Raw genomic sequence first — 144,179 nt, forward strand, 5'->3', positions numbered from 1 at the left:
TTCAGCAATTATGGCTTGTGATCCTAGTTGCTCCACAGCATGTGGAATCTTCCCAGACCAGGCATCATATACATGTCCTTGGCATTGGCAGATGGATTCTTATCCATTGGACCACCAAAAAAGTGCTGGCTTGGCTTCCTGCTATGTCATCTCATGGTGAAGAGAGGAAGAGAGAGAGGGAGAGAGAGTGAAGTTTAAGACTTTCTTTTCCTTTTTTAAAGAAAACTAGAGGCTCACCCTCATGACTGGATCTAAACCAAGTTACTTTCTAAAGGTTCGATTCTGCAATGTGCTGTCAGCAAGTCTCTGTCTTTTCTTGGAGAGGATAGATTTTTGGCATATTCAAGAAACAGCAACAAAGGAAATGTGTTAGTCAAGGTTCCCCAGAGAAACGGAACCAATGTTTTGACTTTGGAGGCTGAGAAACCCCACGATCTGCTGTCTGTAAGCTGGAAACCCAGAAAAGCCTATGGTGTAATTCAGTCTGAATCTGGAGGCCTGATACTCAGTACTCAAGAGAGCCAATGGGGAGTAAATTCCAGTCCAAGAGCAGGACACCCATGTCCCTGCTCAGTCAAGGAGAGGAGGGCAAATTCGCCCTTCCTCCACTTTTTCTGTTCCTTTTAGTCTCTGAATCAATTGGATGAGGCCCACCCATATTGGGAATGACAATCTGTTTTACACATCCTGCTGATTTAAATGCTAATCTGGAAACACCTTCACAGGCACACCCGGAAATGACTTTCAGCCAAAAAATCTGGATATCCTGTGAAACACTCAAGTTGACCTGTAAAATTAACCATCACAGCCACTGTGGAGCAGAGGAGTGAGCAAGAGGAAGATGCACAAGAGATGCTGTCAGAGTGATGGGGAAGGACTCAGCCACAAAGGGTTTATAGAATACCACGAGCAGGTTGGGTTTTAGTCTGAGTTAAGCAGAAGCCTGTGGAGGACTTTGAGTGGGGAAATGACATGATCTGATTGACCTTTTCAAAATACCCCTCTGTGGAGTGTTTGCTGGCCAGGTGGTGAGGGAGGGGAGTGACATAGAAGTCGGGAGTCAGGTTGCTAAGTGTATTGGTCAGGATGGGCTGAGTAAGACCAGAGTAACGATGCTTCATGTCTTGCAGCTCTACTCCACATCACCTCCACTCTAGAATACGTGCCTCTGTATACAACACTCCTTGGTTTCATGGTAGAGACAGAAATGATGATGGTGAATCACATGCAAATTCTGCACTCTTTTGCCTCAAAGTGATACACATCACATCCTTCACATTTCCTTGACTGAATAAAGTCACGTGACTAACCCTGGCATCACTGGAGGTGGGGAAGTATAATCCTTCACCAAGAGGAACAGTGAATACTCAGAAATTATGGTGCGATCTACCACAGGAGACTTGCAATAATCAAGGCAAAACAAAGATATCCAGAGTGGTAGTGGTTGAGGTAGTTGAAAGAGGTCAGATTTGGAGGTAGAGCTGGGAGGACTTACTGATTGAGTAAATGTAGGCAGGTGAGTAGGAATGAATGAAGAGTTAAGAAAGACTCCAAGGTTTTGGACTGAACATCTTGGGGAATGGTGGTATCATTTGCTGAATTGGAGAAGACTGAAAGAAGACTAGGTTTGAGGAAAAAAATTAGGAATGTCATTTTGGGTGTGCTGGGTCTGAGATTCCTAATAAGAGAAATGATGGGTTTGAAGGTAAAATTCAGGAATCAACAGCATACAGGTTGCCTCTGAAGCCTTGGGGTTGGATGAGATCACATACTTGTGGATGTGTGCTCAATCTTGTCTGACTCTTTGTGACCCCATGGACTGTATATAGCCCATCAGACTCTGTCCATTGGATTTTCCAGGGAAGAATATTGGAATGAATTGCCATTTCCTCACATAGAGGAGACAAAAAAAGACTGGGATTGAGTTGTGGGGTATCCCAACATACAAAGGTCAGGTAAAAAAAACAATCTAGCAAAGGAGAAAGGGACAAGACAGACTGGGAGGAGGGAAACAAAACTGATGGTCCAGAAGCCAAGGGAAATAGTGTTTCATGAAGAGAAGACAGTGTCACTTGCTGCTGAGATACTGAGTAAGACGAGAACTAAAGTCCATCAGTGGATTTGGCCAGATGCAGGTGCTGGTGACCTTGCCAAGCCATTGGTGAACTGGGTATGCAAGTCTTATTGGAATGGGTAGAGAAGAGCACCCAAAAATCACACTTGTGATTTAAAGGCCAATGCTGCCTTTGCTTTGCTACACAGCATAGAAAGTTCTCGTGTACAAAGTGGAGTGGTTGAAAACCTTATAAAATCAAAGAACTGATACCTTATTCTTTGACTCATTCAGCCTGGGAAAACAACCCCCTAAAACTGTGAATAAAACTACCTGAATAAAACCACTCGTTCACTGCCTTGTCCTCTGTGAATATGTAGAATAAAATGTGTACAGAAATTTCTGTTTCTCTCCATCCAAGCTTCAGGCCAAGTCTCCATAAATGACAGGGCATGTTATAAATGTGTTAGCCTTCTTAACCACAGAGACACCAGGGGAGGCAGGGAAGGAGGATGGGGAAAAAGAGAAGCATCTTGTTTACCGTCCAGATTCAAGGACAGGAAATAAAGCTTGCTTCTAGGAGCAATGCATTGAATTAAATGAGGTAATTTTACTCCTGAAAATCCTCCAAGGGGCATTCCAAAGTAATAACCCCGACAGCAAAAACAATAAAATATAAAAACAGTGAAATAAAGTGAGAAAGAGGTGAGACAAGGAAAGGAAAAGGAAATGTGCGACTTAGTGGGTGCAGTTTTGTTTGGCCTGCGGGGCATGCCTGCTGACAACTGTTTCTGGTTGTGCATGAGATTTGCATGGAGGTGTGGGTAGACCAGATGGCACTTCTGTGCCTCAGCTTCAGGAACTGATACCTCCAAAGGGATCCAGGTTGGAAAGGCTGGGAAAGCAAGGCTGGGAGTGTTTTCTATAAACTTGAAACACTTCCAAATATTTTCCAAAGGTGGTTGTGATTTTTGCCTCTTATAATCGTGTGCTCGCAGTCCAGGGTAGTATTTCAAATATTTAATAACTAATGAAGGAGAGGCCCTGGTTATTCTTTTCCTATTTTTGCTTTTGTTATTATTTTTTAATGGGACAAGAGGAGAAATTGTTTGAAAGTAGCAATGGGGAGCCAAGAGAATACCGTTTCCACCTTTCCATTGTGAGGCTTAAGAATTATGAAAAAAAAAAAAAAAGAGAGAGATTGTTTGGGAGGACTTCGGCAATTCATGCGGTTGCAAACAATCGGACACGACTGAGCGACTGAACTGAACTGAGTGGAAGACTAAGTGGAAGACTTAGTGTCCCCAGGGACTGGCTACATTTTAGGTAGTAGAACAAGGTGGCAGGAATGTTCAGAGAAGAGGTTGAGGATGAAAAGGAGTTTGGTGGGGAAAGCCTGAGTTCCAGACGGGACTGTGGAAAGGTTTCAAGGGGAGAGAAAGGGTGAGAGATGGTTTTGATTAGGAGATGTACAGGCAGTATGGAAAGAAGTGTTAAGATGGGGACTTCCCTGGTGGTCCGGTGGATGCAGGGGATGTGGGGTTCGATCCCTGGTTGGTGAACAAAGATCCCATATGCTGTGGGGCAACTAAGCCCACATGATACAACTAGAGAGAAGTCTGAGCCCACAATGAAAGACCCCTCGTGCTGCAACTAAGACCTGACACAGCCAAATAAATAAATATTAAAAAAAAAAGAGAAGTATCAGGTGATGCTGGGACTTCTATGGTGCCTGAGATGACTCAGATGGGGTTTTATTTTGCCATATTAAATTCTTTTTGCTCTGTTTTTAAAAAAATATTTTTGTACAATTTTTAAAGGTTACAATCCATTTACAGTTATTGCAAAATATTGGCTATATTCCCCATGTTGTACAACACATCCTTGTAGCCTATCTCATATCCAATAGTTTGCACCTCACACTCCCCCATTCTTACACTGCTCCTCCCTCCCCACTGGGAACCACGAGTTTGTTCTTTATATCTGAGCGTCTGCTGCTGCTGCTTTTTTTCTTTTGTCATTTGTCACTAGTTTTTATTTTCTACATTCCACATGTAAGTGATATAAGACAGTATTTGTCTTTCTCTATCTGACTTATTTCACTCAAAGTCCATCCATGTTGCTGGAGGGGGTAAAATGTCATTCTTTTGTGTGGCTGAGTAGTATCTATCTATCTATGGCTCAGCGGTAAAGAACCCGGCTGCAAAAGCAGGAGACATGAATTCATCCCCTGGGTCGGGAAGATCCCCTGGAGGAAGGCATGGCAACCTACTCCAGTATTCTTGCCTGGAGAATCCCACGAACAGAGCAACCTGGTGAGCTACAGTCCACAGGGTTGCAAAGAGTTGGACAGGACTGAACTGACTTAGCATACATGCATATAAAAGAGAGAGAGATATATATATAGAAAAGATACATATAATATAAAAATATATATCTAATAATATATAAATATATATCTAATAATATATAAATATATATCTAATATTAATATATTATATATATAATGAATATCTAAAGAAGGTGTGGTATATGTATCACATTTGTTGGTAGGCACTTATGTGGCCATTGTAAAAATAATGCTGCTCTGAACATTGGGGTGCTTGTATCTTTTAATTACCGTAGTATTGTTTTTTTCAGATACATACCCAGGAGTGGAATTGCTGGGTCATATGGTAGTTCTAGTTTTAGCTTTTTGAGAAGCCTCCATACTACTTTCCACAGTGGCTGTACCAAGTTTCATTCTCACCAACAGTGTAAGAGGACTTCTCTTTTCTTCACGTCCTTTCCAATCCTTGTTATTTGTGTTCTCTTTAATGATAGCCATTCTGACAGGTGTGAGATGATACTGAGATGATGGAACAATCCTGAACGTCTACTAGAACAGGGTGGGTAATCAGCTAAGAATATGGTCCAATGTTTATCTGAGGCCATGGGGCAGGTGCTTGATCCTTGGTTCAGGGAGTCAGGATGAGAAGCAGGCAGGGAGACATGACTAGGTGGTTTTTGAATTGTGGGCAGGACTTGGGCATGACTCATCTTTCGCTTAGCTAGAGGTGTCTGGCACCTGGGAGCTGCATCAGAGTGAATACTGAGTAGCAGTAAATTTTTACTCCGATGGGAAGGGGGTTGGAAGTCAGGGAGGGGGTGGTTCTCTCTGTTGGTTGGGGTGTGGCGTGGAAGAGTTCAGAAAGGAAGCAATGGTTTGCCTAAGGCCATGTAGTGAGTAAATGTCAGACCTGGAGTTCAGATTAAGCTTTTCTCAATTAGTTCATTTCACTTTTCATTACACTCCTCCGCGGAGGTGGGGGGTGGTGAGATGGCCCCAGTGTCAGGAAGAACGGCGGCTGGGGAAGGACAGAGAGAATCAAGCAGTTGGAACGTTGGCTAGAAACTCCAGATGAATCTCAGGCATCTCTTATTAGAAATAACTCTATTGTCCAGGACATGCGCTGCGGGACCACAAACCTTACAGAAAAGTCCAGCTTCATACCTCGTGGTTGGTGGGAAACAGCTGAGGCGGGGCTTCTCACTAGATAAGAGGATTTCTCTATGCCTGTGAGTATGGGGGAGGGGAGTGGGGGGTGTTTCACTAATTTCCAGACAGTCCTTGGAAAGTATACTGGGTTGAAAGGTGGGCCCCAAAGGTATGTACAAGTCTTAACCGCTCCATTTGTGAATGGGAAAAAATTTAGAAATAGAGTCTTTGCAGATAAAAGCAAGTTATGCTATGCTATGCTAATTCACTTCAGTCGTGTCCGACTCTGTGCGATCCCATAGACGGCAGCCCACGAGGCTCCCCCTTCCCTGGGATTCTCCAGGCAAGAACACTGGAGTGGGTTGCCATTTCCTTCTCCAATGCATGCAAGTGAAAAGTGAAAGTGAAGTCGCTCAGTCCTGTCCGACTCTTAGTGACCCCATGGGCTGCAGCCTACCAGGCTCCTCCATCCATGGGATTTTCCAGGCAAGAGTACTGGAGTGGGGTGCCATTGCCTTCTCCGAAAAGCAAGTTAAGGATCTAGCAATTAGATCACAGTGGACCAAGGGCGAGCCCTGTGTGCAATGATTAGCATACTCAGGAGAGGGAGGAGGGGGAGATTGAGACACAGGGCAGAGTGAAGAAGGCCCTGTGAAGATGGCGGCAGACTGGAGTGTGTCAGTCCAGGTCCAGTGAGGCGAGGGCCGCCTGAAGGTGGAAGAGGAAGGGAAGGAGTCTTGCCTTCGAGCCTACAGCTTCGCGAGGAGTGAGGTACTGCCGACACCTTGATCTTGGATTTCTGGCCTCCAAAACTGAGAGGATAAATTTCTGTCGTTTTAGGCCACCCAGTTTGTGGGAGTTGGCTACGGCGGCCCTAGGAAGTGAATACAGTGGGGGCGATGAGGAACCGGAAATAAATAACGGCTGGTTCAGCAGGGGCTTGGGTTCGGGACCTATTAACCCAACACTTTTCAGCTTGAGGCAAAGGGCCATAACCAGACTTCAGAAAGTGGTGGTGGCTTATTGCCTCAAAGGTTGGAGGGGGATTCTCTGCACCTGAAGAGCTATCCAGGCTGGGCTCTCTGGCTCCAGCCCAGCCCAGCTCCCTCCCAGGGAAGACTGCCCGGCTCCTCTGGTCACTAGTCACGGAGACAAAGCTGGGCGCCACAGCAGGCAGGGGAGACAGCCTGGCAGGCTGAACATTTCGCTCTCAGTGACTCAGCTTCAAAGATGCTGTTTGCAACTGGAAGAGACCGAGAGCCCTTCAGATGGTGAGTTCTTGCTCTCTCGAGGAAGAAGCTGGTGAATAAGTTTAGATCAGGTGTACAAAATAAAACGTTGGCCATCTGGGGGGGCGGGGGCGGCCACAGTTTAAATTTGTTGTTGTTCAGTTGCTCAGTCGTGTTCAATTCGCGACTCCACGGACTGCAGCTCGCCAGGCTTCCCTGTCCTACACTGTCTCTGGGAGTTTGCTCAAACTCCATTTAAATTACGTATATCATATATGTACACAGTATTTATTAATAATTCATATAAAATATATTTTTTGATCCCCTGGAGGAGGTCATGGCAACCCACTCTTGCTTGGAGAATCCCATGGACAGAGGACCCAGGCAGGCTTCAGTCCATAGGGTCGCAGAGTCGGACATGACTAAGCGACTTAGCATGCATGCACATAGTTAATTATTTATTTATCACATATGATTGCTATTTATTATTCAGTTATCATTTATTTAATTACTATTAATGAAAGTGTTAGTTGCTCAGTTGTGTCCTACTGATTGTGACCCCATGATTGTAGCTCGCCAGGTTCCTCTGTCCATGGAATTCTCCAGGCAGGAATATTTAAGTGGGTTGCCATTCCCTTCTCCAGGAGATCTTCCCGACCCAGGGATCGAATCTGGGTCTTCTGCATTGCAGGCAGATTTTTTTACTGTCTGAGCCACCAGGGAAGCCCAGTTATTATTAAGATTTAATCAATAATGCTCTTATTATCACTTAATTATTAATGATCATATAACATCATGTTATTAAATTATATAAATCAATAATTATATAAAATATATTGTATATAAATATTAATTTATATAATATAAATTTTATATACATGATATAATAACGTGCATATGTAGTGACATAATAGTATGTATAGTGTCTACAGTTATATCTATACTGCTGCTGCTGCTGCTACGTCGCTTCAATCATGTCTGACTGTGTGACCCCATAGACGGCAGCCCACCAGGCTCTGCCATCCCTGGGATTCTCCAGGCAAGAACACTGGAGTGGGTTGCCATTTCCTTCTCCAATGCATGAAAGTGAAAAGTGAAACTAAAGTCGCTCAGTCCTGTCCGACTCTTAGCAACCCCATGGACTGCAGCCTACCAGGCTCCTCCATCCAAGGGATTTTCCAGGCAAGAGTACTGGAGTGGGGTGCCATCGCCTTCTCCGACAGTTATATCTATAGTTATTAATATATATCTGACAGTCTCACCCCCATTAACACTGTAATGAGAAGCAAAAGGAATTTCGTCTTGGAGCCACGTTTGCAGTCAGTCTCCCAGCTTGTGAAGAAGGCACCCTCAGTTGCGGAAATGTTATGTGTGGGTTTAGTTGCTAGGCTGTGGAATTACTTTCCTAGGCTTCTTAGGGAAAGGGACGAAAGGGGAAACGAGAACTACCAGCGGGTGTGGCATTTCTGGGACTTAGGCAAATTATATAATTGTCCTTTGCATCCAAGTCTGGTCCACTTCCACCTGATATTTTGCTGAGGGGACTAGTGAGATCCCAAAGTTCAGTCCGACAGACTGTGCAAAATGCAGATCAGCGTTGTAGCCAGCCTCGCGGAGGGGGCGTGGCTCCCTGGAGAAGAGGGGAGGGGCGAGGAGCACAGGACTGGGAGCAGGGAGGAGTCCGGATGACTCAGCAACCCTGGGCAAACGCACGTTCCTTCCAGCTCTCTTCCTCTGTGACGTCTTTTGGGTGGGCGAGGGGAGGACTCCAAACAACTGTGTTTTTTTTTTTACCAAGAAGGTGATGTGAAAGAGGGTCATTAGCAACATGATGGAGGGTTTGGCTATTAGATGGCGCTTGAATGGCATGTGGGAAATGCTGGTTTGGGGACATATTTCCATATTTCTGCACATGTGCCATTCCAAGTCCCAGTGAAATTTGGGGAAAAACCCTGAAGATTGGCTACCCTCCTTCCCCTCCCTCAGTGGCTTTGAGTCTGGTGTCTACCAGGTACTCAGCAAATATTTGTTAAATGAATAAACAAATGAATAGAGTCCAAGGGCTTGGTTTACAGGCGAGAGAATCAAGGCTCAGAGGAATCAAGAGACTGGTCAAGGTCATGCGTCAAGTGTGTGGGACATTCAGGCCCCTGAGTTCCAGTACACTGATCACTCAGTGGGGATTTTCCTTTGGTTCCATCTTGCTACTAGGACAACTGTAGCCACCAAAAGGATGCTTCAGTACTCTTGAAAGTTCAGCTGGATGTTGCTATGATATAGACTTGCAAAGAGCTGATTGCTCAGTGGCAAGGGCAAGTGCTGGTTTATGTTCGGTCAGTGAGAAGGAAGGCCGCCTGGCAGATACTGTTAACTGCCTCTTTAATATTTGTGAGGAGGCTGAGTCGATAACATTTTGTGTGCTGGTAAAGTTTACCTTTTAGGGGCTCTGATACTCTATTGCTATTTAATTTAAAAATCCTTACCTTCATATTTACCTACATGAAGAAAAAAAAGCCAACAAGGGAGCAGGGATGAATACGTATATTAATTATATAATATAATATTAATATTATATATTAACATATATATTCATCCCTGGCCCCTTGCTGGCTTTTTAAATTTATATATGTGTGTGTGTGTGTGTGTGCGCACTTAGTCATTCAGTTGTGTCCGACTCTTTGTGACACCATGGACTGTAGCCCACCAGGCTCCTCTGTCCATGGGGATTCCCCAGGCAAGAATACTGGTGTGGGTTGCCATGCCTTCCTCCAGGGAATCTTAACAACCCAGGGATTGAACCCAGGTCTTCCTCACTGCAGGCAGATTCTTTACCATCTGAGCCACCAGGGAAGCCCATGAATAATGGAGTGGGTAGCCTATGCCTTCTCCAGGGGATCTTCCCGACCCAGGAATTGAACCAGGGTCTCCTGCATTGCAGGTGGGTTCTTTACCAGCTGAGCTACCAAAGAAGCCTATATATATTCCAGGACCAATCAATAGATACCAAAATATGACAATGCTCAAGTCCCTTAGTTGGCCTTCCCCTATCTATGGGTTCCACATCTGTGAATTCAACCAACCACGGATCATGTAGTACTGTATGTATTAAATGGAAAAAAAAAATCTGTGTGTAAGTGGACTGGTTCTGTTTAACCCATGTTGTTCAACTCTATAGAGGTTGGAGATGACCATTTGTTGAATCTTTGCTTTCCTCAAGGCCCCATACTAAAACTGTAGACATGTGAAATCTTATTTAATCCCCATGATAACCCAGAAGTGTACTATCACCACCTGTTAGCAGATGATGTCTCTGCCCCACTCATACACTGTCTCCCACTCAGGTGACCAGCAGAAGCTTTAGCGGACAGCTTCCATTGTCCATCCATGGCCAGGGTACCTTAACCCCAGCATCTTTGTTTCTCTGACTAAGGGTGTTCCCTGGCCAAAGAAGGGTGCTGGGACCACTTGTTGGGGGTGGGGAAGCAAGTAAGAAATGTCAGAGACTTAATTCCCGGAGGGCAATCATCAAAAAAAGAGGGAAGGGAATTGGTGGATAAGCATCCTTTTTTTTTTTTTTCTTTTTAAAATCTGTGTTTCAGGCTCTTCTGAGGTATAGTCGATGGAGGCTTTCAGAGGACACCCAGAAAGATCTGGGTCCAGCTGCGCACACCTGTCACTCTCTCATTAATGCACCCTTCCTTGGCCTTCTTCCCTTTCCTGTCTGTCTCTTCCACCTCTTCACCACGTGTCTTAGGTTGTGTTCTCTGGAAACAGAATCTCAAATGGAGATTTATATGTAGGAGGCTTATTGGAGAATACATGTTATTTTGACACACACAAGGAAGGGGGAAAGCAGGCCTGGGCAGAGAGAAAAGTTCAATGTGGATAGAGTTGCAAAGGAGCCCTCAATCGATCTGTAGTGAGCTTTGGAGCTCAGAAGGCTTTTCTGAGGCAAGGGAACCAGGCTTTGGTACCCAGGCATGAATAGTCCTCCCTGTGGGCTGCCCCTTTGGAGAGGGTATAACCTGGGCTAGGCAACTCCCTTAGACTGAAGGCAGGTCCCAGAGAGGGATGTTGTTAGAAGCCATCAGCAGTCACCTCTCTGGAAACTGGGGATTGAGTACCTTGGTCCTGAAGATGATTTCTGAACATTGCACCCTAGGATCCACTAAAGTATACCCTTGTTCCTCTGTGACCCACTTGCTTCTAAGTTCATAGCAAATGTATTGGTGAGAACGACTGTCAGTGGGACTATTCCCATTTCCAGCCTTTGGTTTCTGAACCCATGTATTTTATTTGCTGGGTAAAGAGCACCATAAAATGCTCATTGGTATAGGGTACATACCACATCCTGAAGAATAGCACTGCAGGATATTATCTCGAAACCACACCTTTCCATTGCTCTACGAGGCTGGCATTTCTGGACTACGTGATGTGAGTTATACCTGGTGGATCCAACAGCCATCTGCCCATTTCTGGACTGCTGTTGCTTTATTTATTTATAATTTTTATTAATGGTCGTCCTGGGTCTTCATTGCTGTACTCAGGCTCTCTCTAGTTGTGGAGGGAGGGAGCTACTTTCCTTTCGGGCTTGTTCTTGCAGTGGCTTTTCCAATTGTGGAGCAGGGACTCCAGGCATGTGGGCAGGCTTCAGCAGTTTCAAAGCAAGGGATCAGTTGTTGTGGCTCTCAGACTCTAGGGCAAGGGCTCTGTAGTTGTGGCACAAGGACCTACTAGCCCTGTGGCATGTGGGATCTTCCTGGGGTAGGGACTGAATTTGTGTCTCCTGCATTGGCCAGCAGGTTCTTAACCACTGGACTATCAGCAAAGCCCCCTCTGTTGCTTTAAAGTCAAGTTCGTTGGACTGAAACGATGTACCGTAGAGTCCATTTATGTGAATCTAAGACTGAAAGCCCATGGATGGTGGTGTTGGCCATGACCTGAGAGCTGTGATGGCAAACCTGCGCCTGGACTGTGTGTTGATTTCATTCATTGTGAATTCCTGCCCCTTCCTGACCTCCTTTCCCCCAGTCTTCTCATCTTTTCCTTCCCAGGCCCCTGGTCAATTAGGCAAGTCTTTTGCCACTGCCCATATGACTGCCTGGGCTCTTTACACACATAGTGGATGACCATCATTCGCAGCTCTGACCACAGAAGGGCTTCTCTTCACTGTCTTTCAGGGCCACATTGACATGGGGCTGTAAGTCAGCTGGGCTCCATATTGGCTTGGCTACATGCTGAACCAACCCATCTGAGGTCAAGCTTGATCTCTTTTCTACTCCATCCTGTGTTACAGGGAAGAGCAAAATCTAAGTATCGGAGCTGTTTCTTTTACTTTAACCTTTGCTTCCTGTTGCTTTTGTTCACTTAAAGGATACTGTTTATACCATAATGGCCTTCCTTTGGGAACCCTGTCCCTCTGCCTGAATGGTAAACCAAGTGCCTTTGTTCATTGAAATATCCTGACCCTGTTCACCTGTGGGTGGCTACAGGAAGGAAGAAATTAACACATCTTCTTAGGAGAAATTTGCAAGATTAACAGTCTTTTTGCTTTATTTCCTCATCTCCCCGGATCTGTGTCCTATAAAAGATTCTGGCATCCAGACCCTTATAAGATGGTTACTTTGAAACATTAATCTATAGTCCTCTCTGTTGACTTGTTGTGTGGCAAGCAGAGTGAGCTTGGATTTGGTAACTATTGGGCCTATAAATTCTTCCTTATTTGACTTTATTATTATTTTTAACTTAATATTCGTTTTTTTCTTTGGACAGAATATCCAGTATCTAGTCCTATACATCAGAGAAGGCAATGGCAACCCACTCCAGTACTCTTGCCTGGAAAATCCCATGGACGGAGGTGCCTGGTAGGCTGCAATCCATGGGGTCACCAAGAGTCGAACATGACTGAGAGACTTCACGTTCACTTTTCACTTTCATGCATCGGAGAAGGAAATGGCAGCCCACTCCAGTGTTCTTGCCTGGAGAATCCCAGGGATGGCAGAGCCTGGTGGGCTGCCGTCTATGGGGTCACACAGAGTTGGACACAACTGAAACGACTTAGCAGCAGCAGCAGCAGCAGTCCTATACATTCCTTCCTGGTTCCTGTTGGTGTGGTTTGGGTAGATCTGGTATCTCCTTTGGCACTTAGGCCTCTTGTAGCAGTCCCAGCACTTCCCTGGGCTGATGATATTGTAACTTGATGCTAGTTGTTGTTTTGGTGGCCAAGAGAGGAGGTGGAGTGAGATCCCAGGGTGGGCTTATGTTGTCTTGCAAGATGATGGTCTGTGTGATAGGCCCACATGGGGTCTCATTGATAAGATGGCTTGTTATGTTGACCTTGCAAATGAAGAATAAAATCAGAGTGATCTGTGAGACTGACCAAATTGCTCAAATGGCATCCTGTTATCTCACTGGTGCTTATCTTCTTAAAGCTGCAAGATCACCAGATTCCAGACCTCCGGCTACATGACCATCCCTTCAGAGAATTTTTCATTGGTGGGGTATAAGAAGGACTCCTTCAGAAAGGGAGAACGCTGGTTCTCCTTATGAACCAGTCACCCTCTCTTTTCCCTCTAATAAATTTCCTTTTCTTGCCTGACTGCCCAGCTGGTTCTCTTTTTCTGTGCACTCGCCTTACACTGTGCATTCGAGCTGTCTTCAGCAAGGGCTGGGAGCATTAACCTGTAACTAGGAGAAATGGGCTGCTTCTTCAGGCTTGGATGGTTTTGGAGGATTTCGCGGCTCAAGGTTTCTTAGTGCATTGACCCTGTTGTTACTACCCACTTTGTAAGCAAGGTCCCATTTCTTCCCAATCAGAGCTCTACTCCAGACACAGAAGCCTTGCAGCTGTTGGGATTCTAACCTTCTCTGGGACTTTGCTACCTTGTAATTAAGTCCTGGGCTTGATGCTCAAATTCTGCCTCTGGCTGCAGGAGGTGAGTCTACTTACTGCCAAGGAGGCCCTCTGACTTTTGCTCCTTACCCCGTAACACTGATAAATCACCTTAGCCTTTCATTGTCTTTCTCTAATGCATTTGTAGCTTCCAGCAGCAGCCACTGAGTCCATTTTACTCATAATTACTACGTCTTTTTTTGTGCCTCTCAAACATTTTGTATATTCACCACCCAATGCATTTCCTTTTAGAGGTATCTCGTCCAGTTCAGAAGATGTGTTGTAGTGAAAAGGTAAAAAAAAAGAGGAATTCCCCGCCCGCCCTTTCCTGAGAACAAAGAAGATAAAGAGAACAGTGAGCAGGCCTGAACATTCTTAGTTTTTTTCCGTTTAACTACTCATAACTCTGAATGTCTGTAAGTAAGTTTGCTTTTGTGACTCCTAACTCTGCAGGAGGTACAATGCACATTTTTTTCCTTTGACTCTATGCTAAATACATCCTGTATCTGGTGTTTACCCTCAAAACACCCTTCCCTTGTAGTTACATATCAGAAAGAAGGCTGCCCAGCCACTGAACTGCCAGACTCAATTACTGGGTTATAGGTTACTGACGCCAGCCAATGACTGTCTTTGAAACAAGGCCGGAGGAAGAAACCGAAATCCTAACACCTTTGTTTCTCATCACTGATCCCTGATTGCTGACTGTGAGCCCTCACAGCATATAAGCCCCTGGACTTCTCGCGGTGGGGTGGTACACAGTTCTTGAGGCATAAGCTTGCTCTGTTTCCCTTTCTGCCGGCTGAGAATTAAAGCCACCTTTCTATTTCCTCCAAACTCTGTCTCCGTATTTTTTTTAAATTTGGTTTGGTGGGCAGAGAAAGCCAAGATTTTGGTCAGCACAACACCATGGACAGAGAAGCCTGGCAGGCTACAAGTCCATAGGGTCACAAAGAGTTGGACAGAACTGAAGCCACTTAGCACACACATATGGGTAGAAATATTCCTCTTAAGCTATGAGTTTCCATTTATTAAAGTATTTGTTCATTCATTTATTCTTTCCCTCTCCTGTTCATGACCTCATTTGGTAAGTAGTTACGCTCAGTGGTAAACACTCCTATGTCATAGACATAATATTTTAGAATTGAAAGAGACTTCAGTTATCATTTTCAGGTGATTCTACCAATGATGGAAATGAGAAATCCAGAGAGGATGAGTCATTTTCTTGAAGATCGTAGAGCTGATTCAGGACAGAGTTAGGCTTAGAACCAGGTTTCAGAGGGGGACAAATATGCCGAGGGAAGACAGCCATACAGTCTTTACTGCAAGAACAGAAATGTGTGACTCATGTCAATTAGTGCTTTATTAATATGCATATCAGGCTTCCCTGGTGGCTCAGCTGGTAAAGAACCTACCTGCAATGAGGGAGACCTGGGTCGGATTCCTGGGTTGGGAAGATCCCCTGGAGAAGGGAATGGCTACCCATTTCAGTATTCTGGCCTGGAGACTTCCATGGACTGCATAGTCTTTGGGGCTGCAAAGAGTCAGAAGCAGCTGAGCGACTTTCACTTCAATATGCATCTCATGTTCACTGTCTCAGCCCATAGCTCAAAGTTACAGAGGTGTAGCCTTTTCCTCTGTCTATAGTTCTCCGGACTGGGAGCTTTTGAACTAGTAGGTCTCATAGTCCTGGCTTTGATTTAATTTGAACCAAGGGAGCTGTTTAGATCCAAGAAGTTCCTCTTCCAGCTGAAATTCAAAGCACAAGAATGCAAATGTTCCCTTATCTTTGGGACATGAAAGCTCTAGCTTGCCATTGAAGCAAATAATCGGTGAAATGACCTGCTTTTCTCAAACGTTTAACCAAGCCAACTTTAACTTTTGCCAACCTTAATTGTAAGCAGAGCAACAATTGTCAAGAGTCTGTGAATTGAGATTCTCTTCAGGCTTGAAACCTTGCTTAGAAACCATGTTACTTTCCCACTCGGCCCCAGTTCCTGTGCAAACTGAATTTTCTCAGTCTTCTGGGATTGAGTTAGGCACTTTGGATGTCAGCACAGTACTGGGGAGAAATCTGATTTTGTTTTTCCTGACACATAGACCAAGTTTACTCTGCTTAATTCAGATTTGAGTGCTGCCAATTCCCAATTTTATAATCCTGTTAAGAGTATAATACTATTATTACCACTAAGGTACCCTTCCCTGGCATTTGGCTGCTGGCCTCATGCCAGAGATCACATGAACGGCAAGGAAATGGTACTCAGTGCCCAGTACAGGGAGTTAGAAGAGTGTTATTACCATAGGAACTGCACCTGTCAGGTAAACCATTGACTTCAGATTTACTACCAGGGGAGTTAAGCCTAAGCTAATTCTATAGTGAATTACATAGGTCTTTTTTAAAAAAAGTATTTATTTTTGGCTGTGCTGGGTCTTTGTTTCTGCTCAGGCTTTTCTCTGGTTGTGATGATCGGGGACTACTCTCTAGTTGCGGGACTAGTGCTCAGGCTTCTCCTTGCAGTGGCTTCTCTTGTTGCAGAGCACGGGCTCTGAGGCATGCAGACTCAGTAGTTGGGACACGTGGGCTCAGTAGCTGCGGCTCCCGGGCTCTAGAACGCAGGCTCAATAGTAGCGGTGCACGACCTAGCTGCTCCTTGGCATGTGGGATCTTCCTGGATCAGGGGTGGAACCTGTGTCTCATGCACTAGCAGGCGGATTCTTTACCACTGGGCCACTGGGAAGCCCCAGGGTCCTGTACAGTTGATAAATATTTGTTGAATGAAAGCAAGAATGAAGACACTGCCTTAGAATGTGGCGAGTGTGCAGTGGATCGTGTGTTACAGTGGTCTCCCTCTGGGACCCTGGCGCTCTTTCCTTCCTCCTCTAAGCGTTGTTGGCTGCTGCTGGCTCTCAGCTGAGCCGCTCTCTAGGAATTGCCTTTTGTGGGAGAAAGCAGCCTCATTCGAGATCATGTTCCCTTCTCAAGGGCCACTCTTGACTGGGCAATGGAAGGTATGAAGGCCTGGCCTCTGGATCTCAAAGTGGGGCAAGTCTGAATGGCCACTTCAGCTCCAGAGCTCCTGTGAGTGAGTGATAGTCTCTCAGTCATGGCTGACTCTTTGCAAACCTATGGACTATAGTCTGCCAGATGCTTCTGTCTGTGGATGTCTCCAGGCAAGAATACTATAGTGGGTTGCCATTTCTTTCGCCAGAGCTCCTGTAGGGCTGGCCTGAAGCTTTTATGTGACTTTATCACAGTCCTGCTTCTTCCTCGGGCCAGTCCTGCTTCCTTTAGGTGCTGATCCTGAGAGCATCCCACGATAATCTTCCTGTATGTGAATTTCTGTTTCAATGTTTCTAGGAATCTGGCTAAAATATAAGTGCAAACTGTTACGAGATTTTGGAAAAGACCCTGGTGCTGGGAAAGACTGAGGGCAGGAGGAGAAGGGGACGACAGAGGATGAGATGGTTGGATGGCATCATCGACTCGATGGACACAGGTTTGAGTGGACTCCGGGAGTTGGTGATGGACAGGGAGGCCTGTGTGCTGCGGTTCATGGGGTTGCAAGGAGTAGGACATGACTGAGTGACTGAACTGAACTGTTATGGGATTATAGGGGAGGGACTATCAGGTGAACCTTGGGCATTTGGTGAAGCAGCGACAGTACTGGGAACAGAGGAGAGGATGGAATTTTGGGCAAAGGGTGGCAGGGGCTTGCTAGAGAATGTAGGGAAGGATGTGGTTTGGGAAGAGCTGGAGCAAAGTCGGGGTGCACAGCTCCTGAGACAGGGAAATCATGCCCCTTGCTCTGATGAGATAGATGCTTCCCACTTGCTGTTGCTCTCGATTTATACTACCCCATCCGCGGAAGCAGCCCAGCTAGAGAGACGTACAGACAGATGATTTGATCCTGGGCTGGAGAGCTGGTGGGATTTACCCATAGCGATGAGGAAGAGTTAAGTGTAGAGTCAGGGATCCCAGGGCACGAGAGGGTAGTGTGGCATGTGAGTGGGGATTCCTGGGTGGAGAAGAATTCCAGAATGTCGTGACTGACTCTTTGGATAGCTGACTCTGACTGACTTGGGTAGGGCTTACTGTAGCTCCTGGGGTCCCTTGACATAATGCCTGGGCATGCACAGCCTGCAGGGAGTGGGGAGGGACCAGGGTGTCTGCAGTGGCCAAACAGGGTTAGCCAGGATAACATCTGCTCCTTTTCCACAGGTGCCAAGGTTGGGGAATGAAGCCAGTGAGGAGCAGGCTGCCCAGAGGGCAAATGAGACTGGAAGAGCAGAGGCTAAAAGGGAGGGCCCAAGGAGAGGACCAGGCAGAAGCAGACACCTCTGACATTATTTTCTTGGTTAGTGATATAAAAAGATAGTTCTCCTCTCCTGCTCCCAGAGCTGCAAAAATGAAAAGCAAGGAGCTAGCTTTCTAGATGGCTAAAGTTTTTGATTATGCTCATTGCTTCTACACAATATAAGTTTTGTGAAATTAGAATTGAATCCAAATAATGCTGTATAACTAATATATGCCAGAAACTGTGCTAAGCAGCCTGGCTTCATTTGCTAGTAATTATAATTTGCTAGTAATTATAATCAAAGAAGCAGTTCCTAAAATAATTAAATTTAATGAGAGAAGGATAAACAGAAGTGCCGTTTGGTTACTGTTCAGTCAATTGTTCTTACCTTGCTGTGGACATTAGCTCAGTTGGTTCTTCTTTAGCAGTGAATGCCTAATATTTCATGAATTTATGAAACAAAATGTTATTTGATGTCTTTGTGGTGACAGACGCTGTGTCAGGCGCTGGAAATGTACATGACCAGTATAGTGGACTGCAATGAGATGAGCCTTTTAACATCCGAGGACAAAATAACTTGTTTCTGGATATTAACTCTTTCAGATTTGAATTTATTTTACTTTCAGGAGGACTTCATTTTTCCTAAATTGAAGTACAGTTGATATACACTATTATGTTAGTTTCAGGTGTACAACACAAGGATTCAACATTTAAGAATATTATGGAATGACCACCACAGTAAGTCTAGCAAACATTTGTCACTCTACAAAGTTATTTACGTTATTATTGACAGTATTCATTATTCTGTGTATTACATCCTTGTGACATTTATTTTACAGCTGGAAGTTCATACCTCCTAATCTGCTTTACCTGTTTCATTCAACCCCACCCCATTTCCCTGTGGTAACCACCAGCTTGTTTATGCATCTGTTTTTGTTTTATTTTGCTTTGTTCATTTGTTGTTGTTGTTGTTGTTTTAGATTCCACATAGACTGTGGAATCATATGGCATTTGTCTTTCTGTGTCTCACTTATTCCATTTATCAAATTACCCTCCAGGTCGATCTACGTTGGAAATGGCGAGATTTCACTCTTTTTAAATGACTGAGTAATATTCCATTGTGGATAGAATATTCATTATCTACTCCTCTGTGGATGGGCACTTAGGTTGATTCCATATCTTGCTTTTTATAAACAACGCTGCAGTGAATATTGGGATGTGTGTATCTTTTCGAATCGATGTTTTCATTTACTTCACGTAAATACCCAGAAATGAAATTGCTAGACTGCATGGTAGTTCTACTTTATTTTGGGGGAACTTCCATACTGTTTTCCACAGTGGATGCACCAGTTTACATTCCCACCAACAATACATTAGGGTTCCCTTTTCTCCACATTCTCACTAACACTTAATTATCTTTTTGATGATAGCCATTCTGACTGATGAGTGTGAGGTCATATCCCTTTGTGCTTTTGATTTGCAGTTCCCTGATGATCAGCGATGTTGAGCATCTTTGCATATGTTTGTTGGATGTCTGTATATCTTTTCTGGAAAATGTCCAGAATGTTCTTTGCCCATTTTTTAATGCGGTCATTCATATTTTTGGTGATGAGCTGAATGAGTTCTTTATATATTGTGGATATTGACCCTTTATCAGATACCTCACTAGCAAATTTCTTTTACCATTCAGTAGGTTGCCTTTTTGTCTTGTTGATGATTTCCTTTATTGTGCAGAAGCTTTTTAGTTTGATATTGTCCCATTTGCTTATTTTTGTTTTTAGTGCCCCTGCCTGTGAAGATAGATCCAAAAAATATTACTAATACTAATGTCAGAGTTTACTGTCTGTGTTTATCTTCTAGGAGTTTTATGGTTTCAGGTATTGCATTTAAGTCTTTAATCCATTTTGAGGTTATTTTGTACATGTATATTTTTATGAGATGTATATTATTATGTATGTGTATATGAAGAAAGCACTCTAGTTTTATTCTTTTGCATGTAGTTGTCTAATTTTGCCAACACCATTCATTGAAGAGGCTATCTTTTCTCCATTGTATATTCTTGTGTTCTTTGTTTTAGATTAACTGACTGTATAAGTGTGGGTTTATTTCTGGAGTCTCTATTCTACTCCACTGATCTGTGTGTGTGTGTGTTTGTGCCAGTACTATACTGTTATGATTATTGTAGCTTTGTAGTATAGTTTGAAATCAAGGAGCATGATACCTTCATCTTGGTTTTTTCTTAAGATTACTTTGACTATTTGAGGTCTTTTGTGGTTCCATACAAATTTTAGAATTATTTGTTCTAGTTCCGTGAAAAATGCTATTGGTATTTTGATAGGGATTGCATTGAATCTGTGCATGGCTTTGGGTAGTATGGACATCTTAAAGATATTAATTCTTCTAAACCATGAGCATAATACGTCTTTCCATTTATTTGTGTTGTCTTCAGTTTCTTTTGTCAAATCTTGTAGTTTCCAAGTAGAAGTTTTTCACCTTCTTGGTTAAATTTATTCTTAAGTATTTTGTGCCTTTGCTGCTGCTGCTGCTGCTAAGTCACTTCAGTCGTGTCCAACTCTGTGTGACCCCATAGATGGCAGCCCACCAGGCTCCCCCGTCCCTGAGATTCTCCAGGCAAGAACACTGGAGTGGGTTGCCATTTCCCTCTCCAATGCATGAAACTGAAAAGTGAAAGTGAAGTTGCTCAGTCATGTCCGACTCTCCGAGACCCCGTGGACTGCAGCCCACCAGGCTCCTCCGCCCATGGGATTTTCCAGGCAAGAGTACTGGAGTGGGGTGCCATTGCCTTTGATGCAACTATAAATGGGATTGTTTGCTTAAGTTCTCTTTCTGATAGACTGTTGTTAGTATATACAAATACAACATATTTTTGTATATTAATTTTGTGTCCAACAACTGTACTGAATTCAACAGTTACAATTGTTTTTTGGTAGAGTCTTTAGTATCATGTCATCTGGAAACAGTTACAGTTTTACTTCTTCCTTTCCAGTTTGGATGCCTTTCATTTCTTGTCTAGGAGGATTTAATATTTGACTCAGTATTTTATTCTAAGAAATTTGATATTGGGGCATCTCTAGGTTATAGTCATTCTGTTATGTGGTGTCTGTATGCAGTTCAGTATTAGAATATTGTAACACTGTCATTTAATCTCACTGTTGAATCTTGGATATGCTGTGTTGGACAGAGTGACTGCACATGTTATGATTTGGTAAGTGGGACGGGGAGTGAATTTTTAGCCTTGGGTGTGGAGTCATCTTGGCATTGATGGAATTTTGTTTCTGTTCTAATGCATTTCAGAGCCTTCTGAAAGCAGTGTCTCAGCCATCCATTATTAGTGGCCCTAATACTGGAGGCTCAGCAAGGTTTTCTGGTGATCTCCTATGAGGGCCATGACCACACTGTGGTTGACCTTGACCACGGACTTAGCAATGAAGCTTATTGAGTTGAGAGCAAGAAGCTAAAGAATGATACAGAAGAACATTTCTCCCTCATTTCTGATGTTTTCTTCTGTAGTAAAGAAACTCAACTTGACTTTTACCTTCTTTCTACTCCAGGGGAGGGAGGGTGACTTATCTGATTGGGTGCTGTGGGAAGAGCAAACTGGGTGTGTCTGGATCATATTCATCTTCCTCCATCATGGGAATGAGCATGAATCATCTTGGTTCTTCTAGGGGAAGGCTTGCTGTATTTCAACCCAGCACCTGTATCAGAATAGGTAAGTCCACCCATGTTTGTTCTAGCCCATTTCAGAGACTGCCAAAAGCATAATCCATACTGTGCACTGCAGACTCTTGACTATCTGAGCTACCAGGGAAGTCCCTCTCCAGGGGATCCCTGCCCCAGGAATCAAACCAAGATCTCCTGCATTGCAGGCAGATTCTTTACTAGCTGAGCTACCAGGGAAGCCCACCAGTGTTCTCAGGAGATCCCAGAGGAGAAGAACTAGTCAGCAGGTCCATCTGGCTTTTGCCAAAATCCTCATCTTCCTATCTTTTTATAATAGTAAGAGAGGGAATATTTTGAAATCTCAGCTAGAACTCTTATTTTCTAGTTTGAATTCAAATGTGGGAAAAATAGAGCTATTTATTGCTCTCTCAAAATCTAGGACCCCAGGCATGCTCAGTTATTGTCTGGGAGCCCCTGTGGGTTTCATGGTATTTGTGGAGGTGGCAGCTGGGGGCTGTAGCTATGCTCTCTGCATAGAGCCTCTCAAAGGAGGTCTGAAAGGCAGTTTCCATGGACACCATGGGCTCTTTCAGGGTAGGAACTGGACTTATTCTGTGTCCTCCAGGCTTAGACAGTGAGTGGGTCTGGAAGACAAGACACTTTATAAATATATGTTGAAACATTTTCAGGAATATATTGTGGAAGGATTTGAGGTTGGATGAGTAACTTGAATTAATTTGAGTGACTTTGAATTAAAGTTATTAAAGGTTTCAAACAGAAGTTCAGAGCTGTACTTAGAGAAGAATGTAAAATGGATTAAAGTATGACTGTCCGACTTTTGTAACAGTGTAGGAATGTGACTGGTGGTAGGCGTAGGAAGGGAGACAGGGAAGGCAAAAGATTTTGGACGTGATGTTTTTAGGACTTGGAAGCTTATTTGGACTTGAGGTGGGGCACGCACGACATAAAAGATGACACTGAGGTTTCCAACCTCAGAGACTGATGTGTGGGAACAGAGGATGAAGAGGATTGAGTATTTCAGGGGAAAATGACGACCCTGTTTACCCAGCCATGGCGGGTGGGGGAAGTGTAGCAGGAATGAGGCACCATCTCTTTCTCTCATAGGATTCATAGTTCATGGGGAGGGGTGTGGAACAAGGTTAATTGCGTGCAATAACCAGCAGACACTATACATCATAGCTAATCCTGTCAGATTTGTACAGGAGGTTACTTTATAATGCCACAGTTCAGAGGGAGATCCTTGGAATCAGACTGCCTGGGATCCTATCTTGACTCCCCCTGCTTGCTAGCTCAGTGACCTTGGGCTAGTTCTCTCATTCAACAAATATGTGCTGAGTACCTAATATGTGGGCTCTCCAGGTGGCACAGTGGTAAAGAATCTGCCAGCCTATGCAGGAGATGAGAGAGATGCAGATTCCACCCCTAGGTGGGGAAGATCCCCTGGAAGGGGAAATGGCAACCCACTCCAGTATTCTCTCCTGGGAAATCTCATGGACAGAGGAATCTGGCGGGCTACAGTCCATGATGTCACAAAGTCGGACATGACTGAGCGACTGAGCACACATATGCCCACATACAGCCAGTATATGCCAAGCACTAGACCAGGCACTAAGAATACTGCAAAATAGAACCCCCCAAAAAATCCCTTCCCTGTGCCATTACACCGAGACCTTCTGTACATGTCTGACAGTTATGAACCCTTTGAGAGTGAGAAGATGCCTGATTCTTGCAGTACTTCCCTCACTTGCCATTGCTGGGTAAACAGTAGCTAGAGATTCCATGTTGATTGGTTGCTTGGTTGCAGAGATGGCCTCATATCCCAGGCAGGGGTTGGGAAAGGCAGCTGCAAGCCCAGGCAATTCCGTCTTCCATCCGCCTCCTTCTGGAGACAGAGCTGGTGTACTTTCTCTGCTCCGCTAGGGGGACCCAAATGCAAAGGAAAAAGCCTCTCCTGCCTCCAAAGGTAACGGGATCCACAGCCCTCCAGAGGGGTGGGCAATGCTCAGCCAACCTCAGTCCTTGAGCGTGTGCTCCCCACCCTCTCCCTTCCCCTCCCCGCCAGCTCTGGTCCTGCTTTCTCCTCGCCTGATAGCAGCTTTTACAATCAGGGCTATTGGAGCAGTTTCCACCCTTGTGGGGACTGCTCAGTTCCTGGGAACCCTGCCGCTCCTGCCGGAGCTGACATATGGATTTGCCTTAGGAGCAAAGAAGATGGATTGGGAAGGGTTACTAGCCTGGTGATGAGGTTGCTCTGGTTTCATTCACACGGGAAACCCCCGAAAACCGTATCTAGTCCATCAAAGATGCTTCGTCTTCTCCAGCTCCCTTCTCTACCTCTGTAAAATCAGGGGCCCTTACCCACATTGATATTTCAATGCGAGATCTTTCAGAGTTAAATGCTTCCTGGTTTACAACAAGGCCTTAAGAACCAAGATATGGTTCTCACTAGGGCCACCTAACTTGCTGAGACTGATAGAATGATCTGTTTTGACAACTAATCTTACAGAGATTGTATTTATTTGTGAAAGGTTGGGCAGTTTTGTTTTATTATTATTATTATTTTTAACACTATGCTGTGGGGCACTTTTCCTCTTTTTGAACAGCTTGCAAGCATTTTGGCAGCATTTGGGAAAAATTCTCAATTATATACTTTCTGCAATAAAGTCTGATAGCAAGTTGTTTTTTTTCTTTGATCTGTAATTAAACCGTTGGATTCAGTTTTTGTTGTAGAGATGTTATCTCTTTCAAGATCTGAACTTTTCCTTGGGGGAGAATAATATAGATGTTTTCAATGAAACATATTTAATATTTCAGGGTTTAAAGAACTTTTAGAAATAACTGCTGTAGATAAATTGGTCCAAACAGAGAAGAGGTTCATGATCTCTCCATATTAAAGTTGGGGTACACTCCTTTTTTTAAGCCTAATGGGCATTAAAGGCAAATCATTTCTTAGACTGTCAGCTTTAGAAGAGTCCTTAGAGATTTTCTCATTTAAAACTCACATTTGAAAAAAATAGAAAAATACAGTCAGTTTCAAAATCAAGAAAAAAAGAATTCAAACTTTCAAGGAATAGTCACCGATTTGATTATTGTATCATTCTAGTGTTGTCTTACTATGTTTACTGAATAAAGTAGCAAAGATTTTGAACTCTTCTTCTTATCAAAATAGTAAAAATACTTCTAAAATAAGAAAAAAAAACCACTTATATTTGGCAGATGAGAAAACCATGGTCCAGAGGGGCAAATGACCTGGCTTATCATGGCTCTTCTGATCCAGAAGGGCTCTGGACATCACTGTTTGAATTATCCCAAAGAATTTTGATGTGAGCTGAGGGTGAAAGTATTTTTGTTCCCCCATGATTTTTAATTTTCCTTGAGTCTGCCAAGGAAGGTCTGGAATAAAGGAAGTAAAGCAGAGAGAGAGAGAAGAGAGAGAGAGGGCTTTGACCATTGTGTGATAAAGATGTTCTGGTGACTCAGTGCCCTGTGACCTGTAAGATGATGTGAAGGGGAAGGGGTGAGTAACTCTGTCCAGGAGAACAAGAAAGGTCACAAGAATCTCTGGAAGGTCATGTCCCAGCACAGAAGGCACACTCATCAGGCTTGTTCAGTGACCGTTTAGTGAGACCACTAGGTAGTAGATAGTGTGACATGTACTAGAAAATGCCATCTGACGTTGTATACATCCTTCACATTCTCCAGGCACTTTTACATGCATGCATCATTTCCTCATTTGACACCTCCTGTATCAGCCAAAGTTCCTGATGACTCTGGCTCACTTGAACATGGTGAGGACTATTTTGGAAAGAAGCAAGTGGGTCATGCTGTGATAGTTCCCAGAGGTGCTCTGGGGATGAGGGAGCCGAAACACAAGGGCAGTTTCTTCAGGGCTCTGTCTTTGCCTTGCCTTGTCTCTGAGTAATTTCAGTTTATGTTAGTCTCCTTAGGATACCCATTCCAGGGTGAGAGTGTCTGGTTAGCACAGCCTGGAACACATGGGCCCTCCTTGACCAAGGATATAACTGAGGCATCTTGATGTGTAAGTCCTTCTATGCTATGCTATGCTATGCTATGCTAAGTCACGTCAGTCGCGTCCGACTCTGTGCAGCCCCATAGACGGCAGCCCACCAGGATCCCCCAGCCCTCGGATTCTCCAGGCAAGAACACTGGAGTGGGTTGCCGTTTCCTTCTCCAGTGCATGAAAGTGAAAAGTGAAAGTGAAGTTGCTCAGTTGTGTCTGACTCTTCGCGACCCCAGGCTCCTCCATCCATGGGATTTTCCAGGCAAGAGTACTGGAGTGGGGTGCCATCGCCTTCTCTGTAAGTCCTTCTAGGCTGTATCCAAAGCTGGAATCTAGAAAAATGGTACTGATGGACTTATTTTCAGGGCAGAAACAGAGACACAGATGTGGAGAGTGGACTTGTGGACCCAGCAGGGTAAGGAGATGGGGGATAGATCGAGAGAAGACTGACACATATACACTGCCATATGTAAAGGAGAAAGCTAGTGGGAAGCTGCTGTTATAGCACAGGGAAGTCAGCTCGGTGCTCTGTGGTGACCTAGACGAGTGGGATGGGAGAGGGAAGGAGGGAGGTTCAAGAGGGAGGGGATATATGTATACTTACAGCTGATTCATGTTGTACAGCTGAAACCAACACAGCATTGTAAAGCAGTTTCCCTCCAATTAAAAAAAAAATTAAAAATAAAACCAAACCTCTACCAGATAGCTGAACATAACAATCCTAGAGTCAACCAAAAATGTCAAGGATTAGTGACCCAGCAAAACTCTCTGAGATGGTTCACAGGCTTGGATGCTTGTGGCTTCTCTCAGGTGCTCTCTGTATTTGTCCGTTTCACTGTTGAGTGAGGCCAAGTGATAAAAAAGAATGGATGCTGAATCGGACTCTAAACTGTGACTCTCTGAGTTAATTACTTAACCTGTCTCATTTTTCTATGTGTGAAAATAAAGACAACACTGACAGCAACAACAACAAAATAGGAAATTCTGAGGTTCTGGACAAATGTCTCCTATAAATCCTGTGAGGAGGGATGCTTGATGAAATGATTATTCCTCCTTAGTATAAATGGAGACTCAGAGAGGTGAAGTGACTTGCCCAAGGTCACACAGCTGTATATAGCAAAGTTACATCTCTAGATCCTGTTCTTCCCACCAAAAGGAGGAGGTGCAGTGTGTCTGCGCTCCCTTCTCCTTTCTTACTGCTTGCACCACTCTGCTTTTTCCCTTCCCAGGAGCCTCCTCACCACACCACCTGCCATCTCTTGCTCCCCTCCACTCTTGGATCCCCAGGTTTCCAAGGAGCACTGTAGTCAACTGAGGAACAGTTCATTAGCTGTGTGCTAATGGAAAGAATCTCTCCCAGGTCGGTCTTCTGGACACTATGAAAGTCCTCTCTCACTTCTTACTCCACTGATTCACTCATTGTTGGGGATCTGGACCTCATAGGAAGGAGGCTCAGGGAACTTGGAAAGGCATCTCTTCATGTTTCCTTGAAGTGAGGTCTTCCTGCGAGTGGAGCCTGGCCTTGGTTTCTCGGCCCCATCATAGTATCACTGTTTAGAAGTGAATGAACATTTAGGGACAGTGGTTCAAAAATACATGATTCTCCTATATCTTGTAGAAAAAAAGCCCATACTCCCTTGATTAACAATGGTGTGCCACTTCTGATATCTGGGGTACTGCCTACGGAAGGGTTCTGACTATCTGAGAACAGTGGAAAGAATTAGACTAGTGATGTCTGCTAGGAGCGCAGAATGGACAGGGGTTGGGTTGATGTTCCTGATGGAAGCTTTCCACTCTCTTGCTCCATCTTTCCTTCCTCCTAAATGCTTTCACTAGTGGCTCAGATGGTAAAGAATCTGCCTGCAATGCTGGAGACCCAGGTTAAATCCCTGGGTCGGGAAGATCCCTTTTAGAGGGGAATGGCAACCCACTCCAGTATTCTTGCCTGGAGAATTCCATGGACAGAGGAGACTGGCTGACTACAGTCCATGGGGTCGCAAAGAATCAGACACGACTGAGCGACAAACAGTTTCACCCATTTGGTGCTATGGTTTGACAAAGTGAGATCAACTAAAACTGTGTCTTTAGGGACTTCCCTGGTGGTCCAGTGGTTAAAACTCCACACTTCAGTGCAGGGGGAGCAGGTCTGATCCCTGGTCAGGGAGCTAAGATTCCACATGCTGGGGGGTGTGGCCAAAAAACCAAAACAAAACTATTTCTTCACATGAAATTGCATATGGAAGCCCAGTATGTAAAACAAATAAAAATGGAGTTACTCTAGAGATGTAGAGGGAGGGGCCTTAGAGTCTACTGTGACCCCGAACGTCTGCCTGGGGATTCTTGAAACACTCCTTTAACTACTCTTCCTTGGACACACTCCCCTTTCCCCTCCTCTTTTCCTCTCTCTGTTCCCTTAATCTGGAATGATGTCCTGCCAACCCTTCAAATTCTGAGGTCACCTCTTCCCTCAGAACTTCCCTAATGCCCTCAAGTTGAACATGTTCTTTGTGAAAACCAGAGTATTTTTCTTGAACTCTCTAATGGCCTCTATCGTTGCTCATTTGACTCAGTGTGCCCTGAAAGGCTGTCGATGTCCCTGGGTAAGTCCCTGATGATGGGTCTGAGGTCTCTGCAGTCATTTCTGGTAAAAATGCTCATATTTTCATGTATGAAAGTGAAAGTTGCTCAGTTGTGTCTGACTCTTTGTGATCCTATGGACTGTAGCCTGCCAGGCTCTTCTGTCCATGTAAATCTGCAGGCAGAAACACTGGAGTGGTTAGCCTTTCCCTTCTCCAGGGGATCTTCCTAACCCAGGGATCAAACCAGATCTCCTGCATTGCGGGCAGGTTCTTTACCATCTGAGCCACCAGAGAAGCCCAAGAACACTGGAATGGGTAGCCTATCTCTTCTCCAGCAGATCTTCCTGACCCAGCAATCCAACCGGGGTCTCCTGCATTGCAGGCAGATTCTTTACCAGCTGAGCAACCAGGGAAGCAACATTTTCATGCAAAGATATAGTTTATTTTGTCTTACAGCTTATCCAAGCTCTTTGCAGGTTCCCACCTTCTACGTCCACCTATACTTAACCTTTCTGGATATCTTTTTGTTTTAGTAAAATTGGAGTAGTGGTGGTGTTGGCTCCAAAGAGTTTCTGAGATGGGTTAATTTATGCTTATAACAGGGCCTGGCACAGAGTATGTGCTCAGTGAGTTTCATCACTATTGTAACTATTCTTACCTCAACACCATTAGTATCACAACCCTCCACCTTGACTTCAATCCCAAGCTCCTGGCTCGGGGAGGGGGAAGCCTGCATTTACTTTTCCCTGGGACTCAGGAAAAAGTGAAACTTTTGACTCTTGGCTTGGCTTCTGGGTGTACAAAGTGAGAATTAGTCACGGCCTCGTTCACGATCTGAGAACATTCACACTGTCGCACCCGCCTTGAGAAGCTTGGATTCAACCAGCAAATTTCTCAGCCCCAACCTGTGCCCTGGGGGAAGGGCTTGACTTCCAGAGTCTTGCAAAGGTCTCCTTGCAATGGACTGCATTTGGAACCGCCCCCCTGGGGAGAGAGGGGAAGAAGGTCTGTGAGAGGCCAGGGAAAGCTGTGTCAGCTGCTGTCCTGTTTTCTCAGGCAGCATTCTCCCAGGACACCCATCCTCTCCTGTTCCCAGCCTGTGCCTTTACATCCAAGCAGTATGAGAGTCCTTTTCCTCAAGAGACTGAGAACCTCTCAGAACACTGCAACACCCTCCACCCCCCACCCCTGCCCCTCGGCCGGGAGCTTGTTGGGATGCCTGGCCCTTGGCTGGAGTCATTCAGTGGATTTACAGCCTCATCTGCTGTGATTGCAGCGTCCATCCTGCAAGGAACGGCTTTAGCTGGGTCCTTGATGTTCATTTTGGGGGAATCTACTTGCTCGCCTTTACAATTGCTGGGCAACTTGCGTATACCATGTACTTTCTCTCTTCTGGGCTTCCACTTAGACAAATTTCCCCCGCCTTTCTCCCATTCATCTCTAGGCTTCAGATTTATACACTCTTTCCCCAGAACTCCCTTTTAAGTCTGGTGACTTTTGGACACTCTTTTTCTTCAGCACCATGTCTATCTCTCTGCTTGAAAGTGACCTTCATCTTCCCCGGGGACTGTGTGGTTTGTTCATGGTTGTCAGTCTGGGACCAGGCCAAAAAAAAAACACAAATGAAAGAATGAAAAAGCTGAATAAATAAATGAATAAAGGAATCAAGAAAAAAAATGATTATTTCTGTTATTCTAATTTCTAATGATCTGACCCAAGCCTGAGAAGGTGATTAGTGATACAGAAAAACACATTTTCACATATTCTTTTGCAGTAGCACCCTTCTGGTAATGAAATTGTGTGCTGCATCTCGATTTCTGGAACAGATGAAAGGAGGGCTTTTCTGCTTACAGGAAAAGTGAAGCGCTATGGACTCACTTTCCCCTTCCTCCTTTGGGGGGATCTTGGCTCCTTGGGCAGAGTTTGAAAGCCATTGCCTCTAAAAGGACAGTACTGTTATGAAAAGAACTGAACAGAAGGACCACAGTCCAGCTGCGTCCCAATTTCCTTATTGTTGTTCAGTTGCTCAGTCATGTCTGACTCTTTGCCACCTCGTGAATTGTGGCAGGCCAGGCTTCCGTGTCCTTCATCATCTCCTGGAGTTTGCTCAAACTCATGTCCATTGAATGAGTGATGCTATCCAACCATCCTCCGTTGTCTCCTTCTCCTCCTGCCTTCAGTCTATTCCAGCATCAGGGTCTTTTCAAATGAGTCAGCTCTTCACATCAGGTGGCCAAAGTATTGGATCTTCAGCTTCAGCATCAGTCCTTCCAATGAATATTCAGGGTTGATTTCCTTTAGGGTTGGCTGGTTTGATCTCTTTGCTGTCCAAGGAAGCAGTGTACTCTGAAGAGTATTCTCCAGCGCCACAATTAAAGCATGTAGGCTGGGCCAGTTACTCTGCTAAGGGCTTTGTTTATAGCAATCTTTCATCCTCACAATAATCTTATGTGGTATTTGCTTATTTCTCATTTGGAAAGGAGGAAACTGAAGAGTTTTCTGGAGAGATGGTTAAGTAACATGCCTGGGGTCCCATGACCATGGAGTAGCTGAGTCAGGAGTTTATCTGCCTCTGGGGGCTCAGCCCTGAGCACGCAGCCACCTTCTGCAAAGGAGTAGAACTGCCCAAAGGAACATCTGCCCTCTGCTGAGTGTGGTGGTGGCCAGCACTGTGCAGAGCTCTTCACAAGCATTAGCTCATTCAACCCTCACTAGTGTAGCCAATTAATGGTGTTGTAATAGTTTTAGGTGGATAACAGAGGGACTCAGCCATACATATACATGTATCTATTCTTCCCCAAACTCTCCTCCTATCCAGGCTGCTACAAACATTGAGCAGAGTTCCCTGTGCTATATAGTAGGTCCTTGTTTATCCATCTTAAATATGGCATTGTATACATATCAATCCCAAACTCCCTAACTATCCCTTCCCTGGATTCTTCCACTCTGCACCTGTAAGTTTGGTTGTCTAAGTCCGTGAGTCTGCTTCTGTTTGTAAATAAGTTCATTTGTATCCTTTTTTTGGTTAAATTCTGCATATAAGGAATGCCATATGATATTTCTCCTTCTCTGTCTTACTTTACTCAGCATAATAATCAAAGTAGAGACTTTGTTGCCATGTTATTACTTGGGGACCAGACCAGCTCTATCTACCCTCTCCATGGGTAATCAGGACACATATTGCCAATACAGGGGTCAAGGAAAAAAAATGATCCATCCAACATTTGCATGGCTTTTGTAACAAACCTACTTTTTTCTTTTTTTTTCTTAAAGAGAAGCATTGCTTACTTGAGACCAAGGATGCTAATTAGGTTTGGCGGCCTCAGCAGGAGAAAATAAATGGACCAATCTACTTTTTGGAAGCAGTTGGTGGGAAGGAGGCTACTTCTGAACTGACTGCACTGAGAGACAGATCCTTGTTTCATATAAATTTTCTGTGAAAATTCCTGTAGAGCAACAGGGAAGGGAAATCTGGTCCATAGCCAGGGTAAAGATGTTTGAAAATCCTTTCAGATATTGTTAACTTAGATGCCTCTTCCATCTGCCCCATTTCTGTCTATTTCTGTAAAGAAATAGGAGCCTGTGCTTCTTAGAATTCTCAATGCAGAGGGAGACTCCAGGATGATATACAGAGTGGGGAGTGTCACTGCTTCTCTCAGTGGGCAGTTCAAAAGCTCATGCAGCCTTTTCTGAACAGACTTTCCAGCACCAGGGACCCTGTGATAAGAGGTCCAAAGGGAGGTGCTTGTGTGTGTGTGTGTGTGTGTGTGTATACACATATGGCAGGAGGAGAAGGGGACAACAGAGGATGAAATGGTTGGATGGCATCACCGACTCGATGCACATGAGTTTGAGGTGATGGACAGGGAAGCCTGGTGTGCTGCAATCCATGGGGTTGCAAAGAGTTGGACATGACTGAGCGACTGAACTGACTGATACATATATATATATATATTTTTTTTTTTTCCCCATGTTTTGACTCAGACAGTAAAGAATTGACTTGCAATGCAGGGACTCGGGTTCCATCCCTGGGTCAGGAAGATCCTCTGGAGAAGGAAATGCAACCCGCTCCAGTATTCTTTCTTGCCTGGTATCCTATGGAGAGAGGAGCCTGGTGGGCTACAGTCCATGGGGTTGCAAAGAGTCAAACACAATGGAGCAACTAACACTTTCACTTTCATATATATATATATTCCATGTTTGTCTATAGATTATCTTTTCATTTTTTTAAAAAATTGAAGTATAATTGATTTACAATATTGTGTGTCAGGTATCCAGTAAAGTGATTCAGTAATCCACATATATATATGCATATATCTTGATTCTTTTCCATTATAGTTTATTACAAGGTATTGACTATAGTTCCCTGTATGCTACATTAAGTCCTTGTTGTTTATTTATTCTGTATATAGTAGTGTACATCTGTTAACCCCTTACTCCCAGTGTATCCCACCTCCTCCCGCTCCCCTCTGATAACCATAAGTTTGTTTTCTGTCTGTGAGTCTGTTTCTGTTTTTGTGAATAAGTCCATTTGTACTGTTTTTTAGGTTCCACATGCATTGAAATCATATGATATTTGTCTTTCTCTGTCTGACTTACTTCATTTAGTGTAATAATCTCTAGGTCCATCTGTGTTGCTGCAAATGGCGTTAGTTCGTGCTCTGTTTAGTTTATTCTTTTTTATGGCATATTCCGTCATGCGTATGTGCCACATCTCCTTCATCCCCCCCTCTGATAGGTTGCTCCCAAGTCTTGTCTATTGTCGATAGTGCTACGGTGAACATTTGGTTGCATGTATCTTTTTGAATTAGTGCTTTTGTCTTTTCTGGATGTATACCCAGATCATATGTCAGTTCTATTTTTAATTTTTAAAGGGAACTCCATATTGCTTTCCATAGTGGTTGCACCAATTTACATTCATACCGACAGTTGTCGGAGGGTTCCCTTTTCTCCAAACCCTCTCCAGAACTTATCTGTAGACTTTTGATGACAGGTGCTTATATTATTGGCAGTCCCTGTCCAGTTTCCTGCCAGGGACATCTTTGGATACCATGAAAGCAGGAAGCCTCATCTGGTATAGTCAGGAAGAAAAGGACTAAAGACAATGGAATTCTTTTGAAAATCAAGAGGATGAGATTATGAAGCTGTGGTATGCATTAAAATTAGTCATAACTTCCCAACCCAGGGACCGAACCCAGGTCTTTCACATTGCAGGTGGATTCTTTACCATCTGAGCCACCAGGGAAGCCTTTAAATACTGGAGTGGGTAGCCTATCCCTTCTCCAGGGGATCTTCCTGAAACAAGAATCGAACTGGGGTCTCCTGCATTGCAGATGGATTCTTTACCAGCTGAGCTGCCAGGGAAGCAGTCATAATTATATTGGTTCTGTTCTGGCCCATGATAGGCTTGTGCTTCCCCACCCCATTACAAGTAGACACGATCCTGTGACTTGCAATAGGCACTGAAATGTGAATGAAAGTGATCTGTACCAGTTCAGGGAGAAAATGTTAAAAACCAGTGTGAGTCATCATGTTTGCCTTCCCTTTACCACAGTGACAAGTGATGATTGAGACAGTTGAGATGATCACTGATTCTTTAGCCTGACATTTACGGTTAATCTTGTGTGTCAGCTTGGCTAGGCTACGGGCCCATTGAACAAAAACAGTTTAGATGTTTTTGAGAAGGTGCTTTTTTCTTGCCGGGGAAATGCTATGGACAGAAGAGCCTGGTAGGCTATAGTCCATGAGGTTGCAAAAGAGTCTAACTTGACTTAGTGAGTAAAGAACAAACAATTTTTTAGATGTGATTAATATTTGAATCAGTAGACTTTTTAAAGTGACATTTAAATCAGTAGAGAAAAGCAGATTATCCTCCTTAATATGTGTGGGCCTCATCCAGTCAGTTGAAGGCCTTATTAAGAGCACATTTAGGTTTCCCATAGAAGAAGGAATTCTCTAGACTGCAACATAGAGACCCAGCCTGAGCCTGCTACTCTGTGGAATTCAGACCTAAGACTCTTAACAGCAATACTTATTTGAGTTTCCAGTCTGTGGGCCTGCCTTACAGATTTGGTATTTGTGGCCCCAGTATCATGTGAGCCAATTTCTTAAAATAACTCTCTTTTCCTCTATGTATATATCCTGTTAGTTCTGCCTTTTTAGTCCTTTCTGACTAATACACTGGATAAGAATGAACTAAGGCTGAAACCATAACCAACTCGTAACACAAATGTAGGATGAACAAGAAATCAATTTTTGTTGTTAAAAGCCACTGAAATTGTGGGGTTGTTTGTCACTGCAGCATAACCTAGACTGTCCTTTCTGATAGGAAACTTACACATAATCTGTTCCATTTGTCTGTTTTCTTTTTTTCTTATACTCTTTGAGGAGCACAACTAAATCTCAGTTGGAGTTCAAGATCCAGCTTGGCTTAAACAAACTTAAAGTGAAGTTGCTCAGTTGTGTCCAACTCTTTGCGACCCCATGGACTATAGCCCATCAGGCTCCTCCATCCATGAAATTTTCCAGGCAAGAGTACTGGAGTGGGTTGCCTGACCCAGGGATTGAACCCAGGTCTCTTACATGGCGGGCAGACGCTTTTACCGTTTGAGCCACCAGGGAATCCCAAATTTAAAGTCATTCTAATAATTACCCCGTCTCTAAATACTGATGTGAAATATCAAAGCCAAATCTACAGAGTATTAGCTGACAGAAGGAAAGTTTGGAAACAAATTAACATTAATTGATGGCTTACTTCTGAACTGAAACAGGTACTGAGCCAGTGGCTTGGCATACAGTATCTCATTTATTTCTACAACTAATTTATAAGGTATGTATTATATTATTTTTATAGGTGAGAAAACAAAAACCAAAGACAGAGTAAGTGAGTCCCAGATGTGGGATTTCGTGTGAGAATTTTGTGTTCTAAAGCTTACGGTAATTATATCAATTAGGATTTTTAGCAGCAGAAAAGGAGTTTACTGTAGCGGTGTCAGGTAGCTCACAGAATGGATGGGAAGGACTGGAGAACAGGTTCATCAAAACAGGTATGATGAGGGCACCAGGGGTCTCGGAGGCAGGCATGCTTCAGTGGGCTCACTGGGAGATGATGCTGGAATGAAGGGGTGATTTCTGGTGTTCCATGTTTTGTGCCATTTCTGGTCAAGTTCAAAGTCCTCAGTTCAGCTGGTTTAGCTTGCATCCTGGGCTCACTTCCGGGTGCTTGCGCTGACAATCCCAGTAGGGCTAACTACTGTTGAAGGATAGATGATTCCTCAGAAGGACATCCCGGACTGTTGTTACCAAAATCTGTGTATGTGTGTGTGTGTGTGTGTGCATGTGCACTTGTGCACACGTGTGTGCATGGGCATGTGTGTGCGTGTGCATGCGCGTGTGCGCGTGTGTGTGGGGAACAGAAGGAGGTTGATGTTAGGCAGCCAAACAGAAGGACGACAGTGTTACTTGGTTTTCCTGGGAAACTCCCAGTTTTCTCTTGTCCTGATGTAATATTAACAGAGGGCACTTTTATTCTTCAAAGTGTCCTAGTTTGGAGGATAAATTATGGGGTCACCAAATAGCACACCATATACCCAGTGATCACTCATGTGAAGCCTTGAAATGGGGCATTTCATGAGACATGGCTATTACAGAGTTGTTTTTCTCTGGATTTAATTTGGCTCAGCTCACAGCAGAGTATTTATAAACTCCTGGGTCCTTTTTATCTGACTGGCTATTGTCTAGCTCTACCAGCTAGAAATCGTATGTGCCCTTCACTGGTGAAGAATTGTGCTGTTTCTGGATGATACTCTGTCTCCTTTCTGATGAGACGGGGTAGTGGTGATGGATAATAAAACAATTTCCAAGCTTTATGTAGGCTTTTGATTCTTCAAGAGATTGTAACAAGGGCATGTGTCAAGTTGGATATAACTGTAAGAAGGTCCTTTAGATCCCATTCCTAGTTAGCTTTTGAATCCATCCATTCTACCTTCATTGCCAACACTTCGATTCAAGCTGCCACAGTCTGTCAGTGGGATTAGCACCTGATTGGCACCCAGCCTTCAGTGTTGCCTCAGGTCAATCTGTCACCATGTGGCAGTCGGTGTGGTCTTTCTAAGGTGACATCTGATTACACTGGTCTCCTTGCTCAGATGGCTCCTTATTGCTCTTAATTGAAGACCAGATGCCTTTACTTGGCCTCCCAGGCCTGCCTGATCCACCCAGCTTACCTCCTCAGCCTCCTGTCTCAGCTCATCCCCTCTGGTGCCCGCTCCTTCTGATGCTCTGAGACTCAGCCTTGAAGATGTTATTTCTTCTGTCTGGGTATCTTTCTGCTTTCCCTTTCCCCGTTTGGCACTAGTAATGGTTTCTTATTAATAGCTCATCTATACAGAGCACTTATTTAATGCTAGAGGCATGCCAAGTGCTTCACCGGGAATATCTCCTTTGATTCTTTAAGCAGTCCTAGCAGGTAGGTGCTGTGATTATCATTGTCATTCCTGTTTTATGGATCAGAAGGTTGGGGTTCAGAGAAGAGACCAGGATATAGAGCCAGTAAGAGGTGAAAGTGTTAGTTGCTCAGTCGTGTCTGACTCTTGGTGACCCCATGGACTGTAGCCAGCCAGGCTCCTCTGTCATTGGGATTCTCTAGGCAAGAATACTAGAGTCGGTAGCCATTCCCTTCACCAGGGAATCTTTCCGATCCAGGGACTGAACCTGCATCTCCCGTATTGGCAGGCAGTTGCTTTAGCACCAAGCCATCTGGGAAGCCAGTGAGTGGTGGAGCCAGGTCTTGAACCTGGGGAGGCTGTCACAGAGCCTGTGCCCTGAGCTCTGTGCTGTGTGGCTGGAGCATTTCCTCCAGGCAGCCTTTGCCTTCCTTGACCTTCTAAGTCCACACAGGAGCCCTTCTCAGTGCTTCAGTAGCATAGAACTTTCTCTAGTCCACAATGTTCTGTACTGAAATGGCCTGCTTGCTTGTTTTTCTTTCCTTCTGGAGGGTAAGACATAGTGTCTGTTTCATTCTTTTTTAGTTCAGGTAGGCATAGTTCTTGTCACGTGGCAGGTACTCAGTGAAAAGTTGGCTGAATGGATGATTAAAGATAAGATGCTGTTATTTCAGTCTTGATAAGCCATCAGATGCCTCTTCTACCCTGCCTCTCTGCCTTGTTCCTCAGGTTACACTCCATTGGTCCAAGAACTGTTGCACCTACCCATGTTAGCTTTTGAATCTCTTATTCTAGGCCTTTGCTTGTCAGATTTCTTCCATGTGGAAGTTCCTCCTTTCTCTTCTCTGCTAATTCATGTTCTTTTGACTTCAGGTGCCATTAGGGCATGAGCCTTCTTTGGCTTAACTCACCTGGCTTCTCTTGCCCATTTTCTTTAACAGGACTGGAGACTTAAGGACCACCCTTGTGTATGACCTGGACCCATATCTACCTTGCCTTCATCATTAGGGAGATGGCATCTTACCGATGATTAAATGGCCACCTCCTCTAGCCTCCTTTGCAGCTGGAAGGAGCCTTTGGTTGACCTAGGTTTTGACCAATGATGTAGCTGTTGTCAGTGAATTTAGGAAGCATCCTTATCAGGAAGAGACACACTGTTTTTCTCATTTGTCCTCCACCCTATGGTCAAAGGTATAAGCTGCAGCTCAAGCAAACAGCTTGCACCATGAGATCAAGAGCTGCACATCAGAGATAGTGGTGTGCTGAGCTGTGGGATGGCTGAGACCCAGACAACTTTGCACAACTTTCCTTCCATCCCAAGACTGTGTTCTGGTGACTTGTTCTACATCAGTGAGCAATATACTTTCTTATTTTTAGCTTCTCTGTTAAATGCCACCAGACCAAATCCTGTCTGATACACTGGTCGGTGGGAGTCTCCACATGTTGAGAAGTCTTGAGAAATTGAGTGGTGACTCTAGGTAACAGCTGTTGAGGGAAAGAGGTGGGTCCCTTACAAGTATTTGAAAGACAGGCTTCTACACATGAAACCTTAAATTCCGTTTGTTGCTCTTCCCTGAGTTGCCCATATACTCTGGGACAAGCCATAGCATCTTTCTAGACCTTATTTTCCCACTGGAGATAACAGGTTTGTGGATGAAGTTGGAACATGACTTTAAAAAGGTTTTTGGTGCCAAAAGTCATGTCTTCCAAGATAAGAATTGCTAAAGACAGAGACCTGGACCAATAAAAACTGATCTTGGCAGAAAGTCTTCTCCTCCCATTTTTTTTTCCTCCTGAGACCTCTTGTGTCCTCCCTTGATCTTGCCCAGATGTGTTTTCCAGGTCCTAGCTTCAGCCGGGGCTGGAGCAAATATTAGTGCTGTTTGTGAGTGATGGCTCTGATCCTGCAGTTCAGTCTTTAGTCTTTAGCCTCTTACATCTCAAAGTTTTGTTTGTTCTTTTGGACTATCTGGGATTTCATCTCTGTCAAGCCCAATAAAAATGTTTCCTTTCTAAAATTCTCTTCCTCTACAGTTCAGTTCAGTTGCTTAGTCATGTCTGACTCTTTGCGACCCCATGGACTGCAGCTTGCCAGGCTTCCCTGTCCCTCACCAGCTCCCAGAGCTTGCTCAAACTCTTGTCCATCGAGTCGGTGATGCCATCCAACCTTAAGAGTAAGCTATTAACAAAAGCAAAGCTGGTAGGGCCACCCTAATCCTGCATTTGTACACACTTCCATCTGCACAAAACTGGTGTGTGTTGTTTGCTCTTTAAAATTTTCCTGGCCTTCATTTGCTTGTTTAGATCTGACTTCATAGGAGTCAAGTGCATACGTATATGTGTGTGTATGCAAGTTCACGAGTGTTTGAGGGGTGTAGGGAGAGGGGAGAGGAGAGAGGACAGGGGGTGAGTATTTTGAGGTTGAAATCTAGTTGGCCCTGGTCCAGAACCTTCCTGGAGCTAGTTCTGAGTCTTGCGCTCTACTTCAGCTATCTCCGCATTAGAAACCATTCCATTCTTATGTACCTGGGTCATCACGTATGTACCTTACAATGCTTACTCCTTCCCAGCCCCTATTATCAGGGTCCTCATGGTAGACAGTGATGATCCTCTGCCCTCTTTTCCTCTGAACTGGATGGTTTCTCCCAAGTTGGCTTTGACATGTCCTCCCTGCAGCCTTTACTGGTGAATTTAAGTTGGCTCCATCTGCATTGACTGGCTGTGGTCTCTCCTGGTAGAACATGTTGCCGCCTAGAAGTCAGAGAAAATTTGGATCCAAAGTCCAGATTCTGCCATTTTCCTTGGGCACATGCATGGAGTTATCTATTTTTCTAATGTTCCTGATTTAAAAAATGGGGATGAGAATAACAATTAACTCCTAATGTAAACAACACAGCTTGGTACCTAGAAGCCCTGGATTTAAGCATTGCTTTTTCTCTTCTAGATGAACAAATCTTAGCACAATCATCTATCTCTCTGAATCTCCCTTTCCTAACTATTAAATTGTACCAATAAGAGCTTCCACTTCAGAGCAGGTTGTAAGTGTTAAATAGAAAACATAGATGAATGGTCTCTGATACTTATGCATTTATTACTATCATCACTAAGAATGGCAATAATGACTTTGTTCAAAGTCCCACCTTGAAACTGTCCATGTATGTCTCTGTCTAGTTTGTGGGGAAAGGGTGATGTGAGTTAGGTTTTATAGATGTATAAAGTTAGGTTTTTTTGATGTATAGTAGCATGGGGAGAGAAAGCTGTATAATTAGTGATAGTTTCCTGGGTTTTTTGAATGTGGTATTATTAGCAGTAAAGAAATCAGAGTAGTAGGGAGATGATACCTTGCCCCATGGGCCAATGGGCTTAGCATTGGTAGCCCCGTTCTGACTTGTACCTGCTAAGCTTTGAGTACAGGGCTTGTTAGACAGCAGAGAGCATGTGTAGATGCATGATAGACTATGATGTGATGGAGGGTCTCCTGCAGTGAGGCAGTGCACAACATGTGCAACTGGATGTGGTGGCTTTTGTACCAACCCTTCCATCTATAGACCTCTAGATTTTCTACCTCTGGAGTGGTAAGTAGGCAAAATATCCATCTCTTCTGTTGGGGTTTTTATAGTGCTAGAGGCGATATTGCAGAGCTTTCCTCACCTGAGTCATCAGTTTAGTTCAGTTCAGTTCAGTCGCTCAGTCGTGTCTGACTCTTTGTGACCCCATGAATCGCAGCACGCCAGGCCTCCCTGTCCATCACCATCTCCCAGAGTTCACTCAGACTCACGTCCATCGAGTCAGTGATGCCATTCAGCCATCTCATCCTCTGTCGTCCCCTTCTCCTCCTGCCCCAATCCCTCCCAGCATCAGAGTCTTTTCCAATGAGTCAACTCTTCACATGAGGTGGCCAAAGTACTGGAGTTTCAGCTTCAGCATCATTCCCTCCAAAGAAATCCCAGGGCTGATTTCCTTCAGAATGGACTGGTTGGATCTCCTTGCAGTCCAAGGGACTCTCGAGAGTCTTCTCCAACACCACAGTTCAAAGGCATCAATTCTTCGGCACTCAGCTTGGACCCCCAAATCAAGGCAGCGTGCAGAGATAACAGCCAGGATGGAGGCTGAAATCTAGGAGCCAACAGGTGAAGCCATGTGCTTTCCTAAGTGAAGGCGCCTAAAGCAATTGTCAAAGTTGACAGTGGAAATAAGAAGTTCCAGAACAAGGGAAAGGAAAGAGTTAAATAGAGTGCATAAAGAAGGTTGAGCCAGCTCCCCAGAGAAGGCAGGATTGTTCTGAGATTTGCTTTAATGTACAGGCCAAGGTATAATGGACCGTGGATCTGCCAAGTTCAAGGGCTAAGGATTTGGTTTGGCTTTTTATAATGAAAATCATTGTGATAAATTATTTTAATGGTTTTACTTTCTCATGTAAAAGAAGAACAGAGGTAGGTGTGGTAGGGCTGGTCCGGTGGCCTTACAGAATCGTCTGAGAGCCAGGCTTCTTCTGTCTTTCCATGGCTTCCATCTCAAAGTCACCTCTTGGCCCAAGATGGCTGCTGGAGCACAAGCTATTTTTAAGAGAGAGGATGGAAGGAAGGGCAAAAAAGACAAACTTCCTGGCTGAGTTGCTGCTGCTGCTAAGTCATGTCAGTTGTGTCCAACTCTGTGCAACCCTGTAGACGGCAGCCCACCAGGCTCCCCCATCCCTGGGATTCTCCAGGCAAGAACCCTGGAGTGGGTTGCTGTTTCCTTCTCCAATGCATGAAAGTGAAAGTGAAGTCTTTCAGTTGTGTCTGACTCTTAGCGACCCCATGGACTTCAGCCTACCAGGCTCCTCCGCCCATGGGATTTTCCAGGCAAGAGTACTGGAGTGGGATTCTCCAGGCAAGAGTACTGGAGTGGGTCACCAGTGCCTTCTCCTGGCTGAGTTAGCTCCTTTTTAATCAATCCTCCTGGAAGGCCCCTTCACTTCTGCTAACCACTTTTGGCCAAAGTTAGTCTCATGGTTATATCTAGCTGAAAGCGTGTTAAGTCAGTTCAGTCCTATCCAACTCTTTGTGACCCCATGGACTGTAACCCGCCCGGCTACTCTGTCCATGGGATTCTTCAGGCAAGAATACTGGGGGTGGGTTGCCATGCCCTCCTCCAGGGGATCGTCCAGACTCAGGGATCGAACTTGCCTGTCTTTCATTTCCTGCATTGGCAGAGGGGTTCTTTACCAATAACACCAAATATGAAATTTTAACTGGGTGCATTTCTGCCCCCAAATAAAGTTGGGGTGTTATTTCTAATGAGGAAGAGGAAAATTGTTATAGACAAGTGACAGCCTCTGCCACAGAGACCATTTTACCTGTCTCTTTATACAATTATTTTTGATGGAATTATCCCTTAAAAAGCAAATACCAGGCACAGGTGATTGTGCTAGGCATACAGTTACTGCTCAGTAGATTCCAACTGGGTTATTGAATTAGAACATTTATTCAGTCATTACACTGATGAAGGGCAGAGGAAAATATGAACTCCTCTGTTTGAAGACTTGGTGGTGATGGCCAGAACAAACATTCTCTTAATGTCAACCTGGCTTGCAGAAAGCCCAACTGTTCCCAAAACTCAGCATGGGTTAGAACTTGATCTTTCCTTTGTTGCTGTTTCAAATGACAGCTCTTCGTTAGCACATTGTGCAAGGTGGCTACTGGTGCCATAAGAAAGTGGTTGGTGACTCATGAAATTTACTTCTTAGCCAGAAACGTATTAAGCTAAAGTAATGAGGCAATGACATTAAAAAAAGAAATCTATATTCCAAAGCATTACTTGCCAGTGATTGCTCGAGGAAACTTGGCCTTGACATGGCATACCCACATATATTGAATATTGCAAGCATTTTAGGGTCACCCGATCAATGGAAAAGCTAGACCATATGTGTTAGATCATTAGAAGTTCAGTTTGGTTGATTTATGCTCTGAAGTGTCAATCATTACAAGTAAAAAAATTATTGAGCATATTACTGTGGTATGGTTTTTGGGAGGGGCAGCTACAAAGATAAATGATGCTTGTATTTTGCTTTCAGAGACTTTATCATTTAGTGTAGATAATGGGATGTGGATGGCAAAATTAACAAAATTAGTAAGGTAGAATGTGAGGAAGGCTCTCATAGAGACGCAGAGGGACTCAGATTGGGTGTGGGGAGACGGCTCGGGGAAAGTCGCATTAGGGAAGGTGGGAACTGCGTTTTGAAAGATGGGGCAGCTTTGGCTCATGGAGACTGGTTAGAGGACAGCAGAGCAATGGTGATGGTGGGAGCAGCTGAGAAAAGCCTGGGAGAGAAGATAGCCTGGGGCATCTTCGAGGCTGCTGATGTAAATATTTATACTTTGGGAAAAGGGGCCCCTAAGCACATCAGCTTAGGGAAAATTCTGCCATTTAAATTAAATATTAGCATATTCTTCAATATGCTCTGAGAAGGCCCTTTCTTTAAAGATGCAAATTTACATCTATGTCAAAGCTGTGGTCTTTCCCGTGCGGGCATGCGTGTTTAAGTCCCTTCAGTTGTGTCTGACTCTGTGAGACCCTATGGACTGCAGCCCACCAGGCTCGTCTGTCCATGACATTCTCCAGGCAAGAATCCTGGAGTGGATTGCCATGCCCTCCACCAGGGGATCTTCCCGACCCAGGGATCAAATGTACAGATGTGAGAGTTGGACCGTAAAAGGCTGAGCACCGAAGAATTGATGCTTTTGAATTGTGGTGCTGGAGAAGACTCTTGAGAATCCCCTGGACAACAAGGAGATGGAACCAGTCAGTCCTAAGGGAACTCAACCCTGAATGCTCCCTGGAAGGACTGATGCTGAAGCTGAAGTTCCAATACTTTGGCCACATGATGTGAACATCCAAATCTTTGGAAAAGACCCCAGTGCTGCGAAAGATTGAAAGCAAAAGGAGAAGAAGGAGGCAGAGGCTGAGATGGCTGGATAACATCACTGATTCAGTGGACATGAACTTGGGCAAAACTGGTGAGATAGGGATAGGGAGGCCTGGCATGCTGCAGTCCATGGGGTCGCGAAGAGTTAGATCCGACTTATCGACTGAACAACAATAACAACTTTGTTAAACAAATTTATGGGAGCAGGAAAGCGCTTTTTTACCCAGGTGCAGAGTGTTGGATATGTGGTTTGGCAGTGTTTCCAGGAAGCAGTGGGTTTGCTGGGTATCTAGCCAGTCTCTGCTCACATATATACCACTCAGACTGGCATGCTGGCCCAAGAGCAGAACAGGGCTCTGAAGCCAGAGTTCTTTCTTCTTTACCACCTGTTCTACTGCTCATCCAAAAAGAAAGTAAAAAGCAATGGCCTTCAAAGTTCTTTTGCTCCTTTATACCCTAAAAGAATTTTTGAAAGTTATGTACCCCCTTACATATTTGTTACCTTGCAAGTTTTTAACTCATAAATTTAAATAATTACAAAGGATGAAATTTCTATTACATTACAAATATTGATATTTTAAAGAAAATAATGCGTCACTCTTTTATAGTAATTCAGTGGCATACATACAATATAGTCATTAAAATATTTTAAAATTTTATATTGGCATACAGCTGATTAACAATATTGTGTTAGTTTCAAGTGTACAGCCAAGTGTTTCAGTTATACATATACATGTATCTAGTCTTTTAAAATTCTTTTCCCATTTAGGATACCGTAGTCATTTGAGCACTATCATCTGATTTAAAAAAACACATGGAAAGCCTTGACTTAATAGCAGGAAATTCTATATATTTTCACCTTAAAAATCACATTTCTTTCTTCTTCCATTATAGAATTTTCTCTTATTATAACATAGTTTCATGTTTTGAAATCTTTTATTGATCAACCTATATTGCTTTTCTACCACAAAGATATGTTTAAACATTGAAACAAATCGCTTTCTGTGACTCTAAGTCTCTAAGTTTCAAAACAAAATTCTTTCGGATTGAGTTATCATCATCATTATTATTAGTTCACAGTTGATCAAAATAACATGTATATATACACTATACATTTTAATCCATATGAGTCATAAGAGTAAAATATTATTGGTGATATTTCTCTTACTGATAAATACGGGGTGAGAGTTATGTTTCCCTATTCATGGAGGCTCTGCAGACATAAACATTTTCAGTTACTCCTTTGTTGGGCATCTTGAGTTTGTTGTATCCTTTGTGTAGCTGAATAGTGCATCTTTGTCTTTTTTTGAGAATGTGTAAAGAATGGGGAAGGAGGCTGGGAAAAGAGAATTGGCTTGCTGCTTCAAGATGCTTTCAATACAGATCGATTTTATAAAAGAATACACACTTGAAAATTGCAAATCTGGAACATGTTACCTCTAAAACTATTTTATCTGTGCCCATAGAAGCCTTGGGAGGTCCTCAGGCATTTAGAGCCCAGTTTGAAGATCACTGCTGTATGGAAAAGAAAAATGACTCTGATGTCTCATTTTGCTTTAAAACTGGCCATCTTCCCCTAAATAAGTCATGTATCCTCAGTGGGGCTTCCCAGGTGGCACTAGTGGTAAGGAACCCACCTGCCAATGCAGGAGACATAAGAGACGCAGGTTTGATCCCTGGATCAGGAAGATCCCCTGGAGGTAGGCATGGCAACCCACTCCGGTTTTCTTGCCTGGAGAATCCCATGGACAGAGGGGCCTGGGGGGCTACAGTCCATGGGATTGCAGAGTCGGAAAGGACGACTGAAGCAACTTAGCATGTGCACCCCCCCCCCACGCGTGCACACACACACACACACACACACACACACACACACACACACACACCCTCAAGGGGCTCAGCCTCCTCCTATTTCTAAAAACTTTGAGGCCCTCCCAGCACCCATTTATTGATTCCCAGGCATCCTTCTGGGGGCAGATGTGGTTGTATAACTGAGGCTGCATTTGTTACTGAATATATCCATCAGATCATCTTTTCCAAGCACTGCAGTTCTGCAGCAGTCTCAACATACCAAACAGATTTGTGAAATTAACCTTTGACCTTTACAACTAGAAAGGAACATAGATGAAGGGAGCAGAGCTTTTGAGAATTTCTTTTCTGTTCTGTTTTTGGCTTGATTAGATGTTTGATTTCCACAGCTTGCATGACTAATACTCTGCTCCAGTGACTCCCTCATAACCTTAGCATGTAAAGATGGAAAATTCTCCTGACATTTTCAGGAAACATTTATTACAGACTATTTTATATGTCTAGTCAGAGTGGGCTAGCTGATTTTTCACAAGAACAGAATTTGGCAGAAAGCCTGGCCTCTTTAAGTTCCGCTCTTGCCAAAAATCACTCTGGAGTCAACCCATAGGGTTGGTGAGGTCCCATATAAGGTCCGATTGAGAAATGGCTTAGGTGGGAGTAAGCCTTTCACCTACAATGAGAAGCTCCATGGAAAGACAGAGGGCCTCTCCCCACCTGTGTTTCTGGGGATTTCATGGTAAAGCTCAGAGGCTTCATCTTCCTGGAAAGGGAGTGATGACAACTTACATATGGAAGACTAGGAATGGTTCAGGGAAGTCAGGTCACAGTCCATCCTCTTAACTATCAGGAAAGACAATGTGGAAGATGGTCACCCAGTCTCTTTCAGATCTCCCCAGCTTCTATGGTTTATCTGGCTCAGCCACATACCCTGCCTTTGCATCACCTCTTTCCCCCACTGGTATGGCCATTTGATCTCTTTCTGAAGATTCAGCTCTATCCTGGCTCCTGGGGCAAACTTTAATGAGATGCAGGAGGTCCTTAAGCCACCAGATGGGTTCAAATAGGGTGTGCCAGGATCAGATTTCACTTTTAGATTTACTGCTTTGGCCGCAGCTGTGTGGAGGATGTTTGGCTTAGGCTGTGGGGATAAAATGGTCATTCTGCTGGAGAAACCCGGTGAGTTTCACATGGGTACTGCCTGTTCTATGCAGTGGACAGTGACTGTACCTCAGGCGGTTTGCAGAAGACCGTTGTTATCATCTTTTTTGGAGATGAGCAAATCAGACTGAGTTCCGGAAAATGGAATTTTAAAGAGGATCTCCTCTAAATCAGCTTGGTGGGCCTCGAGCTTTGGACTCAGCCCAGGATCTGATGGCTCACTCTGCTGCTTACTGTGTAACCTTGGACACGTTCTTAAATGTCTCTTAGCTTGCTCTTTATCTGTAAACTGGGGAGGATAATTGTGTCTACTATACAGGAGTATCATGATGATTTTGTTCCTGGACCATATAAATATTAAATTATCTATTTTCTTTGTTGAACCAGTGCTGAGGAAAGGCAGGGAGAACTGTGGTTAGAAGGGGAGAAGGGGAGGGTGCTTGGAGGGAGGTGTGGGGGCAGGAGGATCTGACGTCTCCGAGTTGGATGAGCCGAGATATGCAGTTTTGCCCAAGAGTAGCACTGGCTCTGTCTATCTCAATGCTTGCTAGCTCAGACATTTTAATAGATGGCTCATAGGCTGGTCATGGTATCAACCTGTTTTTGTTTGCATTAACTGGATTTGAGTAATGGCTGCCTTTTCAAGGTGTGGGTATTAGCATTCTCCAGAGAAACAGAGCCAACAATGTGGGGTGTGTCTGTGTGTATTTATTTTAGGGAATTGGCCCACATCATTGTAGTGGTTTGGCAAGTTTGAATCTGCAGGGGAGGGCAGCAGGCTGAAGATGTAGGGAAGAACTGGGATCTGAGTCCCAAAAGGGACTCTGTTGGCAAAATCCCTTTTTGCTAGGGAAAGGTCAGCCTTTGTTCAACTGATTGGAAAAAGTTCATCATGTTATGGAGAGCAATCTGCTGTACTCAGAGTCCACTGATTTAAATCTAAATCTCATCCAAAAACAAAAAAACACCTTCACAAAAACATCTAGAATAATGTTTAACCAAGTATCTGGGTGCCATAGTCCAGCTTTGGGGCTTCCCTCTTAGCTCAGTTGGTAAAGAATCCGCCTGCAATGTGGGAGACCTGGGTTTGATCCCTGGGTTGGGAAGATCCCCTGGCGAAGGGAAAGGCTACCCACTCTGGTATTCTGGTCTGGAGAATTCCATGGACTGTATAGTCCATGGAGTTGACACATAGAGTCAGTCATCACAGTGGCCACCATGGCCAGCTGGCTCTGGCCTGGAACTCCCACCATTCATTCACTTCCCTTCCTGACTCTGGGAGGTATTTGATTTTCTGATCCTTACTCTAGCATCCGTCTTCCTGATTATGTAAAAGATTATATCACCAGACCCTGGACAATAGTTTGATTTGCTGGACTTGAACAGGTTTCTAGGCAAAAATGCCCATCCTCCTTTATAATCATGAACTGGCCAGAGGACAAATGTGAGATGTGTTGAGGTCTTTGAGTTGGATAGATGTGCTGTAGCTCATAGAGCTCCAGTGTGAGGTATGGTGGGATTGCACTATCTCGGCCCTAATGATAGAGGGAAAGTCTGACATGGCAGGTAAGTGCTAGGGAAACGCATTTGGTAGGGGCCTGGGGTCATGTATGGGTATGAGAGTTGGACTATAAAGAAGGCTGAGCGCTGAAGAATTGATGCTTTGGAACTGTGGTGTTGGAGAAGACTCTTGAGAGCCCCTTGGACTGCAAGGAGATCCAAGCAGTCCATCCTAAAGGAAATCAGTCCTGAATATTCTTTGGAAGGACTGATGCTAAAGCTGAAACTCCAATACTTCGGTCACCTAATGCGAAGAGCTGACTCATTTGAAAAGACCCTGATGCTGGGAAAGATTGAAGGCAGGAGGAGAAGGGGACAACAGAGGATGATATGGTTGGATGGCATCACTGACTCAATGGACATGAGTTTGAGTAAACTCTGAGAGTTGGTGATGGACAGGGAGGCCTGGAGTGCTGCAATCCATGGGGTCACAAAGAGTCAGACAAGATTGAGCGACTGACCTGAACTGAACTGGGGACCCCACCCCCAGTGCCCAATGGATGCAGCAAGTGCTTGTGTGTTAGAGCAGCTTTGTGTTTGGACAGGGAGGTCCAGTCTGAAAGTGAGGTCTTGTCTTCACAATAGAAGTTTCCAGGGGATTGGCAACACTGCCCTGGGCAGCAGGCAGGGCAGGGTGGAGACAGCATGAGCTGCATGAGTGTGGGCTTTCATTCAGAGAGCTCATGCTCAGGGAAGGGTGTAATGGAGACAGGTCTCAGGGTGGCCACCATGGACTGAGGCTGGCTGCAGGTAAGGCTTCTGTGGTTCAGAGGCCACGTGGTAAAGCCAGGTTCATCCCAGCACAGCCAAATCCACCACAGTAGCAAGGTTCATCTCAGACGTTGTCTGTTGCTGCCCTCAGCTAGACTGACAAGGGGTTGGGGATGAGGCTGTGATGGACACGGATGTCACTGTTGACTCTGACATGCAGGCAGCAGGGCCAACCATCTGTGTGTGTATGTGTGAAAGTGAGTTGATGATGGTGGTGCCCCTGCTCTCACAGTGATCTCTCTTATGTCCTTAGATGAGACCAGAGGGTGGAAGAGTATACACTCAAGAGGCAGTGGTTAACTTCTCCAAGACATGGTGCTCATAACTTACCTTTCTGTGTGCCTGTGGGTTTTGTTTCTTTATTTTTGGTTTATTCATTTATTTTTTCTTGTTGTTATTTTGCTTTGGTTAAAAAAAACACATCCTGTAAATTATACTCTGTTTTAAAATTCATAGATGTGTGACTTGTCTTTCCTGATCTAAAAAGCAGGTTCATGTACTTTCATGATTTCTAGGGGACTATGTTTCTGATGGGCTTCTCTGGTGGCTCAGATGGTCAAGAATCTGCCTGCAGCACAGGAGACCTGGGTTGGGAAGATACTCTGGAAAAGGAAATGGCTACCTACTCCAGTATTCCTGCCTGGAGAATTCCATGGACAGAGGAGCCCCTGTGGGCTATAGTCCTTCGGGTTGCAAAAAGCATGACTGAGCAACTAACACGCATGTTTCTGATAGTTAATTTCTTTTTCCTTCTGGGATGTGGTGACAGAGGGGGGTGTGATACATGTTATAATCTCCCTGCCCTAATATCCCCAAATTCCACCCCCTTCCCATGGAGCTCACAGTCTGGCTAGAACTGAAGATCCATCTACTCCTTTGATTCAAAGTAGACTGAAGTATGCTGTGTTAGAGATAAAAACAAGATGGTATCACTGGATGAAGGAGGAAGAGATTAATTCTCTCTAGAAGCTTCTTGAGGGAAGATTGGAACATCAATGGAGCCTGAAGGAAGGATGATATTTACTGTGAAAAAGACTTTTTCTGAAAACTGTGAAGTCAGGGTATCACAAACAACCCAGGTGTCACTGTGACAATGTTGCCCAGGGCAGACCTTTATTGAAGAGCTGTTTGAGACAGAGACTTTGTTTATGAGTCTGAATTTAAATGGAAGAAAGTGAGAAGAAGGGACAGAAATTGAAAACAACCAAGAAGTGCCCCCAACCTTCTGGAGAGAGGAAGGATCAGGTTAAGTACTAAAGCAGGGCTTTGGCCATTAGGAGCAAACATTCTCTTTTAATATTTTTAAATTTTATTTTTAATTTTTAAAATTAATTTTTATTGGAGTACAGTTGCTTTACAATGTTATGTTAGTTTCTGCATGCCTGCGTGCTCAGGATCTGAGTTGTGTCCGACTCTTTGTGACTCTCTCGACTGTAGCCCACCAGGCTCCTCTGTCCTTGGGATTTCCCAGGCAACAGTAATGGAGTGGGTTGCCATTTCCTCCTCCAGGGGATCTTCCCGAGCCAGGGATTGAACCTGCATCTCCTGAATCTCCTGCACTGGCAGGCAGATTCTTTACCACTGAGCCACCTGGGAAGCCCTGTTTGCTGTACAGCAAAATGAGTCAGCCACACATACCCATTTCTCTCTCCCTTTTGGGCACCATTCAGGGCACCACAATACCTTAAGTAGAGTTGCCTTGCTGCACAGGGAAGGGTCTCTATTTTATATGTAGAATCAATAATATATATGTATCAATTCTCTTTTGAAGTTATTTTAGGCAAGAGTTAGCAAGAGGTGACATGAAAATGCACAGCTTGGGAACAAATAAATAATTAAGAGCATATTGGTTTCATACTTTATAATTTAGAAAGCAGAATCGCAATATAGGAATTTTTGATATTTCTGTTTAACAGATGAGGAAGCAGAGGCTTGGCAAAGTTCAAGTGAATTACTTACGATCATATAAAGTTGTAAATTGGCCACATCCTAATGAGAGAATGGGTTCTGGAACAATTCTTGATCTATTTTTAGCAACTTATAAAATGCTAATCTTTCTTCAGTAAACATTTATTGAACATCTACTAGGTACACATACTAGGAATCTGGTTTTTGAAACCTGTTTTTTCTTTTTCTATTGGGAAGCTCAGGCTTAGTGACTGATTCTCAGCTGGAGTGATTTTGCCCTCCCCCTACTGCATGGACACATGGCAATGTCTGGAGACACTATGGTTGTTGTGACTAGGGGAGGGGGTGCCGCTGACATCTGCTACTCGTCTTATAATGCATTGACCAGCCCTTCACAACAAAGAGCCTTCTGGCCTCAACTGTTGAGGTGGAGAGATGTTGGCCTAGTGCGTCATTCATTCATTCATTCATTCTATCACTTATTCTATTAACTTTTGAGTACCTACAGTGGACCAGATACTGTCCCAAGCATGTGACTGGGGAGCAAGACAGGAAAAGCCCCTGCACTCATGTCACTTACATTCTGAGTGTGTAGTAGAAGGAAAAGAGAAGGAAGAGCTGGACATGAGCAAGTTAATGAATTCATAACAAGAAAGATACCAAGTGGTGATGAGTGCTATGTGGAAAGTTCAGATGTTGGTATGATTATGTGTGACTTGGGGGTGGCTTTTCATTGGCTGGTCACAGCAACTTTTTTTTTTTAATGATTAATATGATTTATTCGTCTTCAATAGTTTACAGTTGGCAAAGTGCTTTTATATTCATTACCTTGTTTGGTCTTGCTCTTACAAGAAGGTTGGTATTTTCATAACTATTCTTGTTTTATTTATTCTTAAATTAATTTTTATTGGAATACAGTTGATTTACAATGTTGTGTTTAGTTTTAGGTATATAGCAAAGTGAACCAGTTATACATATACACATGTGTGTGCTGTGTGCTCATTCATGTCCGACTCTTTGTGACTCTGTGGACTGTAGCCCACCAAGTTCCTTTGTCCATGGGATTTTCCAGGCAAGAATACTGGAGAGCATTGCCATTTCCTACTCCAGAGGATCTTCCTGACCCAGGGATTGAACTTGTGTCTCTTGCACCTCCTGCCTTGGCAGGCAGATTCTTTACCACTAGCGCCACGTGGAAAGTCTATATACGCATAGCCACTCTTTTTTAGATTCTATTTCCATACAGGTCATTACCCAGTATTGAGTAGAGTTCCTTGTGCTATACAGTAGGTTCTTATTATCTATTTTTAAATACAGTAATGTGTATATGTCCATCCCAACTTTCCAATTTATCCCTGCCACCCCAAAAGTCTTTTAAAGAGGTTATATTAATAACTCAATCTGAATGGCAAGAAGTCATCTGAAGAAAGGGAATGTCAGGGTGTCAGGTCAAGGGAACAGCATGTGGAAAGGCCCTGAGATGGGAATGAGGTTGGAATGTTCTTTCAGGGAAAAGGAAGAAGGAAGGTCAGAGTGTTTGGAGTGTGGAGGGAGAGGGAGGGAGTGATGAAGATGCTGCTGGAGAGGTGATCGATGTTGTATCCTATTACGGCTTTGTTAGCCAAGATAAGGAATGTGGATTTTCTTCTAAAGCCTTACATGTGGCTGTTCTCATGGTGAAAAATGACAAATATTGTGAAGAAAAGGAAATACAGATCTTCCTCCTCTCATGATGGAATTACACCCTGATAAACCAGTTATAAATTGAAAATATCTTAAGTTGAAAGACATTTAATACACCCAACCTATGGACATTCAAGCTTAGCCTCGCCTACTTTAAGTGTACTCAGAATGCGTACATGAGCCTGCATTTGGGCCAAATCATCTCCCACAAAGCCCATGTTATAATAAAGTTTGACTATCTTGTGTAATTTGTTGGCACTGTACTGAAAGTGAAAAACGGAATGGTTATGTACATACAGAATGGCTGTCAGTGTTTTGTTTGGTCTTCGTCATGATCGCGTGGTTAACTGATGTGATTTGCTGCCGCTGCCCAGCATCATGAAACAGGATCAGACCATATGTTACTCGCCAGAATAAGTCAAAATTCAAAATTAAGTAAGCTTTCCCCCCCACTGAATGTGTATTGCTTTTATACCACTGTAAAGTCAAAAATTCGTTGAGTTGAACCATCGTAAGTCAGAGGCCATTTGAAGAGTCTTGGGGACAAAGTGACCTAGGGGTATAATATTGAATTCAGTGGCCATAGAAGGCTTCTGGGAGACCTAGATGTTGAGAAGGAGCTGTTTGGGGAAAGCCTGAGGCACCTTGGAGACCCCTGGGGCTATGGGTCAAAGTGTGCACCCCTGTACCCACCTCCACACCACCTGGTAAGTTCATGTGTTGAAGCCCTAGCCCCTGGTACTTCAGAACATGACTATATTTGGAAATAGAATCTCAGAGAGGTGATTAAGTTAAAATGAGGTCAGTGGAGTGAGTGCTCATCTATTCTGACTGGTGTCATTATAAGAAGAGGAAACTTAAACACACAGAGTAATATTGGGGATGAACTCACATAGAGAAAAGACCCACTGAGGACACAGGCAGAAGCCGGCCGGCCATCTGCAAGCCAAGGAGAGATGGGGCCTCAGAAGAAATCAGTCTTCCTGACACACCTAATCTTGGGCTTCCAACCTCCAGAACTATGGGAAAAGGAATTTCTGTGGTCAAAGCCCTCAGCCTGTAGTATTTTGTTGAGGCAGCCTGAGCAGACTATGCCATCCACCTAAGGTTTGGTTTTCTCATCTGTTGAATAAAGAGCTATAGTGGATCTTTAAGGTTCTTTCCACTTCTAAGAGTCTTCGAGTCTAAGAAAAAGACACGAGCTCCTCCTCAGGGCTGCCTGCACTCTGAAGCCTTTGCTTAGTTCCTTAATCAGAGAATGACAGAACAGTCCCCGAGGAGAGAGGGGAGCCCAGAGGAGGAATTGGGAGTTAGACACGGACTTCTCATCAATTTCAAAGAGCGCCTGGGCTGGGAGAGTGGTCCAGTTGCTCTTCTCACACAAGGAGATCTGAAACCCACATGGAGGTCCACAGGATCACAGTGGCACGTGTGTCTCTCTCGAGGACAGGCGGAATTCTGTGCCACAGTTTTGAGAGGGGAGATGGAACTTCAAGAATTCCCCCTTGGAAGGAGTTCACTGGAGCCGACAGGCTTCATGGAGGCATGTTAGCTCCCTTGGTGCTGGCCGCAGGCACTCTTCCAGGCATCACAGGATCCCTGCCTTCTGTGCGAAGGACCTCTCTGGCTCCTCTTGTTCTTTTTGGCTTTTGTCTTGTTTTGGAGGGGAAGTTTGGAGGATGTGATGACTCCAGGCATCAGGAACAAGATGGTTGAAGCTTCTGCAAAATTCACAGGGGCTCTGCTTGTCAAAAAAAAAAAAAAAAGGCAACAACACAAAACCTGAACTAGTAGGTAGCTCCATAGTCCTCTAAACAAGAGCCCTTGAAGGATGGTGGTTACCATTTGAGTAATACTTTTGTTTCTAACTTTTTCCTAACAAATTTAGATACATAAGAACATATTGAAGGGGACAGACTGTGCCTTGCTAGCCAGCCTTTCATAGTTAACCATCTGTCCAAATACTATGAATTCAACAAATATTTACTAAGCAATGGAAATTGCTTACAATTTTGGGGGGAAGATGGGGATGGGAAGAAGGCATTAAACTAGTATTTGATGTGTGTGTGTGTGTGTGTGTGTGTGTGTGTGAAGTGTTTGAATAGAGTGACTGGTATGAAATAGCTGCTCATTATTTGGCTGCTAATTGAATAATGAATGAATGATGAGGGAAGAAATGAATGCACTGGACATTTTATGCTTTAGATTCCATTTCTATCCTTGCCTTAAGTACTGGTGTGAAATCTTAATAGAATGTGGCTCCCTCTGCATCCACACCCAGAATGTAAGTTTTCTGATGGTAGAGATTAAAAAAAACCCCACAATTTTATTTATTTATTTATTTTTGTCTACACTGGGTCTTCAGTGCTGTGAGCAGTCTTTCTTTGGTTGTGGCGAGTGGGGCTACTCTGTAGTTGTAGTGTGAGGGCTTCTCATAGCCAAGGCTTCTCTTGTTGCAGAGCCTGGGATCTATAGTGCAGGCTCAGTAGTTGGAGCTCACAGGCTTTGTTGCTCCACAGCATGTGAAATCTTCCTGGAGCACGGATTGAACCTACGTTCCCTGCATTGTCAGGCCGATTCTTAACCACTGGACCACCAGTGAAGGCCAGCAGAGGTTTTTGTTTGTATTAATCAATGCTGCATCCCCAACATCCAGAACCATACCTACCACACAGTAGGCACCCAAGTAATATTTATGGAATGAATAAATGCACAACCTTAAGAGAATAGATGGATCTCTCTACGTCTCATGACTCTTCAGCACACATGTACTAGGTCTGTGTTGGGTTCTGAGGATGCAAAAGTAGGAAGTCAAGAAACACCTGGAGTAACAGGCAAATTTGGCCTTGGAATGCGGAATGAAGCAGGGCAAAGACTAATAAAGTTTTGCCAAGAAAATGCACTGGTCATAGCAAATACCCTCTTCCAACAACACAAGAGAAGACTCTACACATGGACATCACCAGATGGTCAACACTGAAATCAGATTGATTATATTCTTTGCAGCCAAAGATGGAGAAGCTCTATACAATCAACAAAAACGACCAGGAGCTGACTGTGGCTCAGATCATGAACTTCTTATTACCAAATTCAGACTGAAATTGAAGAAAGTAGGGAAAACCACTAGACCATTCAGGTATAACCTAAATCAACTCCCTTATGATTATACAGTGGAAGTGAGAAATAGATTTAAGGGCCTAGATCTGATAGATAGAGTGCCTGATGAACTATGGAATGAGGTTTGTGACATTGTACAGGAGACAAGGATCAAGACCATCCCCATGGAAAAGAAATGCAAAAAAGCAAAATGGCTGTCTGAGGAGGCCTTACAAATAGCTGTGAAAAGAAGAGAAGGGAAAAGCAAAGGAGAAAAGGAAAGATATAAGCATCTGAATGCAGAGTACCAAAGAATAGCAAGAAGAGATAAGAAAGCCTTCTTCAGCGATCAATGCAAAGAAATAGAGGAAAACAACAGAATGGGAAAGACTAGAGATCTCTTCAAGATAATTAGAGATACCAAGGGAACATTTCATGCAAAGATGGGCTCGATAAAGGACAGAAATGTTCTGGACTTAACAGAAGCAGAAGATATTAAGAAGAGGTGGCAAGAATACACGGAAGAACTGAACAAAAAAGATCTTCACGACCCAGATAATCATGATGATGTGATCACTAATCTAGAGCCAGACATCCTGGAATGTGAAGTCAAGTGGGCCTTAGAAAGCATCACTACGAACAAAGCTAGTGGAGGTGATGGAATTCCAGTTGAGCTGTTTCAAATCCTGAAAGATGATGCTGTTGAAAGTGCTGCACTCAATACGCCAGCAAATTTGGAAAACTCAGCAGTGGCCACAGGACTGGAAAAGGTCAGTTTTCATTCCAATTCCAAAGAAAGGCAATGCAAAAGAATGCTCAAACTACCGCACAATTGCACTCATCTCACATGCTAGTAAAGTCATGCTCAAATTTGTCCAAGCCAGGCTTCAGCAATACATGAACCATGAACTCCCTGATGTCCAAGCTGGTTTTAGAAAAGGCAGAGGAACCAAAGATCAAATTGCCAACATCCCCTGGATCATGGAAAAAGCAAGAGAGTTCCAGAAAAACATCTATTTCTGCTTTATTGATTATGCCAAAGCCTTTGACTGTGTGGGTCGCAATAAACTGTGGAAAATTCTGAAAGAGATGGGAATACCAGACCACCTAACCTGCCTCTTGAGAAATATGTATGCAGGTCAGGAAGCAACAGTTAGAACTGGACATGGAACAACAGACTGTTTCCAAATAGGAAAAGAAGTATGTCAAAGCTGTATATTGTCACCCTGCTTATTTAACTTCTATGCAGAGTACATCATGAGAAATGCTGGACTGGAAGAAACACAAGCTGGAATCAAGATTGCCGGGAGAAATATCAATAACCTCAGATATGCAGATGACACCACCCTTATGGCAGAAAGTGAAGAGAAATTCAAAAGCCTCTTGATGAAAGTGAAAGAGGAGAGTGATAAAGTTGGCTTAAAGCTCAACATTCAGAAAATGAAGATCATGGCATCTGGTCCCATCACTTCATGGGAAATAGATGGGGAAACAGTGGAAACAGTGTCAGAGTTTATTTTTCTGGCCTCCAAAATCACTGCAGATGGTGACTGCAGCCATGAAATTAAAAGACGCTTACTCCTTGGAAGAAAAATTATGACCAACCTAGATAGTATATTCAAAAGCAGAGACATTGCTTTGCCGACTAAGGTTTGTCTAGTCAAGGCTATGGTTTTTCCAGTAGTCATGTTTGGATGTGAGAGTTGGACTATAAAGAAAGCTGAGCACCGAAGAATTGATGCATTTGAACTGTGGTGTTGGAGAAGACTCTTGAGAGTCCCTTGGACTTCAAGGAGATCCAACCAGTCCATTCTGAAGGAGATCAACCCTGGGATTTCTTTGGAAGAAATGATGCTAAAGCTGAAACTCCAGTACTTTGGCCACCTCATGCGATGAGTTGACTCATTGGAAAAGACTCTGATGCTGGGAGGGATTGGGGGCAGGAGGAGAAGGGGACGACCGAGAATGAGATGGCTGGATGGCATCACGGACTCGTTGGACGTGAGTCTGAGTGAACTCTGGTAGATGGTGATGGACAGGGAGGCCTGGCGTGCTGTGATTCGTGGGGTCACAAAGAGTCGGACACGACTGAGCGACTGAACTGAACTGAGGATGCAAAGAGGATCAAGCTCAAGTCCCTGGCCTCCAGGAGTGGTAGATTGAGGGAAGCAGAAGAGAGAGTATGATTTGGTACATTCTGATGATTTCTGTGTTGGAAGAGAGCAAAGGGAACATTGAATCCCAGAGCAGCCAGAACCGCAGCTTAGGTTGCAGTGAGCCAGGCAGGAAAGAGGTGAGGAAGGAGCCTGAGGAAATAGCATGGAGCACAGAGGTGTGAGATGCTTGGGCTGCAGTGTGTGGGGCAAGGCCGGATTCTGGGCACTTTATGGGGGGAGTGATAAGAGATAGGGTTCAAGTGGTAAAGTAGGTGCAAGATCATGAAAGGCACTCAACACCATGCTCAGAGGTGAGGTCTGAACTTGAATGTAGTGAGGAGCCATGGAGCTGGGGGTTATCAAGATGAGACTTATTTTAGAAAAATCCCTCCGTTTGCAGAGTGGAAAATGGCTTGAAGGAGTTTGAGTCAGGAAGCAAGGAGACCATGGAGGAGGTTACAAGCAATCCAGGTAACAGATGATCAACCCCGGGGAAACAGAGGACACAGGGAGATATTTAAGAGACAGAAAAGAGAGCACATGGTAACTTATCAATGATAGGGTCAAGAGAAGAAAGTCTAGGGAGGAAATCTCTGAGAATCTGCATCTGAATGGTGAGGGTGCCAGTGACAAAGACAGGGAGTGGTGGGAAAGATCGCTGTGCATGCACGCCCAGTTGTGCCTGACTCTGTGACGCTATGGACTGCAACCTGCCAGGCTCCTCTCTCCGTGGGACTCTCCAGATGAGAATACTGGAGTGGGTTGCGATGCCCTCCTTCAGGGGATCTTCCCAAGCCAGGGATAGAACCCAGGTCTCCTGCATTGCAGGTGAATTCTTTACTGACCAAGCCACCAGGGAAGCCCGGAAAGATTGCTGGCCAGTTACAAATAGAGCTTAAGAGGGGAATTGGTGTCATTGACATAGATTTGGAATTGATACCACCAGCCAAAGCCTGAGGACAATGAGCAGAGCCCTGAAGATGGAACCCTGGGGAAATAGCAACATCTAAATGGGGAGGAACCTAGGAAGAACAGCAAGAGGTAATCAGAGAGGTGAGAGGGAAATGAGGAGAAAGAGATACTTCCTAAAATTCCTTCTTTGCAATTTAGATCCATGCTGTCTTCTATGTGAAATCTTTGGTTCCACCGGGAAAGGTTAGTTAATCCCATGACACTTCAGTTTTTCTCTTATTATGACCTTTATCACATTGCATTGTCCCTATTTACAAATGTGTCTCTCTATTCTGCCCAATAGGAGAGTAATATTTCAAATGCATTCCAGTAAGATGTTAGAGAAGAGCAAATATTTATTTTATGTGTTTCCCTTGGCTTGTGAGTGGGCTTCCCTAGTGGCTCAGATGGTAAAGAGTCTGCCTTCAACAAAGGAGACCTGGGTTCGATACCTGGGTCAGGAAGATCCCCTGGAGAAAGGAATGGCAACCCACTCCAGTATGGTTGCCTGGAGAATTCCATGGACAGAGGAGCCTGCTGGGCTACATTCAGTCCATGGGGTCACAGAGTTGGACAGGACTGAGTGAATAACACTTTCACTTTGGCTTGTGAGTAACTATGTAATAGATTAGACCACTTGGGGTCATGTGATATAGAAGCATCAGTCCTCCAGGCTTGAATGAAAAAAGAGGCAAATATTGAGAATATGAGACTATCTATTAATTTGACCAAGGCATTCCAGCAGGTCAACAGGCTCTGAGATTTGACAGCAACTCTGTATTCAGAGACTTAAAGAATTTGCCAACTTCCTGAGAACCATTTTTTCAAAAACTGCGAGAGGTCATCTTATCTGATACATTTGGCCACATACGGTCTGAGGAAGCTTACATTCAGTTCAGTTCAGTTGCTCAGTCATGTCTGACTCTTTGCGACCCCATGAATCACAGCACACCAGGCCTCCCTATCTATCACCAACTCCTGGAGTTCACTCAAACTCATATCCATCGAGTCAGTGATGCCATCCAGCCATCTCATCCTCTGCCATCCCCTTCTCCTCCTGCCCCCAATCCCTCCCAGCATCAGAGTCTTTTCCAATGAGTCAACTCTTTGCATGAGGTGGCCAAAGTACTGGAGTTTCAGCTTTAGCATCAGTCCTTCCAAAGAATACCCAGGACTGATCTCCTTTAGAATGGACTGGTTGGATCTCCTTGCAGTCCAAGGGACTCTCAAGAGTCTTCTCCAACACCACAGTTCAAAAGCATCCATTCTTTGGCACTCAGCCTCCTTCACAGTCCAACTCTCACATCCATACATGACCACAGGAAAAACCATAGCCTTGACTAAACGGACCTTTGTTAGCAAAGTAATGTCTCTGCTTTTGAATATGCTGTCTAGGTTTGTCATAACTTTCCTTCCAAGGAGTAAGCGTCTTTTAACTTTATGGCTGCAATCACCATCTGCAGTGATTTTGGAGCCCCCCAAAATAAAAGTCTGAGACTGTTTCCACTGTTTCCCTGTCTATTGCATGCCATATAGATCTGACTTTTGCCATCTGACTACACAGTATAAACTCATATTTATTGATCCCTACTAGTTCCAGAGGGCCTTCCCAGGCAGTGCAGTGGTAAAAAATCTGCCTGTCAGTGCAGGAGCCATGGGAGCTGCAGGTTTAGTCCCTGGGTCGGGAAGATCCCCTGTAGAAGGGAATGGCAACCCACTCCAGTATCGTTGTCTGGAGAATTCCACGGACAGAGGAGCCTGCGGTCTACAGTCCTTGGGGTCACAGAAGAGTCTGACACAACTGAGCGACTGAGCATGCATGTGTGTGCACACACACACACACATACCATGTTCCAGATGATGTGCTAGGTATTTCAAATAAAAATCTCGATAATGGTACCAGGTGCCCATTTTACAGATAAGAAAACTGAGACTAAGAGAGGTCAGATAATAACTTCAAGGTCCCAAAATGCATATGATACAGTTGGAATTTGACCTCAGAGTCTCTGACTCCAAGTCCAGTTTTTGTTTGTTTCTTGGTCTGTAAAGTAGAAATAATGACATTTGCTTCGATCACCTTCCAGGGTTGCAGTTCAAATTATAAGAGATTGTGTGAATAAAAGTTCTTATCTAGGTAGTATTAAAATCAGTGATACTTAACTGGAGTTTGTTTTTAATGCCTACCACCTGGTGTATTGAGGAATACGGCCTTTCTGGCATCCTAGGATGCTGATGGGGAAATATATTTTGTGGGGAATGTGGGGCCACCCAGTCGCTCTCACATTCATCACAGAGGAAGCTGTCTAAACTGCCAAGGTTCAGGTAATGCACTGACAGTATCCTCACTGTTAAAAATCTACTGGAAATAATGGCTACAATTTGGTTAAGGTACATGGCCATGCTGATCCTCCCATATTATTTTGAATCTTGCAGTCAGATAGATTTTTTTTTAACCAAAGAAGACAGCAAGGTTCAGAGAGGTGAAGTAATTTGCACAGTGTAACACAGGTGACAGCATGGAGTCTGCTTTTGAGCCCAGGTATGGTGATTCTAAAGAACAAGCTTATCCTACCTGGTCACCATTCTCTACTCTAACAGGTTTGTATGTGGTCCTGAGTAATTCCTTTCCCCTGACATATGATTATGGCTTAGGATGTTAAAAAAAATCAGTGTCCTTCTTTAGGTGAAAATTCTGTGGTTTGCCATTTTATATATATTTAAAAACATAGTTTTGGCTGGTATAGATTAAAAAACTGAATTTAATTCTATGTGTATTGGCTATTTGTCCTTATTATTTGAGCATGGGTTGAACAAAAGCATTTAATGATTTGGAAATTAAATGGGTGATAAATCATTGCATCTTATGCTTCTCTGCTTTGATCAAATAAGGCTCACTAATTTATGTGAATGTGGAAAAGACAGATAGACCTTTGGTGGAGTAGCTGAGGACAAAAGCCAGGGGGTGGTTTCCATGGCCTGTAGGCCAAGTATGGCCTGCTGCTTGTTCCTGTGTGGCCCTCAGGAGCTAAAATGGTTTTTATATTTTCAAGTGATTGAAAAAAATTATGGAAATTTGTTTTCCTTTTATTATGTACATGCCCCTAAAATATCTTGATTTTTCTTATGGTTGTTCAGTCACTAAGTTGTGTCCTCTTCTTTGAGACCCTATGAACAGCAGCACGCCTGGTTTCACTATCCTTCACTATCTCCCAGAATTTGCTCAAACTCATGTCCACCGAGTCAGTGATGCCATTCAACCATCTCATCCCCTGTCTCCCCCTTCTCCTCTTGCCCTCAATTCTTCTCAGCATCAGGATCTTTTCCAATGAGTCGGCTCTTCACATCAGGTGGCCAAAGTATTGGAACTTCAGCTTCAGCATCAGTTCTTCCAATGAATACTCAGGGTTGATTTCCTTTAGGATTGATAGGTTTGATTTCCTTGCAGTCCAAGGGACTCTCAAGAGTCTTCTCCAACACCACAGTTCGAAAGCACCAATTATGATTTTGCTTCAGTTCGGTTCAGTTGCTCAGTCGTGTCCAACTCTTTGTGACCCCATGAATCGCAGCACTCCAGGCCTCCCTGTGCATCACCAACTCCCAGAGTTCACTCAAATTCATGTCCACCGAGTCGGTGATGCTATCCAGCCATCTCATCCTCTGTCGTCCCCTTCTCCTCCTGCCCCCAATCCCTCCCAGCATCAGTCTTTTCCAATGAGTCAATTCTTCACATTAGGTGGCCAAAGTATTGGAGTTTCAGCCTCAGCATCAGTCCTTCCAATGAACACCCAGGACTGGTCTCCTTTAGGGTGGACTGGTTGGATCTCCTTGCGGTCCAAGGGACTCTCAAGAGTCTTCTCCAACACCACAGTTCAAACGCATCAATTCTTTGGCGCTCAGCTTTCTTCACAGTCCAACTCTCACAGCCATACATGACCACTGGAAAAACCATAGCTTTGACTAGACAGACCTTTGTTAGCAAAGTAATGTCTCTGCTTTTTAATATGCTGTCTAGGTTGTTCATAACTTATGGGCCCATAAGACTTAAACTATTCACTACCCATCCTCTTATAGTAAAAGTCGGCTGACTTCTGACATAGCCTTTACCAGTCTGAAGTGAAGAAGGCAGCGTGTGCATCTCTTTCATTTCTGGAGCTTTTCTATTCTTTTTCTTTCAGTTCATGTAACAGTCCTGAGTGGGCTCTGTGTAGACCCTGGACACTAGGGACATGGAAATAGATAAGACTGGTCTCTTGTGGGTCGTTGGACCCCATGACATTCCCTTTTTTAGAGAAAGAGGGTTTTGTTCTTGAAGGAAAAGAAAATGTTTCAGGAAAACCATCCTGTGGTGAGCAGAGTGGACTCATTTGTGAGTATCTGGCTTCTAATCACGGGCCCACCGTGAGCCGTGTCTGAGCTGGGCTCTGTGATTGCACAGATGCCTGAAGAATGTTTTGTGACTTTTTTGTTGTTGTTGTTGGGAAAAGAAAGACTTCCTCTTTCCTCCGGGGCAGAGAAATTAATAGGGGAAAGTCTGAGAGAAGCTCTTCTTTCTACATCAAGAATGAAAGGAAGATTTTGTTTGAACAGGCTTCAAGCAAGATTCGGTGTTAACTCGTCACTTGGCTGGATAGCTGGGCTTTGTGGCTTCCAAGCTCTATTAAAACTTCCCAGCTCGCTCCTCCTGGCAGTCTGTCTTCTTCTGAAAGCCCTGCTGTTTGACACTGGACAGTGGGAACAGAGCTCAAAGAGAAGATACCCAGAGCACGGGTTCCTCAGATCTGTGCCTCCAGCCAGAGCCTAATCACCATCCTGCAGGGTGATACCTGCTTCCTCTAGCTGTCAGGTGGGCAGGGAACTTTGTGCTACTGGTACCTATGTGCCCACAGGCTTTCTGCTTCCTTGTCATTGTTAGGGATGTAAGGTTGAATTTCTTCAGTGTGGTTTGGAAAACCAAATGCCTCTAGGCCACTGCCTTTCACTTCTTCGCTGGTGAAAAGATTCCAAATTCTCTTTCTGTGGGACCCCCAGCCCTGTGCCTGGGTTTCCTCCCTGATCCTGCCATGTCTTTATGCCCCAGTGGTCCTCAGTGTCCCTCCTCTGCCACTGTAATGGGCCCTGGCCACTTAGCCTCACTCGTTATGCATTCCAGGGAACATGGGAGCATGGGGAGGGGGTGGGTTCTTTTGTTTCTGTTTACTTTCTAGGTATGAATTGCACTTGACAACACATTTTCTCCCAGCAATGCACGTTTAACACATCTGAGAGTAAATAGCTACAAACTGGACATCCCTGGCTGCTCCAAACGAAGGGTACAAAAACCAAGTCACAGCAGCAGTGGGGAGAGTACTGCTCTCTGGCTCTGTTTCCCTTGGTTAAGTGGAGGCTCCAGGTCCCTTGAGAATTGCCTCTACTCTCTGGGGAGCTGGTGGTGGCTCCTGTGTGGTCAGAGGTTCGGACCCTTTGCCACGATGGCCATGTCACCAGCCCTCTTCCTGGTCTCCTGCTCTGGTCTGGGCTTTGGATTCCTGCAATGGTGTCCCTAGCTTCGGTTTCTCAGAGAATAAGTTGCTTCACCACCGAGGCACTGCTGGACCAGCGTAAGCCTCTCAGCCTGCAGAGGCTCTAAGGGCTTAGATGAAGTGCAGAAGCCTTGGCACAGTCCCAGAGGCGTGGGGAGACTTCCTCTTAATCCTTGCATCCCTCCCGATCTCTTCCGTCTCATGGAGGAGCAGCTTCGTGTTATGACTTGGTGAGATTAATTGTGGAAATAGCCTTCTGTGTCAGTTCCTGGGGGTCCAGTGGGAGCCCAACCCAGAGAAGGCTCCTGGGTAGCCTCAGAGTCTCCCCTGGCCCTGGGTGGGGCATTGATATCGGGCCATGTTGCCCACCTGGTTTTCTTGCTGCAGATGGTGAACCCCTTTCCAGGAGGTCTCTGTGGTCCTTCACAAAATAGACTCATGGCTGCTCTACACCCCACCCTCCACCCCCAGCCTCTATCCTGCAGGCATATCCAGACCTCATGAGAAGAGAACCTTGGCTCAACCTAAGGCTCCTGTCTCCTACCCAGCTCTTTTTTACTTCCTATGTGAAATGACCTCCAAGCTCCCCCACTCCCTTGCCCATTCCTGGAATGATAATGATCGATAATCCGGATGCTCATTTCACTCTCTTGCTGTGATGCCATACAACACGCCTGACAACCAGTGTGTCTCCAAAACCAGTGTATTAGATAAGGATTTGAAGACCCAGATAAATTAAACAATTTGCCTCCTATTATGTAGCCCATATGTAGCAGAGCTGGGATTTGGATGCTTCTTTTATTTAATCTGAAAGCCCAAGTCCTTGGGCCACACATACAGTTACTGAGTTAGGGAAAGCACATACAATTTAGGATTTGATGTGCGTGCATGCTCAGTCACTCATTCCTATCCAACTCTTTGTGACTCCATGGACTGTAGCCCTCCAGGCTCCTCTGTCCATGGAATTTTCCAGGCAAGAATACTGGAGTGAGTTGCCATTTCATCCTCCAAGGGATCTTCCCAACCCAGGGATCAAACCTGCCTCTCTTGTGTCACCTGCATTGAAGGTGGATGCTATACCACTGAGCCACTGGGGAAGGTCCTAGGCTTTGATAGATTTCATTAAGTTGCACTGTTACAATACACAAAATTTTAATTTTTCTTTTATTTGTCTTCTATGGATTATAGATAGGTACTGGGCCTTATGAATTTTTAAATCCTCAGAGAGAGGCAGAAGGCCTGGTATACAGTAGGTGCTCAGAAAACAAGTGCTGAATCAGTGTTACTAAGGGTCTTTTGTGAGCCAGATGCACTCTGAATTTAATTACGAGTGGGAAATCAGTCTGGGAGGGAAGCTTGGGAGTCCAGGTGGAAGCTGTCAGACTAAAGGCAGTACAGGGGATGAGGTGAGGAACGGGGTTGTGGGGCTTGGGGCTGCCCCGTGGGAAGCTTTGATATTCAATAATCCAGGCTTTGATTTCCATGTGTGAGGCTCAATTGCTGCCTTTGTGTACAGATTCACTAGAAGGAGGGGAAGCTTTTTCAAATGGGTTTTCTAGTGAAATCGGCACGGTGGGGATAGAAGTTAAGCCTATGGTTCCGGCTCCCTTTCCTGGACGAATTTCAGAGGAGATTCATGCAGGAGTTGGGGTTGCCGGAGCGGAAACCTGCCTGCGATTACTAGTGCCAGTCTGGAAAGGGGAAGCATTTGAGCTGGCAAGCACTGGGAGCCCCAGGGTGGGGGACAGGGAGGGCTCTTTGCTTTGATTTCCTGCCAGATCTTACCAGGGTCTTCTGTGGACATGAGCCTAGTAACAGCAGGACTGTGGGGTGGGGTGGGGAGGAAAATGTACCCACTTCCCTGCTTAGAAAAGCATCTGTGGCTGTTGGTAACCTGGCTGAACTTTCAAAAGGAAATTGGGAATGTTAAGCCATTGCTTCTACTGTTTGGTGACAAAGTAAAATTGTAAATTATCTTCAACACAGAAAATGAAAAGAAAGACAAACTATGAGTGTCACGGTATGGAGACAGATGCCACATATTTAAGCAACCCTGTTTCTTATACCCCTTATTTTGCCCGTTCTCTACCCGTTTGCTCTGGGCCTGCCCGCGGCATCTTAGCCATGCTATACCAGTAACTACAGGGCTTTGCAGGTGGTGCAGTGGTAAAGAATCTGTCTGCCAATGCAGGAGACATGGGTTCAATCCCAGGAAGATCCCCTGGTGAAGGAAATGGCAACCCACTCCTATATTCTTGCCTAAAGGATCCCATGCACAGAGGAGCCTGGTGGGCTACAGTCCATTGGGTTGCGAAGAGTCGGACACGATTTAGTGACTGAACTGCAACAGCCAATAACTGCAAGGATTTAAAGAGGGAGGTTGTTGCCTTATTATTTGCTGAACAAGTTGGTCTTCTGCACACTTATGACTCTTCAAGTACATTCTGTGAATCCATAAAACTGAGGCTCATCAGAGCTCTGGCCCTTCATATTTGGCTGCCATGAGGTTAATTTATCATTGCACATAACCAAAGTGAATCTCACTGGGGAGCTTAATTCATTCAGTATCACTTACCACACTGAACAACTACAGAGGATAATGGCAGGAACACTTGAAGGAGATTCAAGTCATACATGTGTTACTAATTAGCTGTGAGACTTTGAACAATAACTATATCACGCTGGATATTTCTCCATATTAAAAATCAGAGTGTTGAGGAAGCACACAGAGAGGAAAGGTGAAAGGGTGATGAACATCTGACTTTTTCTAAGTTATGCTCATCTCTTGAATCTTAGTTATATCCAGAAGTGGAGAATATGAGCCTACCCTTGAATTGGCTCTGATAAAGTTAAAGATGATCCAGAGAGGTGTTTATTGTCTCCAGAAATGAAGAGAAGCCTCAGCTCTGAAGATTTTAAGTTATGGGCACATCCTTTCATAAGGCAAGTGTCTGAGGAAGGTGTCTGCCTTGTGGATTGGATTATGATGAAATGCACAGTTATCTGAGTGGCTAAGATGTGGGCATTCAGCTTAAGGTCATTTCAAGGTTGAGATAGGATGTCATCATAGGATGTCATGAAATAGGATGTCATGTGAGTAGAAATTGGTACCCTCATACACCCTCATTGGCTGGTGGAAATTGGTACAATTCTTGTGGAGAGCAGTCTAGTTTCACATCTAGAGGTTATCAAAGTGCTCATAGCCACTGACTCACACTCACTTCTGGGAGTTTATCTCAAGATAATAATCAAAAAAGAAAAATTATTCATGAAGGTATCATGAGAGGATTGTTTTCAAATGGTGAAAAACTAGAACTGTATAAACCAGAAGTTGGTGAACTTAAAGGGTTGGATGGTAATTTTTTTAATTTTTATGAGCCATGTAGTATCTGCCTCTCATGCTCAACTTTTCCTTGAACAAAGTTATGAATATATGGGTGTGACTGGGTTCCAATAAATATTTGTGGAAACTTGAATTCAAATTTCATGTAATTTCTGCAAGTCATGAAATATTGTTCTTTTGATTCCCTTTTCAACATTTAAATACATAAAAAACATTTTAGCTTGTTGCTCTTGTTCAGTCACTAAGCTGTGTCTGACTCTGCGACCCCATGGACTGCAGCATGCCAGGCTCCTCAGTCCTCCACTGTCTCCTGAACTTTGCTGATTCATGTCCATTGAGTCAGTGATGCTATCTAACCATCTCATCCTTTGCCACCTCCATCTCCTTTTGCCTTCAGTGTTTCCCAGTGTCCGGGTCTTTTCCAATGAGTTGGCTCTTCGCATCAGGTGCCCAAAGTATTGGGCCCTCAGCTTCAGTAACATTCCTTCCAATGAATATTGAGGGTTGACTTCCTTTAAGATTGACTGGTTTGATCTCCTTGCAGTCCAAGGGACTCTCAAGAGTCTTTTCCAGCACCACATTCAAAAACATCAGTTCTTCAGTGCTCAGCCTTCTTTGTGATCCAACTTTCACATCCGTAGATAACTACTGGAAAAACCATAGCTTTGTACGAACATTTGTGGGCAAAGTGATATCTCTGCTTTTTCATATACCATCTAAGTTTGTCACAGCTTTCCTTCTAAGGAGCAAGTGTCTTTTAATTTCATGGCTGCAGTCACCATCTGCAGTGATTTTGGAACCCCCAAAATAAAATCTGTCACTGCTTCTACTTTTTCCTTTTCTGTTTGCCATGAAGTGATGGGACTGGATGCCATGAGCTTAGTCTTTTTAATGTTGAGTTTCAAGCCAACTTTTTCACTTTCCTTTTTCACCCCTATCAAGAGGCTCTCTAGTTCCTCTTCACTTTCTGCCATTAGAATGGTATCATCTGCATATCTGAAGTTATTGGTATTTCTCCTGGAAATCTTGATTCTTGCCTGTGGTTAACCCAGCTCCCATTTTGCATGATGTACTCTGCATAGAAGTTACATAAGCAAGGTGACAATATTCAGCCTCATTGTACTCCCTTTTCAATTTTGAACCAGTCAGTTGTTCCATGTCTAGTTCTAACTTTTGCTTCTTGACCTGCATACAGGTTTCTCAGGAGACAGGTAAGGTGGTCTGGTATTCTTGTCTCTTTAATAATTTTCCACAGTTTGTTGTGATCCACAGTCAAAGGCTCTAGCATAGTCACTAAAACAGAAGTAGATGTTTTTCTGGAATTCCCTTGCTTTCTCCATGAGCCAATGAATGTTGGCAGTTTGATCTCTTAGCTGGTGGGCCTTATAAAAAGAGAGATGGTTGCAATTTGACTCATGTGTTGCAGTTTACTGAGCTTTGGACTAGACAAGAGGAGACTAGTTTACTAAACTGCTGTATAGCCAAGTAGCTGATAAAATGACAATTGAGGGAACCATACAATTATGTTATATTTATAATATGTAAAAAATGCAGGGTGTGAAGTGATAAATGCACCCTAGGCTAGAAGAAATGAAAGCAGTGATAGTTAGGAAGAAAAGAACCTAAATCCATTTTTCTCTCTATCAAATTTTCTTTAAGATTTTTGTGTTGTCTTTATTTTCTACTTTAGGAATTCTGATTAGGTATTTGTTGGATGTTGTTCTTCTGTTCTCCATGTACACCTTTCCCAACTCTGTAGTTCATCTTCCCCAGTTCTGCTTCTTCTTGTTTTGCATTCTAAGTAATTTCCTTATGTATGTATTTTCACTTTATTCACCTTTCATTGCCATTTTTTAAATTGAGTGGCAATTCACATAGCATAAACATAATCATTTTAACATGAAAAATTCAGTAGTATTTAATACATTCTTAACACTGTGCATCCATCACCTCGGTCTAGTTCCACAATATTTTCACCTCCCAAGAAAAACCCTGTAACTGTTAAGCAATTATTCCCCATTTCCTGCCTCCTCTGGTCCCTGGCAACCACCATGCTGCAGTTTTCTTCTTAAATGTTAATCTTATGAATTTATCTATTCTGCATATTTCATATAAATGAAACATAGAACATAAGACCTTTTGTGTCTGACTTCTTTTAACATAATGTTTTCAGTCTTCATCCATGTTGTAGTATGTATCAGTACTTCCTTCCTTTTTTATGGCCAATTAATATTCCAGTGTGTGCATATATACCACATTTTGCTTGTCGTTCATCCACTACTGGCCTATCCACTGAATTCTTTAATTTCTGGAATTTTTATTTGTAGCCCATAAACCTGCCTGTTAATTTTGATATTTTCTTTTTCCTTTACCATTCATATATTAAGTATATAAGAACCAAGGGCTCATTATGGGCCAGTAATCTTCCAGTCACTAAAAGATTACAATATCTAAAGTATATACAACAATATAGAAAAACGTACAAAATTTTTTGACCTCAAGGAGTCCAACTTTTGTTTTCATACAGAATTGAGACATATTTATTTTATATTCTGTGAATAGTAATTCTATTTTCTGCAGCCTTTGAGGGTTCAGCTCAGTTCAGTTGCTCAGTCGTGTCTGACTCTTTGCGACCCCATGAATTGCAGCACACCAGGCCTCCCTGTCCATCACCAACTCCCAGAGTTGACTCAAGTGGGTAGGTCTAATTCTGGAACTTCCCAGGTGGCACTAGTGGTAAAGAACACATAAGAGAGCTGGGTTCGATCGTTCAATCCCTGGGTTGGGAAGATCCCCTGGAGGAGGGCATGGAGAATCCCATGGACAGAGGAGCCTGGTGGGCTGCAGTCCACAGGGTCACAAAGAGCTGGACAAGACTGAAGTGACTTAGCATACATGCACGCAGATCTAATTTTGCAGGTGATTAATACTGTCGATTCTGTCGCATGTGACTTTTACTCTCGTGGTTTTATTTTTATTTCTACCTTTTACTGTAAGCTCATATATCTTAGGGCTTGTTCTGTAGGAATTCTCTGAGAACTATGCTTATAGTAAATCTATCTTAAGCTATTGTAGGCAACAAGGGATGGGGAGATGCCCTCAGAAGAAATCCAAAATTTGGTGTTTATTTATCTCTTTAAACAATTTTAAATTGTATATTGTAGTCTAGTTGATTAACAATATTGTGATGTAACACAATTACAAAGTGTAACAAAATTATAAAATCACCCTTTTAAAAAAGGATGCTTTCAGATATTTTTCTAGAACTTTAAGATGTTTCGTTTTGAGAGGAATATTTCTATATGTTTAGTCTATAATATCTCTGAAAAACAAAAGTCACATTGTATTTATATTTTAAAATAAAGTTCATGGGGGGCATATTCCTTAACCTCAAGTATAGGAGAAAAAATACTTTGATTTAATGAGTTGACTTCCCACATCGGACTCAGCTCTTAGAGCCCCACAGAGGCCAGGATAAGTTTCTCTGGGTAGAGTCTGTCCTGGCTCCATCCAGTGTTGATGAATGGAAAGGTATAGACATTCTCTGTTCTGGCTTCATCCAGGGCTGCTGACCAAATGGGAAGGAGTAGACATTCATGGGTTTCCCAGGTAAAGCTAGTGGTAAAGAACCCACTTGTCAATGCAGGAGAGGTAAGAAATGTGAATTCAATCCCTGGGTCAGGAAGATCCCCCGGAGAAGGAAACGGCAATCCACTACAGTACTCTTGCCCGGAGAATCCCATGGTGAGAGGAGCCTGGTGGGCTACAGTCCATGGGGTCACAAAGAATTGGACATGACTGGGTAACTGAGCACACACAGACAGTCTTAGGCAATTAAGGAGCTCGGTTGACGCTGAAGAAGAAAATGGGTTTTGGCTTTCATTTTCTTTTTCAGTTCGAAATCCAGGGGCTTTTCATAGAATAGATTTATTCTGAAAATTGCTGCTTGATATTATAATAATAAAAACATCACCATCAAGGTTTAACATAATTGCAAGGCTTATGCTGTGAAAAGGGCTTTATATTCATGATCTCACCTAATTCTTGCAACAGTTTAATACATAAAATTCAGAGAGATTAAATTCTTTTCACAAGATCCATAACTTATAAGTAGTAGCTTATGGATTCACTGCTCGGGGATCAAGCTACTATACTGACCTCTCTTCATGAGTTGACATCACTGACAGATAAAGGAGGTTCTGAGTAAATGCAGCTCCAGCTCAAAGTCATGGGCCAACATAGTTCTTGGTGGCTCTTTCCAGCTCTCTAGTAATTTCATGCATTTAACATTCATCAATCATTTATTAAGTACCAGTGACACTACAAGACTTATGACCTAGTTTTTGCTTTACATGTAAAATTACATAAAAAGTTTTTGTTTATATAAAAATGCCACACTAAGAGTTAAATTTAATACTAGAGTTAGGCATTAATCATGCAGTGGCCACAAGCTGAGTGTTCAAGGCAAACCCACGAAGATGAAGAGACTCATGAGCTGGAAGGGCACGTGCAAAGGCAGGGAGATGCCCAACAGCCCTGCCCATTTGTTGAACTGAAAGTATTTGGGCATAGCTGGAGCACAGGTACATGTAAACAGTGTTGGGCAAGGAAGATGGACAGCCATGTAGACTTAGAATATGCAGATCTTGCATGCTTGGCTAAGGTGGTTGCTATTGTAAGGTCACTTGCTGTTGCCACATATCAGCTGCATGACAAGCACCACCCAACCTCAGCAGCATACAACATGAACTGCTTACATGTTTGGGGTTCTTGGCTAAGCGGCTCCTGTTGATACTGACTGGGTTCATTCTCGTGTCTCAGGATTGGCTGGGTGTCAGCCTATCCAGGAGTCCTCCACTGGGATGACTGGAGGGACTCAATCCTGTTCTGTGTCTTCCATTCCCTAGTGGGCTGGTCCAAGCGTGATCTCATGGGAATCGCGGGGCCCAGCAGGGAGAGAGCCCAATCACTCATGTACTGATTCAGCCTCTGTCTGTGCCACGTTTGTTAGTATACCATTGGCCACAGTTAGTTACAAGGCTCCCTGGGCTTCACGGAGTGGGAAAGTAAACTGTACTTCTTTGGTGGGAAAATATCACCAAGTGATATGGCGAAGGATGTGACTGTAGGGAGGGGCAAAGAATTGGAGTCTTGAATACAATTAGTTTATTGCAGAGCACCTGCCTTAGAGCTGTCAGGGGGTGATTGTCATAATACTGATGCCTGAGTCCTATAATGTCTGAGCCCAAGTAAAAAAAATGCAGGTGCTGAATCATAATGAGAGGGGTCTTGCTTGCATCCAGGCCAAATATATATATATATATATTACAAGCTTGCTGATCTACTGAGAAGTATGAGGACTGCTGCTGTAGACTTAAATGAAGGAGAGATATAACTGAATTTGCTTTTAGAACAGTCACTGTAGCTCCACTGTGAATAATACATTGAGTAGAGTTGTGGGGGTGGGATGGAAGGCAAGAAGGCCAGTTACAAGCTGTTACCATGGGTTAGTGGGCTTTCTAGGTGGCACGGTTGGTAAATCCACCTGCCCATACAGAAGATGCAAGAGATGTGGGTTCATTCCGTGGATCAGGAAGATCCCCTGGAGGAGGAGATGGCAACCCACTCCAGTATTCTTGCCTGGAAAATTTCATGGACAGAGGAGCCTGGTTGGTTACAGTCCATGGGGTTGCCCAGAGTCAGACATGACTGTGCAACTAAGTGCACAGGGCTTCCTCCATCAACAGCTGTGGGTCAGGGGATAAATGGTAACCCTGCCTGCAAAGTAGCCCCCCAGGCTCTTGACCTGCCCATAGGATGCAAGACACAAGAGAGGCCTAACACAGGCCTCTTTGCAATAGTTTATAATTAAAAATATACCTTAGATCTTCTTTTTAAAAAAATCTAAGAGAGTGGGAGGCAGCAGGGTAGGTTTTGAGTCTCTAGCCAAACACCTAATCACATCCAGGTCTTCTATTGAAATGTTCTCTGTTCTTCCTGTACCACTGATTTCCTGGTTACTAGGTTTTCTTGGAGGTTCTAGGCAGAGTCTAGTTTGGTGGAGGATGGGAGAGGGTGCTGGATAGAAAAACGAACTACTTGACCCAGCCCTCACATTATGTGACAAAGAGCCTTAGTTTAGACTTTTGAAAGCCTTTCCATATGAGCTCATGCAGGCTGTCATATTGACAGGCATGAAAGAAGAAGCATCCTTCTGTAACTTTAAATCCACCACCTCTCCAGCAATTCTTCATTTTTTAATATCCTGGGATCTTATAAATATGGCAATATCTGGGGACTGCTTTGATTTCCAGTAGGGCCTGGCTTTGGATGGTTATGCTTTGGCACCTTCTAGGTCCCATTCATCTAACTCAGCTCTACATGGTTAATGGGGCCTGGCCACTTTGGGCAGGCGGGGGAGGCAAATCTGTGCCTAATCCCAGGCCATAGATCTTTAAGTGAAATTTCCATCATCGTTGCTTGGCTAGGTCTTGAACCGAAGCATTCATTATGCAGCAGAACAAAGAAAAGCCCTGGGGAAGTGTGGGGGAGGGGTTCTCCCCTAGAGCCACAGAGCTGTGTTGGGAGGAGGCTTCTGGAAGTAACCGGCCGGGCACTGCTGACAGGAGAGGCGGTGGCTGCCGGAGGAGGGCAGGCGCCCCAGGCGGTCGCTGTGCCATCTGTTGGGAACAGTGCACTTCTTATGACCCAAGTCCTGGAAGTGTTGCAAGCAGGCAGGCTGATTAATTATTTCCCTAAGGTCTCCCTAAAACAGGGGAGAGACACTGATGCTTGGTGGGCGTGAAAGAAAGGCCCAAACTTTCAACTAGTAGGGAATTTGTTTCCCGGCCTAACTGCAGCCACATGTGAAGGTATAGAAAACATATGTGCCTCTGATAAAAGATCACATTTAAAAGGGAAGACTAGAATGAAACCAGCACAACAGCGTCCTGTTTCTCATCAAACACCAAGCTCCACGTTTGCAGGCTCTCTGTGTTCCTAGTTTAGAAGCGTTTCCAACAGGGCTGGGCTTGATTTTCACTTGTGACTTTGGTGTGTTTCTATTACCTACTGTCCCTTTCTCATGAAAGTGGTCATTTATCATGGTGGTTCCCAAGCCTGCTACCTTCTTTGGTCCACTGAGTCAGAAACCATGGAAGTAACCACCAGACGCTGGACTTTTTAATAAGCTCCTCTGGCCGATTCCCATGCGGTGGGCCTTGAACTTCTTTGTGAATTGAGACAAGGACAACGACAGGTTTAGAGTGAAGATGCATAAAAAAAGGACTGTGTTATGTTGCTGGTAACAGAAAATATCTCATGGAATTTTGTTTTTCTGACATATAAGCAAAGAATAGGATAGGGAAGAGAACAGGTGATGGTGGGCAGGGATAGAAGATAGGCCTTCATAAGTGCTGAGGGTTGTCATAGGAGCAATAAATACACCAAGAGCAGTAAGTCTTTGAAATAATAAACTAACAGTAGAGGCCCATCTCTTTTAATGGAATTATTGTCTATTTAGTCTCTTAAGCTAGAAACGTTGGAGATATTGCAACTCCTCCTTTGATCCTCTTTTCTGCTTCCATTTCAAGTGATCACCAACTCTTGTTAATGGATTGTATTAGTCACAACTGGTTCTTCCTCCTCCCTTGTTAATACCAGCAGTTTGCTTGGGAATAAAGAAGCAATGTGCTCCGCTGGACTATTGCAATAGATTCTTTGTTGGTCTTTGGCCAACACACTCTCTCCTTTCATTCATCTTCTACTATAACTTGGGAATGATTGTCCTCAAGAAAATTCTAATAAAATTATTTTTCTGCCTAGGAAAAAATTACTTTTTTTCCCCTTTTGCAAACAGGATAAAATGCAAACTCCTTAGAATTGTTCTCAGTTAGGCCCTGAATTTCTTCTCCAAAATCATCTCTGTGTTGAAATTAAAGATGGTGGCAAATTCTTCGAAGTTTCTCCTACAGACAGGCGGGATTGGTGTGCCTTGCCCTTGTGTGTGGGTGGCCCTTGTGACAGTTTTTACTGGTATAATATGGTGGAGGTAATGCTTTGCCTGTTTTTTGGCCCAGGCCTTAAGAAAACATCCGCTTCCATTTCCTGTCTCTTAGAATCTCTCCCCCGTACCTCCACCTCTGCACCAGGGAGGTCGGAGACACTATGTGAGAAGTCCAACTACCCTGGGAGGCTAGGTGTAGATGCTTGTTGATAGTCTCAGTTATGCCCAGCTTTTTAATCCACTCTTGCCAAAGTGCCAGACATATGAATGAAACCATTTTGACTCTACAGACCAGACCATCCACCAGCTGTGTATCGATGAGTGACCACAATTGATGGCATTTGAAGCATAGGAATTCCCCAGCTGAGCCCCTTTTCCCTGCCTGAAACACATTTTCCTATCAGACTCCTCTGTCCATGGGATATCCCAGGCAAGAACACTGGAGTGGTTTGCCATTTCCTTCTCCAGGGGATCTTTCTGACTCAGGGATTGAACCCATGTCTCCTGCACTGGCAGGCAGATTCTTTACTAATGAGCCATTGGGGAAGCCTGGGTGAGTACACAATAAATGTTTGTTGAATGAAAGGGCGACTCAATAAACAAAGACATGAAAACCATTTTTGTCTCTATATTTTTGAAGGTTCAATCATGCCTTACTAGCTTTATCCAGTGAGAACCAAGCATGAAATAGATCAATAAATGATTGGCTCTTCTTGTCTTTTTAAAAATATTTATTCATTTGGCTGTGTCGGGTCTTAGTTGTGGCGTGTGGGATTCAGTTCCCTGACCAGGGATTGAACATAGGCCTTTTGCATTGGGAGCCGCTGGACCACAGGGAAGTCTGTCTCTCATCTGTTGTGAAACCCTGAGGCTTTGACAGCATGGAGTAGACTGGCCTGTCAGTATGTTGGAATATGACAGCCCAGTGCTCCTGGTACAGGAGACTGGTGGATAGAAGCTGGTGTACTGACTTTCTCTGAGGTTTAAAGATGCCACAGTATATAATGGAAAGAGCTTTGGCTTGGGAGAAGGGATCGTTGCCAGGCACAGCCTCAGTCTGTCACTGAGGGATTTGGCCAAGTTCCTTTATCTCCCTGGGCCCTCATTTTCTGTTGTGAAATGGAGCCTTGGGCCAGGTCATGTGTCACTTATCTCCCAGTCCTGACATTCTGTAAATCAGGCACGAACCTGGACTGTTTCCCTGGTGTTATGTAGGCGCGATGGTTGAATCCCTCATCTCTGCCTCTTCATCCCCAGCTTCTGCTGACTCCCTATTCCTTTGTGCTTTGGTGGCAGTCGGGAATCATCTGCTTTAGAGGATCTTTCCAGGATAGATGCTTCTGTGTGGATGCAGGTCACCTCTGTAGACCAGGGCTGCCCCTATTCATGGACGGATTTGGACGGATTTCCCTGAGAGTTGATTTGAGGAGCTCTAGAAAGATCTTCCCTTGATTCCTCAGCCTCTTCCAAGAAGTACCTCCACACTGGCTTGCCAAGGGTCTCAAATGCTGGTTTGAATTTTCCCTTTAAGGCCGCAAAGGCCCTCAGTTCAAGTGCAAACATAATTAAACCATGAGGTAGCTATTACAACCTTATTTGAATGAGCTTATCACATCAAGTCCCTAAATCTGATTTCTCTAGAGCTTTTATATCTATTATCCCAGCTAAATCTGCACAATAATTCCCTTTAAAGATGTGTAAATTTAATGTGAGGGGTGGGGGTGGGGTGGGAAATCCAGTTTTCTGATCCCTAATCCTATCATGTGTGTGTTAGTTTCCCAGTCCTGTCCGACTCTTTGTGACCCCATGGACTGTAGCCCACCAGGCTCCTCTGTCCATGGGATTCTCCAGGCAAGAGTACTAGAGTGGGTTGCCAGTCCCTTTTCCTGGGGATCTTCCCAATGCAGGGATTGAACTTGGATCTCCTGCATTGCAGGCCAATTCTTTACCATCTGAGCCACCAGGGCCCTCAATCCTATTATATTCTTTCTAAAATATCACTGCTTTTAGAAGCAGGGTCTTAAGGAAATGATAGTAAGGAGAGGTACATTTTGAGGGAAAGAAAAAAAAAAGAAAGAGGAAGAATTATTCCCTCCTCAAATCAGCAGACTCCAAAGCTTGGGGAATTGCTCAGAATAACAGCAAGCAGAACTAGCATGAAGGCGCTGTCTGCCAACCAGGGAGTCATAAAGAGACTTTCAGTTCAGTTCAGTTCATTCGCTCAGTTGTGTTCAACTCTTTGCGACCCCGTGGACTGCATCATGCCAGGCTTCCCTGTCCATCAACTCCAACTCCCGGAGCTTGCTCAAACTCATATCTGTTGAGTCAGTGATGCCATCCAACCATCTCATCCTCTATCGCCCCCTTCTCCTCCTGCCTTCAATCTTTCCCAGCATCAGGTCTTTTCCGATGAGTCAGTTCTTCACATCAGGTGGCCAGAGTATTGGAGCTTCAGCTTAGCAACAGTCCTTCCAATGAATATTCAGGGTTAACTTCCTTTAAGATTGACTGTTTGGATCTCCTTGCAGTCCGGGAACTCGCAAGAATCTTCTCCAGCACAGTTCAAAAGCATCAGTTCTTTGGTGCTCAACTTTCTTTATGGTCCAGCTCTCACATCCGTACATGACTACTGGAAAAACCATAGCTATGACTAGATGAACCTTTGTTGGCAAAGTTATGTCTCTGCTTTTTAATATGCTGTCTAGGTTGGTCATAGCTCTTCTTCCAAGGAGCAAGCATCTTTTAATTTCAAGGCTGCAGTCACCATCTGAAGTGACTTTGGAGCCCAAGAAGTAAATCTCTCACTGTTTCCTTTGTTTCCCCATCTATTTGCCATGAAGTGATTAGACTGGGTGCCGTGATCTTTATTTTTTGAATGTTGACTTTTAAATTGGCTTTTTCACTCTCCTCTTTCACTTTCATCAAGAGGCTGTTTAGTTCCTCTTTGCTTTCTGCCATAAGGGTGGTGTCATCTGCATATCTGAAGTTATTGATATTTCTCCTGGAAATCTTGATTCCAGCTTGTGCTTCATCCAGCCTGGTATTTTGCTTGATATACTCTGCATATAAGTTAAATAAGCAGGGTGACAATATACAGCCTTGACATACTCCTTTCCCGATTTGGAACCAGTCTGTTGTTCCAATGTCCAGTTCTAACTGTTGCTTCTTGACCTGCATACAGATTTCTCAGGAGGCAGGTCAGGTGGTCTGTATTCCCATCTCTTGAAGAATTTAAGAAAAATTAATGGGGGAATCTAGAAGTCCAGCTTTACCAACTGGTATCATGGACTGGACATTAAATAAAACTATTTGGACTTGATCCCTCCTGGCAGGGTGACCTTAAGGAGATCATTTAGCTTCTCAGAGCCAAGTTTCCCCAAGTGGAAAAGAGGGATCATAACACTCACCTTGTAGAATTTAAAAAAAATTATCTTATCAATATATTGGAAGTATAGTTGATTAACAATGTTGTGTTAGTTTTAAGTATGCAACAAAGTGATTCAGTGATATGTATACAAGTATCTGTTCTTTTAAAAATTCTTTTCCCATTTAGGTTACAGAATAGTGAGCAGAGTTCCCTGTGCTATACAGTAGGTTCCTGTTGGTTGTGTGTGTGCTCATCATGTTTGACTCTTTGTGACCTCATGGACTATGGCCCACCAGGCTCCTCTGTCCATGGGATTTTCCTGGCAAGAATACTGGAGTGGGTTTCCATTTCCTTCTCCAGGAAATCTTCCCAACCCAGGGATCAAACCCACTTCTCTGGCATCTCCTGCATTGCCAGGAGGATTCTTTACCATTGAACCAGCGGGGAACCCTCCTTATTGGTATCCACTTTAAATTTAGCAGTGTGTACATGGTGATCCCAAACTCCCAATCTATCCCTCCCCCAACCTCTGAGAGTTATTGTAAAAATAGAGAAAGTGGTATGCAAGTACTTGGAAATCAGTGCCTTCTACTACTAATAGTATCAGTATTATTGCATCACAGGTAAAATTCCTGATAGACAAGAACTGCTAGGCTGAATCACAGTCAATGAGATGGTTTATTTCCTAAAGACAAGCTGCTTAATTTGTGGGATCATCTAATTTGTAGGGATACCTTATTTCACTAAAATTTGGTTCTCATCCTTGCAACGGTACATTCTTGGTATCCAGTAATGTCGTCTACTTCGTTTCATAGTGTATTGATAATGAGGGGTGTTATTCATTGAAGGCTCACATATTAATAAGTGATCACTGCCAACAACATGCTGGGAAATGCATGTGTCTCATTTCTCCAGGGAGGAATTAAGACTGAAGATTTATCTTGCCTATGTCAACACCTCGACTGTATAACTCTATATCTCTTTCCTCTCTCTCTTTGTGCTTTTCCCTGGCCTGGAACACTCCTTCCCCTGTCCCTTTCCACTTTGCTGGGCTGTCTCTGTTCATCCTTCAAGTTTCCAGGGAAGAGGCACTTTTTCTGGGATGTGGTCCTGGAGTAGGACTTTCTCAACTCTTCCCATGAACTTCTCTCATCTGGATGCTCATCATATCACATGGTCATTACCCTTTCCTTGTTTTCTCCATGAGACCGTGAGGCTTCCCATGTTTAGTAAACTATATTCCTTGCACTTAGATCTATTGTTGTTGTTTTTCAGTCATTCAGTTGTGTCTGATCCTTTGTGACCCCATGGACTTCAGCACTCCAGGCTTCCCTGTCCTTCATTGTCTTCCTGGGGTTTGCTCAAGTTTATGTCTATTGAGTCAGTGATGCTTAAGGCCTGGAAATATTTGTTGAATGAATGAGGATGTCAACTTGTCCCAAGAAAAATTAGAGTCAACGTATAAGAAATATGGGCATCCCTGATGGCTCTGCGGGTAGATCTGTCTGCAAAGAAGGAGACACAGGAGATGTGAGTTTGATCTCTGGGTTGGGAAGATCTCCTGGAGAAGGAAATGGCAACCCACTCCAGTATTCTTGCATGGAGAATCCTATGGACAGAGGAGCCTAGTGGGCTATAGTCCACAGAGTCACAAAGGGTCAGACAAGACTGAACGACTAAGCATGCATGCCCACATAAATAACACAATAGAGTGACAGGGAAGAATACACATTCAAATACAGCCAAGCTAGGAGAGCAAATGTTTAGGACTGAGCATGGGAAGATAGTCTCAGGGAGGAAGTTCCCAGGCAGATGCCTCAAGACAGAAACAAGTTTAGCCTTTCTAAGAAACAAGAAGCTGGCAAAGGTGGCTGGGTGGTGGTGGGCAAGTGGGAGAGACGGGGACCTGAGACCAGGGAGGACCACTGGGGTTAGATCAAGGAGGGCCTTGTAAGCAAGGAAAAGTAGATTGTCTTCTAGGTCTGATGAGGATCTCTTGGGTGTGGAGGGGATGGAGGGAGGAGGAAGGAACAGGATGAGTTAATGGTGGAAAAAAATGAGATTTTTATTTCCAACAATACAAATAAAATAGATAATGTCTAAAGTGGATAATTCCAGAAGTAGCAGCGTGTTCAATCCCTGGGTCAGGAAGATCCCCTGGAGAAGAGAATGGCAGCTCACTCCAGTCTTGGGGTATACCTGGGGGAAAATAACTCGGCATTGCGTCTGGCCCTGCTTCACTGGTGTATTTATGTAGCTTGAAGTCACTTCAGTGCATGGTTTTGTTTTCGCTGGCTCTCCTGTAGCTGAGAAGGCTTCCAGGAATATTCCTATCCGACTGGGTTGACTGACTTGCCAGGTGTCCTGACACAAAAGTCAGGGACTGAGGTAGTCTCATAATTAAACTTGTCCTAGGGACCTGGCACAGAAAGTGTGTAAGCAAACTTAAAAGCTTGAAATCTTATATCTCATACATAAAACACACTTCAGAGAGGTGTGCTCAGATTTCACCACAATACTAAAATTGACACAATATTACCAATATTAAATTGCAAGACTGAAAGGAGCTTTTTGAATCTATCAACTGAAATGTAATTTTCAATCAACATGCTCAGTTCAGTTCAGTTCAGTCGCTCAGTCATGTCTGACTCTTTGTGACCCCATGAATCACAGCATGCCAGGCCTCCCTGTCCATCACCAACTCCCGGAGTTCACTGAAACTCACGTCCATCGAGTCGGTGATGCTATCCACCCATCTCATACTCTGTTGTCCCCTTCTCCTCCTGCCCCCAATCCCTCCCAGCATCAGAGTCTTTTCCAATGAGTCAATTCTTTGCATGAGGTGGCCAAAGTACTGGAGTTTCAGCTTTAGCATCATTCCTTCCAAAGAAACTGCAGGGCTGATCTCCTTCAGAATGGACTGGTTGGATCAGCATGCTAGATGAATACTGAATGATCTTTGTTTTCACTGTATGCATGCATGCCTGCTCAGTCGCTTCAGTCGTGTCTTACTCTTTGTGAGCCCATGGACTGTAGCCTGCAGTCTCCTCTGTCCATGCGATTTCCCAGGCAAGAATATTGGAGTGGGCTGCCTTGCCCTCATCTAGGGAATCTTCCCAACTTAGGGATTGAAACTGCATCTCCTGTGTCTCCTTCGTGAGCAGGCGGATTCTTTACCCACAGAGCCACAGGGAAAACCCATGTATCCCCTGTATAGATAATATAAAATAGAAGCGATCAAAACTAAAAAAACTAGGAAAAAACTATTATAGTTCCATGCCAGGCAATTAATTGAGGACAGCATACTTTCTTTTTGATGGGTTTTGTGAAGTTTGTAGTATTAGTTTTTTTTAAAAAACTTGCTCTTTATTGTAATTTCATTTCTCACACAAATTAAAATTTTACTTCCCTACCTGATTTTGTATAATGAATTTGCATTCTCTTTCTTAAACGGTCTCCATAACTTCCATAAGCTTCAGGTCTACAAAACCTGATCTGCCCCTTATTGAGAACAACCGTTCATTTTTCCTGTGTAGGGATTAGGCAGATGCGTAGCTGCTGTGTAAGGACCTGACTGTTGAATGTTGAGGAGGAAGCGAGGTGTGTGTGGGGGAACCTAGGAATGCCTGTTCTAGGTCTTAAAAGCATAGGCTGGAGACGTTCGGTTTTCAGTTGAGGTGAAATTCATATAATAGAAAGTCAGTGATTTTCAAGTACAGCATAGTGGCATTTAGTATACATTTATAATGTTGTGCAGCTACCACCATCACTATCTATTTCCAAAACATTGTCATCACTCCAAAGGAGACCCATATCCATTAAGCAGGCACTCCTCATTCCCAAGCCCCATCCCAGTCCCTGGCAACCTCCAATCTGCATTTTATTTCTATGGGTTTACATATTCTGGGTATTTCATTAAATGTAATCATTCAATACGCGACCTTTTGTGTGTGGCTTCTTTCACTTAGCATAATGTTTTCAAGCTTTTATCCACACTGTAACATTATCAGTATCAAATTCCTTTTAAATGACATACATATTGGAGCATGTATACATGTTTATGTGTGTGTGTGTGTGTGTGTGTGCGTGCACATGTAAGTGTATTTCAGTAGATCTCATTTGGAAACCATTGTCCAATTCAGTTTAGTTTAAAACTTGTATTGAGTTCCTATCATGTGAGCTAGGCTCTGGTCTATTTTCTTGATAACCAAGATTTTTGGATGGGCAAGAATGAACCCATGGGCTCTTGCTTACTCTGCCAAACCCTGTGAACACCATGAGCTCAACCCACTCTAGCCCTCCATATGATTTTACCCCAGGAACTTCTGTCATTCTTTTCATCAGTATTTAAGGGGAGTGCAGGGGAAGGTGTAGGCTAGGAGAGGATGTAAAATGTACATCGGAATGACTACCCAGGGTTGAGCTGACATGTGAAAAGAAACATGAATTTCATGAATGCATCTGGAATTCCCTCTGACTGTCTGCTAGGATATCTCTCTGTGGGAGGGATGGAGGAGGGGTTCAGGTGGGCAGCCACACAGCAGGGCTCTTCTTGTGTTAACCTTTATGACCTTTGCATATGAGCTTGGGATTTAAGACAGTGAATGATACATGCATGTGTAGTACTCTGGACTGAATGTTTGTGTTCCCCTCAAATTCGTATGTTGAAGTCCTAATCCCCAGTGTGATGGTATCAGGAGGGGGGGCCTTTGGGAATTGATGAGAGTTGGATGAGTTCATAAGGATGGTGCCCTCGTGATGTGATTAATGTTCTTATTAAAAGAGAAAGAGACACCAGAGTTTCCTTTCTGCCACACGAGCATACAGCAAGAAGATGGCCATCTGTAAGCCAGGAAGAGGGTTTTTACCAAGGATTATTGGGTTGGCCCAAAAATTTGTTTAGGTTTTTCTGTACCTGAATGTCATGGAAAAACCCAGACGAACTTTTTGGCCAGCCCAATACATGCACCTTGATTGTGAATTTCCTGGCCTCCAGAATTGGGAGAAATAAATGTCTGTTTGAGCCACCCGGACTAAGGTATTTTGTTGTAGCAACTTGAGCTAGGACATATAGTGAGCAAGGAATTGTATCTATTGATTGGTAGCATTCTCATTTATTCTTGAACTTTCTGTCCATTTGCTTTTTCCTTGAGTGCCAGTGGGGTGGGAGACACCTCTGAAGATGGGTGAGCCCACAGGAATCAGAACCCAGTGTGAACTATGACCTTCCAGGGTCTTCTCGCCTCTGCCTTTGTCAGTTGGTTTTTCATGGCAGAGAAATGGCTAATCTTCTGACTGGCAAGCCCTGTGTGTTGAGCTGTCTTGGTGAGCCGAGTCCTCTGTTTGGCACCAACACTGCTTTGTTTGTTTAAGCCTCACAATTACTCCAAGATCATTATCACTTCTGTCAACCACAAATTGGCACTTGCCACGGGTGCTTGCCGTCTGCCCCTACAAGGGCTAAATCATGTGCTGCTGCAGTGCCTGACCTTCAACACCCCCTGAAGGAGTTCAGGGTGGAGAAGAGCAGTGAAGCGCTCTGTGCTCTGGGAAAACTGACAGGACAGGTCCTCAGATAGTTAGAAATTTTCAGGAGCTGATTTTATGAGCCCAGTTCTTATATCTCCTCCTATCTAGAAAGGCACAAAAATCCTTCATGGGGATGATTATTTCTTGTGACTAGCAGAAGCTTCATGAGACTAGCAGACTCATGCTTGCTTGCACGTGCTTGCTTGCACGTACTCCCCCTTTACCAAAATCACATATATACTGTCCGTCCCCTCTACCTCTTTGGAACAGTTTCTCAGAGCTATCTGAGGTACTGTCTCCCTGGCTGCAGTCTTCATATTGCTGCAAATAAAACTTAACCTACAATTCTTACATTGTGCATTTTTTAAAAGTCGACACCTCCATTAAAGACAAGGAGATCAAAATTCTGGAAAGTAAATGAGTTTCTAAGAGCACACAATTAGTAAGCAACAGAGCTGGAATTCAGGCCCAAAGGCAGCCTTCCTGCATGTGTGGTGTTCTGGTGTTCTTGATTTATACCCTATCTGGGGAATACAGCCTACCCCTAGAACTGCCAGAGGTTAAAAGAAAATATTCTTTTGACTTTGAAACTTCTCAGACCCCAAGCTGTCACTGCATTCTGTATGCGAAGGAATACGGAATACACGTTGCTTTTAAATGTGGGGTGGGGGTGGGGGTGGTGGATTTCTCTGTACTAGAAACAATAAAGTTTGGGTTTAAAAGTCAATTAATGCACCAAGACAAGAGACCCCAATGTACAGCTGGAGAGTGGGGATGCTTGCCAGGCCAGGCATTCGTCTTGGAAGTAAACGCGTATTTTACTTGGCTTTGGCTTTCTGGAATGAGATCTTTGAAAAAGAGCTTTTTAATTTTACATCACTTTCAATCCGGTGGTGTGGACCAGGCCTTTGTGTAAGCCGTGCTGGGGACATTTATCTCAATAGAGGATGGAGAGTTGATGAGCCATAAATTCTTCCACTCAGCACCCTGCGTTGAGTTTTTCTTCCTTGTAGTTCTTGTGGGAACTTCCTCTTGCTTAACAAGTCCCTCAGACAGGCTGTGCCAGCAGGGTCCTGGAGAGAGTCCGGGAGACCCAGGAGCCAGCCCCCAGAGGCAGCATGAGCTCGTCCTCCTGGGAAATGTTGTATTCTTCCTGCTGTCTTAGATTTTGCCCTTCTGCCCTGCAGTGGGCAAGTGATACAAAGGGAACACTTACTGGGTTCCCCACTCTCCTCAATGGCCTTAGTGGTAAAGTACCCACCTGCCAGTGTAGGAGACATAAGAGACATGGGTTCTATTCCTGGGTTGGGAAGCTCCCCTGGAGGAGGGCATGGCAACCCAGTCTAGTATTCTTGCCTGGAGAATCCCATGGACAGAGGAACCTGGCGAGAACTACTCCCCTAGGGCAACATTACCAGCAGATCTCTGAAGCCATGAAGGGCTTTCTGGCTCCTTTTAAATTTTACACACAATCTGCTTTTAAACAATATTTATTTATTTACTTTCGGGTGCGTTGGGTCTTATTGCGGCACGTGGGCTCTTCATTGTGGTGCTTGGGTTCAGTAGTTGCCGTGTGAGGGCTTAGTTGCTTCTTGACATGTGGAACCTTAGTTTCCCCACCAGGGATTGAACCTACATCCCCTGCGTTGCAAAGCAGATTCTTAGCCACTGAACCATGAGGGAAGTCCCTACACACAATCTGGATCTCATGTTTTCCTGCCAGACTTTGGGACCAGCCCTGTGTTAACTCATAAGGTCATCAAAACTGGTAGATGCTTCTCAGAGTTTTCAAATTCTCTCCTGGAATATTTTCTTCTTCCTCTGCCTTCAAGTGTCCAGCATCCTTTGTTTGTTCTCCTATTCACTCTTATACTTCTACTTGCTCTCCCTGTACCAAGTGATACTCTGCCAGAAAATTCTTCATGCAAATTGAAATGGATAAAGTTCAAACCAAGTATGCCAGAAATTCTGTAATCTGGAATCTGCTTAACCCTACAGTCTTGGCCTTGATATAACACCCATGTCATACTCTGGACAGCTTGAATTGAACACCGAGTGACTCATTCTCTTGGCCCTGTCACTGCAGGGCCTTTGCACATGTTGTTCCCTCTGCATAAAATGATTTTTCACTTTTGCCTGGCTGCCAATACTTAGTTACCAGTGTCAGCATGGATGTTCCTTAGGGAAAACTTATTCTGACATCTCTGCCCTCTGCTCCTTCTAGTTAACATTTCCTTTGTTCTTGAAGGTCTCTCTCACTAAACATGAACTCCTCAGGAAGAGGAATTGTATCCCCTGACCTAGTGTAGTCACCCATAAAGTAGTTTTGAATAAGTGAATAATGAATGATGTGCAGATGGCCACTATTTTGTTTCTTTCACAACTCTGCACTTCAATATGCTTAGCTCTTAGGTGACTTTGAGTTAAAATAAAGGAAGTCCAATCTTCAGTTGTTCTCTAGGTGTCTTATTTCTTTGGAGAGTTGGTGGCTTCAGATATGATATTCCAGTGAAGGACCACTTTAGGATCTATAGGTTCCAGAATGTGTTTTTCTGTTTTTCCTAAAAAAGGTCACGTTTGATATGATTGACCAAACCAAGAAAGTTAATGTGGACCTTTGTCTTGGAGAGTGATGGACAGTAAAGAAGATTCGAAAGGTGTACAGACTACCAATAAAACCCTCTCTGCACATGGATGAATAGAGGATGTTTGTACTGTGTTGGTGGTTAAAACTGAGCTCTGACATTAAGACAAAAGAAAAGAAGAAGGGTGTAAGTTACAAATAGAAATAGCAATGAATGAATATCGATGTTCTACCAGACCATGTCTAAATCTAAAGGCAAATGGGATGCCTCACTTATTTCAGTTGAGTTTTATGAACTGAGGGTGTGGAGGACAGGGCTGAAGAAGATGGTAGGACAGAAGATTGTTCTACCATGGCTAAAGGGAACAGGAAAGCTTGTAAGGCAGAGAGTAGGAGAAGATAGGCTGTAAATTGGTGATGCTAAATAGTAATTGGGTGATGTGAAAATGATTGTCAATCTAGTGATTATAGTGAAATGCTTTGTGAGACTGTTTGACAATAGTGATGTCATCCTGTTCTCTTGCCCTCACTGCAGACTCTTCCTCACGGATGTCCATCTTCCTTAACATGGACTGGTCACTCTGTCTCTGAATCTCTCTTTCTGTCTTGGTCTCTCTCTTTTTCTCTCTCATCTTTATCTCTCTCCCATCTCTATCTCTATTTTTAGTCCCTGGGTAAAATGCACAGAAAGATTAGATGGAATACACGCCAAAATCAGCATATGGGTCCTTGCTAGGCCATTGGGAGCCACCCCTTCTGAAGTAAGAGGATGAGCTCTGCTTTGCATCTGTTATTTTCCACTCAAATAAGCAACCCTTCCTGCCTTTCATCAACTCCTTCCTGTAATAGATGTGATTGACAAATTTGATGACTGATGGAATAAATCCATTTGATAGAACAATTGACACTTACGTGATTAATCCCCTTCCAAGGCCTTTCCTTCAGACCCTGCACAACCTCCCCACCTTGACACTGCTTGCTGAAACACATCTGAAAGCCATCTTCTGAAGTCATCTCAAATGCTCTGTTGGTTGGATTTGATGGTTTCTGGGGTGTCAGACGTCTTCCTTTCATGGTCCGTTACAACTTGAGGAGTAGCCAGAAGTCATGAGGTGACGATTTAGGTGAATTGTTGCAGTTGATCAAGAGTTGCAATATGCTGTGAACATTTTCATTTGTTAGAAATTGTAAGATGGTATGTTGACATAATCAAATTTTAATGCTGCTCAAAATTGTTGCTAACATGAATAAAGCTACTGATGGACTGTGAAGAAAGCTGAGCACCAAAGAATTGATGCTTTTGAACTGTGGTGTTGGAGAAGACTCTTGATAGTCCCTTGGACTGCAAGGAGATCCAATCAGTCCATTCTAAGGGAGATCAGCCCTGGGTGTTCTTTGGAAAGAATGATGCTAAAGCTGAAACTCCAGTATTTTGGCCACCTCATGCGAAAGAGTTGACTCATTGGAAAAGACTCTGATGCTGGGAGGGATTGGGGGCAGGAAGAAAAGGGGACGACAGAGGATGAGATGGCTGGATGGCATCACTGACTCGATGGACGTGAGTTTGAGTGAACTCTGGGAGTTGGTGATGGACAGGGAGGCCTGGCATGCTGTGATTCATGGGGTCGCAGAGAGTTGGACATGACTGAGCAATTGAACTGAACTGAACTGAACTGGACTGAAGTCAGTTAGTCTAGAGGTAACATTCTTGAGGGCATTTTCCTGGAATAAAACCCTTTCACTGAGGTCCTCACTTCACCCTGTGATCATTAATCACAGGCCCATTCACTGAAATTTTCAGTAGCAACAATTTGAAAAGTCATTAACCTAGGTCAACCTCAGCCAAGCTCTGCTGCTTCTTTCTTAAGATTTTTTTTTTAATGTGGACCACTTTTTTTTTAAAGTCTTTATTAAATTTTTTACTGTATTGCTTCTGTTTTGTTTTGTTTTTGGCCAAAGGCATATGGGATCTTAACTCCCCAACCAGGGTTTGAACCCACAAACTCTGGCTTAGAGGGTGAAGTCTTAAGTACTGGGCCACCAGGAAGGTTGCTATTTCTTATTTCTTAAGGACAGACTGCTGCATATCTACATGTTTCTAGAATTAACCTGGTTCTTGATCTTTATTCTCTTTCCTCTATTGAAGTTTTGCCGCATCAATCCCAGCTGTCATTTAGGACTCTGTTGCCTCTCTTTGGGTGCTTCCCCGGTGGCTCAGAGGGTAAAGCGCCTGCATGCAACGCAGGAGACCTGGGTTTGATCCCTGGGTTTGATCCCTGGGTTGGGAAGTTCCTCTCTTTGAGATTTAGTTGAAATAGATCCAAACTCTACTGTCAGTGGCCGTCTGGAATTTTCATTATGTGTGACTTCCTTACTTCTCTTGTCTTCAATGTCCTGCTTTTTTTCTGCATTTTTTTCCCCTTTCTCTTGCTGTATGGTGGGATGTGTATGTGTGTGTGTGTGTGTGCACGTTTAGACAGTTGCTCAGTTATGTCTGACTGCGACTTCATGGACTGTAGCCCACCAAGCTCCTTTGTCCATGGGATTCTCCAGGCAAGAATATTAGAGTGGGTAGTCATACCTTTCTTCAGGAGATCTTTCTGACCCAGGGATCAAACCTGAATCTCCTGCTTTGCAGGCAAATTCTTTGCCGTCTGTGCCACCAGCCCCAACGCTCCCTATCAACATTTTTCACAATAAATTCACAAACATCAAGCACTTTATGTTTTTTTAAAGGGGGAGAGTAGATAGATTTTATATTAAATATTTGGAAAAGGGATGTATGTGGATTGTATGTGTTTATCATGGAGGGAGGTTCACTGCCCTCAGTTATGTGAATCTCCCTCTCTTAGTCTCTCCCAGTCTCTCTGTTTCTCTCTTTCACAAACTGCTGATCCTTCATCCTTATAACACTTTCTACCCATAACCTTCCGAGATATTAGAGAAGATTAATTAAACTAGCAGCAATAATCCCGAAGCTTATAATGGTTCAGAGATGATACAAGGTGACTTTCTGCTGATCTCAGTTCCAGTAGGGTGTTCCTGATCAAGAAGTGCCTTCTTCTGTTGTTCAGCTTCTGATTCAGCAGCTTATACTTCCATCTCTTGGTTCATCCATTTTCTACATGCTGTTTCCAAGGTCACGCTGCCTGTATGCATCCCGCTGGTTGAAGGAGAAAGGCCTCTGGAAATGGTAAATTTCATTCTGTTCGTGTTCTCTTGCTAGAACTCAGTCAGATGGCCACCCCTGGGGGACTGGGAAGTGCTGTCTGGCTGGCTTCCCTGGAAATAGAGTGTGGTAGGCAGGCTCTGAGATGGTGCCAAGTGACCCTTGTCTTTGAGTAGCCATGCCCTTGTGTAATCCCCTCCCTCAAGTCCCTCAAGTGCTGGTGGGACCTGGTGATTCATTTATAATGAACAAAATGCAGTTAAGGTGATGGAATGTTACCTCCATGATTAGGTTACAAAAGATGATGACTTCCATTTTGCCAGCAGCTGGCTCTTGCTGGTTTTAATGAAGCCAGCTGCCTGCCATGCTGGGGAGGTCCCCTCCGCACCCCTGCAATAAGAGACTGAGAGCTGCCTCTGGCCTAAAGCCAGCAAGGAGCTGAGACCCTCAGTCCAACAGTCTCTGAGGAACTGAGTTCTGCCAGCAAAAACTGAAATGGGCTTGGAGACCAACCCTTCCCCGTTGAACCTTGGGATCCTTGAGGTGCCTGTACCAGGTGACACCTTCTGTGCAGCCTCAGGAGAAACCTTGAAGCAGATGGCCCAGCTAAGCTGTGCCCGGACACCTGACCCACAGAAACTGTCATAGTAAATGTGCATTGTTTTAAGCGGCTGTGTTTTGGGGCTATCTGTTATGCAGCAATAGATAACTAATACAGAGAGGAATCTGGATTATGAAGAGCTTGTCAGGCCCTCTCTAGAGGCTTTCTCACGAGGATAGACACCCACCCCCCCGACTGTCCTGCTCCCTCATACCCCTGGAATGGTGGTGAATGAAGACATGACATGGCCTGTCCTGTAGCACAGAGCTCTCATATACCAACTGTATTAGCTTCCTACTGTCGCTGTAACACATTACCACCCACTCAGTGCCTTAAAACAACACATATGTATTCCCTTACAGTCCTGGAGGTTGTGCGTGCTAAATTGCTTCAGTTGTGTCTGACTCTTTCCCAGACCAGGGATTGAATCTGAGTCTCCTGCATTGGATGGTGGATTCTTTACCACTATGCTACTTCGGAAGCCCTCTAGAGGTCAGAAGTCCAAAGTGAGTCGTACGGGGCTAAAGTCCAGATGCTGGCAAGGCTGGGCGCCTTCTAGAGGCCCTAAGGCAAAATCTATTTTCTTGTCTTTTATAAATTCTAGAGGCCACCTGTACTCCTTGGCTTGTTGGCTCTTCCTCCATCTCCAAAAGCAGCATCAGCGTGTCTTCAAACCTTTCTCTGGCTCTCCTGACTCCTTCAATCTCTTGTCAGGACCCTGGTGATTATCTTGTATCCACCAGCTAATCAGAGATAATCACCCTCTCTCAAGGTTTTTAATTTAATCACATCTGCAAATTGCCTTTGCCATGTGAGGTAACAGATTCACAGGTTCCAGGGATTAGGGTGTAGACATCTTTGGGGGGAAGGGGCATTATTGTGCCCACCACCCCAATCTATCTGTCCCTTCCTGGTTTCCTATTATTTAATAAACCACAGCTCAGCAGGTAAAGAAACTGCCTGCAACGCAGGAGACACAGGAGACTCAGGTTCAGTCTGTGGGTTGGGAAGATCCCTTGGAGAAGGAAATGGCAACTCACTCCAGTATTCTTGCTGAGAAAATCCCATGAACAGAGGATCCTGGCAGGCTGCAGTCCATAGAGTCAAAAAGAGTCAGATATGACAAGGCAACTAAACAACAACAACAGTAAACCAAGGCAGTGGTACCTGTGTATCCGTGCTCAGTTGTGTCCAGCTGTTTGCAATCCCACAGACTGTAGCCTACCAGACCCCTCTGTCCATGGGATTTTCTCAGCAAGAATACTGGACTAGGTTGCCATTTCCTTTTCCAGGGGATCTTCCTGGCTCAGGGATCAAATCCACATTTCCTGCACTGTAGGCAGATTCTTTACTGAGCCACTGGGGAAGTCCTGCGGTGGTTTCTAAGTGCCATCAACTCCAGGAGAGACCATATAAAGATGGGGAAATTTGACTTTTGTCTGCTGAGTCTATTGGGTCTGGGCTCTTTGCCTTTGCTTCAGACCTTTGATTTCATCTATTTTAAGGTTAAACTCCATCTCCTTTTGGGGAGCTCCATTTTTAAAGGTGTTAAGAAGATGAATAAATTCTCTGGCACTGGAAGCAAGGCAGAGGGTGGTGATGATTTGACATGTATAGCAACTGGGGTTTCCCAAGATTGAACAACTTGTCCAAACAGGGAGTGGCTGAACTGAGCCTGAATCTTCACTGGCTCTAAAAACTCCTGTTTTTTTCCTCCTACTAAGTTTACTTTAACTTATATGCAGAGTACATCATGAGAAACGCTGGGCTGGAAGAAGCACAAGCTGGAATCAAAATTGCCGAGAGAAATATCAATAACCTCAGATATGCAGATGACGCCACCCTTATGGCAGAAAGTGAAGAGGAACTAAAAAGCCTCTTGATGAAAGTGAAAGAGGAGAGTGAAAAAGTTGGCTTAATGCTCAACATTCAGAAAACGAAGATCATGGCATCCGGTCCCATCACTTCATGGGAAATGGGGAAACAGTGGAAACAGTGTCAGACTTTATTTTTTTGGGCTCCAAAATCACTGCAGATGGTGATTGCAGCCATGAAATTAAAAGACATTTACTCCTTGGAAGGAAAGTTATGACCAACCTAGACAGCATATTCAAAAGCAGAGATGTTACTTTGCCAACAAAGGTCCATCTAGTCAAGGTTATGGTTTTTCCAGTGGTCATGTATGGATGTGAGAGTTGGACTGTGAAGAAAGCTGAGTGGCAAAGAATTGATGCTTTTGAACTGTGGTGTTGGAGAAGACTCTTGAGAGTCCCTTGGACTGCAAGGAGATCCAACCAGTCCACTCTGAAGGAGATCAGTCGTGGGTGTTCATTGGAAGGACTGATGCTAAAGCTGAAACTCCAGTACTTCGGCCACCTCATGCGGAGTTGACTCATTGGAAAAGGCTGATGCTGGGAGGGATTGGGGGCAGGAGGAGAAGGGGATGACAGAGGATGAGATGTCTGGATGGCATCACGGACTCGATGGACGTGAGTTTGAGTGAACTCCGGGAGATGGTGATGGACGGGGAGGCCTGGCGTGCTGCAATTCATGGGGTTGCAAAGAGTTGGACACGACGGAGCGACTGAACTGAACTGAAGTTTACTTTTAAGGAAGGCAATAAGAATTTATATTTGAGCAGAGACTAAAGATCCAATCTATTAAAAGTAAAGATAGAAATCAGAAGGCCTTTTTTTAAAAAAAATTGCTTTTTATTGGAGTATAGTTGCTGTGCAATGTTGTTCGTTTCTGCTCTACAGCAAAATGAATAAGCTATATGTGTACGTCTATCTCCTCTTTTTGGATTTCCTCCCCATTCTGTCAGCATGGAGCACTGAATAGAGCTCCGTGATACAGTAGGTTACCATTAGTTATCTATTTTCTGTGGCTGTTGTCACTAAGCTGTGTCCAACTCTTTTGCCACCTCATGGACTGTACCTGCCAGGCTCCTCTGTCAATGGGATTTTCCAGGTAAGGATACTGGAGACGGTTGCCATTTCCTTTTTCAGGGGATCTTCCCAGCCCAGGGATCAGATCCACCTCTCTTGCATTGCAGGCAGATTCTTTACCACTGGGGAAACTCCTATTTTACACGTAGCATCACCAGTGTATATCTTCAACCCCAACCCCCCCATTCATCCCATCCCTCCTCCTTTTCCTCTTTCGTATTCATACATTTGTTCTCTATGTCTTTGTCTCTAGAATAGGACAACCTTTAAACTAATAAAGATCAGGACTTTTGAACAAGAATCCCCCACTTGGAAGTCAAACAGGTTTAACTGCAAAACTAAGAAGCAGGAAACAAGCGCATCAACATCAAACACATTTAAGATTGGTGGAGGAAGACACAAGGTAATATTTCTCTCCTGTATCAGTGTTTTGCAAATTTCAGCTCCTCTTTTGATGAACATAAACATGTTGCACTGCACAGGAACCCTGATGTATTTCCCCATCTGCTTGAGAATCAAGGCATCTTCTGTACATTTCTAAGCATCAAGAGGATGTTTCACATATTCTATTTTATGTTCTGTACTTTTTATTATGGAAACACACTTCTTTTTCCAACTTTAAAATTCCACTCTAATTATTATTTACATAGTTGTAAATATGTCTTTTATGCAACAACACTTTATCCCCAAAGGTGGGGATTTCACACAAAAAGAAAGATATAACTGGGCAGGTGGGTGCTCTATAATTATTAGATATGCTTTTTTCAAACAACTTAGTGGAGAATCCCTGCTCTTCCAAAGCTGACATGGATTTTTAAAGATATTTTTATTGGAGTGTAGTTGATTTACAATGTTGTGTTCATTTCAGATGTACAGAAAGTGAATCACTTATACATATATCTACTCTTTTTTAGATTCTTTTCCCATATAGGCCATTACAGAGTATTGAGTAAAGTTCTCTGTGCTATATAAGTAAGTCCTTATTTGTTACGTATTTTATATATAAAATGTATATATGTCAATCCCAGTCTCCCAATTTATCCCTCCCCACTCCCTACCCCCTGGTAACTATAAGGTTTGTTCTCTACATCTGTAACTCTATGTCTGTTTTATAGATAAGTTTCTGCACGATTTAACCATGGTACAGTGTGGAGATTCTGTGCTTGGCTCAAGGGTAAATATTTTGAGGGTTGAGATAGTTTGCTCTCAGGAAACTGTAATTTACTGCTTCTGGAGTAAAAAACAAACGATATAGCATGCAAACCCATCTTGGCCCTGCACTGCTTTGCAGTGTTTTAGTGCATTACATTCAACTGAATGAGAAACATATGGATGAAATGTCCCTTGTGGTTACTCCTGGACCCATAGAGATGGGAGGGGGATGTGCTTAACCAAATGCACCACATTTTTCGGAATACCATGCTTAGGAGCATCAGCTAGAAGGGAAACTGGCCTTTCTCTTCTGTACCTAAAAGCGCATCCTGGCTAGGCTGGTAGAAGCTCTCGTATGTTTGAATCTTTGGCAAGGAAGTGGGTGGGAAGAGTGGAGAAACTAGATTTGGACTGCAGTGAGATTCTCAGGCCTGATAGTAGTGAGTGTTGGGTTGGAATTGGGTTTTATTTCTTTCTTTGATGTAGAAAGCAAGCCACTGTTCTGGGAAAGTAGATTTCCAATAAACCAGCAAGACAGAGGGACCTTCTCAGAATTGAAAGACGATAAGGAGAGAATCTGTAAGTGAGGGGGTTCTCCTCAAGTGGAATGGTTGACCAGTTGACTCTGCCATGGACTGGGAATCAAGGTACAAAGCCCTCTAAATCCAGTCTTATTGCCTTAATGATAGAGGAAAGTCTTATTGCCAAGACTTTCCTTCAACTAAGGTAGTGTGCAGGCTACCTGTTGTACAGTTCTCTCTCCTTGACACCTCACAAGTTACTCCAGGCAGATGCTTCTACCTGACTCCAATAGATAAGGAAATGACAACTCAGAGGGGAAACACAATCCACCCAGGGTTGTCTAGCTACTCAGTTTCAGAGCTAGGCAGTGCCCCCCTCCCACAAAGTGTTTCTTCTGAGCCCCATTCCCACGATCTCTGGCCCACACCAGGCAAACAGTCACACAGGTGGTGGCCCTGCTTAACATTTGCGATGCTATGACTAAACCAACAGGAAGCATCCCTGTTTTCATCTCTGCTCTCCCTGGAGCTCAGGGAGCATGGCTTTCTTCTCCTTAGATGGTCTGTTTCTTCCTCTTCCCCCCTCTCCTGTGTGATGAGTCACCCAGTAATAACAGTGTCAGTGAATAGGTCAGTGTTCACAACAGCAGGACAGACTTCAGGGTGAAAAGTGCACGTGAGCAGGTGAACCATAGGTGCCGGCTTGGAATGATGGCAGCGTTCACATGGCGTCTCTGCTTCGTTCCTCCCTGTTTCCCTCCAGCTGATCACACTCACCTTCACAGACCCTGAAAGTGTCTTTTCTGTGGGGTGGGACTGTGACTCTTGAGTTTCACATTAAAACGGCTGTGTGCTTACTTGTTCTCTGACAGAGCTTCTGGCCAGAACCTGCAGACCCTTTCCCTGAATTCATGAAGCCTATTTGGAGCCAGGCCCCTTGGTCTCTTTTGATTCTGTGATGTTTATTCTACTTCTCATTGATTTCCTGTGACTCTTGCTGTTGCTTTGTTCTGGCTTCTCTGGGACCCTGTTAATAACCCCCCGTTCTTTCTGTTCTCGGTTTGCATCACACCCTGTGGCTTCCCTTCGCCTCTTCTGCAGTGAGGCAGGCTTGAGGGGCTCAGCATCTTCACCTGTACGCACTGACTGCAGTGTTGTGGGAATAAAGGGAGCCGATATTGAAAGTAATTTGTCATCATTCGAACAATAAATGGAATTTTCTCCTCTTGCCACTCAAGACAGCTGAAGTTAAGAACTAAAGTCATTGCTATTCTAAACAGAATTTAGAACAGAATTGGCATTGATGGCTTTACTATGATGGGTATTTGTGTGTCTATGGACACATATATACATGGGGATTTTACCCCCTGCTTCTTGCTAAAATGGTTTTGAAATACAACTTAAATGGAGGACAATAAAGCTGTTAAGAAAAGATAGATACAGACTATAATCTTGATTCTTGATTATTGCTTCAAGCAGACTGAATTAATATGAAGTAGATCTGGGCTAGCAGATCTGTGATCCAAGAATGGTGAGAAATTCTGTTTTCGGTCAGAGATGTTGCTTGTGCTCATGGAAACTTGCAGTTGGGGACCCTGCAAACTTGAAAACAACGAGCTTCAATCATGTGTGTGGTTGAATAGATCATCTTATGATATTATGAAAAATAAAAGAAAGAAATTGGATCAGTGGCCCAGGATGTGATAGATCCTGCGGTTCTCAGCCCGGGGCAATCTCGCCCCTCAAGAGACACCTGGCAACGTCTGCAGGCATTTTTGGTTGTCACCATTGGAGGGCAGGTGCTTCTGGAATCTAGTGGGTGAAGCCCAGGGGTGTTCTCCACATCCTACAGTGCAGAGGACGGCCCCTCCCAACAGAGTCACCCAGCCCCAAAGGTCAACAGTGCTGAGGTTGTGAACCTCTCATAGACGAGAAGCTGGATGTACGTCTTTGGGTTCAATGGTGTATATGAGCTCTGCTTTGACCTCTGAGATATTAATATCACTATATATCAATAATCTCAACTAACAACAGCAATAAAATCAATATTAATATCAATATTCATGCAAGAACAAAAACTTTACTAAGCACTTACTATACATCAGACAAGGGCTTCCCAGATGGCTCAGTGGGTAAAGAATCTGCCTGCAGTGCAGGAGATGCTGGCGATGAGGGTTCCATCCCCAGGTCAGGAAGATCCCCTGGAAGAGGGCAACCCACTCCAGCGTTCTTGCCTGGAGAATCCCATGGACAGGGGAGCCTGTGGGCTACAGTCCACGGGGTCGCAAAGAATCGGACACAAGTGAGTGAGCACCCACGCATGCACAGATCAGGCAAATGCATCAATGGGTTTAATCATCACAAGCCCCCTTTTTAAGAATTACCCTTTTTTTATTCTTAAAACAACACAAATTTGTTATTCTTCAGTTCGATAGGTTAGAAGTCAGACACAGGTCTCAGAGGACTGAAATCAATGTGTCAGCGGAGTGGCATTCCTGTCCTGAGGCTTTAAGGGAAAGTTCATGTCCTTATTTTTCCAGTTCTAGCAGCTGCCCTTTAAACATGGTTTCTTTTCCTCCATCTTTAAGGCCAGTGACACTGCTTCTCTGACGGTTTTTCCTCTGAGTCTATTCTCCTGCCTCCCTCACTCTAAGGAGTGATGGATGGCATTGGACCCACTCAGATAATCCTGGATAATATTGTGGTAGTTCCATCTGCAACCTTAATTCCCCCCTTTGCCATGTAACCTACCGAATTCCCAGGTTCCAGGGATTATTCTCCTAATCAATAAAGTGGTTTCGGTTTTAGAGTTCCTTTGATCATCTTTATTTTACCTGTGATGAAAACAAGGCTCAGAGAGGTTAGGTCCTGATCATGTTTATTTGGAATATGTACCCTGACCTTAAATATCAGTGGATCCCATCTTTTGTTTTATTATGCGTGTGTGTCTTGCTGAGTCAAGTCTGACTGTTTGTGACCCCATGGACTGTAGCCCAACAGGCTCCTCTGTCCATGGGATTCTCCAGGCAGGAATACTGGAGTGGGTTGCCATTTCCTTCTCCAGGAGATCTTTCTGACCCAAGAATTGAACTCCAGTCTCCTCCATTGCAGGCAGATTGCTTACCAGCTGAGCCACCAGGGAAGGCCAATTTGTTCTATAAAAATCAGCTCTAGCTCTCAATTCTGAGTGTGATTAGGAAGACATTTGGGACACAGTGGTTGGCAGCAGTCAGCTGAAGTTGTCCTAGGAGCCTGTTAGAAGTCCCAGTGGAGGCGCGGTTTGAAGCATCCGGGTGATCACACCCACGCTTACTCAGTGTGAATTCTGGCCTCTGTGCCTGGGATATCCCTCTCTGCCAAAGTCTGGGGGGTCCCCTTGTGGGGGTGAGTGGGAGATCCCCGCATTGCTGTATTAAATCTAACAAAAGGATGTTTCTACTGATAGCTCCTGTCAGGGATCAGAAAGAGTGAAGAAAGGATGGATACAACTTGAGATAAGAGCCTGTTCGCAGACTGTCTCTTTCTCTCTCTGGTTAGGGAACTGCATCTCCGAGGCCCCGGAGAGAGGAGCGGGGTTGGGGCGGGCAGGCAGACACAGCCCAGGGTGGGCATTTCGGCTCATGAATAAAAAGAAGATGGGAAGTGGTAGATGGACAGGTCCTGAGGCCCTCCAGCACTTTCCTCCCTGAAGTTGTAACTCCCCAACTGGCCATTCACTGGGAGGAAAATCTGGTTGAATGTAGTTCTGCATGGGAGGATTTACTGTGGCCAGAGGGGTCACGCGAGCATCAGCAGCCTCTGTTCATTGTGTGCAGGCCTCTGGCCATCTGGACCACCCATAGCCGTGTTTTCCTAAGGAGGGCAGGATGAAGGAGACGGGCTTGACACCGTAGCCCCAAGCTAATAACCAGATGGCAAGATGCTTTTTTTCATCCTAATGATTCAGAGCAACCGAGTCACCCCAGGAACGCTAATCTGCTTTTGTCTTTAGTGTCCAGCTTTTCCCTTTCCAAGACGTAATATTTTCTTTCCCTTGATGGGCAGCAGCAGAGGCTGCCTCTGAAAAGGCTGAAAGACTTTGTTTCCAAGCTGGAGTGGCTGATAGTGTGGGTGGGTCAACTCTGCTGACCCCCTCCTTTGCTGTGGCTGGCAAGTCTCAGGTCCAGAGGGCTTACGCCTCCGCCAGGTACAGGGGCTGGAGGGAGGCAGGTCCTGGGGGAAGCACAGCTTGGCCACCCTTCAACTGTGTGACAGGGGAAACATTTCTCAGAATTTTGCAAAATGGGGAAAGTTTGTGTATGCGAGCTCAGTCATGTCCCCTCTTTGCGACTGTAGCCCACCAGACTCCTCTGTCCATGGAATTTTCCAGGCATACTGGAGTGGGTTGCCATTTTCCTCCTCCAGGGGATCTTCCTGACCCAGAGATTGAACCCACGTCTTCTGCACCTCCTGTATTAGCAGACAGATTCTTTACCACTCTCCCACCTGGGAAGTCCCAGTTCCTACTTTTAGAGATGTGATGTGCTGAGGCCAACTCTCAATAGATGTTAACTCCTCTACCATTCTGATGCTCCGCTGGCCTTGTTCACAAACCATTTAACACTTTCTTGTTGTGAAATGTCAACCATAAAGGGTACTGGAATTTCTAAAAACGATTGAGCCCGTTTCTGAGCATGTCGGAGTAGGTGTGTGTGTACGCGCGCGTGTCCCCTGATACTGGCTCTCTCTGCTCTCCAGGAACCTCCAGCTCCTTTTCTGTTTCGAGGTCTGCTGCCCTTTTGCCCACCTTGCCGTCCCGCCAGAACTGGGCTAAATGAAGGAAATGGATGTGACAGAGCTCCAAATATCCTTTTGCTCCTAGGAACATCAGGATAAAGGTTTTACTTTCCTTTTTAAATATTCTTCCTTTAAAGCTTTTGTTTCACTCAGACATGGAGTCGCTGCCATTCCTGCTCCTCTGTGTAAAAAATTGCGAAATAGGGCACGAACCTAGATATTAGGAAGATTTTACATCAAAAAGCGGACTGGTTTTCTCCTGCCCGTCCTGAGGCAAAAGCTCATTCCCAGCAGTGGTGCCTTTGACCAGCAGAGGGCAGCAAAGCACAAGAGATCAGAGCCTTCAGGGCCCAGAGAGGTCCACTTAGTTCTGTCTATGGGGTTCAGGTGGACCCTGAAATCAGCTGCTGCTGCTAAGTCGCTTCAGTCGTGTCCGACCCTGTGCGACCCCATAGACGGCAGCCCACCAGGCTCCCCCGTCCCTGGCATTCTCCAGGCAAGAACACTGGAGTGGGTTGCCATTTCCTTTTCCAAGAAACCAGCTGACTTGGGTCCAAACCTTTTGCTTTGGCCACTGATTCCCTTCTTTCTCATAGTTACCTGATTGGTAAATCATTCAGGTGGCAGAATGGCAGAAAGAACATATGCAAGACAGAAACTTGAGTCCCCATTGCCTTAGTTTCTTGATCTGTGAATGAGATAACAAGAATAGTTTCTATTTGTAGAGCCCTCAGTATATGCTCGATTCTTTTAAGCTTTTCCTGAAGGAGAAGATAATATTTGAGCTGAACCTCAGATTGAGTGAGAATGAACTGTTTTCAGCCAATTATTCATGGGAATGGATGGAGAAATAAGGTTAGAATGATTGCCTGGAGTCCATCAAACTTCCCACTTATATTTAAAAATTACAACATTATTAAGGAATAAATGAAATTCCCATAATTTCACCCCTCTAATTTAAACCTGTGTTATTGTTTTTTGCATAGTATTGTTGGTGGTCATGCGTCTTCATACAGATTTCTATTTAATTGCTTGCAAGCACAGTGCTTACTACATTTTGCATTTTTTAAATTTAATCTTTCAACATGTTAAATGAAGCATGGGTGAGGAAAGTCATGAGCTCCAAATGAATGTGTCTTGATTGAATGTCTTGATTCTGCCCCTTACAAAACCAGTGAACTAGGACGTGTTACATAACTTTCTCTGTGCCTCAGTTTCCTCACCCGCAAAATACAGATAATAATAGTACCTGCCTTACAGAGTTGTTGTAAAAAGCAAATAACAATACACGTAAAGCAGCCCTCAACTGGTGACATTTAGTGACATCAGGAGTTGTTTTTGGTTGTCACTACAGGTGTAGGGGCAAAATACTGAAGCTTTAGTATTTTGGTCATCTGATGTGAATAGTCGACTTGTTGGAAAAGTCCCGACGCTGGGAAAGATTGAGGGCAGAAGGAGAAGAGGGCGTCAGAGGATGAGACGGCTGGATGGCATCACTGGTGCAATGGACATGAACTTGGGCAAACTTTGGGAGATGGTGAGGGACAGGGAGGCCTGGCGTGCTGCAGTCCATGGGGTCACAAAGAATGGGACAAGACTGGGCTACTGAACAACCACCATGGGGGTAGGTGGGTGGGAGGGTGTTACAGGCATTCAGTGGTAGAGTTGAGGGTGCTGCTAAGATATTTTTTACAGTGCACAGGACTGTCTCCTATACTCAAGCATCATTTGGCCCAAATGTCACTAGTGCCAAGGTAGAGAAATCCTGCTGTAAATTGTGAGGATGGTGTCTGGCATGTAGGAAGAAATCACTAGACTTCAGTCCTAATTTTTACTAAGCCTTCCAAAGTCTGTAATCTGACATTCAAGTATAAAAATGATTATAGACAACCTTTCTACACTTCTCTCCTGTTTCTCTCTTGTTGTTGTTGAGTCACTAAGTCATGTCCGACTCTTTGTGGTCCCATGGACTGCAGCACGCCAAGGCTCCCCTGTGCTCCACTATCTCCCAGAGTTTGCTCAAGTTCATGTCCCTTGAGTTGGTGATTCTATGTAACCATCTCATCGTCTGCTGCCCCCTTCTCCTCCTGCCTTCAATCTTTCCCAGCATCAGGGTGTTTTCTCAATGAGTCAGTTCTTCACATCAGGTGGCCAAAATATTGGCGCTTCAGTTTTAGCATCAGTCCTTCCAATGAAATTCAGGCTTGATTTCCTTTAAGATTGACTGGATATAAACCACAAACTCTAGCCAACTCTGGTCTACTCTGGTCCCCTGACTCTGCTGTGTCCACCCTGAGCCTGGGTCTCCGTGCCTCTACCTGGTCTCCTTCTCTCCTCACTATGGCAGTTCCTATACCTGTGCCCCCTTCCAGCTCTGTCTTCCTGTGAAAGCAGCCCAGAGAGAATTTTTTCCTGATTGCCCTCTGTGACAACCATTCCAGTGACAGCCACGTGCGTTTCCTTCTGCGTGTGAAGTCTTGGGGCACTTCAGATGGTGTTACTCCGGGCCAGGCACTGTGCAAAGTCCTGGGCCCACAACAGGTAGCAAAGTACAGTCCTAGCTGCAGGGAGTGTCCACGTGGTCTAGTATTCTGTAGGTGCTCAACGGGGTGTAAAGGAAGTAATTCTGGAGTCTGACCTACACTCAAGAGTAGTTAAATCTAGACTCAAATCTCCTTAGCTGTGTGACTTGGTTTAAATGACTGATCATTAAATTCTCACCTTGATAATGGGTGTGATAAGAGGTATTTTGGGGTTGAAAATTTTATCATGGTTAAAAAGGGTTCATTCTTTTCCATCTTTGTTGACGGACTTGATTTACAACTGCCCATCCATCTTCCTGTCTAAGGGCATTCGCTCGTCCGCCCCCGCCCTCCCCACCCCCATGAGAGCGCCTCTCCAGGGTCCAGCTTCCTTCTAGTAAACAGTCATCCCCTGACTCAGGTCGCTGCTCGGCTATTCCATTTAGGTTGCTTGTTTCTGGGTTTGAGCCAGGGCTACGGCTCTTAAGTAGAATTCCAGGAAGAATGCAGCCCTCGATGGAGCCGCGCTTGGCTGAGTCTGTGTGTTCCCGGCCCCTTCTCTTCTGTGGATCCAAAGTACACTCTGATTCTGAGGAGATTCCTTCTGGGTTGTTTCCACACAGTTGGGGGCAGAGAGAGTGGTCCCCCTGGGGAGAGTCCTAATGTATAGTACAGATGCCGCGTGTTTTGACTTACAGCATGTATCGTCTGCTTTGCTGAGGCAAAGAATATGCAGATGTTTTGGGTTAAGCAGCTCCTTAGGCTTTGCATTGCACGGTATAGGGCTCAGTGGGAGAGGGCTGCAAGGACAACATGGTGACAGCCAGAGGTGTGGCGCTAGTGGCAAAGAACCCGTTTGCTCGTGCAGGAGAAGTAAGAGACCACAAGTTCAATCCCTGGGTCAGGAAGATCCCCTGGAGGAGGGCATGGCAACCTACTCCAGTATTCTTGCCTGGAGAATCCCATGGACAGAGGAGCTTGGGGGCTATGGTCCATGGCATCACAAAGAGTCAGACACGACTGAAGTATCTAAGCAGTGGCAGTAGAGAGGTGAGCTTGCTTTTGTGTATGATTGTGGCACGGATGTTTATTGGTTTTGGGCAGGTCACTCACCCTCTCTGGGCTTTTCAGCGCAGTTTAGAAGTTGGGGTTGGGCCAGCCTGTGTCACGCTGTGTGGCCACGAAGGCAGTTACCCTCTCTGAGCCTCAGTTCCCGCCTTTGTAAAATGGAGATGGTGCTAACTGAGCAGAAACAGCAATGATAACAGCAGAGTTGTTCTGGGGATTCACTGAGATCAAGCTCAAAGAATTATTAGACTAGAACAGTAGACACTGTGGGGGGTCAAGTCCACCCATCCCATCCCACCCTGGAGATGCCTGCAGGGCGGGCATCTATGTATTTCTATACACAGGCTCCTGTGTATTTCTTCCTGAGGGTAGTCTCTGGTGTCGGAAGGGGGCTCAGTTCAAATGTGTGGCAAGCTGGGAGGGCCAAGGACTTAATGCCCCAGGAGTGACCTCAAGGAGAGTGAATAAGTGAATAAGTAATGGGTGAAGAAGTTCCCCCCACCTCACCCCTCAGAGTGTGTGTGCGTACTCTGTTGTCCCAGCATGCCTGACTCTTTGCAACCCCATGGACCGTAGCCCGCCAGGCTCCTCTGTCCATGGGATTTCCCAGCAAGAACACTGAAGTGGGGTGCTATTTCCTCCCCCAAGGGGTCTTCCCAACCCAGGGACCGATACTGAATCTCTTGCATCTCCTGCATTGGCAGGCGGTTTCTTTCCTGCTGAACTGCCTGTGAAGCCCTCCTCACCTGCTCAGTGGGACAATCCCAAGATGTCTCACTTTCTCATTCCCCTGTGGTGTTCCCAGGGGTCACGTCCCCAGTCAACCCTGCATCCAAATCCTTGTCTCAGCTTTTGGGGAAACCACAGGCCAGAGATGCCTTCGTCACTTGTCTGCTGTTGGCAGTAAAAAATGAAAGCACTTTGAGAATAATCTCCATGGGTTAAGTATTGCATTTCTATTGAGGGAATAGGCTGTGGTTATTATTCACTCAGTGACAATTACAGAGAAATTTCTATGGGGTATGAAACAGGCTGGTTGCTGCAGGTGAGGTAACTATAACATGGGTTCCTTTTTGAGGCTTTTCCATTAGAACTGATGGGCATTGCTGGTATGGAGGTAATGACTGAGCCCCAAGAGTGCTTGGGATACATGATTATTTTGACTTTTTTGATCAAAAATCTACCTCTGATAGTATATATAAAACTGGTTTTGTGGTATAGAAGGCGAAACAGTCAGCGACATGTTATTTTCAGAATTCAGGAAAGATGAGGAACAAGGGTTATTCATATGGAATGTGGCTGATTAACAACGGCCACAGTTCTTCTCCCATCGATGGATGGGGTCTGTTCCCCTCCCCTTGGACTTCTGTTGGCCATTCTGACTTGGAACCAACAGAATGTACAGAAGTGGTGCTATGTGAGGCTGCGTTAGAAGGAGGCGTGCAGCTTCTGAGTGGGTCATTGGAATGCTTGCTCTTGACCACTGCCTCTTGGGACCCTCAGAACCCTGCCTCCAGGATGAGAAAAACCTCAGGCTATGTGCAGAGGACACACGGGGATGCTCTGGTTGGCAGTCTTAGCTGACTTCTCAACCTGCTGCCAGCATTCACTGCCAGCCACGGGAGTGAGATATTTTGGACATCAGTCCAATTGAACTTTCAGAAGACCATAGCCATTGTCAAACTGTGACTGCAGTGTAAAGGAGGTCCGAGCTGTAATCCTCAGATGAGCTCCTCCTGAATTCTGGAGTCACAAAAGTCATGAATGAACATGGTAAGATGGTTGCTTTGAGCCACTGAGTATGGGGATAATTTGTCATGCTATATAAATAACCAGGTAGGGAAGAATTGATTAGAGTGGAATGACACCACAGGAATGTTTAATTTATTTAAATCAAAGCATATGTTTTGTGTTTGTGTGTGTGTGTGAAAGAGAGAGAGAGAGAGAAAGAGAAATTTAGAGTGTGGACAATTTCACTTTTCATTCTATCAGTGAGCATGTGACGTGGAGTGAGAGTGACATGAGTGCTATTATCTTGTTTTTGGTGGGTTGATCTCCCATCTTGGTGCAGTGGGTGTGATTCTGTCATTCAGAGTTGTATATCTGCATGCATCATGGTCCCTAAAAGTGAGTTGTCTTTCATCTGGTGCTCAAATAAGGACACGATAATATGTTCATGAATTAGAGGCAAATCTACTGGTGTCATATATGGATGTTAGAGTTGGACTAGAAAGAAAGCTGAGTACTGAAGAATTGATGCTTTTGAGCTATGGTGTTGGAGAAGACTCTTGAGAGTCCCTTGGACTGCAAGGAGATCAAACTAGTCAATCCTAAAGAAATCAGTCCTGAATATTTGTTGGGAGGACTGATGTTGAAGCTGAAACTCCAATCCTTTGGCCACCTGATGCGAAAAACTGACTCATTGGAAAAGACCCTGATGCTGGGAAAGATTGAAGGTGGGAGGAGAAGGGGATGACAGAGGATGAGATGGTTGGATGGCATCACTGACTCGATGGACATGAGTTTGAGTAAACTCCCGGAGTTGGTGATGGACAGGGAAGCCTGGCGTGCTGCAGTCCATGGGGTTGCAAAGAGTTGGACATGACTGAGTGACTTAACTGAATTGAACTGAGTGGTATCATATTTCCTGGGATCTGATATACTAGTTTGGAGGACTTGCTGTCCTCCAAAAGGAATCCAAATATGAAATTTCAGCCTCATGACCTGAGTTCAGAGGTAGCCCTTGGCTTAGATATGGACCAACTGGATCATATTTCTTTGTTCACCACAGTACTAAAATGGTGTCTTCATGGAGCAGATGTTTGATAAATATTGGCTGATAAAATGACTTTGGGATTCTGGGATGATCTCATTAAGCATATTCCTAATAACAGTATGGGTTCATTGCCCATATTGCCACTATTGTGATGAGGGATTTGACGTTTCTTCCATTCTAGTGACTGTCACTTGAACCAGGATTTTTCTACACTAGATAAAACTTTGACTACTGCCAGGAATATCTGCCAAAGATAGGGAAGTCATATGGAGCGGTAGGATTGTATAGAACTCAACTAGGATACTTATTGCCACCTTCTAAGTGAGGACCTAGGATTCAGGTGTCATCTTAATGCTCACAGTCAAGAGTGAACAGTTTAATTAGGAAGACCGACAGTAAACAAGTATTTTCAAATGTGGTGAGTCTCATCCAAAGTCGTGCTATAGTGGGAGCATAGAGCATGAGATTTAACTTCTAGGTGGTAAAGGAAAGCTGCTCTGAAGAAGTGACCTTGAAGGATGAGATGATCTTGGCTAGAAAAAGGGGGATGGAAAATGTGTTTCAGGTAGGGAATAGCACGTGTGCAGGCTACACCAAGGGATGACCAGCCTTGTCTGCAAAGATAATATTTTAGACCATATTATCTCCATTGTAACCATCCTGCCACTGTAGCATGAAAACAGCTATGGAAAACTTGGAAAAAAAATTGGTGTGGCTGTGTTCCAATAAAACTTTATTTACAAAAACAGGTGGTAGCCCAGATTTGGCCCAAGGGCCATAGTTAATGAACCCCTGATATAACCCTATGAAGCACTTCCATTTTATAGATGAGGCCTAATAGCACAAAACTGGTAACTGAAAAGACCCTGATGTTGGGAAAGATTGAAGGCAGGAGGAGAAGGGGACGACAGAGGATGAGATGGTTGGATGGCATCACTGACTCAATGGACATGAGTTTGGGTGGACTCCAGGAGTTGGTGATGGACAGGGAGGCCTGGCGTGCTGTGGTTCATGGAGTTGCAAAGAGTCAGACACGACTGAGCGACTGAACTGATCTGAATTGGTAAGTGGCAGACTTGAAATTTAAGTCCAGTTCACTATGAGTTCAAAACCTCTGCTGTTTAAATTGTAGTATTAGTATGTATCTCCTTTCTAAGATCTTCCCAGAGATTTCATCAGAGCAGCAGAGCTGTGTGACTGTTGATCACCAAAATGCCTGGTACACCATGCTTCCGTGGTGACCATGCTTGACTAGGAATGGCTGGATGATCCGTGTTATGTAGTCTTCAGACTCTATGCAGAGTATTCAGTGTGTGTTTATCTTGCAATACATATTATTTGCATTCTCTGATAGTGACTGATTTTAGCTCTGCTGTGGTTTGCTGCCTTATCAAGAAATCACACAATCCAGCCATTCTCCCAAGAGTTCTGAGAATCAAGGATTTCCTCTGGCACAGCTCTTTATCTGATGTTAGTACTGTTCTGAAAACACTTTCGGAAGCCTTGGTATTTACAGGCCTCTTGTTCCTCTGGTCGATGTCTGGGAAAGATCAGGATGTGAAGGGCTGGCATTGTTGGAGTCCTTTGTTCCGCATTAATAGTCTACTTTGATGATGCTCTCTAAGGAGCTGTAGGCCTGCTATCTCATATGGCCAAAGTTGCTTCGTTTATAGCGTTTTAAAATTGATTTTTGTTTATGTTTCAACAGTTCTTCATAGGAGCACGCAGCTCTTTGGATATTAAGTTATAAATGTTTCAGCATGCCTCTCTGGGGTTGAGTGAATGGGGAGCCTTCAGATAGTTGTTGATGCTTAGCTAGGGCTTTCTGCTTCAACTGGAGGGTGGACCCAGTAACCACCAAGTCACTTCTTCCCCAAATCCCTGGGGCCATGATGGTGGTCCAGTCAATTTTGAGGTGATCTAGGCACTTCTTCCTTGTCTCTCTGAAATCCTTCCTTCCTTCAACAAGGAAGGTCCAGTAACCTTGCCTGTCTGGCATTGGACAAAGTTATGGGGCAAAAAGAAGGTCCTTGTCCTTATGGAGCATACAGTCTAGTGTGGGAGACTGATGCCAAATAATCACATCAGTGAATGAATATTTGCAGACTGAGATCTTATTGTTCAGTGCCTAAGTCATGTCCAACTCTTTGTGAGCCCATGAACTTCAGTGTGCCAGGTTTTCCTGTCCTTCATCATCTCCTGGAGTTTGCTCGAACTCATGTCCATTGAGTCAGTGATGCCATCCAACCATCTCATCTTCTGCCACTCTCTTCTCCTTTTGCCTTTCACTCTTCCCAGCATCAGGGTCTTTTCCAGTGAGTTGGCTCTTCACATCAGGTGACCAAAGTGTTGGAGCTTCAGCTTCAGCATCAGTCCTTCCAGTGAATACTCAGGGTTGATTTCCTTTAGGATTGACAGGTTTGATCTTTTTGCTGTCCAAGGGACTCTCAAGAGTCTTCTCCAACACTGCAATTAGAAAGCATCAGTTCTTTGGCACTCAGCCTTCTTTGTGGTCCAGCTCTCACATCTGTGGGCTTCCCTGATAGCTCAGTTGGTAAGGAATCTGCCTGCAATGCAGGAGACCCCAGTTTGATTCCTGGATTGGGAAGATCCACTGGAGAAGCGATAGGCTACCCTCTTCAATATTCTTGGGCTTCCCTTGTGGCTCAGCTGGTAAAGAATCCGTCTGTCATGTGGGAGACCTGGGTTCGATCACTGGGTTGGGACTATCCCCTGGAGAAGGGAAAGGCAGAATATTCTATTATAGTCCATGGGGTCACAAAGAGTCAGACACGAATGAACAACTTTCACTTTCACTTTCTTACATCTGCACACGACTATTGGGAAAACCATAGCTTTGACGGTACAGACTGTTTTTGGCAAAAACGAAACGAGTCCTTTCAAATAAAGGAACATGGTACTGGAAAGCAGCCTGTCTCACACTGAGTGGCCAGGAAAGATTCCCTGGGGAGGAGATGCTTAGGCTGGGATCTAATGGATGAATGAGAGGTAAAAGCTAGATGAAAGTGGGACTCTACATTCCAGAAAGAAGCAAGAGCATGAACAAAGACTTCATGCATGCATGCTAAGTCGCTTAAGTTGTGTCTGAGTCTTTGAGACTCTACGGACTGTAGCCCACTAGGCTTGTCTGTCCATGGAATTCTCTAGGCAAGAATACTAGAGTGGGTTGCCATGCCCTCCTCCAGGGGATCTTCCTGATCAGGAATAAAACCCATGTCTCTTATGTCCCTTGCATTGGCAGGCAGGTTGTTTACCACTGGCACCACCTGGGAAGCCCCAAAGACTCCAGGCAACAAGCCACAAGGAGGCCAGTGGGCTCAACACACATCTTCCTGCTGGCAGAGAATTACCCCTCTCTGAGTGACCACTGGAAGGCCTGCCTCCTCGCTCCTGCTGTTGGGTCCTGGACAAGGATGCTGTAAAGCCAGATGAGGCTGTCCTGGCCCCATTCATCCACTCGTTATTTTATTGCTCACACTCCTAGACTGGATAACATTATTCTTGAGAAGTCTGTGGACCCCGCTTCTGCCTGGTAGGGCCTGAGGCCCAGAGCCCCTGCTGATAAAGGGTTTCCTAGGAATTGGGGCTGGACATAGGGATTGGCTGGGGATATGGTGCCCACAGGTGGTTTCAAGGTGGCCTCTAAAGGACTGTTCAAGTTCACCTTCAGTTTGAAGGGGCTGGGGAAGGAGGAAGACTGACAGGAACGCAGCTTTAAGGCAAAAGGTGGGAGGCCAGGACAGCTAAAATTCACCAAGCCAGAGAGGTTGTCTGCATCCATGTTTTAGAGGATGCTTTTGGTTCTTGGCAGAGGTTGGGGGATGTGGGGAATTATTAGTTGAGCATGAAGGCTAGACTTTGATTGAAATCAGACTTTTCTTGGAAGAAAACAGCTTCAACAGTCCATCTCATTGTTTCAACCCTTCTTGGCTCAGTCCACCAAAGCTTATCAGTAATCTCTTCCCATCAAGGGCTCTAGGGCCATGATTTAGCTGGCCAGGTCCCACCAGCAGCCCCTTTCCCAGTGGAGTCAATTACTGTGTCATGTGATTCCATGATGGTTTTACCTGCAGTAACCCCTTCATTCTCTCCTATATCTCTATGTCAGAGGGGTGTGAATTTGTACTTTCTATGTTTTTGTCCTTTCCCATGTGAGTAAAAGGTGTTGAGACATTGCCTGGGCTCTGTTTCTGTCCTCTTTCTCAGATGGGGGCTTTCTCAACCTTTTTTTTTTTTTTAATACAATGAAAGTATCTAGCTTAGTGTCTGGAACATCATCAATGCTTAGTGAATCAGTTCAGTCACTCAGTTGTGTCCGACTCTTTGTGACCCCATGGACTGCAGCACACCAGGCCTCCCTATACATCAAAAACTCCCAGGTTTACCCAAACTCATGTCCATTGAGTCGGTGCTGCCATCCAACCATCTCATCCTCTGTCATCCCCTTCTCTTCCTGCCCTCAATCTGTCCCAGAGCCAGGGTCTTTTCCAATGAGTCAGCTCTTCACATGAGGTGGCCAAAGTATTGGAGTTTCAGCTTTAACATCAGTCCTTCCAGTGAACACCCAGGACTGGTCTCCTTTAGGATGGACTGGTTGGATCTCCTTGCAGTCCAAGGGACTCTCAAGAGTCTTCTCCAATACCACAGTTCAAAAGAATCAATTCTTCACTGCTCAGCTTGTCCAACTCTCACATCCATACATGACTACTGGAAAAATCATAGCCTTGACTGGATGGACCTTTGTTGGCAAAGTAATATCTCTGGTTTTTAATATACTGTCTAGGTTGCTCATAACTTTCCTTCCACAGAGTAAGCGTCTTTTAATTGCATGGCTGCAGTCACCATCTGCAGTGATTTTGGAGCCCCCCTAAATAAAGTCAGCCACTGTTTCCACTGTTTCCCTATCTATTTGCCCTGAAGTGATGGGACCGGATGCCATGATCTTCTCCTCTTTGACTTTCATGAATATGTTTGCTTTATTCCTAGAGCTGGGTTTGCTGTCCCTGTTTCCCCTGTGGACCTTTCTCCTTCTTCCTGTGATGAGCATCACCTTCCAGCTCGTCTTCCATCCATATTGGCCTGTGCTGTCCAGTGGACCTCTGCTAGGCTTGTGACCCACATCATGAAGGCTACACAAATGATAAAGCCTAGACATGCTATAGATAGAAGGTATCACACTGCTCCGCCTCCTTTATCTAGAGATGGGAAGTCCAAGGCCTAAGGGAGACAAGGCACTTGGCCAAGTTTGCACATTTTGGGGGCAGATCCAGCTCAGCATTTCTGGTTGCTCCTGTCCCACTTGTAACTGTGTTTTGTCACTTAGGTTGCTTATTTGGTTTTTCCATCAGCATATTTAGATAACTTGACCAACCCTACTGCTGACCCAGTTGTGTATATGAGCTGGTTTCATGGACCATCTCCTCCCTTCTCTTTCTTTCCTTCCCCTACTTCCTACTCTCCTTCTCCCCTTTTCCTTCTCCTCTTCCTTGTCCCCCCCGCTTTTTTTAAAGAGTCCCTATGATGATAAAGATCTTCCCAGGTGACTCAGTGGTAAAGAATCTGCTTACCAATGTGGGAGAGTCTGCAAGAGACATGGGTTCAATCTCTAGGTCAGAAGATTCCCTGGAGGAGGAAATGGCAACCTGCTCTAGTATTCTTGCTTGGAAAATTCCATGGACAGAGGAGTCTGGTGGGCTATAGTCCATGGGGTTGCAGAGTTGGACACAACTGAGTGACTGTATGAGCATATATATGATGGTAACACAATTATTAGTTTTTGGAACTTTTTTTGTTATGGACCATTTTAGAAGTCTATACTAAATTTGTTACAATATTGCTTCTGTTGTATGTTTTGGTTTTTTGGCCTGGAGTCATGTGGGATCTTTGCTCCCCAGTCAGGGATGGAACTGGCATCCCTGGCATTGGAAGTTGAAGTCTTAACCAATGGACCACCAGGAAAGCTCACCCCTTTTCCTTTCTTTGTGTGTAGCAATTTTGGGCATAAATCCATAAGACACTTTGCATGTCACTATGGGTAAAGACAGAGAATAAAAAAATATAATCCCTGCCCTCAAGGAGCTTGAGGGTCCTGGGAGAAAAATAGCAACAACATCAACATGAATAAAAATAACCAAACAGGTCCTGGTTCTCTTGATTGAAAATTTCATGGTATCAATCATTGAGCTTAGAGCATTAGATGCATGAATTCATTTAATATTGACTACGAAGTGGGGACTATTATTTTTCTACTTTACAGATGAGGCATTTGAGATTTTATTTTATTTATTTATTATTTTACTTAAGGCATTCATTTTAATCCTGGACTTTATTTATTTTTAATATAAATTTATTTATTTTAATTGGAGGCTGATTACAATATTGTATTGGTTTTGCCATACATTGACATGAATCCACCACGGGTGTCCATGTGTTCCCCATCCTGAACCCCCCTCCCACCTCCCTCCCCTTACCATCCCTCTGGGTCATCCCAGTGTACCAGCTCTGACCATCCTGTATCATGCATCGAACCTGGACTGGTGATTCGATTCACATATGATAATATACATGTTTCAATGCTATTCTCCCAAATTGTCCCACCCTCGCCCTCTCCCATAGAGTCCAAAAGACTGTTCTATACATCTATGTCCCTTTTGCTGTCTTGCATACAGGGTTATTGTTACCATCTTTCTAAATTCCATATATATGCGTTATTATACTGTATTGGTGTTTTTCTTTCTGGCTTACTTCACTCTGTATAATCGGCTCCAGTTTCATCCACCTCATTAGAACTGATTCAAATGTATTCTTTTTAATGGCTGCGTAATACTCCATTGTGTATATGTACCACAGCTTTCTTATCCATTCCTCTGCTGATGGACATCTAGGTTGCTTCCATGTCCTGGCTATTATAAACAGTGCTGAGATGAACACTGGGGTACACATGTCTCTTTCAGTTCTGGTTTCCTTAGTGTGTATGCCCAGCAGTGGGATTGCTGGGTCATAAGACAGTTCTATTTTCAGTTTTTTAAAGAATCTCCACACTGTTCTCCATAGTGGCTGTACTAGTTTGCATTCCTACCAACAGTGTAAGAGGGTTCCCTTTTCTCCACACCCTCTCCAGGGTTTATTGCTTGTAGACTTTTGGATAGCAGCCATTCTGACTGGCATGAAATGGTACCTCACTGTGGTTTTGATTTGCATTTCTCTGATAATGAGTGATGTTGAGCATGTTTTCATGTGTTTGTTAGCCATCTGTATGTCTTCTTTGGAGAAATGTCTATTTAGTTCTTTGGCCCATTTTTTGATTGGGTCGTTTATTTTTCTGGAATTGAGCTGCAGGAGTTGCTTGTATATTTTTGAGATTAGTTGTTTGTCAGCTGCTTCATTTGCTATTATTTTCTCCCATTCTGAAGGCTGTCTTTTCACCTTGCTTATAGTTTCCTTTGTTGTGCAGAACTTTTAATTTTAATTAGGTCCCATCTGTTTATTTTTGCTTGTATTTCCAATATTCTGTGAGGTGGGTCATAGAGGATCCTGCTGTGATTTATGTCAGAGAGTGTTTTGCCTATGTTCTCCTCTAGGAGTTTTATAGTTTTTGGTCTTACATTTAGATCTTTAATCCATTTTGAGTTTATGGTGTTAGAAAGTATTCTAGTTTCATTCTTTTACAAGTGGTTGACCAGTTTTCCCAGCACCACTTGTTAAATAGATTGTCTTTTCTCCATTGTATATTCTTGCCTCCTTTGTCAAAGATAAGGTGTCCATAGGTGCATGGATTTATCTCTGGGCTTTCTATTTTGTTCCATTGATCTATATTTCTGTCTTTGTGCCAGTACCATATGGTCTTGATGACTGTGGTTTTGTAATAGAGCCTGAAGTCAGCCAGGTTGATTCCTCCAGTTCCATTCCTCTTTCTCAAGATTGTTTTGGCTATTCAAGGTTTTTTGTATTTCCATACAAATTGTGAAGTTATTTGTTCTAGCTCTGTGAAAAATACCGTTGGTAGCTTGATAGGGATTGCATTGAATCTGTAGATTGCTTTGGGAAGTATACTCATTTTCACTATATTGATTCTTCCAATCCATGAACACAGTATATTTCTCCATCTATTAGTGTCCTCTTTGATTTCTTTCACCAGTGTTTTATAGTTTTCTATATATAGGTCTTTAGTTTCTTTAGGTAGATATAAATATTTTATTCTTTTTGTTGCAATGGTGAATGGAATTATTTCCTTAATTTCTCTTTCTATTTTCTCATTATTAGTGTATAGGAATGCAAGGGATTTCTGCGTGTTGATTTTATATCCTGCAACTTTACTATATTCATTGATTAGCTCTAGTAGTTTTCTGGTGGAGTCTTTAGGGTTTTCTATGTAGAGGATCATGTCATCTGCAAACAGTGAGAGTTTTACTTCTTTTCCAATTTGGATTCTTTTTATTTCTTTTTCTGCTCTGATTGCTGTGGCCAAAACTTCCAAAACTATGTTGAATAGTAGTGGTAACAGTAGGCACCCTTGTCTTGTTCCTGACTTTAGGGGAAATGCTTTCAATTTTTCACCATTGAGGAGAATGTTTGCTGTGGGTTTGTCATATATAGCTTTTATTATATTGAGGTATGTTCCTTCTATTCTTGCTTTCTGGAGAGTTTTTATCATAAATAGATGTTGAAATTTGTCAAAGGCTTTCTCTGCATCTATTGAGATAATCATATGGCTTTTATTTTTCAATTTGTTAATGTGGTGAATTACATTGATTGATTTGTGGATATTGAAGAATCCTTGCATCCCTGGGATAAAGCCCATTTGGTCATGGTGTATTATCTTTTTAATGTGTTGCTGGATTCTGATTGCTAGAATTTTGTTGAGGATTTTTGCATCTATGTTCATCAGTGATATTGGCCTGTAGTTTTCTTTTTTGTGGCATCTTTGTCAGGTTTTGGTATTAGGGTGATGTTGGCCTCATAGAATGAGTTGGGAAATTTGTCTTCCTCTGCAATTTTCTGGAAGAGTTTGAGTAGGATAGGTGTTAACTCTTCTCTAAATTTTTGGTAGAATTCAGCTGTGAAGCCATCTGGACCTGGGCTTTTGTTTGCTGGAAGATTTCTGACTACAGTTTTAATTTCCTTGCTTGTGATGGGTCTGTTAAGATTTTCTATTTCTTCCTGGTTCAGTTTTGGAAAGTTGTACTTTTCTAAGAAATTTTCCATTTCTTCCAAGTTGTCCATTTTATTGGCATATAATTGCCGATAGTTGTCTCTTATGATCCTTTGTATTTCTGTGTTGTCTGTTGTGGTCTCTCCATTTTCATTTCAATTTTGTTGATTTGGTTTTTCTCTCTTTGTTTCTTGATGAGTCTGGCTAATGGTTTGTCAATTTTATTTATCCTCTCCAAGGGCCAGCTTTTGGCTTTGTTGATTTTTGCTATGGTCTCTTTTGTTTCTTTTGCATTTATTTCTGCCCTAATTTTTAAGATTTCTTTCCTTCTACTAACCCTGGGGTTCTCCATTTCTTCCTTTTCTAGTTGCTTTAGGTGTAGAGTTAGGTTATTTATTTGACTTTTTTCTTGTTTCTTGAGGTATGCCTGTATTGCTATGAACTTTCCCCTTAGCACTGCTTTTATAGTGTCCCACTAGTTTTGCATTGTTGTGTTTTCATTTTCATTTGATTCTATGCATATTTTGATTTCTTTTTTGATTTCTTCTGTGATTTGTTGGTTATTCAGCAGTGTGTTGTTCAGCCTCCATATGTTGGAATATTTAATAGTTTTTCTTCTGTAATTGAGATCTAATCTTACTGCATTGTGGTCAGAAAAGGTGCTTGGAATGATTTCAGTTTTTTTGAATTTACCAAGGCTAGATTTATGGCTCAGGATGTGATATATCCTGGAGAAGGTTCTGTGTGCACTTGAGAAAAAGGTGAAATTCATTGTTTTAGGGTGAAATGTCCTATAGATATCAATTAGGTCTAACTGGTCTATTGTATCATTTAAAGTTTGTGTTTCCATGTTAATTTTCTGTTTGGTTGATCTATCCATAGGTGTGAGTGGGGTATTAAAGTCTCCCACTATGATTGTGTTATTGTTAATTTCCCCTTCCATACTTGTTAGTGTTTGTCTTACATATTGCGGTGCTCCAATGTTGGGTGCGTATATATTTATAATTGTTATATCTTCTTCTTGGCTTGATCCTTTGATCATTATGTAGTGGCCTTCCTTGTCTCTTTTCACAGCCTTTGTTTTAAAGTCTATTTTATCTGATATGAGTATTGCTACTCCTGCTTTCTTTTGGTCTCTATTTGCATGGAATATTTTTTTCCAGCCCTTCACTTTCAGTCTGTATGTGTTCCTTGTTTTGAGGTGTGTCCTGTAGACAACAAATATAGGGGTCCTGTTTTTGTATCCATTCAGCCAGTCTTTGTCTTTTGGTTGGGGCATTCAACCCATTTACATTTAAGGTAATTATTAACAAGTATGATCCCATTGTCATTTACTTTGTTGTTTTGGGTTTGAGTTTATACACCCTTTTTGTGTTTCCTGTCTAGAGAATATCCTTTAGCATTTGTTGGAGAGCTGGTTTTGTGGTGCTGAATTCTCTCAGCTTTTGCTTGTCTGTAAAGCTTTTGATTTCTCCTTCATATTTGAATGAGATCCTTGCTGGGTACAGTAATCTGGGCTGTAGGTTATTTTCTTTCTTCACTGTAAGTATGTCTTGCCATTCCCTCCTGGCCTGAAGAGTTTCTATTGAAAGATCAGCTGTTATCCTTATGGGAATCCCCTTGTGTGTTATTTGTTGTTTTTCCCTTGCTGCTTTTAATATTTGTTCTTTGTGTTTGATCTTTGTATAATTTGATTAATATGTGTCTTGGGGTGTTTTGCCTTGGGTTTATCCTGTTTGGGACTCTCTGGGTTTCTTGGACTTGGGTGATTATTTCCTTCCCCATTTTAGGGAAATTTTCAACTATTATCTCCTCAAGTATTTTCTCATGGTCTTTCTTTTCGTCTTCTTCTTCTGGGACTCCTATGATTCGAATGTTGGAGCATTTAATATTGTCCTGGAGGTCTCTGAGATTGTCCTCATTTCTTTTAATTCGTTTTTCTTTTTTCCTCTCTGTTTCATTTATTTCTACCATTCTATCTTCTACCTCACTAATCCTATATTATGTCTCCGTTATTCTACTGTTGGTTCCCTCCAGAGTATTTTTGATCTCATTTATTGCATTATTCATTATATATTGACTCTTTTTTATTTCTTCTAGGTCCTTGTTAAACCTTTCTTGCATCTTCTCAATCCTTGTCTCCAGGCTATTTATCTGTAACTCCATTTTGTTTTCAAGATTTTGGATCATTTTCATTATCATTATTCAGAATTCTTTATCAGGTAGATTCCGTATCTCTTCCTCTTTTGTTTTGTTTGGTGGGCATTTATTCTGCCTGTTCCTTTACCTGCTGGGTATTCCTCTGTCTCTTCATCTTGTTTATATTGCTGAGTTTGGGGTGGCCTTTCCGTATTCTGGCAGTTTGTGGATTTCTCTTTATTGTGGAGTTTCCTCACTGTGGGTGGGGTTGGATGAGTGGCTTGTCAAGGTTTCTTGGTTAGGGAAGCTTGTGTCGGTGTTCTGGTGGGTGGAGCTGGATTTCTTCTCTCTTTGGAGTGCAGCGAAGTGTCCAGTAATGTGTTATGAGATGTCAGTGGTTTTGGAGTGACTTTGGGCCGCCTGTATATTGAAGCTCAGGACTATGTTCCTGTGTTGCTGGAGAATTTGCGTGGTATGTCTTGCTCTGGAACTTGTTGGCTCTTGGGTGGTGCTTGGTTTCAGTGTAGGTATGGAGGCGTTTGATGAGCTCCTATAGATTAATGTTCCCTGGAGTTAGGAGTTCTCTGGTGTTCTCAGGATTTGGACTTAAGCCTACTCCCTCTGGTTTTCAGTCTTATTCTTACATTAGGCTCAAGACTTCTCCGTCTATACTTCACTTTCAGATAGTTCCTTGATCTGGGTTATACTACTTGAGATCTATAGGCCCCTTCTTATGTAGTTGGTGCTGACTACAGGGTTTTAATCTGTTGCAACTGTCACTTCCAAGGCGGTTCCCTCTGTTTTCACTTCTTCTGTTTGCTGGTCTCTGCAGTGTCTAATTTCCACCCTGACACACGTGGGTGGTGGTGGACACTTTTTTAGGCTCCCTTGTTCAGTCTTACTGTGGGGAGGGAGGAGCACTGCAAACAAATATCACTGACATCTGTGGGGAGTGCTCACAGCGATTCAGCCACACTGGGTTTGCCCCCACTCACAGTGTGTGTACTTTCCCTGTCTACACTGCTTAGGCTCTAGGTTGCTCTGCTGGGAACTGTGTGAGGCCGGCCCTGGGTTGTATGCACTTCCCAGGTCTAAGCCGCTCAGGTTCAGGTATTCAGGTAGTCCTCAAAGGCACAGACTCGATTGGGCCTGCGTTTTGTGCCCTTCCCAGATCCGAGCAGCTCAGGTGACCATGTGTTTGGCAATTGTGGTCGCTGCAACTTATTGCCTCCCCTGTCCCTGCCCCTCGGTTTTCTGGGTGTACAACCAGTGCACCTTCTCAGGCGGATGTCGACTGTCCAGAATGCCAAGAAGTCTTGGTTAGCAACGAAGCCTGCTTGCAGTTTGGTAGAGGATGCCTCTCTGGGGCCGCGATTGCCCCCTTCTGACTCTGGCTGCCCTCGCCTGCCTGTCTCTGTCGGGGGATGGGCCGGTCTGCAGCCGGCTAGCTCTGCTCAGTCCTTTGTTCTCTGTGGGCCTGGTGGTGTCTTAGGTTAAGGCTTTTTGTGTGGTAGCTATCCCACAGTCTGGTTTGCTATCTCAAGTTAGTTCCCTCAGATTGGCCTTGGGGCATTCAGGCCTGGTCCTTACTCTAAGCAATGCAGCCCGCGCCTCCCTGCCCAGCCCCCACTTGCTAGTGGAGGGTGCAGGCATCTGTGCTGCTTCTCTGCTGGGGGAGTTACCATTGGGCATGTAATCTGTGGGTTTTAATTAATTATTTATTTTTCCTCCTGGTTATGTTGCCCTGTGAGGTTCCAAGGCTCGCCACAGACTCGGCAGTGAGAGTGTATCCTGGTGTTTGGAAACTTCTCTCTTTTTTAAGACTCCCTTCCTGGGACGGATCTCCATCCCTACCTCTTTTGTCTCTCTTTTTATCTTTTATATTTTTTCCTACCTCCTTTCGAAGACAATGGGCTGCTTTTCTTGGTGCCTAATGTCTTTTGCCGGCATTCAGAAGTTGTTTTGTGGAATTTACTCAGCGTTCAAATGTTCTTTTGATGAATTTGTGGGGGAGAAAGTGGTCTCTCCGTCATATTCCTCCACCATCTTAGGACTGCCTGGGCATTTGAGATTTTAAAAGAAGTTACAGAACTCTCCCCAGATCAAGGTCACACAGAAAGGAAGTGCTGGCAAAAACACATGTACGTGAGGGACTTCCCTGGTGGTCCAGTGGTTAAGAATCCAACTTGCAATGCAGAGGACATGGGTTCGATCCCTGGTCAGGGATCTAAAATCTCACATGCTGCAGGGCAGCTAAGCCCACATGCTGCAACTAGAGTCTGTGTGCTGCAATGGAAGATCTCACATGACACAATGAGGATCATGCAGCTTCAACTAAGACCAATGAAGTGAAAAATAAAATAAAATAAAAGATAAGTACATGAGAAGGTGAGGGAAGAAAGGGGAGAGTCTGCATACATGTTGCAACCTGGACTCACCATGCATGTCAGCAAGTGGACCCTTCAGGCTACGAACAGCTTATAAAAAAAGAGAGAGAGAAGAAAAATGAAGCTCCAGATAGACTCAGCAGAGCTTGAGGAGCTCTCTCCTCTTCACCAGCCTTGTAGATAGGTCTTCAGTGATCCTCTGCAGGGCAGAATTAAGAAATTGTGCCATTTATAAGAACTGGAGAAGGCAATGGCACCCCACTCCAGTACTCTTTCCTGGAAAATCCCATGGATGGAGTAGCCTGGTGGGCTACAGTCCATAGGGTCGCTAAGAGTTGGACATGACTGAGCGACTTCACTTTCACTTTTCACTTTCATGCATTGGAGAAGGAAACGGCAACCCACTCCAGTGTTCTTGCCTGGAGAATCCCAGGGATGGGGGAGCCTGGTGGGCTGCCGTCTATGGGGTCGCACAGAGTCGGACATGACTGAAGTGACTTAGCAGCAGCGGCAGCAGCAACATAAGAACTGTGGTGTTGGAGAAGACTCTGGAGAGGCCTTTGGACAGCAAGGAGATTAAACCAGCAAATCCTAAAGGAAATCAGTCCTGAATATTCATTGGAAGGACTGACACTGAAGCTGAAGCTTCAATACTCTGGCTACTTGATGTGAAGCACTGACTCATTGGAAAAGACCCTGATGCTGGGAAAGATTGAGGGCAGGAGGAGCAGGGGGTGGCAGAGGATGAGATGGTTGGATGGCATCACTGACTGAATGGACATGAGTTTGAGCAAACTCTGGGAGATGGTGAAGGACAGGGAAGCCTGGAATGCTACAGTCTATGGAGTTGCAAAGAGTCGGACAGGACTTTGTGAGTAAACAAAGCAAAACATAATTCTGGAGACTGATTAGGGTGAATCTGAACAGGATTCATTAATCAGCCTATAGAATTGGCTCCTGTGGATTGGTGGCAGGTCCATGGGAGGTGGGTGGGGGCCTTCCAGGTCAGGTACCACCATCCCTGTGACTCAGATCACCTCTAGGATGTAGAAACCCTCCAAGAGCTCCAGTGGCCTTGGGCAGATCCAGTGGCCCCATGCTGGAAGGTGGCCACAGTCATGGCCACCTTCCAGGCTTCCCTTTGGCTTCTCATGGTGCTCCCCCAAGCCTTGAGTGGTGGAGGATCCCTGACCCTCCTCTGGGGTTTCCCTCCAGCCCTGCACAGCCAGGCCGTTCTGAGAGCTTGCTTTGTAAATGGAAGACACACAGCCTCTTTTACCAATACAGTAAGGCTGTCTATACGTGAGCCAAAAGATGTACATCTCGGGGCTTTATCGGATTAAGTATGTTTCTGGCAAACACTCTAAATACAAAGAGAGATTGGAATAAATGCAGCCTAGCAAGTTTTAGGTTCTATCGTGTTTACTTCCTGCAGAACGAGTGATCATTTCAAGATGCGTCATTTTGTTCAGTTCATCTTTAAGGAAACAAAGATCACTGTGATAAATAAACAAGCAGGATAAGACACCACTATTACAATCAAGGCCCACTCATGCATACCAGGAAGTGCCCTTTTCCTCTTTCTTCTTTCCCTTTGCTCTGCATGCTCAGAGGCCATAATGATGGCTGTTCTAGGTCTTCATTCATTATATACAAATAAGGTCAACACAATTGGACCTCTATACCTTGTTTACAATCAAACGCTTGTATCCAGCCCTTTAATGCTGCTGTGTGGTTTCTGCTGGGCAGCCTTTGGGTGATGGAATCAGGAGGTATCATCCAGAGAGGGCTGGTTGGAGGGAGGAAATGGTTTTGTTGCCCTGGGTAGTGCTTCGCTTCGGGTAATTTGTCTAAAAGCCATTCTCTTCCAGTCTTAAGGCTTTAAAGCCCTTCCCTTCATGCAGAATGAGAAGGATGTGGCTCGTGGCTCAGTGCAGTGAGTGGCCAGTGGCTGTGGTGGGGTTGTCGTGCTGGGTGGTCATGGAATGCCTGGGTTAGTGTGTGCTCACCCTGCCCAGGGGACCTCACGGCAAGATCAGGCAAAGTGCCCGAGACTGGAGGAGACTAAGCCCACAAGAGGGGCCTGGGAGGAAGTAAATCTTGGATAATTATCCTTTGGTAAAAATTTAAACTGATAATCTCTCTTCTGCGTGTTACACTTTTCTTCCTGGATCTTTAACACTTAAAAAACATTTAAATAACATTTAGATTTGTGAGCCTCCTTTCATCCTCCATTCTCCTCGTCATTCTGCATCTCTCTCCCATCACAGATTTGGCATTGTTCTCTACCGGGCTTTTGACATTTTTCAACTCTCATTCCTTTTGCCATTACTCCAGTCTGCCTCTGCTTCTATCTGTCCACCCTAGTTGGTCTGTCCAAGGTCATGAACCCAAGGGTTTTTCTCTGAGTCCTAAGCTTACAAGACCCATCAGCCCTATTACATGTGGCTGCCCTTACAGTCTTTTGGAAGGTTTTCTTCCACTGCCATTCCCATTACCAGCTCCCCCTGCATTTGCACCACCTTTGTGACTAAGGCACAGTCTCCTTTGATAGCTCCTCTTGGTCTTGCTAATGCACACCTGAAGGATGGGTATTGTTTCAGGCTTTGTTTTGGTCTTCTCTTCATACACACTCACCTTGGTGGTTGCCAGCTCTTTGTCATAGATCCACGCAGCCCATATTTCTCTGCTAAGACTCAGACCTATATGTCTAAGTTTCTTCCCCCAAACTCCATTGTCTCATGGGAAATTCCAGTTCAAAACATCCAAACTGATGCTCATCTTCCTACCCCAATAATTCTACTTTTCCCACGTTATCTTTAGCAACAAATGCCATTTCTGTTTTTAGTTTCTCCAACTGGAAATTTGAATCAGTCTTTTGATTGTCTCTAATCTGTTGAGTGTCTACACACTCTCATCAGATCCTGTTAATTGTACTTTTTGTGCATGCGTGTTAAGTCACTTCAGTTGTGTCTGACTCTGTGATCCTGTGGACTGTAGCCCGCCAGGCTCCTCTGTCCATGAGATTCTCCAGGCAAGAATAGTGGAGTGGGTTACCATGCCCTTCTCCAGGGGATCTTCCCAACCCAGGGGTCAACTTGCATCTCTTACATCTCCTGCATTGGCTGGCAGGTTCTTTACCACTAGCGCCACCTGGGAAACCCCCTTTTACTTTTTAGTATACCTAAAATCTAAACATTTCCCCCATCTTACTGCTCCGATGCCAGGTGAGGCCTGAATTAAGATACCCCCTAATGAGTTTCCCTGCTTCTTCATATAGAAACAATGGAGACTTTTCCAGAATGTATGTCTGATGTTACCTGTGGAATAAAGCTCAAGCTCCTTGTCATGACTTGCAAAGCCCTTTGTAATGTGACCCCTTTCTGACTCTCCAGTTTTGCTTCTCACCACTTCTGTCTCCCCCTGTCCTATGGAGTAGTACTGAGCATCTTTAATTTCCTTATACAGGTTTCTGACTTCAATTCTAAAACTTTGAACATGCTGGTCCCAGGAATATTTTGTCCTCTTCTCCCCTGGCAAATTCCTATCCACACTTTAGTGTTGCTCTTAGATGTCTGTTTATGTATTATTTCCTCAGGGCCTGGCTTGTACCCACAGGTTGGACCATGTGCCTCTCTTCTGGTCTCATAGGGCACATTGCTACCGGGGTCTGGTCACATCTTCTTGTATCCATGCCCTGAAGTGGTGTCCTCTCACATTGGCTCTGCCCTTTATCATGCAAAAAGGACAGTTTGGCCAATGAGACGATATAGGAAATGCCATGCAAGTATAGACACATGAAAACAGCTTGTATTTTGGAGTTTGTCCTCTTGCTCCATGACAGGGTTTACCACTTTGTTGCATGAGGTGAGAAGCACAGCCCAGTCATCCCTGTTCCCCGGGATAGCAGTTACTTAACCATCAGAACTGTGAGATGCTACTTGGAACCAGGTTCTTTCCATCTGGGACGCTCTTGTTCCCATATTCCTTGTGTTATTCATCCCTCTGGGGTCAGCCTAAATGTTACTTTCCCGAAGATTCTGCCTGATACTCCTCCTGAACCAGGTCCCCTTGGCATAAGCTCTCATCAGACCCTTTACTTTTCTTTCATTGCAATGCTTCAGCTTGTATTTAATGTATTTAATTGTGCGATTATTGGTTTAACCAGTAGTAAACTCCCCAAGGGCACTGAACAGATCTATAGCCCATGGCTCATTGCAGACCCTTAGGTACTTGTTGAAAGAAGAATGAATGAGTAGTTAATGCTCAGGGTGAGAGGCCTTGTGGTTGGAAGGGAGACCATTGGAGAGATAGCGAACAATTTTGCATTTCATGCTGGCTTGGTTTCTGCCATCACCCTGTCGTGTATCTTGTCACTTGCCTGTATGTTTCTTGACTTTTATAACCAGAAGTCACACCTGAGGTAGATGGTTAGCAATTCTTGCTTTCACAGTTTTCAAGGGTCAAGGTCTCCCAACGCATTTTGATAGCCTATTTTCTGATGCTTTACTGCAGTTGGAGAACTAGCATTTAAACCTTTCCCATCTAAGGTGTAGGAAGGGAGCCTACTGTGGCAGATAAGAGTGGGGGCAAAGGACTCATAAGACTAGAGTTGGAGTCCCATCTCTGACCATCACTAGCTGTGTGACCTGGAACAAAGGCTCAACATCTCTGAATCTCAGTTTCTTCATTTATGAGATTATTGTTGTAGGGACTGAATATCTTGTAATGTATTAAAATGTGAAACATAGCTCAGTCAGTCATGCCTGCATCTGGTCCATGATTCTTTTTCTCATTTTGCTGTTGTTAGCTTATTTTTTCTTTGTTTTTGTCTATTTTTGGTACTGATAGACACATGATAAATATTAGTGCGGTGAATGGACGGGGAGTCTGGAGGACTAATAATTTCCTGCTCACCATCTTCTTCTCATTAATGGAAAGTTTAGTAGATAGTCTATAACCTGTGGAGAACGAATCTTGGTCTTTCTTTTTCTTTAATCTGTTTCTCAGTGGGAGTTCAGCCATTCACTTCTGACATAGGTTTTCTATAATCTACGCATTTGCTATGTGCTAGACCTATGGCATTATCCTATACAGCCCTGTTCTTGCTGGAGCTGACAAAGCCAAGGCGATTACTTTCTGTCTTTCCTGGCGGCACATCCTTCATTTCCAAAGGAGGATCAGAGGATGATACTTAAAATAAGAATTTTAGCTGGCTAAGTTTAAGAGTCTGAGAATAGAAGTCAAATGCAAGAAAATTATCTGGCTCTCAGCCCAAAGCTTTTATATTGGAATATAAATTGGATACTAAGTCTTTTGCTTTTAACTTTTCACCTCTCAGTGTCCTATTTTCCTGAAACAATCTCATACTTATCCAAACGACCACTTTGGTGGCCCCTGGATCCTGGGATTGGAATTTTTGAGCCAATTTCAGGGAGATGATGATGATGGGGGGTATCCACAGATGGAGGAGGGTGGGAGCCTTGAGACCCGAGGAGACAATGTGTCTTCTGATCTAGTGACTTAATGGTAAACATTCCACATGTAGAAAATTCTATCTGGAAGATTCTGGTTAGATTCCATGCACAGGAAGAGGACTATTTCTATGACCATTTTGACTTTGGTTTTCTTACCACTCATCACACCAGTTGTCCTCCTGTTAGTTGCTTCAGTTGTGTTGGACTCTTTGCGACACCATGGACTGTAGCTCACCAGGCTTCTCTGCCCATGGGATTCTCCAGGCAAGAATTGTGGAGTGGGTAGCCATTCCCTTCTCCAGGGCATCTTCCTGACCCAGAGATAGAACCCGTGTCTATTATGTCTCCTGCATTGGCAGGTGAATTCTTTATCACTATGGTCACACCAGTAATTGCTCATATAGTCTTTCTAATGGATTTGAAAATTCTCTGTGGGAGTGGAGACCATACCTATTTTGTTTGTAGCTGTACGCCCAGCCGCAGAACATTGGTTTTCAACCTTAGAACATCAGAATTAGGGAGCTGTTTAAAAATGTACGTGCCCTGGGTCCCCTTTCCAGTTGAATCTCATTAGGGAAATTTGGGGAGAACCTCCCTGCATGTGTATGTTTCAAGTGGAACCCAGATGAGACTTCTAGAGGAACAATCAAAGAAAACGGAGAACTACTTTTCTGAACTGAAGGTCAAGATGGAAGAGACTGGTCACTGGCCAGGCAAAAAGTTAATAAAAAGGAAAGAGAAATCTAAACCACTTCCAGTGTTCTGGAAGCTATATAGGTTTTTACTTTGTGGCTACTAGAAACAATTGAGACAGTCTTAGGAACTACTAGTGCCTAAACTACTAGTGCCTAAGCTGGGCTTCCCTGGTAGCTCAGCTGGTAAAGAATCCATCTGCAATGCAGGAGACCCCAGTTTGATCCTGTGTTGGGAAGATCCCTGGAAGAGGGCATGGCAACCCACTCCAGTACTCTTGCCTGGAAAATCCCCATGGACAGAGGTGCCTGGTGGGCTACAGTCCATGGGGTCACAAAGAGTTGGACACGACTGAATGACTAAGTACAGCATAGTCCAGTACCTAAGCCTTCCTCATAGAATGGACTTCAGGACTGACCATTTTAAAAACACTTCTCAGGCAATTCTGATACTCTAGGGCAGTGAACCAGTGGTCAGAAGGGCAGGAAAAAACATCCCTTTCCATTTCTAATGTTCCATATTGCTAAGAATCTTGCTTATGAATTACGTTATGCTGTAAAGTCAGAATTCAGTTGGAGCTCCTGTAGTCAACTCTCCATTATATTGAAATAGATTTATCCATTTACATTTTAATCCTGATTAAATTTCAGTAGAGATCTGGGATAAATCCTGTCTTTGTGAGTCAAAGTTTGAATGTTGACCATAGAGTGTGTGAATCCTATAGTTGACTTTTCCATCACTGAATTACTTAAAAACTTATCCCTAGCCTGGTCCACACTAAGTGTTTTGATTTCTTCCCATGTCCTCAGCTTTGGTCTTTACTTACTTTGCTCTCTCTACCTTGGATTTCCTTCCATTGCTGAACTGGCTGAGCTTTTTCCCCCCTTTTTTTTAACCTTCTTGGGTTGTTTATACATCCTGCTCTCTGTCTCTCCATTCTTCACCTGTCTTGTTTTAGAACCTGATTCATTTGAATCATCAAGTTTGAGACTCACTGGTGTATCTTGCTTGATTCTTAGAATAACCCTGAAAGGTAGATATTATGGTCCCCACTTTAAAGATGAAAAAAGCTGAGGCCAGGAGAAATAATTAATGTGAATATGTCTTACCAAACAAAATGCAGCAGAGACTGTGTTTCTAGTAATACATCATCACATTGCCTGTGAGCACAGAGCCTGAGTCTCATCTTTACTCTGCTGCTTCTTAGCTGAATCTCTTTGAATCTTAATTTCTTCATCTATATAATCAATTCGTTGAGCCAGATGATCTGTAAGATTCTAAAATCTGTAGTTTTAATGCAAGTCTGTTTTACATATGTTCATTTTTGAAGAGTGGGAATCTGAACTAGGGCAAAGAATTTAAAGGTTTGGAATTAGTATACAGGGAATCACACCTCAAGTGAACAGCATTTCCTTTGCTTTGCATTACCAATTATGGTATTTCTTTCTGACTAATGGCCAGCATCTGCCTATTGAATGGAATTATGATTTCCTTCCTCCTTTCTCCAAAGTAACAACAGCAGATAAAGTCATCCCATGGGGAGGAGAGGAGAGATATAATTTTGGAACCATGAGAGAATTCCAACTAACAGTAAGAAGTTGTTGGCAAAACATAAAGGAAGATGAATTAAGATGTGTCCTTGTTTGAGCTTTCTCATTTTGAGATGATCTCTTCGGGAGGAGAGAAATGTATTCACAGTGTAAATAGGAGCCTTCCTGTAGATCAGCTAAATTTTCTTTTTCCTATTAGGGTTGTTAATGATTTCACACATATGAATTGTTCTGAGCCACAGTAGTGGAGAGGAGGAACAGAATGGGCAACTTAGAACAGCAGATAATGTAATGTTACTGTTGAACAGGACCTTAGAGTATCAGTTCTTTTTATGGTCAATACAATGAAGTTCAGAGGAAGTTGTCCTAGATTACACACCGTGTGGCAGCCTAGACTACAATCTAGGACCCTGAGCCCTTATGCCCACCACTGCAGCAGTGTTTCCCAAAGTGCACAAGATTTGCCATGAGTATTATGTAATTATCAACATGATACATAGTTGAATTCTTGTTTTATTTTTTAATTGGAGGATAATTTAATAGTTAGGCCTTTTCTCCCCAACTTTAAGATAAGTGATAATAGTTTTTCATTTATTGTAGTGGTACAATTTTTTTTTTAATTGACAGACTAAGTCAAAGGAATAAGTTTAAAAATTAAAATTGTATAGATGTTTAAAATTTAAAAATTAAATAGTATATGGTATAGTTGTTTAAAAATTTAAAAATTAAATAGTATACAGTACAGTTGGTTCACAGATATGCAACAGTTATTAAGGTGGTAAAAGATGAAGTGAAGTGTGAAGTTCAGGAAATGCTACACCATTTGCTGAGTGATCCACAAGCCTTTGATGTTTAACCAGTCTGTATTTCATGATTGAAGAGGGAGCCACACAATTAATAGTAAAATTATATATGGGGTTTTCCATTAGATCTTATGGAAAATCTGAATGAACTTTTTATTTGGCTCAGGTAAGATGTATGGTTTCTGGTTTCTCTTTCTTTCTTAGTATGCTCAGGCAGGAATCAGTCTGGCCTATGATTATACCTCAAGCAATTTAGGCTACATGGTGCTGAAATAACAATCTAAAAATGTCAATGACTTACAATCACCATTTTGGTTTTGGCTTATTTTGTATCTCCATCATTGATCTGGCTTTGGTGTTTCACTCAGAGACCCAGACTAAAGATCAGTCCCTATCAGAGGCATTGCTGGTATCTCGACTGAAGTGAGAGAGACAGGAGAACTGGAAGATTCTGTTCGGAAGTGGCACAGATCACATCACGTTCACTCAGACTTCAGTGGCCAAAATAAGTTCTGTCTCCATTGAAGATGCCACTGGGTGGGTATAATCCTCTGATAGATAGGCCCAATGGGGAAGAAGTGGGTATTGTGACAATCATATAATCTGCCACTATTTAATTATTACTAATATTAACAAACCATTCCATGAAGAATACATGCCAATAGCTGAGAGCTATTTGTAGCTGCCTTATATACTGAGACCCTTCAAAAGTAGGGAAAGGTCTGATGTTACTATTTCCTGCACATGTAATTCTTCATGGGATTACATCATCTCACAGGACATTGGTTACTTCTTTGCTGGTCTTTACAAAATTGCATGGAGAAGAACAAGGATGGCTTGACTATTAATAGTAAGTAGTTCTACCTGTCAGTTATTTTGATTCAGTAAAGTTTGGGGTTCTAGAATATGTAGTCTCTGGACTTTCTTAGTACTTTCTCTCTGAACCACCTATCAGATTCTGCCTTTAAGTTTTCTTTAATTGGCTGTTTTAGGCTCAGATGTTTTAGATTGTAATTTGGCTGGGAGGCAGAGCAACCGCCTATGATTGCTTAGGGTGGGAAAAGTGGGGGTAGGCATAGACAGTGAGACCCTTAGGTGCCCTGGAGTTCCCTTGAACTGGGCTGCCCCTGCCTGGAAGAAGGGGTGCATTCTAGGAATCTGTACAAAGGTGGGTGCATTCTAGGAATCTGTACAAAGGTGGGTTATGGGCTAGGAGAAAGTTCTAGCATGTAGTCCTTCAGTTCAGTTCGGTCCAGTTGCTTAGTTGTGTCCAACTCTTTGTGACCCCATGAATTGCAGCATGCCAGGCCTCCCTGTCCATCACCAACTCCCAGAGTTCACCCAAACTCATGTGCATTGAGTCAGTGATGCCATCTAGCCATCTCATCCTCTGTCGTCCCCTTCTCCTCCTTCCCCTAATCCCTCCCAGCATCAGAGTCTTTTCCAACGAGTCAACTCTTCACATGAGGTGGCCAAAGTATTGGAGTTTCAGCCTCAGCATCAGTCCTTCCAATGAACACCCAGGACTGGTCTCCTTTAGGATGGACTGGTTGGATCTCCTTGCAGTCCAAGGGACTCTCAAGAGTCTTCTCCAACACCACAGTTCAAAAGCATCAATTCTTCGGCGCTCAGCTTTCTTCACAGTCCAACTCTCACATCCATACGTGACTACTGGAAAAACCGTAACCTTGACTAGACGGACCTTTGTTGGCAAAGTAATGTCTCTGCTTTTCAATATGCTATCTAGGTTGGTCATAACTTTCCTTCCAAGGGGTAAGTGTCTTTTAATTTCATGGCTGCAATGACCATCTGCAGTGATTTTGGAGCCCAAAAAAATAAAGTCTGACACTGTTTCCACTGTTTCCCCATCTATTTCCCATGAAGTGATGGGACCAGATGCCATGATCTTCGTTTTCTGAATGTTGAGCTTTAAGCCAACTTTTTCACTCTCCTCTTTCACTTTCACCAAGAGGCTTTTTAGTTCCTCTTTACTTTCTGCCATAAGGGTGATGTCATCTGCATATCTGAGGTTATTGATATTTCTGCTGGCAATCTTGATTCCAGCTTGTGCTTCTTCCAGCCCAGCATTTCTCATGATGTACTCTGCATATAAGTTAGTGAATGTTTATAAGCAGAGTATATAAATGACAAAAAGTTTGTCCTGGCATCTGGTAAACTTCTGTGAGGACTCAGTGATATCTTAATTTTCCTGTTGGTTTAGATTTCAGATTTGAGTCATCTTCAAGGGATAATTTCTATCTTGATGCAAAAGAAGTGTCCTTTACCTTTGCCTGGGAGTGGATAGATGAGGCTGCCTCTGGGAGCTGTGTTTTATTAATTTGGTGTCATTCCTGCCACATTCTAGGATGTTCTGTGGGTTTTGAAGGTAGGCAGCTTCTCTAGCGGGGAGCCATCCAGACCTGGGTACAACAGAGGAGGACCTGGGCACAGGTCTGTGGAGGGATAGACAACCACTGAGCAGGCCCTTGGATAGAAAGATTGTTGTTGTTCAGTCACTTAAGTCATGTCTGACTCTTTGTGATCCCATGGACTGCAGCACACCAAACTTCCCTGTCTGTCACTATCTTCTGGAGTTTGCTCAAACTCGTGTCCACTGAGTCAATGATACTATCCAACCATCTCATCCTCTGTCGCTCCCTTCTCTTGCCCTCAATCTTTCCCAGCATCAGGGTCTTTTCCAATGAGTGGGTTCTAATCAGGTGGCCAAAGTGTTGGAGCTTCAGCTTCAGCATCAGTCCTTCCAATGAATATTCAGGGTTCATTTCCTTTAGGGTTGACTGGTTTGAACTCTTACAGTCCAAGAGACTCTCAAGCATCTTGTTCAGCATACTTCTGTAGAAGTGCACCCCCCAGAAATCAGTCTCCACCTCTCTGTCTCTCTCCCCTTCCTCTTCGGGTCAAGGGAGATGGCTGAAGGGAGCACTTAAGTGCGGGGTAGGGGACCTGGTTGGGAAGGAGACGGTGGGGATGAGAATCCAGTGTCTCCTACAACAGCACGTGAGACTTAATTGCTTGCAGGGCTGTTTCATTAATGAACAAGACATGCACTGGCTATGTGTCAAATCACCTCAGTCTTTATGTGGCTTCAAGCTGAGCCTTTTACAATATATGTGTCTCCGGGGGATTGAAGCTCTTAAACAATTGTGACTTTGGCGGTTTTAACTGAGCTGACATTGCAGTTCTTAAAACACCAGAGTCTGACTCTCCCTGGTAAGCAGATCCTGGCCAGGCAGAGGAGCTTAGAGTAACCATGGGGTGCAGGATGGGGGCGAGGAGGGAGCTGCTGTGCTCAAGGAGAGGAGGCTGTTAGTGCTTGGTCTAAGGGTGCCTCCTTCATTTACCTCCGGGAGGTCAAAATTACCTATTAGCAATTCACTCCTTTCATTCAAGCTCCTTCAGTAAGCATCCAAGTATGGATCTGCCTGCAATGAGGGAGACCTGCATTTGATTCCTGGGTTCGGAACATCCCCTGGAGAAGGGAATGGCTACCCACTCCAGTATTCTTGCCTGGAGAATCCCATGGACAAAAGAGCTGGGTGGGCTACAGTCCATGGGTTCACGGTGAGTCGGACATGACTGAGCGACTAACACTTTCACTTTTCATTGATAGAAGTGTCTGCAACACATTGGTTAAGAGCAGGTATTCTGGAGTCCGAGAGACCTAGCTTTATATTCTAGATCTGCTGCCTTTAAACTATGTGCCTTTAGGACATGTTTCTGAACTTCTCTAAGCCTGATTTTCCTTCCCTGTAAAATGGAGCTAATAACTGCCACCTCTGTGTTTATGGCCAGTTTGTGAGGGATGTTTGTGTTTATTGGGGTTTCTTATAAATTCTTTTCACATGTGGGTAGTTGGGTTATGCTTACTTCATGAAATGAGTTTGTGAGTGTTCCTTCCTCTTGTGTTTTCTGGAAAAGCTTGTGTACAATTGGTGTTTTTTCCCCTCCTTCCTAAAATGCTAGAATTTGGCAGCAGCTGGATAGTGCAACAATCCTGTCCTATTGGGCAGCTAAAAAATCAAGGAGACTTGGAAGGGGATTATATGGTTTCACTTGCTGCACAGGTCTGAAGTAGCAGTCTGGCAAGGGTGAATAGAGAGTGGAAGAAAGCAGTTCTGTGAAATTCCCTAAATGAGGACGAAACAGAGAAAGAGGGGCTACTGTTGGCAGCACCAGCCAAGGCCAGAGCAAATGGAAGTGGTTTCAGGGTGTTTGTGGCACAGTCGTTGGTGGGGTCAGTGCATCCATGCCCTGACACACACGGACTCAGCCCCAGAAGGAAATTTGCATCTCCTTGGGGAATGAATGCCGTATTTGTGTTAGAAATATTACAACCACATTCATTCCAACAAGGTGATAAATAATAGGGCATTATAAAGCTAGATTTCTAATCTACCAGTCAGATCTAAAAGCCACATGAGGTAGAGAAAACTGCAGGCTCATTCTGGCTCCCAGAGAGCCGATGATCCATGTGTGGGATTTGAATCTTCAGTTCTTGTCAAGTGGGGAGATAGGAGAGTAACCATAGTAATCAACAAGTGGGGAGATAGAAGAGTAACAACAGTGATCAGCAGCTGCTGGACATCAAGGGTTTCCTTTGTCCCAGACACTGTGCCAAGTGCTTTATGCGCCTTGTTAGTGTTTGTTGCTCAGTTGTGCCCAACTCTCTGTGACCCCATGGACTGTAGCCCATCAGGCTCCTCTGTTCCCGGGATTCTCCAGATAAGGATACTGGAGTGGATTGCCATTCCCTTCTGCAGGGGATCTTCCTGACCCAGGGACTGAACCCAGGTCTCCCACATTGCAGCAGATTCTTTACTGTCTGAGTCACCAGGGGAGCCCGATTTTATGTGCCTTAGGTGGTTTAATCTTTCACTGCTATCCCCTGACCCCAGCCACCATTGCTTTTCACCTGGATTATTCCAATAGCTTGCAAACTGGAGGCCCTTGCCCACTCCAATAGCTTATTTTCAGAGCTTCCAAAGTGATTATTTTGAAGATAACGTGAGATTATCCACTGACTCAAAGTCCTTCTGTGGCTTTCTAGCTCTCTCACTGCCAAATCCAAAATCTTTTCAATGGCTTCCTCACAGTGGCCTCAAATCACTTTTTGCTGAATTTCTGGGCCCTCTGCCCTCCTCCATGGTTCTCAAGCACGTCAGAGACACCCTTGCCTCTGGTCCTTTGTGTTTGCTGTTTCCACTGCTGGATTGACTTTCCTCTGGAAGTTGGCTTAGCTCACACTCTGATCTCCTTCAGTTTTCTGCCTACTTGTCACCTCGTTAGAAGGGTCTTCTTCTGAGGACCCCTTATTAAATTAGCCCCAGCCCTTAATTTGCAGTATTTGTCTTCCTAGCCCTTATTACCACCTTGCTGTATTGCACCTGGGTTTGTTTACTAGTTTGTTATCCCTCTTTGTCCACTCGGATGTAAGCATCACATGGACAGAGGACTTGACCATCTTATTTCCTGCTACAGCCCTAGCACACAGAAGAGTGCTCAGAATTATTTGTTGAAAGAAAAGAAAAAAAAAAAGAATGGTGCTTTTTTTTTTTTCACCTTTCTTTACTTGCTTTTGATTGTGAATTTTTCTCTGAAGAGCATGTTATTTATTTTTATAAAAAAGTAACGAGATAAGGAAGAAGACTGAACTTTGAATAATAACCAGATTTTAATCGGAGACGTTTTATTAACACCCAGAGTGATCAATTCTGATTCAAACTGGTGGGCGAGCAGTTCCACTTGGCCTGTGAGGACTAGTATGGCACCTGAACCAGTGGAGAGCAAGGCAAAAGCCTGGAAGTAAGGGGCATGCGTAGCCAAAAGAGACTCGGTGTTCATTATTCCTGGTTAGACTTTCACTAGCATTTTAAGCAGTCTACTGATGGCTTAGAGGTAGTCTTATTATAGCCGTAGCTGAATCATCTAGCCTATATGGTGGGCTCTTTGTATTTATTTTATAGCTATTCTTGATGCATTGGATTTAGTTAATTTCATAGGATGACTTTAATTGTTACCTAACTCTTGTGTGGAGAACTCCCAGATTGTTCATTAGTGCATTCTTTTATTGATATAGTTAAGATGTGCCTTTGATGTTTTAGGGTACTAATGGTAAAGAACACACCTCTCAATGCAGGAGACATAAAAGTTATGGGTTCGATCCCTGGGTTGGAAAGATCCTCTGGAGGAGGGCATGGCAGCCCATTCCAATAATCTTGCCTGGATAATCCCATGGACAGAGGAGGCTGGCAGGCTACAGTCCATGGGGTCACAAAGAGTTGGACATAACTGAAGTGACTTAGTGTGCACGTTTGATGTTTTAAGGATCATATAAGAAAATGATGGCAGAACAGAAAGCAAAATAGATAAAGACTCTCTTTTAAGGAAGTTACCTGGACAGAATAGAAATAAGTGACATTTGTTCATTGTTTCAAATCCTAGCGCCCAGATGAGAAGAGAGGTAAGAAGTTTATTTTATGATGTTCTCCATAGTGCATATATAGAACAAGTAAACCAGAGAGTGGCAAGCTCATGCTATGTGAAAAGGGAGCCGAAACTCCCAATATAGACTCTTGCCTCATTTGCAAGCTTTTATCTTGGATTTTCCTTCAATCTACCATGGCTCTTGTTATGCATCACCAAGAAACCCAAGTATGGATGATAAATGATAAAACCTTGGAACTGGGAGTATAAGAAGAAACAGGCCAGCTTCCATAGGCAATTATAAACAATGCTTCATAAAATAACTATAAATGATACTATACTGTTGACAGTTTTATAGTTGGGTGGATGGGAGCCCAATCCAGATTTTTGCAGCTTTTCTTTATGTGCAAAAAAAAAAAAACAACACTGCAACCTTCCACCCAAGGAATAAGCATGTCTCAGCTGCTTCTTTAGCTTCCCTGCTTGTTCTCTCCACACCAAAAATGCTATGTCTTAATTCTTTTAAAAGGAAATACTGAAGGTGGCTCTGTACTTAGATTCATACAAAGCTTTGTGGATTGATAAATTCCTTGAAATTAGTTATCTCATTTTATAAGCAGCAGAATAAGTTCAGTGGAAAACTATTGTTTTTCATATGTAGGATCCTCTCTTTTGAGAGAGACAGCATTCTACTTTTCCTGTGAGAGCATCCCTGGAGTCCAGGTGATGCTCAGTTACTGTGAGTCCTCTCCCATCCCCCATGGGTACCAGATTGGCCATGCTGCTCAAGCTGGGGTTTGACGCAGGTCATGTCCTTTGCACTCTGACCTTTTCAGTAGGTCTTTATTAGTTATCTATTATACACATTTAGTAGTGTATACATTTCAATCCCAATCTCCAAATTTATCCCTTCCCCTACCCCCTGGTAACCCTGTTTGTTTTGTACATCAGTACCTTGATTTCTGTTTTGTAGGTAAGTTCATTTGTACTCTTTTTTTTTAGATTCCACATATAGACAATATCATATGATATTTGCCCTTGTTTGTCTGAGGATCCATTTCTTAATGATCTTTATCTTAGTTGCTTTTATTCTCTTGGTGAGGGATTTATGTGAGAATTTGATAAAAGCTATGGGCTTGCTCCTTAAAGACAAGGCAAAACACATGCACACAAACCCAAAAACCTCACACACTTTTACATACAGTGCCAATAACACTTTAAAGTCCAACAGAGACTGTGCTAGAACTGTGCTTCTTGAATTATCTATGGTGAAAGACAAGTTTTATTTTATCTATTTTTCAAAATTTTAATTTGTCACAAATTACTACTAGTTCTTAGCTATTTCCCCACCCTCCCTCCCTTCCCCAACAAGGTTACCACCCCTGAACTAATCAATACCTTGATATAAGTCCACTGATCACTTGCATGGATGTCACCTTGGTGTCAAGTTTCTAAAGGCTCATTCTTTTGTAAAAATTAATTATTTTTGGCTGGGCTGGGTCTTTGTTGCAGCAGACAGGCTTTTTTTTTACTTGCAGTGAGCAAGGACTACTCTCTACTTGCAGTGTGTGGCCTTCTCATTGCAGTGGCTTCTTTAGGGAGCGTGGGCTCAGTGGTTTTGGCACACAGGCTTAGTTGCTCTATAGCATGTGAAATCTTACCGGATCAGAGATCAAACCTGTATCCCTTGCATTGGCAGGTGGATTATTAACCACTGGACAACCAGAGAAGTCCTGTAAGGGCTCATTCCTAATTTTGGTGCTCATCTCGATGGACTGGCATCTGTGGATGTGGTCCATAGACCATACTTTGAGTGGCACTGTTCCGTAAGTCCTAGGACTCCAAACTGAGACTGCTTGTGTTAAGGCTCCCTGATGCTTACAGACTGAAGTTCATATTCCTCCCCATGGTAAATGAAATCCTTGAGATATCATTCTAGTTTCAGGGCATTCTATTTCTGCTTCCTTTGCTTTTCCCTAACTGTTGCTACCTCACTGCTGATCAACCCGGGGGGGGGGGGGATTTATTGCTTCCTTGCCTGTATTCCCCTGACATTTAAAAGATACTCTTTATCATAATATACTGTGGTTATTTATTGCACATCTTTATCCCCCTCCAAACAGTAATCTTTTCAAGTGCAAAGATGGTAACTTAACACATTTATTTTTAAAATTTGTGTGTAAAGGGCTGCTCACAGACCCTGGAACATAAGACATGCTCAGTTAATGTACGTGGAATTGAAGTGAATTTAAGGTATTGGCTAGTAAGGGTGGGAGAACACCAATGTTCAACTCCCAAGGAGTCCTGTGTGTTCCTTTGCTGGTTCCTTCACTGGGGAGAGAGCAAGGGTTCACCCACAGGTGCAGGTTGTAGTTGATGAGAAAAGCAGAGCTGAAGATTTAGCTCTAGCCAGTGAATAAGCTTGTCAACTCTTGGCAGAGATTTGGCTTTGGAGGAAGGAAGGTTGCTTTAGATTTATCCTGAGCCTCTGGGGGCTGAGCTCAATGGGAAGCGGAGAGGGGCTATTGGAAGCTGAAATACACCTGCTCTTAGCAAAAGACGCTGCTTCTTTTCTTAGTGCTTTACTCTCAGAGCAGGCACTCTTGACTTTCCTAATGAATGACTGATATCTCCTCCAGGTGGGAATGTGTATCTTTTACTCACATGGACACAGCTTATTGAAAATACCCTCTACTCAAATGTTAAAGGGGGCGTGGGGTCCCTTTGGCTAGAGCTAGGGACTGAATTTGAATTACAAATATGTGGGGAAATGGTTGCTTGTTGGGACTTGGAAGGTAGGAGCCCAATGCCAGTCTGAAGGTGGAGGTTGGGAGTAAGTGAGAAGAGAAGGACTCCTAGCTTCCTCAAGCAAGTTGGTCATGCTGGTTGTTGGTATTATAAAAAGAAATTAAGCTTGTAGACATTCTGGGAAAAAAGGTGTGGACATTTTAAAAGAAAACTACATTTCTGAAAAGTAATGTGTGTGTGTTCAGTCACTGAGTCGTGTCCTGCTCTTTGACACCCCATGAGAAAGGAATGAGGACCCTAAATTAGGTGAATGTGAGATAAGAAGTTAAGGATAAACCGCTGGAAATACAGTTAAAGCAAAGAAAGGCATTAGGAGAGTGAGGAGTTTCCCATAATAGCCAACCATGACGGCGACAGTTCAGTTGTCTCTGCTTAGCCCTGGTCCTGCATGCTAATCCGCTCACAGACACTTTTCCACTGGAAATCCAACCAGACCTCAAACTCAGTTGCACCATTAAGGAGTCTTTTTACCTTTGACCTTGTCTTGCTGTGTTTTCTATCTTTGTGAATGGTGCCAGCATATTGTTGCTTAAACCACAGATTTGAGTGTGCCTTTTTGTTTCTCCATCTTCCTCATCTTCTACATCCCAATAACCACCAAGTCCTATTGACCCTAATATCGAAACATTTTAATAATTTTACCAGCTCTTACAGTCTTCACTAGCCCTCTCTAGGTCAGGTTGCCACTATTGCCTTGAGTAGTCTTGCTCCCTGTTATTCATTCTTGACTTGATAGCTGTCTTGGGATTTCTGGAACACGTATCTGATTTTGCTATTTCTCAGCTTAACACTCTTCAATGATTCCATACTGATTTTTCGTTAAAGTCCAAACTCCTTAAAGAGGATCACAAGACCTGGGTAATCTGCCTCCTCTTCTCTTCCCAGCTTCATCTCTTCCTGTTTTCTCTTATACAATCTTTGCTCCAGCTCTGATGAACACTGTTTCCTGGGCCACATTCTAAGTGTCTGTCCATGCTCTCTTCCACCTCCCTCTACCTTTCTCCTACTTCACACTTGCTTTTTCTTTTTAATTTTATTTTTAATCTAATTTTATTATTAAATTTTGCATTGGGGTATGGCCAATTAACAATGTTGTGACAATTTCAGATGGACAGCAAAGGGACTTAGCCCTACATATATGTGCATCCATTCTGCTCCAAACTCCCCTAGCTTTCAGGCTGCCACATAACATTAAGCAGAGTTCCATGTGCTATACAGCAGATCTTTGGTTATCCTTTTAAATATAGTGCTCACTTTCTTATCCTTCGTGTCTCACATTGGACACCACTTCTCTAGGCTCCCTGAGATTAAATTCATTGTTCCTCATACTGAGTCATACTGTTCTTCCTTTCTTCCCTTCCTCATTATTATTAATATTTTTCTGGTTTGTTTGATTGTTTGTTTGTTTTTTTTCCTTCACGGGATAGCAAGCTACTTGAAAGTAGGGACTGTGTCTTATTCATGATGTTTGATATCCTTAAGTCCTCAATGAATATTGCTTGATTAAACATATGAATACTTTCAGGGAAATTTGGGATGAAGCTGAGTGTCAAACCAAGGGGAATAAAGAATGTGGGTAGAACCTCAAAAACATTGGACTTAGTGTTTGCATATTCTGTGGGAACTGTTTAGAAGTGAGGCAAATGGAATTAGCCTTCGTCCAAAGGGAAAAGTAAACATTTATCCAGTGGCTGAAAGAACTGAAAATAGACCAGGTCTGGTGTATTAGTAGGATTCTGGAGAAAAACAGGATTCTATTGAGATAGCTTACCTAAAGAGAGTCTAATAAAGAAACTACCTACAGCAGTGTGGTCAGAGTTAAGAAAATCAACAAAGGATGTTCCTGCACCCAGAGACTAACAACAAGGGGAAGCTGTTACCACCATTATGGTGCAGGGGACAAAGGCAGGACTGTTGGGGAAGGTCATTGAGAGGCCATGACCCCTGCTTGACCTGTGAGCTGGACCTGGGAAATGAATATTCCTCTGGCTTCCCCAAGCTAGGAGTTGCCCCAAGTACACAGCCTTGAGAGAGCAATGTGTTCAGGCCATCTGGATTGTATCCATGACTGAACCCTGTTCAGGCCTCTAGGTAAAATTTTAAGATTCTACAGGTGAGGGCAGGAATAGAGACTCAGACATAGAGAACAGACTTATAGACACAAAGGAGGAAGGAGAAGGTGGGACGAATTAAGAGAGTAGCACTGAAATATATACATGAAAGTGAAAAGTGAAAGTGTTAATTGCTTAGTCATGCCTGACTCTTTGTGACCCCATGGACTGTCGCCCACCAGGCTTCTCTGTCCATGGGATTCTCCAGTCAAGAATACTGGAGTGGGTAGCCATTCCCTTCTCCAGGGTATTTCCCCAACTCAGGGATTGAACCTGGGTTTCCTGTATTGCAGGCAGATTCTTTACCATCTGAGCCACCAAGCCCTAATATATACGTTGCCATATGTAAAATAGATAGCTAATGGAAAGTTGCTATATAGTGCAGGGAGCTCAGCCTGGAGTTCTGTGACAACCTAGAGGGGTGGGATGGCGAGGGAGGTGAGAGGGGGGTTCACAAGGGAGGGGACATGTATATACATATGGCTGATTTATGTTTATGTATGGCAGAAACCAATACAACATTGTAAAGCAATTATACTCCAGTTAAAAATAAATAAATTATATAAAAAATGATTCTGCAGGTGGGTGCTGAGTTGTACTCATCTTATATAAGACAAGCCTCATATGTTAAGTTCCCTTGCTTATTAAACCTGTGGCCTACCAATCTGGGTGGTCTGCCTCATTCTTTGAAAGTTACCTTCCCTCTGTATTTGGGAGATGATTTCACATTTCACCTGGAAGCTCCTAAGGTTACAAACCAACAGGGACGTAGTATGAACAAAGCTAAGGAGGAGATGAAGGAGGGGACCATGCATCGAGTTGCAGTGTTGAGCAAGATGAGAAGAAGGACGAAACATCGACCTCTCTCTTCTGCTGGTTTAGCCAAACCCAGGGGAAAGCCAGAGGATGAGGGGCCTGCGTGATGCAGCTTTCCAGAGGTTGTTGGTCTCTTAGGGCTAAGTAGGACAGAAAAGGGTGGAGGATGGATCTGGAGTCACAAGTGAAGTCTAACCAGAACAGGGGTTGTGAAAAGGGAGAAAACTAATAAGAACAGACAATACCCCTAACTGTTGAATTTAGAGGAGGATTTTTAATTATTGGAGAACCAGTGAAAATTGGTGGTGACTTGGGAAAGACTCTGGAATGTTTTAAACCTATAACCAGGATAACATCCAATAGGACACCTATGAGCTAGCTCTTGAGTAGAGTGTACATCTGGAGAGTCATTCTGTCATTATGTTTGTGAAGATCAGATGCCCTTGAGCAATTGGGTTGTTGATCTGGAGCAGAGGTGGGGCTCCCAGGGAAACATGTGGGTGTCAGGTTGTGGGAGGAGCTGGAGGTTCAGAGGCTAGGGCCAGAGAGCCTCCACTTTGCGGACTGCTGTGTGGGGCACCAGAAGCGAGTTGTATGGGAGGCACTGAGCACCCAGGCTGACAGTCTGGCATTCGTCCTTGTTATTTGAATAGTCATGCATGTGTATATGCATGTGTACACAGGTGTGTCTTGGGGATCATCTGGGGGTGTATATTTGAAATGGACTGCTCTGTTCTTTTGTCACATGGGACCTGGCAAAATTTCTCTTGGCAACAGTTCTTCAGAGAGCAGATGGTATTTTGCAAAAACATCCCCTGGTTTATTGCCTACTCTTAGGACTTAACAAGAAGAAATGCTCCGAAATGACAGCAGGAAAAATTTAGTATAAACTTAAGGGATGGCTTTTCATAACATGTAGTATTAAATTCCTTCCTGGCCACAGGGAGAAATAATTTTTCTCTTCAATTCTGAATTATATCCCATATCCAAACAGCAAGAATTCTACATTTTAGGTTTCACTGGAATGATATTTTAAAAATATGTACCAATTTTCTTCAAAATTATGACTGATATTTCTGGAATTGAGCTGCAGGAGTTGCTCGTATATTTTTGAGATTAGTTGTTTGTCAGTTGCTTCATTTGCTATTATTTTCTCCCATTCCGAAGGCCGTCTTTTCACCTTGCTTATAGTTTCCTTTGTTGTACAGAAGCTTTTAGCAGCACTGTTTATAATAGCCAGGACGTGGAAACAACCTGGATGTCTATCAGCAGCTGAATGGATAAGAAAGCTGTGGTACATATACACAATGGAGTATTACGCAGCCATTAAAAAGAATACATTTGAACCAGTTCTAATGCGGTGGATGAAACTGGAGCCTATTATACAGAGTGAAGTAAGCCAGAAAGAAAAACACCAATACAGTATACTAATGCATATATATGGAATTTAGAAAGATGGTAACGATAACCCTATATGCAAGACAGCAAAAGAGACACAGATGTATAGAACAGTCTTTGGACTCTGTGGGAGAGGGAGAAGGTGGGGTGATTTGGGAGAATGGCATTGAAACATGTATACTATCATGTAAGAAATGAATCACCAGTCTAGGTTTGATGCAGGATAAAGGATGCTTGGGGCTGGTGCACTGGGATGACCCAGAGGGATGGTATGGGGAGGGAGGTGGGAGGGGGATTCAGGATTGGGAACACATGTACACCTGTGGCGGATTCATGTTGATGTATGGGAAAACCAATACAATATTGTAAATTAAAAAAAAATTATGACTGATATAACTGAATATGGGGGCTTCCCTGATGGTTCAGATAGTAAAGAATCTGCCTGCAATGCAGGAGACCCAGGTTCACTTCCTGGGTTGGGAAGATCCCCTGGAGAAGGGAATGACTACCCACTCCAGTATCCTTGCCTGGAGGATTCCATGGACAAAGGAGATTGGCTACAGTCCATGGGATTGCAAAGAGTTGGACAGGACTGAGTGGCTAACACACACACACGGCTGAATATCCAGGTTGTCTATATTTTGATTATCGATGCTCGTATGTGCAGTTGCCTCCTCTCTCTGGGTGCAGGGTCCAGAGAGCAGAGGTGGAAGTCATGCGCTCTGGGAAGTTCAGAAAGACTCACCTTGTCTGCTGTACGTGATCTGGCCTATTGTCACCTCTCTCACTTCTTTTCTCCCTTTCTTCGCTTTGCTCAGTGAGCTGCAGACACACTTGCCTCCTGGCTGTTTCCTAAGATGCCTGTCTCAGCCTCTGCATTGGGTCTTCCTTCTGCCTGGAAGGCTTTTCTGCCAGGTGTGTGTTGGACCCCAGCATCTCCTCAGTGAGGCCTCCTCTGACCAGACTTGCATTCAGAAGGCTTAAATTTTAATCTCAGGGTTGCTACTTATAAGCACGTGTTTCTTTCATCATTCTTTTTGAGGATTCATACACTCATATTTATACACTAAAGTAGAATGCCTTAGGGATTTTGCAGTTACTTGGTCTGATCAGTGTGAATATTGGAATCAGATGGCCTTGTTTACAAAATTCCTTCCATTATATACTGACCATGTAATTTTGAGATAAGAAGTAATGGTATTTTTACATGGCTACTTAAAAGTCAGCTTCCTGACCATATAAAGCAGATAATTTAAAGTGTTGTTGCAAGGTTTAAAAGGACAAGATAATGCATGAAAATGCTTAGCACAGCAGCCAGCACATGGTAAAAACCTAAAGAAAGTTATTATTATTTTATTAAAATATTTTTTACTTTTCCTTTTTTTGTTATTATCCAGCAATTATTTAATTAATTTATTTATCTGTTTATTTTGGACTTGCATCATGTGGGGTCTTAGTTGCCTGATCAGGGATCAAACCCCCGCCTTTTGCAATGGAAGCACAGTGTCTTAACCACTGAACCACCAGAGAAGTCTTTATTATTACTATTAAATTCACATATACTAGTTGTACAACCTTCTGTGAGTCTCTTAAAATCTTAGCTTTAGGTTACTATTTGTGAAATGGAAAAAAAAAACCCAGTTTCACTGGTTATTGGTTTGTATATTAGAAATCAGTATGCAGTTAACTAGAAATTTCTTCCTTAAGTCTTTAAGGTGGGTATACTTTACTACTGTCATTGGAATTTGTTGACCCAAATCTAGTTATTTTGTCCACATATGTAATGGTTTAATAGATTTCAACCGTATC

Source organism: Oryx dammah, unplaced genomic scaffold, assembly GCF_014754425.2.
Source record: "Oryx dammah isolate SB20612 unplaced genomic scaffold, SCBI_Odam_1.1 HiC_scaffold_19, whole genome shotgun sequence".
Lineage (NCBI taxonomy): Eukaryota > Metazoa > Chordata > Mammalia > Artiodactyla > Bovidae > Oryx > Oryx dammah.